General features: G+C 43.8%; 1 protein-coding gene across 2 annotated transcripts; it reads left to right on the top strand.

The window, feature by feature from the left end:
- The first annotated feature begins 72,796 nt into the window (after window positions 1-72,796).
- On the top strand, window positions 72,797-110,849 carry TEKT3 (tektin 3). Of its 2 annotated transcripts, none has more exons than XM_069750618.1 (8): window positions 72,797-72,840; window positions 87,175-87,782; window positions 97,768-97,851; window positions 100,564-100,634; window positions 102,377-102,520; window positions 103,977-104,199; window positions 107,339-107,493; window positions 110,482-110,849. In XM_069750618.1, the coding sequence occupies exons 1-8, from the start codon at window positions 72,798-72,800 to the stop codon at window positions 110,696-110,698; spliced, it is 1,545 nt and encodes a 514-aa protein (XP_069606719.1). In that variant the 5' UTR covers window position 72,797; the 3' UTR covers window positions 110,699-110,849. The 2 variants fall into 2 exon arrangements, with proteins under 2 accessions (XP_069606719.1, XP_069606720.1); XM_069750619.1 differs by lacking the exon at window positions 72,797-72,840 and adding an exon at window positions 72,879-72,985.
- The last annotated feature ends 33,330 nt before the right edge of the window (window positions 110,850-144,179 follow it).

Genomic DNA, 144,179 nt, shown 5'->3' with positions numbered 1-144,179 from the left:
TTCTGCATTATGTATTCAGTGTATACAGCAGTCTCAGTGTATCCTGTGTGATGTATGTATATCAGTCTCAGGGTATCCTATGTGATGTACATACAGCAGTTTTAGTGTATTCTGTGTTATGTATATAAAGCAGTCTCAGTGTATCCTATGTGATGCATATACAGCAGTCTCAGTACATCCTATGGGATATATATAGCAGTCTCAGTGTATCCTATGTGATGTGCACAGCAGTCTCAGTGTATCCTAAATGATGTATATACAGAAGTCTCAGTGTAACCTGGGTGATGTATATGGCAGCTTCAATGTATCATATATGATGTATATACAGCAGTCTCACTCTGTCCTATGTGATATATATACAACAGTTTCAATGTATCATATGTTATGTATATACAACAGTCTCAGAGAATCCTATGTGATGTATATGGCAGTCTCAGTGTATTCTATGCGATGTATATAAAGCAGCCTCATTATATCCAAGGTGATGTACATACAGCAGTCTCAGTGTATCCTTTGTGATATACACAGCCGTTTGTGTGTCCTATGTGATGTATATACAGCAGCCTCAGTGTATGCTGTGTGATGTATGTACAGCAATCTCCTGGTATCCTATGTGATGTATATACAGCAGTCTCAGTGTCTCCTATGTGATGTATATGGCAGTGTCAATGTATCCTATGTGATGTAAATACACCAGTCTCAGTGTCTCGTATGTGATGTACATACAACAGTCTCAGAGTATTCTATGTGATGTATATGGCAGTCTCAGTGTCTCATATGTGATGTATATATAGCAGTACCATTGTATCCTGTGTGATCTATATACAGCAGTCTCAGTATATCCTTTGTGATATACATACAGCAGTCTGTGTATCCTGCATGATGTTTATACAGCAGTCTCATGGTACCTTATGTTATGTATATACAGCATTCTCAGTGTATCCTATGTGATTATATACAGCAGTCTCAGTGTATCCTATGTGATGTATTTAAAGCAGTCTCATTGTATCCTGTGTGATGTACATAAATCAGTCTCAGTGTATCCTGAGTGATGTATATACAGCAATCTCAGTGTTTCCTATGTGATGTATATGAAGCAGTCTCAGTGTATTATATGTGTTGTATATATAGCAGTCTCTGTGTATCCTATGTGATGTACATACAGCAGTCTCAGTGTATCTTTTGTGATGTCTAACAGCAGTCTCAGTGTACCTTATGTGTTGTATATACAATAGTCTTAGTGTATCTTGTGTGATGGATCCAGCAGTTTTAGTGCATCCTATGTGATGTATACAACAGTCTCAGTGTCTCTTTTGTGATCTATATACAGCAATCTCTATGTATCCTATGTGCAGTATACATTAGCCTCAGTATAGCTCCTTATTTTACAGTTTCTATATTAGTGATCGTAATCTTGAGACTAGCTTGACAATTTTAAAACAGTCTCCAAATGGGCTGCAGCAAAATTAGGATTATGTAAAGATTTTTTTTTGTATTTATCTGCGCTGGTGGAAATCACTAAAATTATGCATGGCCCTTTTTGTGGGGTCATCAGCTTTAGTGTTTATGTATATAATGTGTGACCAAAAGAGAACTGCTCTTTTTCCAATGTGGTCCAGTGATGCCAAAAGGTTGGACAACCCCTGGCTTAAATGCTGTAATAATGAATGACAACAGCTTGTAAGAGGTTACTGTGATAGGAGCTAGCTCTAATCTCAGCAGGTGTCACACTCAGGTGTCTGGAGCATGTACATGTATGGCGGATGTTGCAAATTAAAACCTGGGCTGAGACTGTACTTTAGGGCTCATAGTCTTTTGCGAGAAAAAAAATGCGCTTCAGCTGATTTTCTGACGCTGAAGAGTTCATCTGAATTCAGGCCAGCAGGGAGCGCAGCTTCGGTGACGTCATTGCTAGTCACTGAAGCTCCGTTCCCAGCATTTCATTCATTCCCCAGTAGTTTACAGCCGGGCTGGTAGTGTTAGCACTGCTCCCGGTTGTAAACTTTATATATCACAGATATGGATTACGGCGTGGGCCTGACTGGACACCGGACAGGTATGGGTATATTATTGGTTTTTATTTTACATTTTTTACAGGAGATTGAGGGCTTCGCATGGATTACCAGTAATAATAAAATGGTCAAACAATGTTTAGTGTTTTGTTTCATTAAAATACATTTTTATGGCTGTGTCTTTTTAACCCTTTACAAACGATAGGATTAGCAATGGATAGGTGTCTTATTGATACCTCTCCATTACTAAGCCAGGCTTAATGTCACCTTACAATACAAAGGTGACATTAACCCCTTATTACCCCATATGCCACCGCTACAGGGCAGTGGGAAGAGAGAGGCTAAGTGCCAGAATTGGTGCATCTTACAGTTGCGCCTTTTCTGGGGTGGCTGTGGGAAGATGGTTTTAGCCAGTGGGGCAATAACCATGGTCCCTCTCTAGGCTATTAATATCTGCCCTCAGTCACTGGCTTTCCCTTTCTGGCACAGAAAATAGCGCAGGAGCCCACGCCAGTTTGTTCGGCTACTCTGCTACCTAACCCTCTATGAAATATAAAGATATATATATGTATATGCGTGTGTCACTGATATATATATATATATAAATATATATATATATATATATATATATGTATTCTATGTGTATATTTCTATTTTTCTATTTTGTCTAGTCTAATCTTAACATGTCAGTGTGATTTTACTGTACGCCGGACATAAATTGCCGGCTTTTCCACGGACACTGGTGCGTAAAAATCGGGCAGCACTTGCATGGTGCGAGGCCTGTGCGATTTTTTTTCTCGCACACATTGACTTGCATTGGCAAGTCTTGTCCGATATACGCAGTAAATTGCAGCATGCTGCGATTTTTTTCTCAGTCCGGTTTCGGCTGAGAAAAAAAATCGCAAATGAGATGTCACCTATTGAATAACATTGGTCCGAGTGCAATCCAATTTTTTATCTGATTGCACTCGTCCGTTTTTCTCGCAAGTGAGTATGAGCCCTTTGTGAGAGTCTATGTGGTGTAGGTAATGCAGTATTGTCAGTGTCCTGCAGCAGGGAAGGGGTTACAGGCGCAGCGCCTCAGGGAGCCATTATACGTCACAGTCCCCTGCTGTCATGGTGATATCCATCAACAAGTGGAGATTTTTAATGTTTAATTGATGAATGCGGCTGAAACCAAGACAGGTTGCTATTGTCCTGCACAATGTAACCCGGGACACATAACATCACACACCGCGGTGGCCGCCTGTGGCCGCAGATCTGATTGAGCCTCCACTGCTGCAATCTGCTCCACATAAACAGCATTTCATAAAAACATTCTGACATTTATTCCAATAGACTTTGCGTGTCAATTCTTTTACATATTCAAGACCTCTGCTTGCTGTCAGTGAAAGGAACATTTACATTCTGCTCACATCCAGCAAAGAAAAGTACAGCGTTTGTGATGCGTGACGGCTCAGGTACATTGTTATACCCTCCGGGCCGGAGTGATAGTAAGTCACTGATCACAGGAATCCTCCAAAAATCACCATTGGGGCAAAATCCCGAGAGTCTGTACAGTTATATTTACTGACAGCATTAATGGGGCAGTGAGCTGTGTATCTAAGCCTCAAATGTGTGGTACCGTCTACTGAGCTGTGTATCTAAGCCTCAAATGTGTGATACTGTCTACTGAGCTGTGTATCTAAGCCTCAAATGTGTGATACCATCTGCTGAGCTGTGTATCTAAGCCTCAAATGTGTGGTACCGTCTACTGAGCTGTGTATCTAAGCCTCAAATGTGTGATACCGTCTGCTGAGCTGTGTATCTAAGCCTCAAATGTGTGATACGTCTGCAGAGCTGTGTATCTAAGCTTCAAATGTGTGATACCATCAGCTGAGCTGTGTATCTAAGCCTCAAATGTGTGATACCGTCTGCTGAGCTGTGTGTCTAAGCCTCAAATGTGTGGTACAGTCTACTGAGCTGTGTATCTGAGCCTCAAATATGTTATAACATCTTCTGAGTTGTGTATCTAAGCCTCAAATGTGTGATGCTGTCTGCTGAGCTGTGTATCTACCCCTATCATATGTGATACTGTCTGATGAGCTGTGTATCTTATCATATCATGTTTGATACTGGCTGCTGAGCCGTGTATCTAATCCTATCATGTGTGATACTATCTGCTGAGCTGTGTATCTAACCCTATTATGTGTGATACTGTCTGCTGAGCTGTGTATCTAATCCTATCCTATGTGATACTGTCTGCTGAGCTGTGTATCTAATCCTATCATATGTGATACTGTCTGCTGAGCTGTATATCTAACCTTATCCTGTGTGATACTGTGTGCTGAGCTGTGTATCTAATCCTATCCTGTGTCCTTCTCATTAATTCCCAATACACAGTAGACTAATGGCCCCAATATCTAAGGCAGGCGTCACACTAGCGAGTTTTACGGATGTATGAGAGGCGCTGAAAATACGCATTGCACACGGACCAATGATTTTCTATGGGGCACTGTTATGAACAGGTAATTCAGAATCACAATGGACCTTGAAGTTCAGAGCACACAAAGTGACCTGACATTTACCAAAAACATATGACGAGCTCTGAGACGTGGAAACTCTGCTGACCGCAATCCCTAATCCTATGACACTACACTAGAGGTAGCCGTGGATTGCGCCTAACGCTCCCTATGCAACTCGGCACAGCCTGAGAAACTAACTAGCCCTGAAGATAGAAAAATAAGCCTACCTTGCCTCAGACAAATTCCCCAAAGGAAAAGGCAGCCCCCCACATATAATGACTGTGAGTAAAGATGAAATACAAACACAGAGATGAAATAGATTTTAGCAAAGTGAGGCCCGACTTACTGAATAGACCGAGGATAGGAAAGATAGCTTTGCGGTCAACACAAAAACCTACAAACAACCACGCAGAGGGGCAAAAAGACCCTCCGCACCGACTAACAGTACGGAGGTGATCCCTCTGCGTCTCAGAGCTTCCAGCAAGCAAGAAAAACCAATATAGCAAGCCAAGCTGGACAGAAAATATAGCAAACAAAAATAACATAAGCAGAACTTAGCTTATGCAGGATAGACAGGCCACAGGAACGATCCAGGAGGAAGCAAGACCAATACTAGAACATTGCAAGTAAAGAAGCTGCGGAGACACCATCACGTGTTTCTCGACGCAAGCAGTGAATAGCCAGGCCTTTCCCCGGGAAGGAACAACCACGGGAAGGGCAGCATCCTATGAAGGAAAGCCACCTATGCCAAGCATGGTATCCATCCACAGACAGCTGTTTCGGGGTTTTTGCCCCTCATCAGTGTGGAGTAGGAATCTGGCTGTTAGGAGCAGTGCCTAGTAAAAAGGCTATAAAGGCACAGATGATTGGCCTCGGGGAGACCAAAACATCCAACACCGCGGAGACACCATCACGTGTTTCTCAACGCAGTGATTCCAGAACACTGCCCCCATCCCTTATGGGAAATATGCAGATGCAAGTAAAGAAGCTGCGGAGACACCATCACGTGTTTCTCAACGCAAGCAGTGAATAGCCAGGCCTTTCCCCGGGAAGGAACAACCACGGGAAGGGCAGCATCCTATGAAGGAAAGCCACCTATGCCAAGCATGGTATCCATCCACAGACAGCTGTTTTGGGGTTTTTGCCCCTCATCAGTGTGGAGTAGGAATCTGGCTATTAGGAGCAGTGCCTAGTAAAAAGGCTATAAAGGCACAGATGATTGGCCTCGGGGAGACCAAAACATCCAACACCGCGGAGATACCATCACGTGTTTCTCAACGCAGTGATTCCAGAACACTGCCCCCATCCCTTATGGGAAATATGCAGATGCAAGTAAAGAAGCTGCGGAGACACCATCACGTGTTTCTCGACGCAAGCAGTGAATAGCCAGGCCTTTCCCCGGGAAGGAACAACCACGGGAAGGGCAGCATCCTATGAAGGAAAGCCACCTATGCCAAGCATGGTATCCATCCACAGACAGCTGTTTCGGGGTTTTTGCCCCTCATCAGTGTGGAGTAGGAATCTGGCTATTAGGAGCAGTGCCTAGTAAAAAGGCTATAAAGGCACAGATGATTGGCCTCGGGGAGACCAAAACATCCAACACCGCGGAGACACCATCACGTGTTTCTCAACGCAGTGATTCCAGAACACTGCCCCCATCCCTTATGGGAAATATGCAGATGCAAGTAAAGAAGCTGCGGAGACACCATCACGTGTTTCTCGATGCAAGCAGTGAATAGCCAGGCCAAGCATGGTATCCATCCACAGACAGCTGTTTCGGGCTATTCACTGCGTCGAGAAACACGTGATGGTGTCTCCACAGCTTCTTTACTTGCATCTGCATATTTTCCATAAGGGATGGGGGCAGTGTTCTGGAATCACTGCGTTGATAAACACGTGATGGTGTCTCCACGGTGTTGGATGTTTTGGTCTCCCCGAGGCCAATCATCTGTGCCTTTATAGCCTTTTTACTAGGCACTGCTCCTAATAGCCAGATTCCTACTCCACACTGATGAGGGGCAAAAACCCCGAAACAGCTGTCTGTGGATGGATACCATGCTTGGCCTGGCTATTCACTGCTTGCATCGAGAAACACGTGATGGTGTCTCCGCAGCTTCTTTACTTGCATCTGCATATTTCCCATAAGGGATGGGGGCAGTGTTCTGGAATCACTGCGTTGAGAAACACGTGATGGTGTCTCCGCGGTGTTGGATGTTTTGGTCTCCCCGAGGCCAATCATCTGTGCCTTTATAGCCTTTTTACTAGGCACTGCTCCTAATAGCCAGATTCCTACTCCACACTGATGAGGGGCAAAAACCCCGAAACAGCTGTCTGTGGATGGATACCATGCTTGGCCTGGCTATTCACTGCTTGCATCGAGAAACACGTGATGGTGTCTCCGCAGCTTCTTTACTTGCATCTGCATATTTCCCATAAGGGATGGGGGCAGTGTTCTGGAATCACTGCGTTGAGAAACACGTGATGGTGTCTCCGCGGTGTTGGATGTTTTGGTCTCCCCGAGGCCAATCATCTGTGCCTTTATAGCCTTTTTACTAGGCACTGCTCCTAATAGCCAGATTCCTACTCCACACTGATGAGGGGCAAAAACCACGAAACAGCTGTCTGTGGATGGATACCATGCTTGGCCTGGCTATTCACTGCTTGTATCGAGAAACACGTGATGGTGTCTCCGCAGCTTCTTTACTTGCATCTGCATATTTCCCATAAGGGATGGGGGCAGTGTTCTGGAATCACTGCGTTGAGAAACACGTGATGGTGACTCCGCGGTGTTGGATGTTTTGGTCTCCCCGAGGCCAATCATCTGTGCCTTTATAGCCTTTTTACTAGGCACTGCTCCTAATAGCCAGATTCCTACTCCACACTGATGAGGGGCAAAAACCCCGAAACAGCTGTCTGTGGATGGATACCATGCTTGGCATAGGTGGCTTTCCTTCATAGGATGCTGCCCTTCCCGTGGTTGTTCCTTCCCGGGGAAAGGCCTGGCTATTCACTGCTTGCGTCGAGAAACACGTGATGGTGTCTCCGCAGCTTCTTTACTTGCATCTGCATATTTCCCATAAGGGATGGGGGCAGTGTTCTGGAATCACTGCGTTGAGAAACACGTGATGGTGTCTCCGCGGTGTTGGATGTTTTGGTCTCCCCGAGGCCAATCATCTGTGCCTTTATAGCCTTTTTACTAGGCACTACTCCTAATAGCCAGATTCCTACTCCACACTGATGAGGGGCATAAACCCCGTAACAGCTGTCTGTGGATGGATACCATGCTTGGCATAGGTGGCTTTCCTTCATAGGATGCTGCCCTTCCCGTGGTTGTTCCTTCCTGGGGAAAGGCCTGGCTATTCACTGCTTGCGTCGAGAAACACGTGATGGTGTCTCCGCAGCTTCTTTACTTGCATCTGCATATTTCCCATAAGGGATGGGGGCAGTGTTCTGGAATCACTGCGTTGAGAAACACGTGATGGTGTCTCCGCGGTGTTGGATGTTTTGGTCTCCCCGAGGCCAATCATCTGTGCCTTTATAGCCTTTTTACTAGGCACTGCTCCTAATAGCCAGATTCCTACTCCACACTGATGAGGGGCAAAAACCCCGAAACAGCTGTCTGTGGATGGATACCATGCTTGGCATAGGTGGCTTTCCTTCATAGGATGCTGCCCTTTCCGTGGTTGTTCCTTCCCGGGGAAAGGCCTGGCTATTCACTGCTTGCGTCGAGAAACACGTGATGGTGTCTCCGCAGCTTCTTTACTTGCATCTGCATATTTCCCATAAGGGATGGGGGCAGTGTTCTGGAATCACTGCGTTGAGAAACACGTGATGGTGTCTCCGCGGTGTTGGATGTTTTGGTCTCCCCGAGGCCAATCATCTGTGCCTTTATAGCCTTTTTACTAGGCACTGCTCCTAATAGCCAGATTCCTACTCCACACTGTTGAGGGGCAAAAACCCCGAAGCAGCTGTCTGTGGATGGATACCATGCTTGGCATAGGTGGCTTTCCTTCATAGGATGCTGCCCTTCCCGTGGTTGTTCCTTCCTGGGGAAAGGCCTGGCTATTCACTGCTTGCGTCGAGAAACACGTGATGGTGTCTCCGCAGCTTCTTTACTTGCATCTGCATATTTCCCATAAGGGATGGGGGCAGTGTTCTGGAATCACTGCGTTGAGAAACACGTGATGGTGTTGGATGTTTTGGTCTCCCCGAGGCCAATCATCTGTGCCTTTATAACAATACTAGAACATTGACTGGAGGCCAGGATCAAAGCACCAGGTGGAGTTAAATAGAGCAGCACCTAACGACTTAACCTCATCACCTGAGGAAGGAAACTCAGAAGCCGCAGTACCACTCTCATCCACCAAAGGAAGCTTATAGACAGAACCAGCCGCAGTACCACTCACGACCACAGGAGGGAGCTTGGCCACAGAATTCACAACAGTACCCCATCCTTGAGGAGGGGTCACCGAACCCTTACCAGAGCCCCCAGGCCAACCAGGATGAGCCACATGAAAGGCACGAACCAGATCGGCAGCTTGGACATCAGAGGCAAAGACCCAGGAATTATCTTCCTGACCATAACCCTTCCATTTAAGCAAATACTGGAGTTTCCGTCTCGAAACACGAGAATCCAAAATCTTCTCCACAATATACTCCAATTCCCCTTCAACCAAAACCGGAGCAGGAGGATCAATAGATGGAACCACAGGTGCCACGTATCTCCGCAACAATGACCTATGGAACACGTTATGGATGGAAAAAGAAGCTGGAAGAGTCAAACGAAAAGACACAGGATTAAGAACCTCAGAAATCCTATATGGACCAATGAATTGAGGCTTAAATTTAGGAGAGGAAACCTTCATAGGAATATAACGAGATGACAACCAAACCAAATCCCCAACACAAAGTCGGGGACCCACACAGCGCCTGCGGTTAGCGAAACGTTGAGCCTTCTCCTGGGACAAAGTCAGATTGTCCACTACATGAGTCCAAATCTGCTGCAACCTATCCACCACAGTATCCACACCAGGACAGTCCGAAGACTCAACCTGCCCTGAAGAGAAACGAGGGTGGAACCTAGAATTGCAGAAAAACGGCAAAACCAAAGTAGCTGAGCTGGCCCGATTATTAAGGGCGAACTCAGCCAAAGGCAAAAAGGACACCCAATCATCCTGATCAGCAGAAACAAAACATCTCAGATATGTTTCCAAGGTCTGATTGGTTCTTTCAGTCTGGTCATTTGTCTGAGGATGGAAAGCCGAGGAAAAAGACAAATCAATGCCCATCCTAGCACAAAAGGCTCGCCAAAACCTCGAAACAAACTGGGAACCTCTGTCAGAAACGATGTTCTCTGGAATGCCATGTAAACGAACCACATGCTGGAAAAACAACGGCACCAAATCAGAGGAGGAAGGCAATTTAGACAAGGGCACCAAATGGACCATCTTAGAGAAGCGATCACAAACTACCCAAATGACCGACATTCTTTGAGAGACGGGGAGATCCGAAATAAAATCCATAGAGATATGTGTCCAAGGCCTCTTCGGGACCGGCAAGGACAAAAGCAACCCACTGGCACGAGATCAGCAGGACTTAGCCCGAGCACAAATCCCACAGGACTGCACAAAAGAACGCACATCCCGCGACAGAGACGGCCACCAAAAGGATCTAGCCACCAAATCTCTGGTACCAAAGATTCCAGGATGACCAGCCAACACCGAACAATGAACCTCAGAGATAACTTTATTCGTCCACCTATCAGGGACAAACAGTTTCTCCGCTGGGCAACGGTCAGGTCTATTAGCCTGAAATTTTTGCAGCACCCGCCGCAAATCAGGGGAGATGGCAGACAAAATTACCCCTCTTTGAGAATACCCGCTGGCTCAGACAAACCCGGAGAATCGGGCACAAAACTCCTAGACAGGGCATCCGCCTTCACATTTTTAGAGCCCGGAAGGTACGAAACCACAAAGTCAAAACGGGAGAAAAACAGCGACCAACGAGCCTGTCTAGGATTCAACCGTTTGGCAGACTCGAGATAAGTCAAGTTTTTGTGATCAGTCAAGACCACCACGCGATGCTTAGCTCCTTCAAGCCAATGACGCCACTCCTCGAATGCCCACTTCATGGCTAGCAACTCTCGATTGCCAACATCATAATTTCGCTCAGCAGGCGAAAATTTCCTGGAAAAGAAGGCGCATGGTTTCATCACCGAGCAATCAGAACTTCTCTGCGACAAAACAGCCCCTGCTCCAATTTCGGAAGCATCAACCTCGACCTGGAACGGAAGCAAAACATCTGGTTGGCACAACACAGGGGCAGAAGAAAAACGACGCTTCAACTCCTGAAAAGCTTCCACAGCAGCAGAAGACCAATTGACCACATCAGCACCCTTCTTGGTTAAATCAGTCAACGGTTTAGCAATGCTAGAAAAATTAGCGATGAAGCGACGATAAAAATTAGCAAAGCCCAGGAACTTCTGCAGACTCTTCAGAGATGTTGGCTGAGTCCAATCATAAATAGCCTGAACTTTAACAGGGTCCATCTCGATAGTAGAAGGAGAAAAAATGAACCCCAAAAATGAAATCTTCTGAACACCAAAGAGACACTTTGACCCTTTCACAAACAAAGAATTAGCACGCAGGACCTGGAACACCATTCTGACCTGCCTTACATGAGACTCCCAATCATCCGAGAAGACCAAAATATCATCCAAGTATACAATCAGGAATTTATCCAGGTACTCTCGGAAGATGTCATGCATAAAGGACTGAAACACTGATGGAGCATTAGAAAGTCCGAATGGCATAACCAGGTACTCAAAATGGCCTTCGGGCGTATTAAATGCTGTTTTCCATTCATCGCCCCGTTTAATACGCACAAGATTATACGCACCACGAAGATCTATCTTGGTGAACCAACTAGCCCCCTTAATCCGAGCAAACAAATCAGACAGCAGCGGCAAGGGGTACTGAAATTTGACCGTAATTTTATTTAGAAGGTGGTAATCAATACAAGGTCTCAGCGAACCATCCTTCTTGGCCACAAAAAAGAACCCCGCTCCCAATGGCAACGATGACGGGCGAATATGACCCTTCTCCAAAGACTCCTTCACGTAACTCCGCATAGCGGCGTGCTCAGGTACAGATAAATTAAACAGTCGACCCTTAGGAAACTTACTACCAGGAATCAAATCGATAGCACAATCACAATCCCTATGCGGAGGCAGGGCACTGGACCTGGGCTCATCAAATACATCCCGGTAATCAGACAAGAACTCTGGGACCTCAGAAGGGGTGGATGACGAGATAGACAGAAATGGAACATCACCATGTACCCCCTGACAACCCCAGCTGGACACAGACATTGATTTCCAATCTAATACTGGGTTATGAACTTGTAGCCATGGCAACCCCAACACGACCACATCATGCAGATTATGCAACACCAGAAAGCGAATATCCTCCTGGTGCGCAGGAGCCATGCACATGGTTAGCTGGGTCCAATACTGAGGCTTATTCTTGGCCAAAGGCGTAGCATCAATTCCTCTCAGTGGAATAGGACACTGCAAGGGCTCCAAGACAAACCCACAGCGCCTAGCAAACTCCAAGTCCATCAAATTCAGGGCAGCGCCTGAATCCACAAATGCCATGACAGAATAGGAAGACAAAAAGCAGATCAAAGTGACGGACAAAAGAAATTTCGACTGTACCGTACCAATGGTGGCAGACCTAGCGAACCGCTTAGTGCGCTTAGGACAATCGGAGATAGCATGAGTGGAATCACCACAGTAGAAACACAGCCCATTCTGACGTCTGTGTTCTTGCCTTTCAGCTCTGGTTAAAGTCCTATTGCACTGCATAGGCTCAGGTTTATGCTCAGATAATACCGCCAAATGGTGCACAGATTTACGCTCGCGCAAGCGTCGACCGATCTGAATGGCCAAAGACATAGACTCATTCAGACCAGCAGGCATAGGAAATCCCACCATGACATCCTTAAGGGCTTCAGAGAGACCCTTTCTGAAAATAGCTGCCAGCGCACATTCATTCCATTGAGTGAGCACGGTCCACTTTCTAAACTTCTGACAATAAATCTCTATCTCATCCTGACCCTGACACAGAGCCAGCAAATTTTTCTCTGCCTGATCCACTGAATTAGGTTCGTCGTACAGCAATCCGAGCGCCAGAAAAAACGCATCAATATTACATAATGCAGGATCTCCTGGCGCAAGGGAAAATGTCCAGTCTTGAGGGTCGCCACGTAATAAAGAAATAATGATTTTAACTTGTTGAACTGGGTCACCAGAGGAGCGGGGTTTCAAAGCCAGAAGTAGTTTACAATTATTTTTAAAATTCAAAAACTTAGCTCTATGTCCAGAAAATAACTCAGGAATAGGAATTTTAGGTTCTAACATAGGATTCTGAACCACTAAATCTTGAATGGTCTGTACTCTTATAGTGAGATTATCCATCAAAGAGGACAGACCCTGAATGTCCATGTCCACACCTGTGTTCTGAACCACCCTGATGTAAAGGGGAAAAGAAAGACAGAACACAGTGCAAAGAAAAAAAAATGGTCTCAGAACTTCTCTTTTCCCTCTATTGAGAAGCATTAGTACTTTGGGCCTCCAGTACTGTTATGAACAGGTAATTCAGAACCACAATGGACCTTGAAGTTCAGAGCACACAAAGTGACCTGACATTTACCAAAAACATATGACGAGCTCTGAGACGTGGAAACTCTGCTGACCGCAATCCCTAATCCTATCACACCACACTAGAGGTAGCCGTGGATTGTGCCTAACGCTCCCTATGCAACTCGGCACAGCCTGAGAAACTAACTAGCCCTGAAGATAGAAAAATAAGCCTACCTTGCCTCAGAGAAATTCCCCAAAGGAAAAGGCAGCCCCCCACATATAATGACTGTGAGTAAAGATGAAATACAAACACAGAGATGAAATAGATTTTAGCAAAGTGAGGCCCGACTTACTGAATAGACCGAGGATAGGAAAGATAGCTTTGCGGTCAACACAAAAACCTACAAACAACCACGCAGAGGGGCAAAAAGACCCTCCGCACCGACTAACGGTACGGAGGTGCTCCCTCTGCGTCTCAGAGCTTCCAGCAAGCAAGAAAAACCAATATAGCAAGCTGGACAGAAAATATAGCAAACAAAAATAACATAAGCAGAACTTAGCTTATGCAGGATAGACAGGCCACAGGAACGATCCAGGAGGAAGCAAGACCAATACTAGAACATTGACTGGAGGCCAGGATCAAAGCACCAGGTGGAGTTAAATAGAGCAGCACCTAACGACTTAACCTCATCACCTGAGGAAGGAAACTCAGAAACCGCAGTACCACTCTCATCCACCAAAGGAAACTTATAGACAGAACCAGCCGCAGTACCACTCACGACCACAGGAGGGAGCTTGGCCACAGAATTCACAACAGGGCAGCTCCTATCTGCCGTATTTTACGCATCTCTATTATACGGTATTGTACGGGCATAGAAAATCGCAGCATGCTGCGTTTGTCACCGTATTGCGCAAAAAATCCGCCATTGAAAGTCAATGGGGGCGAGAAAAATACGGAATACTCAAGACCAACAGTGTGACTTGCGAGAAATACGCAGCAGTGTTCTACAGAAAAGCCGGCAATTCAGTGCGGTGTACAGTAAAATCACACTGACAGGTTAGAATAGCTAAAATAAATGTCTACACATAGTATAGGGGTGTATATACATATATATATATATATATATATTTATATATATATCAGTGAGACACATATATATGTATTTATATTTCATACAGCCAGGGCCGTATTTAGAGTTTCTGCTGCCCTAGGCACTTTTAGTGCTGCCTCCCCCATTGGTGAGTATGACACTATCGGCAGTGACTTTGGCAAGAATCGCTGATGTGAAAGTCGCCTTTTGCAGCAGATCGGGCAGTTTTTCTGCATCTGCCGCGTAACAGATCACTTACAGCAACACTGCGTTTGGCCTCATTCATTCCCTATGGGATTTGCAGCACTTGCCGTGATCTGGCAAATGTGGTACCATACCTCCCAACTTTTGAAGAAGGGAAAGAGGTATAAAATTTGCGGCGCCGCGGCGGCAAATTTTAGGCCACGCCTCTGACCACAACCATTTCACAACTAGTCACACCCATATCCACGTCCCAAGCACACCCATTTAGCACTGCTAATCATACTGTTTCATATACAATAATTATAACCAAAGGAAAATATGGCCACACAGTGCTCCATACTGTATAATGGCCACACATGATGCTCAATACTGTATAATGGCCACACATGATGCTCCATACTGTATAATGGCCATACATGATACTCCATACTGTATATTGACCCCACATGATGCTCAATATTGTATAATTCCCCCCTCCCATCTTGTATGCATGGCTCATCTCCCCCCATCCTGTATGCATGGCTCATATCCCCCTCCTGTATGCATGGCTCATATTCCCCCCCTGTATGCATGGCTCATATTCCCCCCCCCCCTGTATGCATGGCTCATATTCCCCCTCTCCTGTATGCATGGCTCATATCCCCCCTCCTGTATGCATGGCTCATATTCCCCCTCTCCTGTATGCATGGCTCATATCCCCCCTCCTGTATGCATGGCTCATATTCCCCCCTCCTGTATGCATGGCTCATATCCCCCCCTGTATGCATGGCTCATATTCCCCCCTCCTGTGTGCATGGCTCATATTCCCCCTCCTGTATGCATGGCTCATATTCCCCCCTCCTGTATGCATAGCTCATATCCCCTCCTGTATGCATGGCTCAAATTCCCCTCCTGTATGCATGGCTCATATTTTCCCCCTCCTGTATGCATGGCTTATATCCCCCTCTCCTGTATGCATGGCTCATATCCCCCCTCCTGTATGCATGGCTCATATTCCCCCCCCTCCTGTATGCATGGCTCATATCCCCTCCTGTATGCATGGCTCATATTCCCCCCCTGTATGCATGGCTCATATTCCCCCCTCCTGCATGCATGGCTCATATTCCCCCCCTCCTGTATGCATGGCTCATATTTTCCCCCTCCTGTATGCATGGCTTATATCCCCCTCTCCTGTATGCATGGCTCATATCCCCCCTCCTGTATGCATGGCTCATATTCCCCCCCTCCTGTATGCATGGCTCATATCCCCCCCCCTGTATGCATGGCTCATATTCCCCCCCCCCTCCTGTATGCATGGCTCATATTCCCCCCTGTTGTGAATTCTGCTTTTGGGTTCCCTCCAGTGGTTGTAGGTGGGAATGCAGTTGTCTCTGAGTCGCAGTCCTGGCCAGGTGTATCTGCTGATTGCAGTTCTGACTGGGATATTTAGGTGTGCAGGATTCATTAGTCCTTGCCAGTTGTCAATGTTTCTTGGGAAGTGTTGGATCACTTTCTGGCTTCTCCTGCTTAGCTGCCAATTCAGCAAAGATAAGTGTCTGTTTCTTTTTCTGTGGCACACATGCAGTGTGCTTATATTCTGTGCTATACATTTGTTTTTCTCTTGTCCAGCTTAGACTGTGTCAGTGTTTTCTCAGTCTTGTTGGATTCTCTGGAGTTGCAGATAGAAAATCGCAGCATGCTGCGTTTGTCACCGTATTGCGCAAAAAATCCGCCATTGAAAGTCAATGGGGGTGAGAAAAATACGGAATACACAAGACCAACAGTGTGACTTGCGAGAAATACGCAGCGGTGTTCTACAGAAAAGCCGGCAATTCAGTGTGGTGTACAGTAAAATCACACTGACAGGTTAGAATAGCTAAAATAAATGTCTACACATAGTATAGGGGTGTATATATATATATATATATATATATATATATATATATATATATATGTCAGTGAGACACATATATATGTATTTATATTTCATACAGCCAGGGCCGTATTTAGAGTTTCTGCTGCCCTAGGCACTTTTAGTGCTGCCTCCCCCATTGGTGAGTATGACACTATCGGCAGTGACTTTGGCAAGAATCGCTGATGTGAAAGTCGCCTTTTGCAGAAGATCCGGCAGTTTTTCTGCATCTGCCGCGTAACAGATCACTTACAGCAACACTGCGTTTGGCCTCATTCATTCCCTATGGGATTTGCAGCACTTGCCGTGATCTGGCAAATGTGGTACCATACCTCCCAACTTTTGAAGAAGGGAAAGAGGTATAAAATTTGCGGCGCCGCGGCGGCAAATTTTAGGCCACGCCTCTGACCACAACCATTTCACAACTAGTCACACCCATATCCACGTCCCAAGCACACCCATTTAGCACTGCTAATCATACTGTTTCATATACAATAATTATAACCAAAGGAAAATATGGCCACACAGTGCTCCATACTGTATAATGGTCACACATGATGCTCAATACTGTATAATGGCCACACATGATGCTCCATACTGTATAATGGCCATACATGATACTCCATACTGTATAATGGCCACACATGATGCTCAATACTGTATAATGGCCATACATGATGCTCCATACTGTATAATGGCCACACATGATGCTCAATACTGTATAATGGCCACACATGATGCTCCATACTGTATAATGGCCATACATGATACTCCATACTGTATATTGACCCCACATGATGCTCAATATTGTATAATGTCCCCCTCCCATCTTGTATGCATGGCTCATCTCCCCCCATCCTGTATGCAGGGACAAGACTGAAAGACGGAAGTATGGGATATTGTTGATTTTTTTATTTTAACTTTGTTTCAGGTGACAAGGGTCTTCAATTGGATTGAAAGTATAATAAACTATTACAACGCCCTGTGTCTTTATTTCAATAAAATACTTTTTTCCTAATGTGTGTGTGTTTTATTAACCATTTACTACTATTGGATTAATAATGGATAGGTGTCTTATTGACACCTCTCCATTATTAACCTTGCTTAATGTCACCTTACAATAGCAAGGTGACATTAACCCTTTATTACCCCATATCCCACCGCTACACAGGAGTGGGAAGAAAGAGGCTAAGTGCCAGAATAGGCGCATCTTACAGATGTGCCTTTTCTGGGGTGGCTGGGGGCAGATGTTTTTAGCCAGGGGGGGGGGGGGGGTCCTATAACCATGGTCCCTCTCTAGGTTATTAATATCTGCCCTCAGTCATTGGGTTTTCCCACTCTGGCGGAGAAAATTGTGCGGGAGCCCACGCCAATTTTTTCCATGATTTAACCCTTTATTTTAACAGCTAGAGCCCCCAAATTTTGCACACAGGCACTTGGAACATTATTAGTGAGGAATATGTTAAAAAATAAGGGATATGAAATGGTTTACTGTACGTAAACCATGTCTCATGTCCTGTCGGGTTTGTGAAGGAGATAGCAAAAGCCGGCAATTGAATTACCGGCTTTTCTGCTATCTAGCGCTGTATTAAATATAAATATTTATGTGTCTCACTGACATATATATATATATATATATATATATATATACACATATATTATATATATATATATATATATATATATATATACTGTATATAGACTATAGACACATGTATTATATATATATATATGTATATATATATATATACACAGTATATATATATAGACTATAGACTGTATATATGTTTTCATGAATATTTGAGCCCATGGATCCATTGTATGTCCGTTTTGCAAGCTGGAGAGAAAATCTCGCTGATGCCATACGGATTACATACGGAGGTTTACATGCGCAAAATACGCTGCCACTCCCTGCCTACGGATGACATACGGATCACTATTTTGGGAACATTTCTGCGTATTACGCATGTAAAATACGGACCATATTTGCCTACGCTGAGTGTGAAACTGGCCTAAGAGTTTGGCCGACAGGTAGAGGGGCGAGCGTTCCTATGTATGGGAGAGACGGCTAAGATGGGCGGTCATCTGATGTGTATGGCCAGACTTAGTCCCATGTTTTGGGGTCCGGCTGGCCGCCCTGTTGATAATGCAGTGTGAACAGGTCCTATGCTGCAGGCTCACAATCTTTGTATTTTTCTGGACATATAGAAGCTGATCGACTCCTGAGACCTATAATACTGAGATTAGTGAGAAAACACAGAACGCTGCAATTATCAGTAGTAAAACTGCTCATGAAATAAAATATAGAGAATGTATGTTGGGAGGGTGGAAGCTTATAGTAAGATTTCTCTGCCAAGTAAAATAATTACTGAAGCGGGCAAACCTCCAACCGAATGTTCATCAGATACAGGATTAGCACATCTATATTGTAATATAGTAAGTGATACAAAGTGACACAGAAGATATCCAAGACCAGCTGTACGTACAGTGGGGAAAATCAGTATTTGATACACTGCCGAATTTACAAGTTTTCCCACTTGCAAAGAATGGAGAGGTCTGTAATTTTTATCGTACACTTCACCTGTGAGAGACAGAATCTAAAAATAAAAACCAGAAAATCACATTGTATGATATTTTAAATAATTAAATTGCGTTTTAGTACATGAAATAAGTATTTGATCACCGACCAACCAGCAAGAGTTCTGGCTCTCACAGACCTGTTAGTTTTTTTTTTTAAGAAACATTCCTACTCTGCACCCATTACCTGTATTAATTGCTGTTTGAACTCGTTACCTGTATAAAAGATGCCTGTCTACACACTCAATCCACTCCAACCTGTCCACCCTGGCCAAGACCAAAGAGCTGGCTGAGGACACCAGGGACACAATTGTAGACCTGCACAAGGCTGGAAGGGGCTACAGGACAATAAGCAAGCACCTTGTGAGAAGGCAACAATTGTTGCCATAATTATTAGAAAATGGAAGAAGCATACGATGACTGTCATTCTTCCATTCTTGTCATTCTTCCAGTCTGGGGCTCCATGCAGGATCTCGCCTCATGCGACAAGGATGATTCTGAGAAAGGTCAGGAATCAGCTCAGAACTACACAGGAGGAACTGGTCAAGGACTTGAAGAGAGCTGGGACCACAGACTCAAACATTACTGTTAATAACACTACACCGTCATGGATTAAAATCCTGGAGGGCACTCAAGGTCCCCAGCGCATCCCCAGGCCCATTTGAAGTTCGCCAATGATCATCTGGATGATCCAGAGGAGGCATGGGAGAAGGTTATGTGTTCAGATGAGACCAAAATAGAACTTTTTTGGTATCAACTCCACTCGCCTTGTTTGAAGGAAGAAGGATGAATACAGCCCCAATAACATCATCCCAACTGTGAAGCATGGTGGGAGAAACATCATACTTTGGGGGTGCTTTTCTGCAAAGGGGACAGGACAACTGTATCATATTGAAGAGAGTATGGATGGGGTCATGTATCGCAAGATTTTGGCCAATAACCTCCTTCCCTCAGTAAGAGCATTGCAGATGGGCCGTGACTGGGTCTTCCAGCATAATAATGACCCGAAACACACAGCCAGGGCAACTAAAGAGTGGCTCCATAAGAAGCATTTCAAGGTCATGGAGTGGCCTTGCCATTCTCCAGACCTGAACCCAATAGAAAATATTTGGAGGTTGCTGAAACTCATTGTTGCTCAGCGACAGCCCCGAAGCCTGCAAGATCTGGAGATCTGTATGGAGGAGTCGGCCAAAATCCCTGCTGCAGTGTGTGCAAAGTTGGTCAAGAACTACAGGAAACGTCGGACCTCTGTAATTGCAAACAAAAGTTTCTGTGCCAAATATTAAATTCCGATTTTCTATTGTATCAAATATTTATTTCATAGAATAAAATGCAAATAAATATTTATTTAATGCAAATTAATTATAATTTTTTCAGGATTTTTTTTAAAGATTCTGTCTCTCACAGTTGAAGTGTACGTACGATAAAAATTACAGACCTCTCCATTCTTTATACATGGAAAATCTGGCAAAATCGGCAGCGTATCAAATACTTATTTTCCCCACTGTATGTAAATATATACAGAGGACACCCAATGTGGAGATCAGACTGAACTAAAGGAATCCATCTTGTCTTCTTCCTGAGAAATCTCGCTTACAACAAGATACATTTCTGCTGACTTGACATTTCCTTTTATGGAAGTAATCATGTGTGCATTCCTTCTTTCAATAGCAGCCTTTCATTCACCTTCCAGATGATGTAACTTTCTACTGATAAAGACTGGTATAGATTGTTTATGTAAGAGATAGTGAAATATGAGCGCTTGTGCGCATGTCTGTAAAAGAATAATTCTTTTCTATATAAAGGGAGGGCAAAGCCCAGAGAGAGAGATGTGCTCCTGGGCTTCCCCTGTATATGATCACACAATACCTTGTTTGCGTGTCATTTACTCAGGATCCCTACCTCTAGTAAGCCAGGGACTGAGAAGGACTTAACATTTCTTTGGCGCACCGAACAGGGACCCGAGATGAGAGTATTTGCTCGAGATTCACCTGCAGATACGGACAATGGAGATCTGGGATAATGGACGGCAAATGAACTGAAAAACCTGGCCAGGTAAGAGACATTATTAGTTCTCTTTTATCTGCCTTGTATTATCCGAAAGATCTCTATGAGCCGTGTCACGCTGGGTTAGTCTAGTAGTGAGTAGATACCTATAAAACTCGGGTTACTATATTGTATAGATTTATGAGTCCTGTCCCTGGCAGTGTGTGAACAGTGTGAAGGTTGTGGTATGTTGTGAAAGAAGAGCAAAAGTGCGTAGAAAAATAAGCCGAAATAGTTGGGGTATAAGCCTTATACACGGAAGTCAGCCTAACTGGGTCATGTGGTTGCGTCCTTTCGGGGAGACCTCCGCCCATGCTTGACTCTCATTTAAGTGCTTAACCTCCTTCATTTCTGGATAAGGTTTGATAGAATGAGCCCAGGACGCGGGTCCATGAGCCTGGGACAAGTATGCTAACTGACACAGAAAGTTTTGTGATCTGTATGGTGTTGCTGGGTCTGTTTGCGTGCATAATAGCACTTAAGTACATTCTGCACATTAGAAAGAATGGAGCAGATCAGCCCTTCAATATTTTAGCTCCCTAGGAGAGAAGGCAACGAGACATCACCTAGGATAAGTGATTGTCCAAACGTCACCTGGGGTAGAAATAGCTAATATTGAAAAAAAATAAAAAAAGAAAAATGGGAAATAAACAGACAAAAACCGTCTTAGGACAAGTGGAAGCAGCAGATATCATACAGGAAAGATGTGGGAAGACAGTCAGAAGTCAGATTAGAAGGGTAAGAGAAAAATTGGGAATTTCAGAAGCACTTATGTTCAGTACAGAATGGGAAAAACTGAGTAAAGAACGAGGTGGAATTATCAAAGACAATGGGTGGGAAGAAATCATACACTGTATGATAGAGGTCTCAAAAACAGCTAAAGAGGAGAATTGGAAGTATGATCCAGACACTTCCAAATGGATTATGGGGAAGGGAAAAAGTTGTGACATAATCCCACCACCTTACCTAGATCCAAAAGCCCAATCATTTGTACCATCTGGAGGAGCAGAAGGAGGAAAACAATTTCCAGCCTTGTATCCCAATCTTGGTGGGGTAGGAGGATGGGTATGTTCACACTGTGGACAACAAAATCCAGATTGGAGAAATGATTGCCTAGTCTGTGGTACACCTAGACATGGCGCTGTACTTGCCCCTGTTAGGGTAGTACCAAGACCCTTTAGGGAACCTGGTGCTGACGGGGTAATGGGAACTAGATATCACCAGACCCGACAGTATTTTCCTTGGTCCCCTGCTGAAGGTATGTCCCTCCTGCATAATGCGCCTGATCCCACTCAATATCCCATCCGATTTGCACAATACATACAACAAATCATGCAGACTCATGCTGGGGTCTGGGCGGACGGGGAAGAATTATGTAGAATGAAAATGTCCCCCGGACTTTTTCAGGAATTATTGACACACCTACAGCCCAATAGACCAGTGGCAGAAGGGGGTGCCTTACAGACAGAAGCATCAGGTACCCAGTTCACAGAGGCATTAATAATTTTCATGAGAGAAAAACAGAGGGAAAGGGGATCTACGGGTGTGATTATGCAGAAATTTGGGCAAAGTATTGAAGAATATAGTCAAGAATTAGAAAATAGCTTTAGGGATGAAGGATTGGATTTGACTGATGCTTCAGTAAGGAGACTTTTTACAAAACAATTAATAGAGGGGCTAGATCCGAAAATCAGAGAAAAATTTAAATCCTCTACTCCAGATTGGAGAACAATTGAACAACCAAATATTGTGAAACAACGATGTTTAGGAATAGTCATGGATATGAGAGAGAATCGTAAGCCTGTTAGAATAGCACAAGCTAATACAGGGGGAAGAGTGAGACACAACTTTCCTTGCCACTACTGTAAAAAGCCAGGTCATTTCCAAAGAGAGTGCAGGAAGAAGTTGGCAGATATAAAGTCAGGCAAATTTGTTCCCAGAAATAACCCTCCCCAAACGGACAACCAGCAGAAATCTACCATCATAGATGGTCCCATACCAGATTCAGATTGACTCGATGTGTTACAAACTTCCCTACCAGCTAGAAGACCTATGATACAGGTGAATGTGGGGGGGAGAGAGATTCCATTTTTGATAGATACAGGTGCAACTTCCTCAATTTTGAATCAAGATTTTCTTCCGAATCCGGAAGATATTTCAGAACAAACAACTTTTGCTGAGGGTTATGATGGGGTAATTCGAACACTGCCATATACTGTGCCCCTAGAGGTCTCATTAGGACCTAAATGTTTTGCATCCAGATTTTTGTATGCCAGAGGTGCCCCAACATGTTTGTTAGGAACTGATGTCCTAAAGAAATTAGAAGCTAACATCAATTTTAGGGAAGATGGCACAGTTATACTGACTATCCCTGATGATGCAGAAACATTAGAACAATATGTTAGAATTCAGGCTTTTGAGGATTATGCTGAAGAAAAAGAGTACACCACAGATCTAGACCTCTCAATGGTCCCAGAAACACTGTGGGCACAGGGTGACACCGATGTGGGACTATTGCATATCTCTCCTGTAAAACTATCTGTGCAACCAGGAACTGTTCTCCCACAGCTCAGACAATGCCCTGTGAGTGCCCAGCAGGAACTAGCGATTACAAAACAGATAGAGGGATATAAAGAGAAAGGAGTTTTGGTAGAGATACAATCACCTGCTAACACTCCTCTGTATCCAGTCAAAAAGAGAACTCTTGATAAGAGTTCTATGCCCAAATATCGTATGGTACATGATTTAAGAGAAATAAACAAAGTTCTAGATCCAATCACCCCAGTTGTACCCAATCCTCATACGTTACTATCACAGATACCAGCCAGTTCTCAAGTATTTACTGTAATAGATCTTTCAAATGCATTTTTCTCGGTTCCTTTACACCAAGATAGTTGGCATTTGTTTGCATTTACATTTAAGGGCAAACAGTTGGCGTGGACACGCCTTCCACAGGGAATGATACACTCCCCTACTCTTTATTCAAATGCCCTACAAACAGTCCTTCAGAGGTTTGAACCCGAACCACAGGTAGTAATTTTGCAGTATGTGGATGACCTACTACTTTGCTGCCCAGATCTAGAAACTGCAGAAAGGTCCACTGTGAGTTTACTATGTTTTTTAGAAAAAGAAGGGTGTAAAGTGAATAGACAAAAGCTACAAGTTTGTCAGACCAAAGTGGTCTTTCTAGGTCATTGCATTTCTCAAGGTAAAAAGCATCTTACACCACAAAGAACTGAAGCAATAAGACAGATGAATGAGCCTAGAAATCATAAACAGCTACGAGCATTTTTAGGAATAGTGTCTCATTGTAGACAATGGATTATACATGCCAGTCAACTAATGCAACCACTGTATGACTGTGTAAAAAAGTGAACCTTATTTGTTGACAAAAGAAGGTCAGATTTCGTTCCAACAATTAAAAGATGCCCTTGTTTCAGCTCCAGCGTTAGGGCTACCAGACTACACCAAACCGTTTCAGCTTATGGCTGCAGAAGTTGATTCCCATGCTACAGGAGTTCTTACCCAGAAGCATGCAGGGAAACAAAGACCAATTGCATATCTTTCAGCAAGGTTAGATCCCGTAGCTAGAGCAGCGCCAACCTGTGTACGTGTAGTTGTTGCTGTCTCACTATTGTTGGACAAAGCATCAGAAATTGTTCTAGAGCATCCACTCACAGTTCAAACTACACATGATGTTTATGGGATATTAAACCAGGTCCAACCAAAACACATTTCCATGGCCAGACATTTGCGGCTACAGTGTTCTTTGTTGCTCCCCTCTACTATCACATTTGCTAGGCTTCAGACTCTCAATATAGCTACACTGCTACCTCTCGAGTCTGAAGGGGGGAATAAGGACACTGATCCACACGCAAATTTTTTCCCTACAGACACACATGATTGTACAGAGCTCATTTTACAAGAAACGGTAGGCTTACCCAATGTATCCGAAACACCACTTCAAAATCCAGATTTAGAGCTGTTTATAGATGGTAGTAGGTTTGCAGATGACACAGGTAACTTCCATACAGGGTATGCAGTTGTGTCAGAATCTGAAACTCTCAAAGCAGAACCACTTCCACCGAAACAGTCTGCACAAGAAGCAGAACTAACAGCATTGATTGAAGCTCTTAAAATAGCTGAGAACCAGACAGCTAATATATACACTGATTCTAGGTATGCACATGGTATTGTGTTTGATTTTGGAGTAATCTGGAGAGCTAGAGGTTACATGACAGCGTCAGGACAACCTGTAAAACATGCTTCTCTGATCAAACAGATCTTAGAGGCTGCACAAGAAACAAAAGAAGTAGCAGTAATCAAGGTAGCTGCACATGTGAGACTCGACACTAGGGAATCTAGGGGAAATGATAGGGCTGATAAAGCAGCCAAAGCAGCAGCTGTCAAACCCTTACAACAGGTTCATACTGTAAACCCCACAGAAAATACTGAAGATAGACTGAGACAAGCACAGGAAGATGCAGGAGAAGAGGAGAGGGACAGGTGGAAAAAGGAAGGGGCAGAAGAACAAGCGGGAATTTGGAAGAAAGATGGACTAATATGTCTACCTAGAGCCTGGTATCCGATTGTAGTTGGTGGACTGCACCACCCTACTCATGTGTCTGCAAATGCAATGACACTACTGGCAAAGCAAGTCTGGTTGGCTCCAGGTTTTGGCAACTATGCAAGAGACTATTGTGCTGCATGCGCTATATGCCTGGCACATAATCCCGGACAGACAACAAAGACCCCTATGAAGCACCACGTCCGACCTCTCTACCCGTTTCAGCGATTACAAATAGACTTTATCCAGCTGCCAAAAAGTAATGGGTATGAGTATGTGTTGGTATGTGTGGACATGTTCTCGGGGTGGCCAGAGGCCTATCCAGTTCGGAAGGCTTCAGCTAAAAACACTGCTGTAAAGCTAGTTGCCGAACTGATACCCCGTTACGGTCTCCCTGAAGTGATCGAGTCAGATAGGGGTACTCATTTCACTGGAGAAATATTTCAAAATGTACTGAAAATGTTGGGTGTTGAAAGTCAGTTACACACTCCGTACCATCCTCAAAGTTCTGGTAAGGTGGAACGCATGAATGGAACTTTAAAATTAAAAATACAGAAAGCCATGGCTGAAACAGGAAAGCCTTGGACAGAATGCCTTCCACTGGCCCTTTACTCAATACGCAATACCCCAAGGGGTAAGACTAAACTGTCTCCATATGAAATTTTGTTTGGCAGGACTGCCAATTTAGGATGTTATTTTCCACAGCAACTTGTGTTAAATATTGAGTCATTGACTTCTTATGTGCAAAATCTTCAGAAACAATTAACTAAGGTGCATGCACAAGTTTTTGCTTCCCTTCCAGATCCTGACAACACAGAAGGAAGTCACAAGTTGGAACCAGGTGATCAAGTCTATGTAAAAAGACACACCAGAAAGGCTCTAGAACCAAGGTTTGACGGACCCTTCCAAGTCCTGTTGACAACACCTACATCAGTCAAGCTTGAAGGAAAGGCATCATGGATACATGCAAGCCATTGCAAGAAAAGCAGTATAAACTCATGATATTGATGTTAATAATGATAACCTCAACGGAGGCGTGGGATAGACTGAATTCTCTAGCCCCTTTGAACAATAGATTCGTACAACATCATAGAAAATTAGTGCATGACTTGTTAAACAATACACAAACCCTGACAGATTGTTGGATCTGTACCCATTCGCCGGTATCAGCCACAAGTATACCTTTTCTAGCAGTTCCCGTATTAGCAGAAGAAATATTCGCTTGGCCTAATTGTTCAGACAACCTGGCCAACAACCAAATTGGTAATGCTAGGCTGTGGAATACTACAATCGCCATACCAATTGTGGGATGGGTAGAATTTCCTTGGTGGCAGGGTAATCTCTCAGGGAGTAACACACATCTACAATATTTAGCATTTAGGGGAGGAAAATGGGTACCTAGAAATAAGACTGGATTAACTAATTTAGGACAGGTCCCCACAGAAAATCTACAGCTTAGTTTCAGTACAACCGTCCCCCCCTCTGATGCTTTCAAACCTGTAGTATTGGAAAGATACATACATAATAGAAAATGGAAACATTCTAAATTGTTCCCCCAAGGTGATGCAAACAGTTGTACAAGTAAGCTGGGGAACCTGGTTTGTAATGAATCCAATGAGTATATCAAAGGAATGCCTGTATGTGGGAATCCCGCAGCCGGGTACTGTAGCCCCTTGGGACAAAAACCCTCTTGGTGTATGCTTCAGAATGTATCTAGATTTGTGGATTTGGCTCACAGATTGGTATTGCAGCACTCAGCTCTATGGGATCTGCCTGAAGGTACATTTTGGATATGCGGAGAAGGAGCATATAAATGGCTTCCCGTAGGTATAAAGGGTACTTGTACATTAGGACGCCTAACCCCGGCTACATTCATAATTTCAAATAAACAAGTGAATATGCAAGCCGTGCCCAAGCACACACTGTATAAAAGAGCTGCAGATAACTCACCACGTCCCTCGGGGAGGCCACATATAGTACAAATGGGAATTCCTAACAAAATTGCTAGTACCATTTTTATTTATCCTATGTTAACACAGATGTGGGATAAATTAGTTAGAGCCACGGATTATCTAGATGATCAGATCTGGGATATATTGGATATACTAAACACTAGTGTAGCTGTACAGAATCAGCTTATAATAGTCGTCAACCAACATACCCTGGTATTGGATTACCTAACTGCCTCACAAGGGGGTATGTGTCAAATCATCGGACCCACCTGCTGTCATTATATAGACCCGAATAGTACTATGAGTATGACATTTAAATTAAAGGACGTACAACGACTCAGAGATCAGTATGACAAAGACAATGACCAGAATAAGGATAGCTGGTGGTCAGATACCTTTTCTTTTCTTAACCCAGCCAACTGGTTCAGAGGAATCGGTGGGTGCGTTGCTGGGATTATGCAGAGCATAATACATATAGTTATGATTATTGTAGTCATATACGTACTATTCCAGATTGTGCTCGAGTATCTCAGTATGCACAGATAAACTTTGTGTAATAGATGCAAGAGTATAAAGTTTTTTTCCTTCTTCTCTTATGTTATCCTTTGCTAATACTGATTATTGCGCTTATTTTGCTATCCCTTTGTAATATCTGTACTTATTGCAAAACAAAGAAAAGGTTGCGAGAGTTAAACGGAAGAATTAATACTAGATTTGATTCTCTTATTGAATACAAGCATGTACATGTGTAATACCAAATAAAGGCTTTGTCTTTGGCCCTGTGGTAATAAAATAAATAAAAGAAAATGTCAAAGGGGGGAATTGTGGAGATCAGACTGAACTAAAGGAATCCATCTTGTCTTCTTCCTGAGAAATCTCGCTTACAACAAGATACATTTCTGCTGACTTGACATTTCCTTTTATGGAAGTAATCATGTGTGCATTCCTTCTTTCAATAGCAGCCTTTCATTCACCTTCCAGATGATGTAACTTTCTACTGATAAAGACTGGTATAGATTGTTTATGTAAGAGATAGTGAAATATGAGCGCTTGTGCGCATGTCTGTAAAAGAATAATTCTTTTCTATATAAAGGGAGGGCAAAGCCCAGAGAGAGAGATGTGCTCCTGGGCTTCCCTTGTATATGATCACACAATACCTTGTTTGCGTGTCATTTACTCTGGATCCCTACCTCTAGTAAGCCAGGGACTGAGAAGGACTTAACACCCAGGTTATACCAACTGTACATATATAATTATATACAGGAGATACCCAGGTTATACCAGCTGTACACATATAACTATACACAGGAGATGCCCAGGTTATACCAGCTGTACATATTTAATTATATACAAAGGATACCCAGGTTATACATGCTGTACATATTTAATCATATACAAAGGATACCCAGGTTATACCAACTGTACGTATATAATTATATACAGAGGATACTAAGGTTATACCATCTGTACATATATAATTATATACAGGAGACATCCAGATTATACCAGCTGTACATATATAATTATATACAGAGAATACCCAGGTTATACCAGCTATACATATTTAATTATATACAGGAGATGCCCAGGTTATACCAGCTGTACATATTTAATTATATACTGGAGATACCCAGGTTATACCAGCTGTACATATATAATTATATACAGGAGATACCCAGGTTATACCAGATGTACATATATAATTATATACAGAAGATACCCAGGTTATACCAGCTGTACATATATAATGATATACAGGAGATATCCAGATTGTACCAACTGTACATACATAACTACATACAGAAGATTCCAGGTTATACCAGCTATACATATATAATTATATAAAGTGGATACCCAGGTTATAACTGCTGTACATATATAATTATATACAGAGGATACCCAGGTTATACCTGCTGTACTTATATAATTATATACAGAGGATACCCAGGTTATACCAGCTGTACATATATAATTATATTCAGGAGATACCCCGGTTATACCAGATGTACATATATAATTATATACAGGAGATACCCAAGTTATACCAGCTATACATATATAATTATGCACAGAGGATACCCAGGTTATACCAGCTGTACATATATAATTATATACAGGAGATATCCAGATTATAACAACTGTACATGTATAATTATATACAGGAGATACCCAGGTTATACCAGCTGTACATATATAACTATACACAGGAGATGCCCAGGTTATACCAGCTATACATATATAATTATATACAAAGGATACCCAGGTTATACCTGCTGTACATATTTAATTATATACAAAGGATACCCAGGTTATACCTGCTGTACATATTTAATTATATACAAAGGATACCCAGGTTATACCAACTGTATGTATATAATTATATACAGAGGATACTAAGGTTATACCATCTGTACATATATAATTATATACAGGAGATATCCAGATTATACAAGCTGTACATATATAATTATTTACAGGAGATACCCAGGTTGTACCAGCTGTACATATATAATTATATACAGAAGATACCCAGGTTATACCAGCTGTACATATATAATTATATACAGAAGATACCCAGGTTATACCAGCTATACATATATAATTATATACAGGAGATATCCAGATTGTACCAACTGTACATACATAACTACATACAGAAGGTTCCAGGTTATACCAGCTATACAAATATAATTATATAAAGTGGATACCCAGGTTATGCCTGCTGTACATATATAATTATATACAGAAGATACCCAGGTTATACCTGCTGTACATATATAATTATATACAGAAGATACCCAGTTTATACCAGCTGTACACATATAAATATATACAGGAGATACCCAGGTTATACCAGCTGTACATATAGAATTATATACAGAAGATACCCAGGTTATACCAGCTGTGCATATATAATTATGTACAGAGGATACCCAGGTTATACCTGCTGTACATATATAATTATACACTGAAGATGCCCAGGTTATACCAGCTGTACATATATAATTATATACAGGAGATACCCAGGTTATACCAGCTGTACATATATAATTATATACAGAAGACACCCAGGTTATACCAGCTGTACATATATAATTATATACAGGAGATATCCAGATAATACCAACTATACATACATAATTACATACAGGAGATACCCAGGTTATACCAGCTGTACATATATAATTATACACAGGAGATACCCAGGTTATACCAGCTATACATATATAATTATGTACAGAGGATACTCAGGTTATACCAGCTGTACATATATAATTATATACAGAAGATACCCAGGTTATACCAGCTGTACATATATAATTATATACAGGAGATATCCAGATAATACCAACTGTACATACATAATTACATACAGGAGATACCCAGGTTATACCAGCTGTACATATATAATTATACACAGGAGATACCCAGGTTATACCAGCTATACACAGGGCCGGCTCCAGGTTTTCGAGGGCCCCGGGCGAAAGAGTCTCAGTGGGCCCCCCCTTTGACACATACCCCGATTTATGATGCACAGATACGGCAGAGAAATGTATAGTACAATGCCAGATTTCACTTCTTACATGAGTGACAGCTATTGTAAATTCTGCAGTGTATATATACAGAACAGGAGGAGTGGTACTGTGCAGTGTATATATACAGGAGGAAAGGTGCTGTGCAGTGTATATATACAGGAGGAAAGGTACTGTGCAGTGTATATATACAGGGGGAGAGGTGCTGTGCAGTTTATATATACAGGGGGAGAGGTGCTGTGCAGTGTATATATACAGAGGGAGAGGTGCTGTGCAGTGTATATATACAGGGGGAGAGGTGCAGTGCAGTGTCGTGAGCAGGGCGTTGTTGTATCAGAAAATCTTTTCTGTTTTGAGTTTTTCTATGAAACAAAGACTTTTCTACATAAACAACGTTGTTTGGTTTTGTGGCCCCAACAGATCTGTGCTACAAAGTAACAGGTGGCTCGGGCATTAATGAGGGACCTGATGCTGAATCCTTTCCACAAACCCTAATGACCCAATTAGTGCCCCGTCATTAGAACCTCATTAAACACCTCCCTGTCCTGAGTAGTCATGTACAGTATGGGGGGATCCTGCAGCCCACCCCCTGACTGCTCCATACCATACACTGCCCTCTGTCGCGCTCACTATTATCCTGTGCATTTCTCCTTCATCGTTACCCCATGTTACACTTGTCACCCCCCACTACAGAGTAGCAGGGCAGCCAATGTCACCCCCTCCCAGACCCTAATGGCAGCAGGAAATGTCTGCTCCTCTATTGGGTTGGAACCTGATTTAATCATGGAATAATGTGGATTTGTTGCCGGTGGCTGCAGGGGAAGGTTTAAGTGATGCCATGTCCTTGGTGGGAGCAGTGGCAGCTGCTGGGACCTGGACAGAGACAACCAATGTTGCTGTGACTGCACAGTGTGATGTGGAGGAGAGAAGCTGAGACTCCGGAGCAGAAATCACCCACATGCCAGCACTGGGCAGAGTCCCTCCAGTCACCAGCCTGGGGCCACAGGGCCCCAATGTACAGCCCACAGCTCAGTTTTATCCATGGCAGCAGCTCCCCTTCCTCCTGGCATTTGGTTAACCCCATTTATGCGGGTCGGATTGTTATCTTTAAGGTTCAGCAATAACCTTCATACAGATGGGAAGGGGTTAAGCTTCTTCCTACCCCACTGGTGCAGGTTTGGTGCAGCATGCATGTATTCTGGGAGAGCTGGGTGGCTGCAGGTTGCAGGCTGCACCCCACCAGCTGCTCCTCCAGACATCACCCACATTTTTAGGCAGCGGAGACAGACAGCAGCAGACTGAGCCACAAGTCCATCTGCAACCAGTGCTGGATACCATAGCACTCACTCAGTCACTGGTAGGAGCTCCAGAATCTGCCTGATAAACTTCAGCACTGCAGCCAGCCAGGGGCCAGAGCAGGAGAAAGTGCTCTCTCCACCCACAATGTCACACTGGCTGCCTTCTCTTAACCCCTATGTGTGCCTGCCTGGCTGCACTGACTGAGTGAGAAGATCCTTGTGTCAGAGCTGGCACATAGGGGTTAAGAGAACGCAGCCAGTGTGACTTTGTGGGTGGAGAGTTCTCCTGCTCTGCTCTCCCAGCTGTATCTATGACAGCTTGAGTGGGCCCCCCCCTCTCCCCAGGGCCCCGGCATTTGCCCAGGTGCGCCGGGTGCTGACGCCGGCCCTGGCTATACATATATAATTATGTACAGAGGATACCCAGGTTATACCAGCTGTACATATATAATTATATACAGAAGATACCCAGGTTATACCAGCTGTACATATATAATTATATACAGGAGATATCCAGATAATACCAACTGTACATACATAATTACATACAGGAGATACCCAGGTTATACCAGCTGTACATATATAATTATATACAGGAGATACCCAGGTTATACCAGCTGTACATAATTATATACAGGAGATACCCAGGTTATACCAGCTGTACATATATAATTAAGTACAGAGGATACCAAGGTTATACCAGCTGAACATATATAATTATATACAGGAGATACCCAGGTTATACCAGTTGTACATATATAATTATATACAGAGGACACCCAGGTTATACCTGCTGTACATATATAATTATACACTGAAGATGCCCAGGTTATACCAGCTGTACATATATAATTATATACAGGAGATACCCAGGTTATACCAGCTGTACATATATAATTATATACAGAAGATACCCAGGTTATACCAGCTGTACATATATAATTATATACAGGAGATATCCAGATAATACCAACTGTACATACATAATTACATACAGGAGATACCCAGGTTATACCAGCTGTACATATATAATTATACACAGGAGATACCCAGGTTATACCAGCTATACATATATAATTATGTACAGAGGATACTCAGGTTATACCAGCTGTACATATGTAATTATATACAGAAGATACCCAGGTTATACCAGCTGTACATATATAATTATATACAGGAGATATCCAGATAATACCAACTGCACATACATAATTACATACAGGAGATACCCAGGTTATACCAGCTGTACATATATAATTATACACAGGAGATACCCAGGTTATACCAGCTATACATATATAATTATGTACAGAGGATACCCAGGTTTTACCAGCTGTACATATATAATTATATACAGAAGATACCCAGGATATACCAGCTGTACATATATAATTATATACAGGAGATATCCAGATAATACCAACTGCACATACATAATTACATACAGGAGATACCTAGGTTATACCAGCTGTACATATATAATTATACACAGGAGATACCCAGGTTATACCAGCTATACATATATAATTATGTACAGAGGATACCCAGGTTATACCAGCTGTACATATATAATTATGTACAGAGGATACCCAGGTTATACCAGCTGTACATATATAATTATATACAGAAGATACCCAGGTTATACCAGCTGTACATATATAATTATATACAGGAGATATCCAGATAATACCAACTGTACATACATAATTACATACAGGAAATACCCAGGTTATACCAGCTGTACATATATAATTATATACAGGAGATACCCAGGTTATACCAGCTGTACATAATTATATACAGGAGATACCCAGGTTATACCAGCTGTACATATATAATTAAGTACAGAGGATACCAAGGTTATACCAGCTGAACATATATAATTATATACAGGAGATACCCAGGTTATACCAGCTGTACATATATAATTATATACAGAGGACACCCAGGTTATACCTGCTGTACATATATAATTATACACAGAAGATGCCCAGGTTATACCAGCATGCTCCATACAGGAAGCTGTATGTTTTACAAAGTTTATTATTATAGAGAAGATATCTTCTTTAATACTTATAATCTCGTTGAGGCAGATTTGTTATCTGTGAAGTTATGAGTGGTGTAACCACAGGGAAACAATGTACATATTGGTGTTGTAGATAGAATTCCTGGAAAGTAACTGGAGCTCATCCTTCATGTGAGGATTGCTGGATATAAACCCTTAATCCTACATAAGATGTCTCCAGGAGATTTCTTTTCAGTTCATGTGCAACTACCAATAGCGGAATGCTATGTAGAAAATAACAGCGATATAACATAGGTAATATGGAAATACTTCCTAAACAACTCATCCTAAAACACTGACTCCAGCCGGATGATATAAGGATGGAATGGGCCATATTATCCAAAACACGCCTGCTTTCTCTAAGAGCATAACTTTAGGCGTTGCAGAAGTTATAGTTGTACCAGGGAATCTGTCAGCAGATTTTTGCTATGTAATCTGAGAGCGGCATGATGTAGGGGCAGAGACCCCGATTCTAGGGATGAGTCACTTACTAGGCTGGCCATTGTTCTTGGCAGTGTGTTTCCTGTTTACACTGGACAATGAACTGACAAGAATGAGGACCTTTAGCACTGCACAAAAGATCATTTCACCCGACGAAGGAGCGTTTTGTTTATATTGAATGATTTTCAGGAAACGAGCATTTTGTGTAGTGTAAATGCACCTTAGGGCTTGTCAAGGCTGGGGATGAAATAATTGACATCTGAATAATTACAGCGTGCTAATTACAATGGCAGAATTTACCGGTATTGCCGACAAGAGTGATGAGTATGCTATGTGCAAATTTGCAGTCACATGCTGACTAGATGGGCTCATACTCTCTCAATAGAGGTATATTGAGAATGAGCACGTCTAGTCGGAATGTGAGCGGAAATTTAAAATTCGCATGCATACGGTCATGTGACCACCCCATTTTCACCATCGCATGTCGTAAGGATACAGAAGCCTGCAGTCTTGTAGAATGACTGCAGATTTTTTAGCCCAAGTCTGGACAATTAAAGGGCACCTGTCACCCCGAAAATCGCGGGTGAGGTAAGCCCACCGGCATCAGGGGCTTATCTACAGCATTCTGTAATGCTGTAGATAAGCCCCCGATGTTACCTGAAAAAGGAGAAAAAGACGTTATATTATACTTACCCAGGGGCGGTCCCGCTGCTGGTCAGGTCGGATGGGCGTCTCCGGTCCGCTGCGGCGCCTCCCATCTTCTTTCCATGACGTCCTCTTCTGATCTTCAGCCACGGCTCCGGCTCCGGCGTACTTTGCTCTGCCCTCTTGAGGGCAGAGGATAGTACTGCAGTGCGCAGGCGCCGGAAAGGTCAGAGGCCCGGCGCCTGCGCACTGCAGTACTTTGTCTGCCCTCAACAGGGCAGAGCAAAGTACGCCTGCGCCGGAGCCGTGGCTGAAGATCAGAAGAGGACGTCATGGAAAGAAGATGGGAGGCGCCGCAGCGGACCGGAGACGCCCATCCGACCTGACCAGCAGCGGGACCGCCCCTGGGTAAGTATAATATAACGTCTTTTTCTCCTTTTTCAGGTAACATCGGGGGCTTATCTACAGCATTACAGAATGCTGTAGATAAGCCCCTGATGCCGGTGGGCTTACCTCACCCGCGATTTTCGGGGTGACAGGTGCCCTTTAAAGAGTTACACCTCTGGGCTCCTCCGCCTTATATCATATTATGCATATCACTCCTAGATGTCAAGGTCTTCCCTGCTTTGAAGTGATCAGGGACGGTGTTTTTTTTAGAGATGAAGTCCTAAGCTTTGTCTTATCCTTTGGCTACAACTTCTTGTACAATGGATTTTGAAGATTTTCTAGAAGCACAATACATCCCGAGATAAGTGGCACAAAATGACCAGTTTTAAAAGGGAGATCTTGTTTTCTGTCTGTGCTTGCACGAGAATGTGTGGAAATTGTTTTATGAGAAATTGAAACAGAACTGTAAGGACAGAGATATCAATTCTCAAGACCCAAACATAAGGCAACGACCTTAAAGAATAATCAGCACCCTTTCCACTCACATCAATGAACATTACACGTTTTCTCGAAAATGGATGTAACCTTGAAAAATGTAAAAAAAAATGTAATATATTCTTTTCATTTTTGGTTCCACTTTGAGCAGGGTTCACTAATTTTGATACATGTGTGACTGAAACTATGGCATTCGTACGATACAACTTCACAAGCTTGAAACCAATGTCATTCAAGTTGTTGGTTAACCCTAGCCTTAAATTTGAGATAGATGGCTCATTCTGGATGTCCTCTCCAGGTTGTCCTCCTCTGGTGAAGGACCTTCACAAAACAGGGATGATATCTTGCTCTCTACAGTCTTCAGGGTTTTCTCAGACCCTGAAGGATTAGTGAATATTACTCAGGGGATTATGGTTCTCCTTGCTGAGATTGAGCTGGCGCAGGGAGTTTTTCTAGCAATGCTCTATGTGAGAAGATTCCTTCTGGAGAAGAGCTCCTGAATAGTAATAGTGTAGAATAGATTATGTCTACTATTCCTAGAACTTGCATGTTACCCCCTCCCCGGCCTCTGTTCACTGATTCCTAGCAGATGTGGGGATGGAAGAACACAAGCAAAAGGAAAAATTCTTCAAAGGCAGTCTGGCATCCAGGAAACTGTTGAGGAGGGTCCCCAGTCCAAGATATGCACCATTAGCAATGTATCTCCAAAAACACTGCAGTGTATGAGGAGGAACCATAGAATTTACATTTTCATTTCTAATATAATTTTCTAGGATTTTGGGTAGATCATAAAATAGTTGACTTTGTGAGACTAGATGGATATGAAGGAGCCTGGTTTTTAACCCCCCTTTCCCCAGGAATAATTCCTGGCACCAGTACACATCTCACCACTACTTTCCAGATACTTGTTACTGTGGGCAACACTTTGACCTCCTCTGTCGAACTGATAATATCCAGGGACATGAGCTATACAAGTTTGATGTGCTCAATATGAGCTGTTGTATATGGGTGTCTGACTGCAAGATCTTAGGCTACTTATATACATGTTGTACACCTGTCCGGGGTCTAGGTTTTGCTCCCTTCTGCTCTGTCCGCTTAACTCCTTTGCACACCACGTTGGGCTTTGCAGATGGCCCAACGTGATCCCATGTGATCATCTACATGAGTCTAATAGGCCTATCAAAACACACATCTGTGTCTTGGTATTAAGACATTTTCGTGCTCCTGAGTAGGGATGAGTGAAACTGTGGACGTTCGGATTTGTCGAGTTCAATCGAACTTTAGTCCAAAGTTCGGTTCTGGTACCATAATTATACTCGAACTTGAACCTGAACCCCATAGAAATCAGGAATGACCAAAACATTGGTGCTGGAAAATGTCTCTCTCTGCCTGCGGTCTCCAGGACCTCTGCTATCTGTTCCTGGCATCCTGGCTGCCTGTGGTCTCCAGGAACTCTGCTACCTGTTTCTGACATCCTGTCCGCCTGCAGTTTCTAGGACCTCTGCAACCTGTTCCCTGTACGCCTGCAGTTTCTAGGACCTCTGCAACCTGTTCACTGTACGCCTGCAGTTTCTAGGACCTCTGGAACCTGTTCCCTGTTTCCTGTCTATCTGCAGTTTCCGTTTCCAGGACCTTTGCTACCTGTTTCTTGCATACCTTACCTGCTTGCTGCACCAATGCTCATCGGCTGACGCCACCCGGACTTTGGGCTTGGAGTATCCACCTCACTAGGTGAGCCTAACAATACATCTATGGAAGGTTTATGTGATATGGTGTTTCTGATAAAATATATTTCTTCATTTTCAGATCCCTGTATCAAGATGAAGTCCAATATGGGTGGTGTGAAGTTTTTGATACTTGGTGGAATAGATGTATTAGATATTTAATTTTTTGTGTTCAGTAACTCAGCTTTCTTTTGAAACATTTCTATAGTAAATTCAGTTTGCTGTCCCTTGTATTTAATCATATCAGAGAGCACAGTACTTGTTGATCTGACATGACCTGATCCCTGGCTTTTTCGTAGCCTGATCCAATATTCTGGAGCAGTCTAAACCAAGGCAGTCATGGAGTTATATTGCAATCAGTAGTATATTTTTGCAACTAGGAGATGTCAGCAGAGCATTTTGAATTCAGCAGTTGCAGGACGAGAAAATTTATAGAAGACTATATAGGACTGTTGAGCGTAACAGAATAGCTACAAGTGGATTAAGGAAAACTTGACTGAGAAGATGAGAGAAGAGCGTGAAGAAGAAAGCAAAAGTTAAGGTCATGGAGAAGACCTGTAATAGAGCATTTCTGAAGACAAGAATGAGGAGGCAGCAGAGATATCTAGAGATACTATACAAGACCAGAATGAGAAGACAGAAGAAATATCTGAAGACATTTTAGTAGATCAGAGTGAGAAGATGTAATGCAATGTCTAGAAAGACAGATGATCTGGGCGTAAAACTATGACAAGTACTGGGGCAAGACGATGCAACTTGCTAATTTCTGTCACCAGATACTCTCTCTTAAAGGATTATTTACAAGAGTAGAAGATGCTATTTTTGAGACGACCTTCTACAATCATATTAGTTGTGTGGTTGAGTGCTCCAGTCAACCATTAAATTTAGTCTTGTGAAAGGTGGGTCACAAGCAGCATGGCCACAGCTTCCACAGGAGTTGGGCCCAACTTCCTCATCAGCCACAAAGATTTGCCCTTGAACATCTCAAAATGTTGGATATCTAACCCTATGGGAGCAGTTATTGCCATCATAATAGTTGTCACCCATGTTTCTGAGATCATTTTTGTGTTTTTGTTAGTCTTTTTATTAATGGAACCTTTCAATATACATTCATCGGAAAATACTATGTTGAAACTTCGACTTTTGTATATATGAGGAATGTGAGAAGTTTCTTCTCAGAAGAGAATATGAATAAGAGCAATAATTTTCTTCTGGCGTGATACAGTAGCTATTAATGTACAAAGAGAAAAAGAAGAAGGGGGGCACACTCTTTTCCAAAACAATACTCCCCTTTGAATAATGACACAGTGTTTCATGTCAGAGGGTGGCTTTCAGCGAGATGACTTATCCTGTCATTAGATGGATTCAGCCCTTGATAACAGTGTAGACCAGAATTTCAAAGCTTTCAAATGTTGCTTCAAACAGCGGACGTAAGACATGACGAACAGCCAGTCTGCAGATAAACTGCTGCAAAAATGGGGAGCGGGATGTACGGGAATGACGGAATCTGACCATGGTCTAAAAATATCAGAGAAAAAACATTTATTTATGCAAGATAAATTGAAATATATTAAACCAAATTAGACTTTACTCAATTGCTTGCCAAAGTGCGTCAGCGGTCTACAATTGTAAGGTGACTGCTATAAATAAGTTCATATTTTGGTGCCCTTGCTTGACATGTTGATGAGTCCTTCACTAGAATCTGTGTAATTGCCCCTCATCCTGTTGATGTGTTCTGTACCAGAACCGGTGTAATCTCACCTTCAACGATATAGATGTAGTCAGTTGGGATTACATGGCGCACTTTCCTCCATCTCAATAAAGTTGAAGAGTTTGGGCTCCCTTCTTCTGAAACCCATATTGGCAATTACAGAGGTATATCAAGCTCAATGGTCCAATTTTGGCTTCTTAGCGATCGCCTGGGAAAAGTCATTTGACATGGCAACCATTGAAATAAAGGCTATCATTGTATCCAAACCTTATAGAATGCTGTTTCCTGTATAGGGAGGCTCCTGATAATAGGTCATATCAACAGAGATTGTATTCATAAGAAATACCATGTGAAGGGTTTATCTGGTTTAGATCATAAATAACTACCCTATTGAAGCACCCTAAGTTAATAGAAAGAAGCCCCTTATTCGGGACCTGTAATAAAGTGAATAAGAGACTGTAACATGGCACGGGACGGTAGCCGTGGGCAAGGCACTCGTCTTCAGTGTCCCGTCTGAAATGTATGTATGAGATAACCAAGATGATTTTCTATAAAATGATTGTAGTCTCATGTTCGAAGCAGTTGTGGATGGAGAGATATGGAGCCTGAAAGTCAAAAGTTCAAAATATTATTCCCCTTTTGCTGGTCTGTGTTAAATAGACTCAAGACACTATTCACATTACAATACGACACATAACGTGATTGGTGTCTTCAGGGGTAGGAACGTAATAGTACCGTCCACCACCCTTTCAAGAGTACTTTGAAGGAGCATCCCTCTCTCTCTCTGCAGGACCCTTCCCGTTCACAGGCAAGCTATGGATCTTATTGAATGCCCTATACTCTTCAATTCCCCTGTGGTGGCGCCGTAGGGAAATTAAGATCCTACACATATCGCTGGGTATCCATGTTTTGAAAACCTTCTGTAATTAATTGACAACATGAAACAGCTGTTGAGGTGGCTGAACTATGACCAACATTGTGGCCCCTCTGTGATGGCTTAAAGGTGGCTGCCTTCTTGCCTTGTCTCCAGGGTGCTGCTGCTTTCTGTGTGAGTGGGATAGTCGTGCAAGAGAATATCACTGCAATAAGAGACTGGCCTCTCTGACATTCTCTTCAGCCAGGAAGTAAAAATGTCCGGCATCCAGCACTTGCTGACCCACATACCGTATTTACTCGAGTATAAGCCGACCCGAGTATAAGCCGACGCACCTAATTTTGCCAGGAAAAACTGGTTAAGCTTATTGACTCGAGTATAAGCTGGATATGCATTGTCCTCTCATCCCTGGTATGCATGGCTCCCCCATCCCTGTCCTGGTATAGATGGCTCCCCATCGCTGTCATTGTATGCATGCCCCCCGGTCCCTGTCCTTGTATGGATGGCTCCCCGGTCCCTGTCCTTGTATGCATGGATCCCCCATCGCTATCCTTGTTTGCATGACTCCTTATCCCCTATCCTTATATGCATGCCCCCCCGGTCCCTGTCCTTGTATGCATGGCTCCCTGGTCCCTGTCCTTGTATGCATGGCTCCCCCATCGCTATCCTTGTTTGCATGACTCCTTATCCCCTATCCTTATATGCATGTCCCCCGATCCCTGTCCTTGTATGCATGGCTCCCTGGTCCCTGTCCTTGTATGCATGGCTCCCCTATCCTTGAACGCATGTTTCCTATTAGAAAAAAAACAAACATCCTACTCACCTTCCTGCACGCCCTGATGCATCTTGTTATGGCGCCAGCTGCTATTCCTACAGAGCGATCACGTGGCCCACTCATTAAGGTAATGACTATTCACTCCACGCCTAGGGGAGTTGAAAGAGGCGTGCATATTCATTACCTTAACCCCTTTACCCCCAAGGGTGGTTTGCACGTTAATGACCGGGCCAATTTTTACAATTCTGACCACTGTCCCTTTATGAGGTTATAACTCTGGAACGCTTCAACGGATCCCAGTGAATCTGACATTGTTTTCTCGTGACATATTGTACTTCATGACAATGGTAAAAATTCTTTGATAGTACCTGCGTTTATTTGTGAAAAAAACGGAAATTTGGCGAAAATTATGAAAATTTCGCAATTTTCCAACTTTGAATTTTTATGCAATTAAATCACAGATATATGTCACACAAAATACTTAATAAGTAACATTTCCCACATGTCTACTTTACATCAGCACAATTTTGGAACCAAAATTTTTTTTTGTTAGGGAGTTATAAGGGTGAAAAGTTGACCAGCAATTTCTCATTTCTACAACACCATTTTTTTTTAGGGACCACATCTCATTTGAAGTCATTTTGAGGGGTCTATATGATAGAAAATACCCAAGTGTGACACCATTCTAAAAACTACACCCCTCAAGGTGCTTAAAACCACATTCAAGAAGTTTATTAACCCTTCTGGTGCTTCACAGGAATTTTTTGAATGTTTAAATAAAAATGAACATTTAACTTTTTTTCACAAAAAATTTAATTCAGCTCCAATTTGTTTTATTTTACCAAGGGTAACAGGAGAAAATGGACCGCAATCATTGTTGTACAATTTGTCCTGAGTACGCCAATACCCCACATGTGGGGGTAAACCACTGTTTGGGCGCATGGCACAGCTCGGAAGCGAAGGAGCGCCATTTGACTTTTCAATGCAAAATTGACAGGAATTGAGATGGGACACCATGTTTCGTTTGGAGAGCCCCTGATGTGCCTAAACATTGAAACCCCCCACAAGTGACACCATTTTGGAAAGTAGACCCCCTAAGGAACTTATATAGAGGTGTGGTGAGCTCTTTCACCCACCAAGTGCTTCACAGAAGTTTATAATGTAGAACCGTAAAAATAAAAAATCATATTTTTTCACACAAATTATCTTTTCGCCCCCAATTTTTTATTTTTCCAAGGGTAAGAGAAGAAATTGGACCCCAATAGTTGTTGTACAATTTGTCCTGAGTAAGCTGATATCCCATATGTGGGGGTAAACCACTGTTTGGGCGGATGGGAGAGCTCGGAAGGGAAGGAGCGCCGTTTGACTTTTCAATGCAAAATTGACAGGAATTGAGATGGGATGCCATGTTGCGTTTGGAAAGCCACTGATGTGCCTAAACATTGAAACCCCCCACAAGTGACACCATTTTGGAAAGTAGACCCCCTAAGGAACTTATCTAGAGGTGTGGTGAGCACTTTGACCCACCCAGTGCTTCACAGAAGTTTATAATGCAGAACCGTAAAAATAAAAAAATCATATTTTTTCACAAAAATTATCTTTTCGCCCCCAATTTTTTATTTTTCCAAGGGTAAGAGAAGAAATTGGACCCCAATAGTTGTTGTACAATTTGTCCTGAGTGCGCTGATACCCCATATGTGGGGGTAAACCACTGTTTGGGCGGATGGGAGAGCTCGGAAAGGAAGGAGCGCCGTTTGACTTTTCAATGCAAAATTGACAGGAATTGAGATGAGACGCCATGTTGCGTTTGCAGAGCCCCTAATGTACCTAAATAGTAGAAACCACTCACAAGTGACACCATTTTGGAAAGTAGACCCCCTAAGGAACTTATCTAGATGTGTGGTGAGCGCTTTGACCCACCAAGGGCTTCACAGAGGTTTATAATGGAGAGCCGTAAAAATAAAACAAAAATTTTTTCCCACAAAAATTATTTTTTAGCCCCCAGTTTTGTATTTTCCCGAGGGTAACAGGAGAAATTGGACCCAAAAATGTGTTGTCCAATTTGTCCTGAGTGCGCTGATACCCCATATGTGGGGGGAAACCACTGTTTGGGCGCATGGGAGGGCTCGGAAGGGAAGGAGTGCCATTTGAATGCAGACTTAGATGGAATGGTCTGCAGGCGTCACATTGCGTTTGCAGAGCCCCTAATGTACCTAAACAGTAGAAACCCCCCACAAGTGACACCATTTTGGAAAGTAGACCCCCTAAGGAACTTATCTAGATGTGTGGTGAGCGCTTTGACCCACCAAGGGCTTCACAGAGGTTTATAATGGAGAGCCGTAAAAATAAAACAAAATTTTTTTCCCACAAAAATTATTTTTTAGCCCCCAGTTTTGTATTTTCCCGAGGGTAACAGGAGAAATTGGACCCAAAAATGTGTTGTCCAATTTGTCCTGAGTGCGCTGATACCCCATATGTGGGGGGAAACCACTGTTTGGGCGCATGGGAGGGCTCGGAAGGGAAGGAGTGCCATTTGAATGCAGACTTAGATGGAATGGTCTGCAGGCGTCACATTGCGTTTGCAGAGCCCCTAATGTACCTAAACAGTAGAAACCCCCCACAAGTGACCCCATATTGGAAACTAGACCCCCCCGGGAACTTATCTAGATGTGTTGTGAGAACTTTGAACCCCAAGTGTTTCACTACAGTTTATAACGCAGAGCCGTAAAAATAAAAAATCTTTTTTTTCCCACAAAAATTATTTTTTAGCCCCCAGTTTTGTATTTTCCCAAGGGTAACAGGAGAAATTGGACCCCAACAGTTGTTGTCCTATTTGTCCTGAGTACGCTGATACCCCATATGTTGGGGTAAACCCCTGTTTGGGCACACGGGTGAGCTCGGAAGGAAAGAAGCACTGTTTTACTTTTTCAACGCAGAATTGGCTGGAATTGAGATCGGACGCCATGTCGCTTTTGGAGAGCCCCTGATGTGCCTAAACAGTGGAAACCCCCCAATTATAACTGAAACCCTAATCCAAACACTCCCCTAACCCTAATTCCAACGGTAACCCTAACCACACCTCTAACCCTGACACACCCCTAACCCTAATCCCAACCCTATTCCCAACTGTAAATGTAATCTAAACCCTAACTGTAACTTTAGCCCCAACCCTAACTGTAGCCCTAACCCTAGCCCTAACCCTAGCCCTAACCCTAGCCCCAACCCTAACCCTAGCCCTAGCCCTAACCCTAGCCCTAACCCTAGCCCTAACCCTAGCCCTAACCCTAGCCCTAACCCTAACCCTAGCCCTAACCCTAGCCCTAACCCTAACCCTAGCCCTAACCCTAACCCTAGCCCTAACCCTAGCCCTAACCCTAGCCCTAGCCCTAACCCTAGCCCTAACCCTAGCCCTAACCCTAACACTAGCCCTAACCCTAGCCCTAACCCTAGCCCTAATGGGAAAATGGAAATAAATACATTTTTTTATTTTTCCCTAACTAAGGGGGTGATGAAGGGGGGTTTGATTTACTTTTATAGCGGGTTTTTTAGCGGATTTTTATGATTGGCAGCCGTCACACACTGAAAGACGCTTTTTATTGCAAAAAATATTTTTTGCGTTACCACATTTTGAGAGCTATAATTTTTCCATATTTTGGTCCACACAGTCATGTGAGGTCTTGTTTTTTACGCGACGAGTTGACGTTTTTATTGGTAACATTTTCGGGCACGTGACATTTTTTGATCGCTTTTTATTCCGATTTTTGTGAGACAGAATGACCAAAAACCAGCTATTCATGAATTTCTTTTGGGGGAGGCGTTTATACCGTTCCGCGTTTGGTAAAATTGATAAAGCAGTTTTATTCTTCGGGTCAGTACGATTACAGCGACATCTCATTTATATCATTTTTTTATGTTTTGGCGCTTTTATACGATAAAAACTATTTTATAGAAAAAATAATTATTTTGGCATCGCTTTATTCTCAGGACTATAACTTTTTCATTTTTTTGCTGATGATGCTGTATGGTGGCTCGTTTTTTGCGGGACAAGATGACGCTTTCAGCGGTACCATGGTTGTTTATATCTGTCTTTTTGATCACGTGTTATTCCACTTTTTGTTCGGCGGTATGATAATAAAGCGTCGTTTTTTGCCTCGTTTTTTTTTTTTTTTTTCTTACGGTGTTTACTGAAGGGGTTAACTAGTGTGCCAGTTTTATAGGGCGAGTCGATACGGACGCGGCGATACTAAATATGTGTACTTTTATTGTTTTTTTTTTTTTTTATTTAGATGAAGAAATGTATTTATGGGAATATTTTTTTTTTTTTTTCATTATTTAGGAATATTTTTTTTTAATTTTTTTTACACATTTGGAAATTTTTTTTTTTACTTTTTTACTTTGTCCCAGGGGGGGACATCACAGATCAGTGATCTGACAGTTTGCACAGCACTCTGTCAGATCACTGATCTGACATGCAGCAGTGCAGGCTTCACAGTGCCTGCTCTGAGCAGGCTCTGTGAAGCCACCTCCCTCCCTGCAGGACCCGGATCCGCGGCCATCTTGGATCCGGGACCTGGAGCAGGGAGGGAGGGCGGCAAGACCCTCGCAGCAACGCGATCACATCGCGTTGCTCCGGGGGTCTCAGGGAAGCCCGCAGGGAGCCCCCCTCCCTGCGCGGTGCTTCCCTGCACCGCCGGCACATCGCGATCATCTTTGATCGCGGTGTGCCGGGGGTTAATGTGCCGGGGGCGGTCCGTGACCGCTCCTGGCACATAGTGCCGGATGTCAGCTGCGATAGGCAGCTGACACCCGGCCGCGATCGGCGCCGCTCCCCCCGTGAGCGCTGCCGATCGCATATGACGTACTATTGCGTCCTTGGGAAGTAGGGCCCACCCCCCATGGACGCAATAGTACGTCTGATGGCAGAAAGGGGTTAATGAGCGCGGCCACATGATCGCTCGGCCGGAAATGCTGCTGGCGCCGGAACCAACGAGATGCAGCGAGGGTGCGCAGGAAGGTGAGTAGGATGTCTTCTGGAAGCCAGCGGCTGCGGGTGTCACTGTGTGCATTATAAGAGAAATTAATATTCATTTCTCTTTAGCAGAGGGCACAGTTACAGCCTTAGCTGCCGCCTCCTGCCTCTGTGACCCGCTGCTCCGCCACTCCCCATCCCCCACTGACCCTCTGGGACAATTAACTTCTGTATAAGCCGAGGGGGGCGTTTTCAGCACAAAAAAAGTCCTGAAAAACTTGACTTATACACGAGTATATACAGTAAGATTTTGTTACAACCATTACATATCAAGTTGGGCCTAATGAAGAACTTTTCAAAGACAATGGATAAAAGTGGAAAAGCATTCAGATTGGACGGCCGAGCTGTCAGTAACTAAATCCCAGACACCCTGAGGGGTGGAACCGTGACAGTACCCCCTCTTCAAGGGGGATCACCGGACCCCCAGGCTTCGCAGGAAATTTTAGATGGAAGACCCTGACTAACCAATTGGCCTTCACATCTCGAGCAGGGACACAGGATCTCTCCTCTGTTCCGAATCCCCTCCAGTTGATGAGGTACTGGAGGGAATTATGTACCCTCTGAGAATCCACAACCCCATGAACCTCATATTCCAGGCCACCTTCTACAGAAATTGGAAGAGGCGGTGATGAAGCAGACAATGCAGAAGGGATATACTCCTTTAATAGGGATTTATGGAATATGTTAGGGTCGTGAAGGGATGGAGGAAACTAACCTAAATGCTACAGGATTGACCACCTTTAGGATCTCATATGGACCAATAAACTTTGGACACAACTTCACCGACAGCAATTTAAGTTTATCCCTAAAGCTTATCCCCAATCTTAAAAGCAGGACCCACCAACCGTCTATCGGCCTTTCGTTTTTGGTGAATCTCAGCAATTCCAATATTCTTTTGAACCTCCCTCCAGACATAACCCAAGTCTCTGTACGGCGACCTCCAACCCAAGGCATTCAGAACTAATCCTAGAAAATTCGCCAAAATGGGGATGAAAACCATAATTACAGAAGAATGGCGAGGTTCTGGTAGATTGGTTTACTCGACTTTTGAAAGCAAATTCAGCCAGAGGTAAAAATGAAGACCAGTCCTCCTGTCACGCTGCCACAAAGCACCTTAAAATCTGTTCCAAAGATTGACTTGTCCTCTCAGTCTGAGCATTGGTTTCAGGGTGATAAGCAGATGAAAATGACAAGTCAATCCCTAGTTTGTTGCAAAAAGCTCTCCAAAATTTAGACACAAATCGTACTCCCCTATCAGACACAATGTTCAGAGGGATCCCATGTAATCTTACAATATGAGAGATGAACAACCTGGAGAGTGTCTCTCCATAAAGGTACCGTCACATTAAGCGACGCTGCAGCGATATAGGCAACGATGCCGATCGCTGCAGCGTCGCTGTTTCGTCGCTGTGTGGTCACTGGAGAGCTGTCACACAGACAGCTCTCCAGCAACCAACGATGCCGAAGTCCCCTGGTAACCAGGGTAAACATCGGGTTACTTAGCGCAGGGCCGCGCTTAGTAACCCGATGTTTACCCTGGTTACCAGTGTAAATGTAAAAAAACAAACAGTACATACTTACATTCCGGTGTCTGTCCCCCGGCCTCAGCTTCCCTGCACTGTCTCAGCGCCGGCCGGCCGTAAAGCAGAGTGGTGATGTCACCGCTGTGCTTTACGGCCGGCCGGCGCTCACAGTCAGTGCGGGAAGCTGACGGCGAGGGGACAGACACTGGAATGTACAGTTGGATCGCCCCCAGACACAGGGCCACGCGTTTTCAGTACCGGGCTTCTCTGGTTCGGTTCCTGGGGCTGTCACGGTGGCTAGACCCGGTCCGTGACCCTGCTAAGGGGCATCCAATAAAGGTGGTACAGTCTGTCAAGGGTTCGTGACGCCACCTGTGGTGTTCGGTCAGGGTGACCGACGCTGCTGTGGGGTCCGCTGGGGTGATGGAATGGCCGCTGGATGGTATACCTTCCCACAGGTGAAGTATGTCCCCAGGGCTTCCCAGTAAGGTGGATGGTAATGGTGTGAGGTGCAGGTAATAACGAGGACACAAGGTTGCAGTCTCTTTACCTCTTTACTGAAGGCTTCAGGATCCTCAATCCAGAGTACGTTTAACAGGGCTCTCTGAGACAGGCCGGTCTGATGGGCACTTCCAGAGTTTCCCTCGCAGATGGAAATCGTTGCCCACCACTAGCGCCTGTGTGTTGTAGTCCTATCCTGCTGAGCATTCGGTATAGTCCTCACAACTGCTGTTCTCGTTCGTTCGTTCTCTACAGCTCTCTCTTTCTCTTTTGTTCCAGATTTTACTAGTTTCTCGTCCCCCAGTATGTTTTGGCTGGGACGCACCCGTATGACGGGAAGGCTTGGAGGTCTTCCGGGACCCTAGAGACGCCCCTCTCCCAATGTTGCCCCCTATGTCTTCTTAGGAAATTTAAGGTAGACAGCCAACCTATAATTAACTGTCCTGCGGAGTTCGAAGTAAGGTCTGAAGTCAGTTACTCCCGCGGTGTTCCGGCCACAGGCTACACGCCTCAGTAAGATGTTGCCTCGGTCTCACGGCACGACTCTTACTGGTACTCCTTTTTGCTTGATCTCGTTTACACTGTTCCACAATATGCTTCCCTTCTTATCTCTTTCTTAGGATGCCGCCGCAGGAGGTGCAGGCGCGGCTCCGTAACGTTCTGTTCTGTTCGCTAGGCACCTGCCAGGTTCCCACGCCTGACAGGGACCCCCCTGTGTCTTCTCCCCGCAACACCCCCTGCCACGGGATGTTGCCTGAATCCAACCCAGTCAGCTTCTTACTAACTTCCTCCCCAGCCCCTAGTTTTACCAGTGTGAGGAGTGGCCCAATAAATAAAGCCTTTTTCTCCCCCTAGTGGCCGGAGTGTGAAGTGTAATGTGTTCTGGTGATACCTGGTCAGGAGAATTCCTTCAGTGCCATCAGACGTACCATCACTCCCCTTAGTGGCAGAGTGTCATACTGCAACGACCAGATCTCTGGGGCGCTGCACAGTACAGACCAAAAGTTTGGACACACCTTCTCATTTAAAGATTTTTCTATATTTTCATGTCTATGAAAATTGTAAATTCATAATAAAGGCATCAAAACTATGAATTAACACATGTGGAATTATATACTTAACAAAAAAGTGTGAAACAACTGAAAATATGTCTTATATTCTAGGTTCTTCAAAGTAGCCACCTTTTGCTTTGATGACTGCTTTGCACACTCTTGGCATTCTCTTGATGAGCTTCAAGAGGTAGTCACCAGAAATGGTCTTCCAACAATCTTGAAGGAGTTCCCAGAAATGATTAGCACTTGTTGGCCCTTTTGCCTTCACTGTGCAGTCCAGCTCACCCCTGGAGACTGTGGAGGTCATCTGGAGTAGCACCCCATCACTCTCCTTCTTGGTCAAATAACCCTTACACAGCCTGGAGGTGTGTTTGGGGTCATTGTCCTGTTGAAAAATAAATGATGGTCCAACTAAACGCAAACCGGAAGGAATAGCATGCCCCTGCAAGATGCTGTGGTAGCCATGCTGGTTCAGTATGCCTTCAATTTTGAATAAATCCCCAACAGTGTCACCAGCAAAGCACCCCCACACCATCACACCTCCTCCTCCATGCTTCACGGTGGGAACCAGGCATGTAGATTCCATCAGTTCACCTTTTCTGCGTCGCACAGAGACACGGTGGTTGGAACTAAAGATCTCAAATTTGGACTCATCAGACCAAAGTACAGATTTCCACTGGTCTAATGTCCATTCCTTGTGTTCTTTAGCCCAAACAAGTCTCTTCTGCTTGTTGCCTGTCCTTAGCAGTGGTTTCCTAGCAGCTATTTTACCATGAAGGCCTGCTGCACAAAGTCTCCTCTTAACAGTTGTTGTAGAGATGTGTTTGCTGCTAGAACTCTGTGTGGCATTGACCTGGACTTTAATCTGAGCTGCTGTTAACCTGCGATTTCTGAGGCTGGTGACTCGGATAAACTTATCCTCAGGAGCAGAGGTGACTCTTGGTCTTCCTTTCCTTGGGCTGTCCTCATGTGAGCCAGTTTCTTTGTAGCACTTTATGGTTTTTGTAACTGCACTTGGGGACACTTTCAAACTTTTCCAAACTTTTCAGACTGACTGACTTTAATTTCTTAAAGTAATGATGGCCACTCGTTTTTCTTTACTTAGCTGCTTTTTTCTTGCTATAATATAAATTCTAACAGTCTATTCAGTAGGACTATCAGCTGTGCATCCACCAGACTTCTGCACAACACAACTGATGGTCCCAACCCCATTAATAAGGCAAGAAATCCCACTTATTAAACCTGACAGGGCACACCTGTGAAGTGAAAACCATTCCCGGTGACTACCTCTTGAAGCTCATCAAGAGAATGCCAAGAGTGTGCAAAGCAGTCATCAAAGCAAAAGGTGGCTACTTTGAAGAACCTACAATATAAGACATATTTTCAGTTGTTCCACACTTTTTTGCTAAGTATATAATTCCACATGTGTTAATTCATAGTTTTGATGCCTTCAGTGTGAATTTACAATTTTCATAGTCATGAAAATACAGAAAAATCTTTAAATGAGAAGGTGTGTCCAAACTTTTGGTCTGTACTGTAAGTATGTACTGTTTGTTTTTTTTACATTTACAATGGTAACCAGGGTAAACATCTAGTTACTAAGTGCGGCCCTGCGCTTAGTAACCCGATGTTTACCCTGGTTACCAGTGAAGACATCGCTGAATCGGCGTCACACACGCCGATTCAGCGATGTCTGCGTGAGATCCAGCGACGAAATAAAGTTCTGGCCTTTCTGCTCCGACCAACGATGTCACAGCAGGATCCAGATCACTGCTGCGTGTCAAACACAACGATATCGCTATACAGGACGCTGCAACGTCACGGATCGCTAGCGATATCGTTGTTAAGTCGCTCAGTGTGAAGGTACCTTTAGGTAATCCTGACAAAGGAACAAAATGAGCTTGTTAGTTGAATCGATCAATTACCATCTAAATAGTAGTCTTCCCATCAGAGGCAAATCAGTAATGAAATCCATGGACAAATGAGTCCATGGTCTTTCTAGAATAGGCAATGGAGCCAATTCACCAGCTGGCTGGCTATGGCTGACTTTGACGCATGCGCAGACTTCACAAACAGATACAAAATCCTTAATATCCTTATACATGGATGGCCACCAAAAAATGTCTAGCGATGGCTTTCCTTGTGGCAGTAACCCCAGGATGACCCCTTAAAATGGAATCATGAAATTCCTGTAAAATCTGCAATCTTACATACACAGGCACAAACAATTTGGACCATGGGGAAGTAGAAGGAGCCAACGACTGGGCTTTACGAATCTCCTCTTCCAGCTCTGAAGTTACCATAGATACCACAATGCCCTGAGGAATAATGGAGGATGGAGGTTCTGGAGGAAAAATGGAATCTAGACTGCGAGATAAGGCAGCAGATTTCACAATCTTAGACCCTGGCCTGAATGTAATAGAAACATTAAATGGAGAGAAAAACAATGACCATCTGGCCTGTCTAGGAGTTAATCTTTTAGTCGATTCAATGTAAGCTAAATGCTTGTGATCCGTGATCACTGTTAATTGGATGAACCGCCCCCTCCAAAAAATGCCTCCATTCCTCAAAGGCCAGTTTGACAGCAAGTAACATTCCCAACATCATAATTTCTCTCTGCCGGTGAAAATATTATAGAAAGAAAAGCACATGGACGCAAGTTATTCAGAGTTTTCGGCCCCTGCTATAAAACTGCCTCCACTCCGATCAACGAAGTATCCACCTCCACAATGAACGGGTCTTGGAGATCAGATTGGATCAGAATGGCATAAAACACGCTTTTAATCTTTCAAAAGCCCTGATAGCACCTGGCCACCAAACCTTGAGATTCAGCCCCTTACCTGTAAGGTCAGTAAGTGGTTTAGCAATTTGTGAAAACCCCTTGATACATTTTCTATAATAGTTGGCGACAGGGCCGGCGTCAGCACCCGGCGCACCTGGGCAAATGCCGGGGCCCTGGGGAGAGGGGGGGGCCCACTCAAGCTGTCATAGATACAGCTGGGAGAGCAGAGCAGGAGAACTCTCCACCCACAAAGTCACACTGGCTGCGTTCTCTTAACCCCTATGTGCCAGCTCTGACACAAGCATCTTCTCACTCAGTCAGTGCAGCCAGGCAGGCACACATAGGGGTTAAGAGAAGGCAGCCAGTGTGACATTGTGGGTGGAGAGAGCACTTTCTCCTGCTCTGGCCCCTGGCTGGCTGCAGTGCTGAAGTTTATCAGGCAGATTCTGGAGCTCCTACCAGTGACTGAGTGAGTGCTATGGTATCCAGCACTGGTTGCAGATGGACTTGTGGCTCAGTCTGCTGCTGTCTGTCTCCGCTGCCTAAAAATGTGGGTGATGTCTGGAGGAGCAGCTGGTGGGGTGCAGCCTGCAACCTGCAGCCACCCAGCTCTCCCAGAATACATGCATGCTGCACCAAACCTGCACCAGTGGGGTAGGAAGAAGCTTAACCCCTTCCCATCTGTATGAAGGTTATTGCTGAACCTTAAAGATAACAATCCGACCCGCATAAATGGGGTTAACCAAATGCCAGGAGGAAGGGGAGCTGCTGCCATGGATAAAACTGAGCTGTGGGCTGTACGTTGGGGCTGGTGACTGGAGGGACTCTGCCCAGTGCTGGCATGTGGGTGATTTCTGCTCCGGAGTCTCAGCTTCTCTCCTCCACATCACACTGTGCAGTCACAGCAACATTGGTTGTCTCTGTCCAGGTCCCAGCAGCTGCCACTGCTCCCACCAAGGACATGGCATCGCTTAAACCTTCCCCTGCAGCCACCGGCAACAAATCCACATTATTCCATGATTAAATCAGGTTCCAACCCAATAGAGGAGCAGACATTTCCTGCTGCCATTAGGGTCTGGGAGGGGGTGACATTGGCTGCCCTGCTACTCTGTAGTGGGGGGTGACAAGTGTAACATGGGGTAACGATGAAGGAGAAATGCACAGGATAATAGTGAGCGCGACAGAGGGCAGTGTATGGTATGGAGCAGTCAGGGGGTGGGCTGCAGGATCCCTCCATACTGTACATGACTACTCAGGACAGGGAGGTGTTTAATGAGGTTCTAATGACGGGGCACTAATTGGGTCATTAGGGTTTGTGGAAAGGATTCAGCATCAGGTCCCTCATTAATGCCCGAGCCACCTGTTACTTTGTAGCACAGATCTGTTGGGGCCACAAAACCAAACAACGTTGTTTATGTAGAAAAGTCTTTGTTTCATAGAAAAACTCAAAACAGAAAAGATTTTCTGATACAACAACGCCCTGCTCACGACACTGCACTGCACCTCTCCCCCTGTATATATACACTGCACAGCACCTCTCCCCCTGTATATATACACTGCACAGCACCTCTCCCCCTGTATATATACACTGCACAGCACCTCTCCCCCTGTATATATACACTGCACAGCACCTCTCCCCCTGTATATATACACTGCACAGTACCTTTCCTCCTGTATATATACACTGCACAGCACCTTTCCTCCTGTATATATACACTGCACAGTACCACTCCTCCTGTTCTGTATATATACACTGCAGAATTTACAATAGCTGTCACTCATGTAAGAAGTGAAATCTGGCATTGTACTATACATTTTTCTGCCGTATCTGTGCATCATAAATCGGGGTATGTGTTAAAGGGGGGGCCCACTGAGACTCTTTCGCCCGGGGCCCTCGAAAACCTGGAGCCGGCCCTGGTTGGCGAATCCCAGAAAACGCTGCAAAGACTTAAGATCACGAGCTTGAACCCAATCAATTATGGCCTGCACCTTCCCAGGGTCCATCTTAAACCCTTCTGCTGACAAGAGAAACCAAAGAAAGATTTTCTGAACAGAAAAAAACATTTATCTAATTTAGCAAACAGAGAGTACTCCCTCAGCCTCTCTAACACCACACAGACATGTTTCTGGTGAGTGTCCAAGTCTGGCGAGAAAATTAGAATGTCAAAGAGGTCTATTACAACAAATCTTCCAATGCAATCAGAGAAAATGTCATTCATAAAATTTTGAAACACAGCAGGTGCATTAGATATTCTGAAAGGCATGACAAGATTTTCAAACAGACCCTCAAACGTTAAAAACACTGTTTTCCACTCATCATTCTTCAAGATGCGTATCAAATTGTAAGCCCCTCTAAGATCAAGTTTAGAAAACACCCTGGTCCCCAGATGCTGATTATATAGGTCAGGGATGAGTGGAAGTGGGTAGGTATTTTTAACTGTGATCTTGCTTAGTTCTCAGAAATCAAGGCAAGGACGGATACCCCCATCTTTCTTTTCAACAAAGAAAATCCAGCAGCTACAGGTGAGGAGGAAGGACGGATATGACCCTTCCATAAACTCTCATTAACATATTCTTTCATGGTGGCCCGCTCAGACCCTGACAAATTGTAAAGGCGAGCTTTTGGCAATTTGGAGCTAGGAATAAGGTCAATAGCACAATCATAGGGAAGATGGGGAGGTAGTATCTTCGCATCTTTTTCCGAGAACATATCTCTGAAGTTGTTCAGGTACCCCGGAAGACCCTCCAGACTAGAGGAGCATATTTGTACATTTTTTAGACATTTCTTGTAACAGTTGGGACTCCATTTTACAATCTCCTTCATACACCAATCAATAACTGGATTGTGAGTCTGCAACCAAGGAAACCCCAGTACCAATCCAGCAGGTAAATTATCCAACACAAAACAGGAGATGGATTCAGATTGGAGTGGTCCCACTTTGAGAGTGAAATCCACCGTTGCTCTCTTGACCAAATTGTGAGCTAATGGTGTCTTGTCAAGGGTGATTATTTGAATGGGTCTTTCTAAACTAACAGTCCCTTACCCTAACTTCAGAACCAGTCCTGAATCAATAAAGTTAGCAGCAGACCCACAGTCAATGAATGCCAATGTTGATATCACCTGGCTCTCGAAGAAAATCATTGTATTAATCAGTACTTTATTAGAGGAACAAAAAGGTACCTGGGAGTCTGGGTGACCTCTTTGGTCGTCACCCAGACTCACACGTTCTCCCGATGGTTTGGTATAGGATGAGTTGGGCAATTCTTAACAAAATGTCCAGAGAGACCACAGTATAGACAGAGTCCGAGATCTTGTCTCCGTCTTCTCTCCACAACACGAAGGCTGGCAACTCTAACCTTGGGAAAATGGACCTGCTCTGGAGAAGTATAACATGTGGCCTGCAGGTCAGCATGTCTCTCACGGATACTGCCGTCCTTTCATATGGTCTGATTCATGGCCTCCATCAGAGAACAATCATGGGCATCATGGAGGACCAGAGCATCATTGAGTGTCTTGGAAAGGCCTCTTTGGAACTTGCACCTGAGAGCAGCATCGTTCCATAGAACTTCGGTGGACCACTGCCGGAACTCAGTACAGTAGTCATCAGCTGTGCGGCCCCCCTGTGCCAGGTTCATGATCTTAGCTTCCGCTACCTGGATTCTGTCTGGTTCATCATAGATCAGACCTAAACTGTCAAAAAAGGCATCAACGGAAACCGTTCTCGGGCTTGTGGGGACAAAGAAAATGCCCAGGTCTGAGGATCCCCTCACAGTAGGGACTTGATTATTCCCACCCACTGGAACTCCCTGATGACCGGGGGCGCAGGGTAAAAAATAACTTACAGCTTTCCCTGAATACCGTAGACTGGTCTTTTTCTCCTGAAAATGTATCAGGGAGGGATATGACAAGTTCGGGAGAGACCAACTCTACATCAGAGGGTACTGACGTCACAGCCACTGCCAGCAGTGAGGCGCCATGGGAGGGCTTCATCAATTTATTTATCTAACCCTGCAACTGATATTGCGATGACTCCAGACTCTGGCAATCCTTCACCAGATCCTGAGTCATCTGCATCAAATTCGCCACCTGGTCAAAAAGCGTGTGAACAGGATCCATACTGGCGAAAAAGGAAAACATAGGAGCCAGACGTAGTGTGACGCTAGTCACTTCTCACGGCCAAGCCGTGAGTCAGAGTGGTCAAGGAGTCCAAGGTCAGAAGCCAGGAGGGTACGTCATAAACAGAAGGAAGAGACAAAAGTGTAGTCAGGTAACGCTCTGAGGTCAGAGTACCGGGAGGATAACAGATCAGAGCTGAAAGGGTTAAACAGGTGGATAGTCAGAACAAAGTCCAAGGTCAGCAACAGATAAAACATATAGAACTCAAGGCACAGAGAAAACAGCAAAACCTTACAAGATGAATGTACGTCTGGCAGTGTTCTGGGAAACTCAGCTCAGTTAAGAAGCATGGTTATTAAGTGGAATAAATTAATACATGAGACAGCCGACACCTCACAGTCTCAGATTGGATAGTCGAGTTGTCAATCAACACCCTGACAGCGCAGCACGCCCCTGCACCAGGTTGGATGGCCAAGCTGTCAATCACAGTACTGACAGCTTCAGCACACCCCTATACCAGATTGGATGGTCGTGCTGTCAGTAACTGCATCCCAGACACCTTGAGGGGTGGTACCATGGCAGATAATGTTTCAAAGTACTGAAACTTTTATGATATATATATATATATATATATATATATATATATATATACAGTGGGGCAAAAAAGTATTTAGTCAGTCAGCAATAGTGCAAGTTCCACCACTTAAAAAGATGAGAGGCGTCTGTAATTTACATCATAGGTAGACCTCAACTATGGGAGACAAACTGAGAAAAAAAAAATCCAGAAAATCACATTGTTTTTTTTTTAACAATTTATTTGCATATTATGGTGGAAAATAAGTATTTGGTCAGAAACAAACAATCAAGATTTCTGGCTCTAACAGACCTGTAACTTCTTCTTTAAGAGTCTCCTCTTTCCTCCACTCATTACCTGTAGTAATGGCACCTGTTTAAACTTGTTATCAGTATAAAAAGACACCTGTGCACACCCTCAAACAGTCTGACTCCAAACTCCACTATGGTGAAGACCAAAGAGCTGTCAAAGGACACCAGAAACAAAATTATAGCCCTGCACCAGGCTGGGAAGACTGAATCTGCAATAGCCAACCAGCTTGGAGTGAAGAAATCAACAGTGGGAGCAATAATTAGAAAATGGAAGACATACAAGACCACTGATAATCTCCCTCGATCTGGGGCTCCACGCAAAATCCCACCTCGTGGGGTCAGAATGATCACAAGAACGGTGAGCAAAAATCCCAGAACCACGCGGGGGGACCTAGTGAATGAACTGCAGAGAGCTGGGACCATTGTAACAAGGCCTACCATAAGTAACACACTACGCCACCATGGACTCAGATCCTGCAGTGCCAGATGTGTCCCACTGCTTAAGCCAGTACATGTCCGGGCCCGTCTGAAGTTTGCTAGAGAGCATTTGGATGATCCAGAGGAGTTTTGGGAGAATGTCCTATGGTCTGATGAAACCAAACTGGAACTGTTTGGTAGAAACACAACTTGTCGTGTTTGGAGGAAAAAGAATACTGAGTTGCATCCATCAAACACCATACCTACTGTAAAGCATGGTGGTGGAAACATCATGCTTTGGGGCTGTTTCTCTGCAAAGGGGCCAGGACGACTGATCCGGGTACATGAAAGAATGAATGGGGCCATGTATCGTGAGATTTTGAGTGCAAACCTCCTTCCATCAGCAAGGGCATTGAAGATGAAACGTGGCTGGGTCTTTCAACATGACAATGATCCAAAGCACACCGCCAGGGCAACGAAGGAGTGGCTTCGTAAGAAGCATTTCAAGGTCCTCGAGTGGCCTAGCCAGTCTCCAGATCTCAACCCTATAGAAAACCTTTGGAAGGAGTTGAAAGTCCTTGTTGCCAAGCAAAAAGCCAAAAACATCACTGCTCTAGAGGAGATCTGCATGGAGGAATGGGCCAGCATACCAACAACAGTGTGTGGCAACCTTGTGAAGACTTACAGAAAACGTTTGACCTCTGTCATTGCCAACAAAGGATATATTACAAAGTATTGAGATGAAATTTTGTTTCTGACCAAATACTTATTTTCCACCATAATATGCAAATAAATTGTTAAAAAAACAGACAATGTGATTTTCTGGATTTTTTTTTTCTCAGTTTGTCTCCCATAGTTGAGGTCTACCTATGATGTAAATTACAGACGCCTCTCATCTTTTTAAGTGGTGGAACTTGCACTATTGCTGACTGACTAAATACTTTTTTGCCCCACTGTATATATATACATACACTGCTCAAAAAGTAAAGGGAACTAAAATAACACATCCTAGATATCTCTGAATGAAATATTCCAATTGAAAATTTTTATTCATTGCATAGTGGAATGTGTTCAGGTCAATAAAACATAACAATTATCATTGTAAATCAAATTAATATCCCATGGAGGTCTGGATTTGGAATGATACTCAAAATCAAAGTGGAAAATCAAATTACAGGCTTATCCAACTTCAGTGGAAATTCCTCATGACAAGTAAAAGATGCTCAGTATTGTGTGTGGCCTCCACGTGCCTGTATGACCTCCCTACTGTACAATGCCTGGGCATGCTCCTGATGAGGTGGAGGATGGTCTCCTGAGGGATCTCCTCCCAGACCTGGACTAAAGCATCCGCCAACTACTGGACAGTCAGGTCTGGGGAACGGGCGGGCCAGTCCATAGCTTCAATGCCTTCATCTTACAGGAACTGCTGACACACTTCAGCCACATGAGATATGGTATTGTCCTGCATTAGGAGGAACCCAGGGCCAACCGCACCAACATATGGTTGAACAAGAGGTCTGAGGATCTCATCTAGGTACCTAATGGCAGTCAGGCTACCTCTGGCGAGCACATGGAAGGCTGCGCGGCCCTACAAAGAAATACTACCCCACACCATTACTGATCCACTGCCAAACCGGACATGCTGAAGGATGTTGCAGGCAGCAGATCGCTCTCCACGGCATCTCCAGACTATCACATCTTTCACATGTGTTCAGTGTGAACCTGCTGTGAAGAGCACAGGGCGCCAGTGGCGAATTTGCCAGTCCTGGTGTTCTGTTTCAAATGCCAAGCATCCTGCACGTGTTGGGCTGTGAGCACAACCCCATCTGTGGACGACAGGCGCTCAGACCATCCTCATGGAGTCAGTTTCTAACCGTTTGTGCAGACACATGCACATTTGTGGCTTGATGGTGGTCATTTTGCAGGGCTCTGGCAGTGCCCCTCCTGTTCCTCATTGCACAAAGGCGGAGGTAGTGGTCTTGCTGCTGGGTTGTTGCCCTCCTATGGTCCCCTCCACATCCCCTGGTGTACTGGCCTGTCCCATGGTAACGCCTCCAGCCTCTGGACACTACGCTGACAGACACAGCAAACCTTCTTGCCACAGCTCGCATTGATGTGCCATCCTGGATGAGCTGCACTACCTCAGCCACTTGTTTGGGTTGTAGAGTCCGTTTCATGCTACCACGAGTGTGAAAGCACAACCAACATTCAAAAGTGACAAAAAAATCAGCCAGAAAACATTGGTACTGAGATGAGGTCTGATAATTGCCAATAATTTCCATCTGTTGTCTATTCCATTTGCACAACAGCATGTGAAATTGATTATCAATCAGTGTTGCTTCCTAAGTGGACAGTTTGATTTCCCAGAAGTTTGATTTACTTGGAGCTATATTCTGTTGTTTAAGTGTTCCCTTTATTTTTTGAGCAGTGCATATATATATATACTAGCTATTGAACCCGTTCTACGCCCGGGTGGCGAGCATTTAATTGGTATATGGTCTCCATCCTGGTATGTGTTGCTTCCATCCTGCGCCCTAATCTTGTCATGTGCTGCTACCATCTTGCGCCCCCATCCTGTCATGTGCAGCCCCCATCCTGTTTTGTGTGCCTCCATCTTGTGATGTGCTACTGTCTTCCTGAGTACTCATCCTGTCACATGCTCTCATCCTGTACTCCAATCCTGTCATGTGGTGGTCCCATCCTGTATGCCAATCCTGTCATGTGGGCCATAGCCCCCATAAGATGCTCCATAGTACTATATGCCTCATATGCTGCTCCATTATGGTTGATGGCCCCCATAAGATGCTCCACAGTATTATATGCCCTGTATGCTGCTCCTTTATGGTTGATGGCCCCCATAAGATGCTCCATAGTATTATATGCCCTGTATGCTGCTCCATTATGGTTGATGGCCCCCATAAGATGCTCCATAGGATTATATGCCCTGTATGCTGATCCATTATGGTTGATGGCCCCCATAAGATGCTCCATAGGATTATATGCCCTGTATGCTGATCCATTATGGTTGATGGCCCCCATAAGATGCTTCATAGGATTATATGCCCTGTATGCTGATCCATTATGGTTGATGGCCCCCATAAGATACTCCATAGTATATGCCCTGTATGCTGATCCATTATGGTTGATGGCCCCCATAAGATGCTCCATAGGATTATATGCCCTGTATGCTGATCCATTATGGTTGATGGCCCCCATAAGATGCTCCATAGGATTATATGCCCTGTATGCTGATCCATTATGGTTCATGGCCCCCATAAGATATTCCATAGTATATGCCCTGTATGCTGATCCATTATGGTTGATGGCCCCCATAAGATGCTCCAAAGGATTATATGCCCTGTATGCTGATGCAATAAAAAAAAAAATACTCACCTATCATCGCTGGGCGCCGAGTGCTGGGGGGGCCTGAGCAGGCGGGGACACTGGCGCGCTGTGGGGGTCAGGTGCCGGAGTCGTCGCTGGCTCAGACCCCCGACACTTGCTATATTCACCTGGTCCTGATCCTGTGCTGCGCGCTGCTCTGTCTTCCGGGTCCTCTGACTGTGACTGTTCAGTCAGAGGGCGGCGCGCATTAAGCGTGTCATCGTGCCCTCTGAACTGAACGTCACAGGCAGAGGATGTGGAGGACGGAGCGGCGCGCATCGGTGGAACGTGGGACAGCATACTCACCCTCCTGGCACGTCCCTGCTTCTCCGTTGGAGATCGCGGTGTGCGTTCAGTGCTTACGCATACCACGATCTCCTGGGAGCTTCACTCTGTGGGGTCCAGACTGCGCCGGCGCTTGCGCTTGCGCAGTCTATAAAGGCTTTGGACAGAGTGACGCTCCCAGCGTTATATTATAGATATATATATATATATATATTGTAGGGATTTCACTCACTCAGGTGCGACGGCTGACACTCAGGAGGCATGTTCCTTTAAAAGTTCACAGGGTTTATTACTTCATAAACCACATGGCAAAAATAACAGAAAACAAATAGCCTTTTGCTCAGGAAAAGAAAAACAAGTGTCCAGTCCATCAGGCTCAGTCCTGTACCTTAACACACTCTGGAGGCTAGCACCTCCACACATATTCACTGTGTTAAGCATTAGCCTTCCTTTTATAGGTCTAACCACACCCAGAAGCCATCACATGATCAGACATGTGGTTGTGACATCACCACAGGTCCTGAAACACATATAGGTAGATATGGTTACATCACAGAGGCAAGCCATCTATGTGACACATATCTCCCATCAATTAGACACCCTTTGGCCATGCTACAATATATATATATATATATATATATATATATATATATATATATATATACAGTCATGGCCAAAAGTATTGACACCCCTGCAATTCTGTCAGATAATACTCAGTTTCTTCCTGAAAATGATTGCAAACACAAATTCTTTGGTATTATCTTCATTTAATTTGTCTTAAATGAAAAAGCACAAAAGAGAATGAAGCAAAAAGCAAAACATTGATCATTTAACACAAAACTCCAAAAATGGGCCAGATAAAAGTATTGACACCCTCAGCCTAATACTTGGTTGCACAACCTTTAGCCAAAATAACTGCGACCAACCGCTTCCGGTAACCATCAATGAGTTTCTTACAATGCTCTGCTGGGATTTTAGACCATTCTTCTTTGGCAAACTGCTCCAGGTCCCTGATATTTGAAGGGTGCCTTCTCCAAACTGCCATTTGTAGATCTCTCCACAGGTGTTCTATGTGATTCAGGTCTGGACTCATTGCTGGCCACCTTAGAAGTTTCCAGTGCTTTCTCTCAAACCATTTTCTAGTGCTTTTTGAAGTGTGTTTTGGGTCATTGTCCTGCTGGAAGACCCATGACCTCTGAGGGAGACCCTGCTTTCTCACAATGGGCCCTGCATTATGCTGAAACATTTGTTGGTAGTCTTCAGACTTCATTATGCCATGCACACGGTCAAGCAGTCCAGTGCCAGAGGCAGCAAAGCAACCCCAAAACATCAGGGAACCTCTGCCATGTTGGACTATAGGGACCGTGTTCTTTTCTTTGAATGCCTCTTTTTTTCTCCTGTAAACTCTATGTTGATGCCTTTGCCCAAAAAGCTCTACTTTTGTCTCATCTGACCAGAGAACATTCTTCCAAAACGTTTTAGGCTTTTTCAGGTAAGTTTTGGCAAACTCCAGCCTGGCTTTTTTATGTCTCGGGGTAAGAAGTGGGGTCTTCCTGGTTCTCCTACCATACAGTCCCTTTTCATTCAGACGCCGACGGATAGTACGGGTTGACACTGTTGTACCCTCGGACTGCAGGGCAGCTTGAACTTGTTTAGATGTTAGTCTAGGTTCTTTATCCAACATCCGCACAATCTTGCGTTGAAATCTCTTGTCAATTTTTCTTTTCCGTCCACATCTAGGGAGGTTAGCCACAGTGCCATGGGCTTTACACTTCTTGATGACACTGCACACGGTAGACACAGGAACACTCAGGTCTTTGGAGATGGACTTGTAGCCTTGAGATTGCTCATGCTTCCTCACAATTTGGTTTCTCAAGTCCTCAGACAGTTCTTTGGTCTTCTTTCTTTTCTCCATGCTCAATGTGGTACACACAAGGACACAGGACAGAGGTTGAGTCAACTTTAATCCATGTCAACTGGCTGTAAGTGTGATTTAGTTATTTCCAACACCTGTTAGGTGCCACAGGTAAGTTACAGGTGCTGTTAATTACACACATTAGAGAAGCATCACATGATTTTTCGAACAGTGCCAATACTTTTGTCCACCCCCTTTTTTATGTTTGGTGTGGAATTATATCCAATTTGGCTTTAGGACAATTCTTTTTGTGTTTTTTTCATTTAAGACAAATTAAATGAAGATAATAATACCAAATAATTTGTGTTTGCAATCATTTTCAGGAAGAAACTGAGTATTATCTGACAGAATTGCAGGGGTGTCAATACTTTTGGCCATGACTGTATATATATATATATATATATATATATATATATATATATATATATATATATATATATATATATATATATAAACTATATATAAACCCAAAGGTATGAACTGGGATATAAACTGGTGTGCATGCAGCGTGAACAGAAAAAAAGAAAGACAGAAACATATAATGAATTATAGCAGTAAAAGGAAAACTCTTTGGTATTATAGAAGCCAGCTAAATATTTTCATTGTCAGATTTGATTCAGGAGGTCAAAATAAGAAATGGCTTATTTCACAACTGAACCTGACAACTTTTGAAAATATGTAGAACAATGTTATTGATGGAACCTGCTAATATAGAGTGATCGATTAAAGTGGAGAATTTTTTTAAGCAAAGCATTCCATTATAATAATTCTAAGAAGGTGAAAAATTCTGAACTAGATGTTCAAATCATCCTGATATTGAAACACTTGTCAAATATTTGTGTATATATAGACTGCAAATTCCTTAAATATCATAATCTCTGTAGTCCGGAGATTCTTAAGGAAACGTGCCCCGCAGCTTGAGCACAGTGTAAGATGGATTTTTTCCAGCTACTTTCATGTGATGAAGACTCTCTCCAGGAAAAACAAACTCCAAAGGGTCAATGAGGGAGGAGATTATTCAGTGAGGAAATCCCGATATTGTCCCTTCTCTATGTCAAGTGTGGAAACACTCTCTGTACAATAGATATAGACTATTCCGATGAGACCAGAAGACATCATCCAAGGCGTGGTCCATCTATTGTAATGTAAACATTGTCCATTGTGGATCCTTTTGTTTCTTACTGTGACCTTTAAGACTCTTTGGCCAAATTTAGCTGCAGGTAACTATATCAGTTGTTTTTCCAGTCCTGTTTAGGTCTTCAAGTTGGTCCTTGATTGTCTCTACTTATTTGGATTGTTGTCTTCTCCCATCTTCATTATATGCTCATGTTTTCCAATGGTCTTCCCATACTGTGTGTAGAAGAAAGTAAAGCTTTCATCTGGTCAACCAGGGTCCACTAACAACTGCTCCAACAGAAATCCACAGTTGTAAAACTGCAGTGAAAACCGCAGAAAAACCGCAGTAAATCCGCAGCGGTTTTCCACTGCGGATTTATCAAATCTGCTGAAATCCGCTGCAGAAAAATTCGCAGTGGAACGAGAATACGAAGTGCACATACCCTTTGGTAACTTTGATTCATCAGGAATAATAGGCCAAAATGAGAAAAATCAAATGTGCATTGACCAGGAATTAATTAGGGTATGTGCACACGTTGAAGATTTGTCTGCGGATTTTTCTGCACTAAATCCGCAGCTCTTGGCAGAAAATGCAGGTGCGTTTTTGAAAGGTAAATAAAGATGTATTATTGGGCAAAAAAAGTGATGTAGTTTCTTGTCCAACCTCCTCTTTTACATTTGTCCAACCCTCACTCCATTACACATAGATAGATAGATAGATATAGATAGATAGATCTATAGATATATGAATAGATAGATAGATAGATACATAGATAGATAGATATGGGATAGATAGATAGATAGATAGATATGAGATATATAGATAGATAGATAGATAGATAGATAGATAGATAGATCTATAGATATATGAATAGATAGATCTATGTATCTATCTATAGATATATCTATGGATAGATGTAGATAGATATATGGATAGCTAGGCTACTTTCACACATCAGTTTTTTTTTGTCAGGCAGGATCCGGAGAATTTTTGAAAAAACGGATCCGTTGCAAATAGTGAAAAACTGATGCAACTGATCCGTTTTTTTAGAGAGAGAAAAGGGAAAATGTGCATGATTTGAATGGAAAAATGCATGAAAAACCGGATTCGGAGGCCGGATTCATCATTTCACATCTCAGTTTCATACGTTTTTCGCCAAATCAGTTGCTGGGCGTTTTTTCGCCGGACAGAAAAAACGTTCCTCTGTACATTTTCTCCGTCCACCGGAATCAGCTTTTTTGATGAATCCAGCAAAAAACGGATGAAATGTGTGGCCATCAGGCACAATCCGGCGCTAATACAACTCTATGAGAAAAAAATGGATCCGGTGGAAAAAAACGGATCCGTTTTTTTTTCAAAACTCACCGGATTGTGCCTGACGGCAAAAACCTCATGTGTGAAAGTAGCCAGATAGATATATCTATGTATCTATAGATATATCTATCTATCTATAAATATATCTACCACACCCACCACATCTACCACACCCACCACACCCGACGTGCGTTTCGCACTGAAATGCTTCGTCCAGTGCGAAACGCGCGTCGGGTGTGGTGGGTCCCCAGGAGTACTCCATTGGTAACTATACTTATGCTTACTATGTTGTAAATTGTGCATTTCTTCATTGTTAGTTGTGCCTTTGTTTACATGGTCACACAAACACTATTATACGTATATTTATCTTAGAGCTTTAACTTATTGTTTATATGGTACCATTTCTTTGGAGGTATACCTGGGCTACCCACCTGCTTTGTGCCTGTGCTTGTGGCAAGGTACCTGCCTTTTATAGCTGTTTTATGGTGTTTAATAAAGTTTATGTATAATTTACTGGCTCAGTGTGAAGGTGTCTTTTTCGGTTTGTTATGTATGTATATAGCAGCCACATAGTATATAGCACAGGCCACGTAGTATATAGAAGCCATGTAGTATATAGCAGACAAATACTACGTGGCCTGTGCTATATACTATGTGGCTGCTATATACATACATACATATTGTAGAATACCCGATGCGTTAATACAGGCCACACAGTATATAACACAGCCCAAATAGTATATAACACAGCCCACGCAGTATATAGCAGCCACGCAGTATATAGCACAGGCGACGTAGTATATAACACAGGCCATGCAGTATACAGGTCCTTCTCAAAAAATTAGCATATAGTGTTAAATTTCATTATTTACCATAATGTAATGATTACAATTAAACTTTCATATATTATAGATTCATTATCCACCAACTGAAATTTGTCAGGTCTTTTATTGTTTTAATACTGATGATTTTGGCATACAACTCCTGATAACCCAAAAAACCTGTCTCAATAAATTAGCATATCAAGAAAAGGTTCTCTAAACGACCTATTACCCTAATCTTCTGAATCAACTAATTAACTCTAAACACATGCAAAAGATACCTGAGGCTTTTATAAACTCCCTGCCTGGTTCATTACTCAAAACCCCCATCATGGGTAAGACTAGCGACCTGACAGATGTCAAGAAGGCCATCATTGACACCCTCAAGCAAGAGGGTAAGACCCAGAAAGAAATTTCTCAACAAATAGGCTGTTCCCAGAGTGCTGTATCAAGGCACCTCAATGGTAAGTCTGTTGGAAGGAAACAATGTGGCAGAAAACGCTGTACAACGAGAAGAGGAGACCGGACCCTGAGGAAGATTGGGGAGAAGGACCGATTCCAGACCTTGGGGAACCTGAGGAAGCAGTGGACTGAGTCTGGTGTGGAAACATCCAGAGCCACCGTGCACAGGCATGTGCAGGAAATGGGCTACAGGTGCCGCATTCCCCAGGTAAAGCCACTTTTGAACCATAAACAGCGGCAGAGGCGCCTGACCTGGGCTACAGAGAAGCAGCACTGGACTGTTGCTAAGTGGTCCCAAGTACTTTTTTCTGATGAAAGCAAATTTTGCATGTCATTCGGAAATCAAGGTGCCAGAGTCTGGAGGAAGACTGGGGAGAAGGAAATGCCAAAATGCCTGAAGTCCAGTGTCAAGTACCCACAGTCAGTGATGGTGTGGGGTGCCATGTCAGCTGCTGGTGTTGGTCCACTGTGTTTCATCAAGGGCAGGGTCAATGCAGCTAGCTATCAGGAGATTTTGGAGCACTTCATGCTTCCATCGGCTGAAATGCTTTATGGAGATGAAGATTTCATTTTTCAGCACGACCTGGCACCTGCTCACAGTGCCAAAACCACTGGTAAATGGTTTACTGACCATGGTATTACTGTGCTCAATTGGCCTGCCAACTCTCCTGACCTGAACCCCATAGAGAATCTGTGGGATATTGTGAAGAGAAAGTTGAGAGACGCAAGACCCAACACTCTGGATGAGCTTAAGGCCGCTATTGAAGCATCCTGGGCCTCCATAACATCTCAGCAGTGTCACAGGCTGATTGCCTCCATGCCACGCCGCATTGAAGCAGTCATTTCTGCCAAAGGATTCCCGACCAAGTATTGAGTGCATAACTGAACATTATTATTTGATGGTTTTTTTGTTTGTTATTAAAAAACACTTTTATTTGATTGGATGGGTGAAATATGCTAATTTATTGAGACAGGTTTTTTGGGTTATCAGGAGTTGTATGCCAAAATCATCAGTATTAAAACAATAAAAGACCTGACAAATTTCAGTTGGTGGATAATGAATCTATAATATATGAAAGTTTAATTGTAATCATTACATTATGGTAAATAATGAAATTTAACACTATATGCTAATTTTTTGAGAAGGACCTGTATAACAGTGGTCACGTAATATATAGCACAGGCTACGCAGTACATAACACAGCCCACATAGTATCAAACACTGGCCACGTAGTATATAGCAGAGCCACGTAGTATATAGCAGCCACGCGGTATATAACACTGCCCACATAGTATATAACACTGGCCACATAGTATATAATGCAGACCACGCGGTATATAACACTGCCCACGTAGTATATAACACTGGCCACGTAGTATATAGCAGCCATGCTGTATATAACGCAGCCCACGCGCTATATAACACTGCCCACGTAGTATACAGCAGTGTGGGCACATATCCATGGAAAAAAAAGATAATTAAAATAAAAAATAGTTATATACTCACCCGCTGGGATCCAGCGAAGCTGTCCCTATGTGCGGGGCTGCCGCCATCTTCCGTTCCCAGGATGCATTGCGAAATTACCCAGATGACTTGGTGGTCTCACGAGACCGCTAAGTCTTCTGGGTAATTTCGCAAAGCATCTCTGGGAACGGAAGATGGCGGCAGCCGCGAGCGCATCGTCAGACCACGGAGGGTGAGAATAGCAGGTTTTTTTTTTATTATTATTTTTAACATTAGATCTTTTTACTATTGATGCTGCATAGGTCACACAGGTTTAATAGCAGCGGTTACGGAGTGTGGTACCCGTGGCCCGTTACCGCTGGCATTAACCCTGTGTGAGCGGTGAGTGGAGGGGAGTATGCGGGCGCCAGGCACTGTCTGCAGGGGAGTAGGGAGGGGATAATCGGACTGTGTATCGCTGATTGGTCGCGGCAGCCATGACAGGCAGCTGGCGAGACCAATCAGCGACGCAGGATTTCCGTGACGGAAGTTGCCGACAGACAGAAAGACAAACAGACGGAAGTACCCCTTAGACAATTATATATATAGATGGCTCCTTCTTCACCTGACCTGAACCCTATTGAGAACTTGTGGTCCTTCTTAAACAGTAGATTTATGGTAAAGTAGAACAGTCACCTCTCTGATCAGTGTCTGGCGCTGCCCAAACAGTTGATCGTCAACAGATAAAGACACTGACAGACTCCATGGATGGAGCTAATGGCTGTTATTGAGAAGCAGAGCGGCTATATCGCTATATTGATCACTGATTTTTTTTTGGGGGGGGAAGTGTCAGAGATGTATTTTTGTACATTCTAAGGTGTTTGGTTATTATTTTCACTGTAACAGATGAAAATAAACAATTGAGATGGAAAATGTACGTTTTTCATTCAGTTGCATAATTCTGTACACAGATATTCTGTTTGGAATCAATAGTGAGGGAAAAGGTGTCCAATTGAGGCTTTCATATATATACAGTAGATTCGCAGAGGAATTTAAATAGTTAACAATGGAGATGTAATATGGCAGAAATCTGCCACTTGTGGTGGGAGCGAAGCCCCGGAGCCCCCTCCACACCTGAGGTCCCCTTCATGGCGGTAATCTGTCAGTGAGATCAAGCCCCCTTGCCTTAAACCCAATGTCACACAGTGAGCTGTCAATCAAGCTAGAGAGGCTGGGGATAGGCAGGGAAACAACCTCCAGAGGCTGCGGAAGTGCTCTGTCACGCCTGGAGCACTTAACCCTCCGTCACATACAACTGATCTGACAGGCGCTTCTCTTTTACTTTCATTTCTCCTTCCTCACCAGATTGTGAGGAAACCCCCTCCCTCCAGGTAGTCTCCTGTCTCTTGAAGGTCTGTGAAACCTGATATCACAGTTGGATTTCAGAGCTTCAGGGGAGAGGATATAGCTGCACAGATCTCTCAGGCTCATTGTATGTGAATACGTCACATTCAGTAAGGTTGGTATTTTATGTTTTTATTCATCACAATAGTTTATTTAGCTTGTTTTATGAATGTATAGCACAAAATGTGAGGATATTTCATAGAAATAAGGGAGATTTTATAAAAGAAAGTGTGCTGCTCAGGCATATACAGTAGTTCCCTAACATATTCCTTCTCTTGCTTCAGATTATCTGCTGAAATGGAGAGGAAAATGTACAATTTATCCAAACAACTTGATGTTGAGGAAGTAACAAACATGCTGTTAGATGATAGAGACCTCACACTGAATGAGGATTTAGGAGAGGAAAGTGAGATTGATTCTCATGATGAGGTGGAAGAATGTGTCCTGGATTCTGAAACAGAGCAAGATGGTGACAGTGGTGAGGATGAAGAAGTTGGATCATATTATATTGGAAAAGATAAAAATACTAAATGGAACAAGAAGCCATTCCAGAAAAAATGTAGGGAACCTTTAAACATTATTACTCACCTTCCTGCAGTAATAGGAACTGCACGTAATGCAAAAACTGCAGTTGAATGCTGGAACAGTATATTTACAGATGACATTCTGGACTCTATTGTCACATATACCAACCAATATATAGACATTATAAAGGACAAGTACATCTGCAACAGAACCATCAAGCCCACAGATGAAATAGAACTGCGTGCTTTTTTTGGATTACTGTACCTTGCAGGAGCTTATAGGGCAAATAGACAAAGTTTGGAGGAACTTTGGGGTAAAGATGGGGATGGAGTTGAAAAATTTAGCCTTGTTATGTCCATAAACAGATTCAAGATTCTAATTCGTTGCCTTCAGTTTGACGACAGAACTACCCGAACCGAACGCAAAACACATGACCGACTTGCTCCAATTCGTGATATATTTCAAAGATTTGTTGTAAACTGTAAACAAAGTTATTACCCTGGAGAGAATCTCACTATTGACGAAATGCTCCCTGGTTTTCGTGGTAGATGTGCCTTTCGTCAATATATTCCATCAAAGCCAAACAAATATGGAATAAAAATGTATGCCCTTGTTGATGCCAGTAAGACCTACACTTACAACCTGGAAGTTTATGCAGGAAAACAACCAGAAGGTCCTTACTGTGTGAGCAACAAACCCATTGATGTTGTAAAAAGACTGGCTGAACCCTTATTTGGATCGGGTCGCAATATTACAGCTGACAATTGGTTTACAAGTTGTGATCTGATTGATTATCTGAAAATTCAGAAGCTGTCATATGTGGGAACTGTAAGAAAAAACAAAAGGGAATTGCCGCCACAGTTTGTAAGTGTGAAAGAGAGACAACAGTACAGCAGTATGTTTGCATTCCATAATGGAAAGGCTTTAGTTTCCTATGTACCACATGCCAAAAAAATCGTACTTCTTCTATCAACACTTCATGATGATGCTGCCATCGATCCTGGGACTGGGGCAGAAAAAAAACCGGAGATAATTACATTTTACAATGCCACCAAAGGGGGTGTGGATACAGCAGATCAGATGTGCTCCACTTTCAATGTCAGCAGAAACATCAAACGCTGGCCAATGGTCATATTTTTTGCTATGTTGAATTTGGGTGGTATAAATTCACAAGTAATTTATCTTGAAAACAAGCTTGAACCACTCCGTAGACGATTGTATCTGAAAAAATTGGCCCATGAACTAGTACTTGGAGAGCTACGCAGGAGAAGCGTGAAAACAATCGGTATCCCCTCTCGCCTTCAAGTTCAGCTCAAAAGGTTCCGCCCAGAAGATGATGGTGAAAAGTCACCATCTGCACCACCTCACAAAAGAAGGAGATGCACCACCTGCCAAACGGAAAGCGGAACCAGAAGGCTTTCAAATTATGAATGTCTCAAATGTCATAAAGCAATTTGCCTGACACATGCAAAAATGGTGTGTAATTCTTGCTATTTGCTCTGCAAGTGTGACTTTTCTGGGGAAACCTCAGCATCTACTTCTGATTGAATATGTTTTTAATAGTACTTAAGGTACCTTAAAATTAAGTTTGTGTTCAAAAATTTTCTTTGTACATTTTTTTTAGAGAGTCGAACTGGGGACTATTTGGCGGGAGTTTTGAAAAGTTTGTATTTCATAGTTATTAGTTTTATGTTAAGTAAATGTTTTTTTTTGCAACTGATTATGTGTAGTCTCTTTTATTACATCCCTATGAAGGTCACTGATCACTTTTAGAGCACTGAAATTGCAAACATTAGATATTATAGGTATTTTTCCAGCAGGCGCCTGACAGGCACATTGTATGTGAACTCGTTAGTCCGAATATTGTATGTGACGGAGGGTTAAAGAGAGTCTATCACCCCAAAATGCAATTTAAATGAGCTATATAGCACTGTAGGGGACGCAGCCTGTATAAAAAATAACTTTTCATTTGTAAGCAAATGGCCGCTGGGGTGACCAAGGGGAGGGTGCACAGTTATGCCCCCTCATGTGTACATTGGGGGCCTTCCCCTGCTGGACAGTGTTCACTTCTCAAAGCAAGCGCACTGTCTGAACGCATGCGCATATAGTGTCCTTCATCCATCTAGTCTCCCTCTGTATAATGACAGGGTGCGGTGCATATAGTGGCCCCGGGCTGTGGCCCCTCCAGCCCTGTCCTCACCAGGATCACTAACTCTGGTTGGTAACTAGGCACTGTGCGTCCATGGCAACCGCTCCCCAGCCCCGCTTTATTTCTGTCATTGGTTGCCTGTAGCACTGATCCCGCCCACGGATGCCGTTCTCGCCTGCTGATTGGTCGCGTGGGACGTCCGTCATGCAGTGTGTCAGTATGAGGCGGGCGGGCGGTGATGCTCAGCTGTGGAGTCAGCGGTGGTGACTCTGTACCTGCAGGTGAGTGCCCGCTCCCCTCTCAACTGACACCCGGTATAGTCTGCTGTCACCGTGCAGAAGTCAGGGCATGCTGGGGGCTATAGTACCACTGCAACTACAGCTACAATATAAGAGGAGAATGATAGAAATGACGCATAATCATAGGGTAAAGTGCGGCATCACAGCATATACATAGCCCTGTACATTATATATAGCCCTGTACATTATATATAGCCCTGTACATTATTTAGAGTCCTGTACATTATATATAGCCCTGTACATTATATATAGCCCTGTACATTATATATAGCCCTGTACATTATATATAGCCCTGTACATTATTTAGAGTCCTGTACATTATATAGAGTCCTGTACATTATATATAGCCCTGTACATTATATATAGCCCTGTACATTATATATAGCCCTGTACATGTTATATAGAGTCCTGTACATTATATATAATCATGTACGTGTTATATATAGTCCTGTACATGTTATATATAGCCCTATACATTATATAGAGTCCTGTACATTATATAGAGTCCTGTACATTATATATAGCCCTGTACATTATATATAGCCCTGTACATGTTATATAGAGTCCTGTACATTATATATAATCATGTACGTGTTATATATAGTCCTGTACATGTTATATATAGCCCTATACATTATATAGAGTCCTGTACATTATATAGAGTCCTGTACATTATATATAGCCCTGTACATTATATATAGCCCTGTACATGTTATATAGAGTCCTGTACATTATATATAATCATGTACGTGTTATATATAGTCCTGTACATGTTATATATAGCCCTATACATTATATAGAGTCCTGTACATTATATATAGCCCTGTACATTATATATAGCCCTGTACATGTTATATAGAGTCCTGTACATTATATATAATCATGTACGTGTTATATATAGTCCTGTACATGTTATATATAGCCCTATACATTATATAGAGTCATGTACATTATATATAGCCCTGTACACTATATAGAGTCCTGTACATTATATATAGCCCTGTACATTATATATAGCCCTGTACATTATATAGAGTCCTGTACATGTTATATATAGCCCTATACATTATATAGAGTCCTGTACATTATATATAGCCCTGTACATTATATATAGCCCTGTACATTATATATAGCCCTGTACATGTTATATAGAGTCCTGTACATTATATATAATCATGTACGTGTTATATATAGTCCTGTACATGTTATATATAGCCCTATACATTATATAGAGTCCTGTACATTATATATAGCCCTGTACACTATATAGAGTCCTGTACATTATATATAGCCCTGTACATTATATATAGCCCTGTACATTATATATAGCCCTGTACATTATATAGAGTCCTGTACATTATATATAGCCCTGTACATTATATAGAGTCCTGTACATTATATATAGCCCTGTACATTATATATAGCCCTGTACATTATATATAGCCCTGTACATTATATAGAGTCCTGTACATTATATATAGCCCTGTACATTATATAGAGTCCTGTACATTATATAGAGTCCTGTACATTATATATAGCCCTGTACATTATATAGAGTCCTGTACATTATATATAGCCCTGTACATTATATATAGCCCTGTACATTATATATAGCCCCGTACATTATATATAGTCCTGTACATTATATAGAGTCCTGTACATGTTATATATACTCCTGAACATGTTATATATACTCCTGTACATTATATATAGTCCTGTACAGTATACATAGTCCTGTACATGTTATATATAGCCCTGTACATTATATAGAGTCCTGTACATTATATATAGCCCTGTACATTATATAGAGTCCTGTACATTATATATAGCCCTGTACATTATATATAGCCCTGTACATTATATATAGCCCCATACATTATATATAGCCCCGTACATTATATATAGTCCTGTACATTATATAGAGTCCTGTACATGTTATATATACTCCTGAACGTGTTACATATACTCCTGTACATTATATATAGTCCTGTACAATATATATGTATATATATATATATATATATATATAGTCCTGTATATTATATATAGAGTCCTGTACATTATATATAGAGTCCTGTACATTATATAGAGTCCTGTACATGTTATATATACTCCTGAACGTGTTACATATACTCCTGTACATTATATATAGTCCCGTATGTGTTATATGTAGTCATGTACGTGTTATATATAGTCCCGTATGTGTTATATGTAGTCATGTACGTGTTATATATAGTCCCGTATGTGTTATATGTAGTCATGTACGTGTTATATATAGTCCTGTATGTGTTATATGTATTCATCTACATTATATATAGTCCTGTATGTGTTATATGTAGTCATGTACGTGTTATATATAGTCCTGTATGTGTTATATGTAGTCATGTACGTGTTATATATAGTCCCGTATGTGTTATATGTAGTCATGTACGTGTTATATATAGTCCTGTATGTGTTATATGTAGTCATGTATGTGTTATATATAGTCCTGTATGTGTTATATGTATTCATCTACATTATATATAGTCCCGTATGTGTTATATGTAGTCATGTACGTGTTATATATAGTCCTGTATGTGTTATATGTAGTCATGTACGTGTTATATATAGTCCCGTATGTGTTATATGTAGTCATGTACGTGTTATATATAGTCCTGTATGTGTTATATGTAGTCATGTATGTGTTATATATAGTCCTGTATGTGTTATATGTATTCATCTACATTATATATAGTCCTGTACAGTATACATAGTCCTGTACATGTTATATATAGCCCTGTACATTATATAGAGTCCTGTACATTATATATAGCCCTGTACATTATATAGAGTCCTGTACATTATATATAGCCCTGTACATTATATATAGCCCTGTACATTATATATAGCCCCATACATTATATATAGCCCCGTACATTATATATAGTCCTGTACATTATATAGAGTCCTGTACATGTTATATATACTCCTGAACGTGTTACATATACTCCTGTACATTATATATAGTCCTGTACAATATATATGTATATATATATATATATATATATAGTCCTGTATATTATATATAGAGTCCTGTACATTATATATAGAGTCCTGTACATTATATAGAGTCCTGTACATGTTATATATACTCCTGAACGTGTTACATATACTCCTGTACATTATATATAGTCCTGTACAATATATATAGTCCTGTACATGTTAAATATAGCCCTGTACATTATATAGAGTCCTGTACATTATATATAATCATGTACGTGTTATATATAGTCCTGTACATGTTATATATAGTCATGTGTGTATTATATATATATATTCCTGTACATTATATATAGTCCTGTACATTATATAGAGTCCTGTACAATATATATATAGTCCTGTACATGTTATATATAGCCCTGTACATTATATAGATTCCTGTACATTATATATAATCATTTATGTGTTATATATAGTCCTGTACATGTTATATATAGTCCTGTATGTATTATATATAGTCCTGTACATGTTATATATAGTCCTGTATGTATTATATATAGTCCTGTACATTATATATAGCCCTGTACATGTTATATATAGTCCTGTACATGTTATATATAGTCATGTATGTGTTATATATAGCACTGTACATTATATAGAGTCCTGTACATTATATATAGTCCTGTACATTGTATATAGCCCTGTACATGTTATATATAGCCCTGTACATTGAACATAGTCCTGTGCATTATATATATATATATAACCCTGTACATTATATAGTCCTGTACATTATATAGAGTCCTGTACATGTTATATATACTCCTGTACATGTTACATATAGTCCTGTACATTATAGTCTTGCACATGTTATATATAGTTCTGTACTTGGTATATATAGTTTTGTACATGTTATATATAGTCTTTTGCATTATATATAGACCTGTGCATGTTATATATAGTCCTGTACATTATATATAGTCCTGTACATTATAGTCTTCTACATGTTACATATAGTCCTGTACATGTTACATATAGTCCTGTACATTATATATAGTCATGTACAGTATAGTCTTGTAAATGTTGTACATAGTCTTGTACATTTTATATAGTCCTGTGCATTATATATAGTCTTGTATATGTTATATATAGTCCTGTATTTGGTATATATAGTCCTGTACATGTTATATAGAGGCCTGTGCATTATATACATAGTCCTGTACATTATATATAATTCTGTCCATTATATATAGTCCTGTACATTATATATAATTCTGTCCATTATATATATAGTAATGTCCATTATATAAAGTTCTGTACATTATGTATAATCCTGTATTTGTTATATAGAGTCCTGTACATGTTATATATATACTCCTGTATGTGTTATATATAGACCTGTACATGATATAATCTTGACTTATACATTTGATGATTGATTTATCCGGTGTGGCTCCTGGCTGGGATCTGTGGTTCCCTTGTAGATTGTGAGCCTTCGCGGGCAGGGTCCTCTCTCCTCCTGTACCAGTTATGACTTGTATTGTTTAAGATTATTGTACTTGTTTTTATTATGTATACCCCTCCTCACATGTAAAGCGCCATGGAATAAATGGCGCTATAATAATAAATAATAATAATAATAATAATATTGAAGACACTGTATGTTTCTGTTTAGCCTGGGTTGGCTCAGGAGAGCGGTGATGCCTATGTGCTTCCTATTGCTATCCTAGAGGAGGGCACATAAATACTAGTTATATTGATAGCTCCAATTAAAGTGCAGTGTGTTGCTGTGAAAAATGTGTCACCATCTAACGTCCAATGAGAATAGATAACACATTTATTATAGCAATAGCTCCACCTAATACACAGCACCTTGCTGTCAGTAACTGCTATAATTCCAATGTCTATTGAAAACTGTGCTTGAACAAACAATCCAATGAATAGGGGGCAGCTGCTGAAAATACACGTAATAATTTAGGGTATGTGCACACGTTGCGGATTCTCTGCGGATCCGCAGCGTTTTTTGCAGTGCAGAAATGCTGCAGATCCGCAATTGATTTACACTACAATGTAAATCAATGAGAAAAAAAATGCTGTGCACACTTTGCGGAAAATCCGCCGCGGAAACGCTGCGGTTTAAAAGAAGTAGCATGTCACTTCTTTTTTGTGAATCTGCAGCGTTTTTTTACCCATTCCATTATAGAAAACCGCAGGGGTAAAAAACGCAGCAAATCTGCAAGAAAACCGCAGCAAAAACGCACAAAAAACGCTGCGGAACCGCACAAAAAACGCGACAAATCCGCAGGTGCGTTTTCTGCCAGGAGAGGCAGAATCCGCACCAGAAATTCCTAAGCCTAATCCACAACGTGTGCACATAGCCTAAGGCCCTTTAATGGCAGTCATCTCCTCGGGCTCACACAGGAAATATTATATGGAATAAATCTGTTATACTGTGGGGGCAAAAACCTGAATGACTGCACATAAACGAAAGGGGAGAAAATACTACGTTGCTATAATTAAATTAAATAAAATTGATATATAATTGTGATATATATAGAGTGTTGTACGTTATAAATAGTCCTGTACATGTTATATATAGTTCTGTACATTATATAGTCCCGTACAATATATATATTCCTGGAAACAGGAACACATGGGCTACTTGCACAGTGAACAAGTCTGTATGATCATGTTCACACACCACCATATGTAGTCATGTACGTGTTATATATAGTCCTGTATGCGTTATATGTAGTCATGTATGTGTTATATATAGTCCTGTATGTGTTATATGTATTCATCTACATTATATATAGTCCCGTATGTGTTATATGTAGTCATGTACGTGTTATATATAGTCCTGTATGCGTTATATGTAGTCATGTATGTGTTATATATAGTCCTGTATGTGTTATATGTATTCATCTACATTATATATAGTCCCGTATGTGTTATATGTAGTCATGTACGTGTTATATATAGTCCTGTATGTGTTATATGTAGTCATCTACGTTATATATAGTCCCGTATGTGTTATATGTAGTCATGTACGTGTTATATATAGTCCTGTATGTGTTATATGTAGTCATGTACGTGTTATATATAGTCCTGTATGTGTTATATGTAGTCATGTACGTGTTATATATAGTCCCGTATGTGTTATATGTAGTCATGTACGTGTTATATATAGTCCTGTATGTGTTATATGTAGTCATGTATGTGTTATATATAGTCCTGTATGTGTTATATGTATTCATCTACATTATATATAGTCCCGTATGTGTTATATGTAGTCATGTACGTGTTATATATAGTCCTGTATGTGTTATATGTAGTCATGTACGTGTTATATATAGTCCCGTATGTGTTATATGTAGTCATGTACGTGTTATATATAGTCCTGTATGTGTTATATGTAGTCATGTACGTGTTATATATAGTCCTGTATGTGTTATATGTAGTCATGTACGTGTTATATATAGTCCTGTATGTGTTATATGTAGTCATGTACGTGTTATATATAGTCCTGTATGTGTTATATGTAGTCATGTACGTGTTATATATAGTCCCGTATGTGTTATATGTAGTCATCTACGTTATATATAGTCCCGTACGTGTTATATATAGTCCTGTACATTATATATAGTACTTTACGTGTTACACATAGACCTGTACATAATTTATAGTTCTGTGCATTGTATAAAGTCCTGTGTTATATATAGTCCTGTACATTACATATAGTACTGTACGTGTTATATACAGTAGGGAAATAAGTATTTGATACAAGGCTAATTTTCCCACCAACAAAGAATGGAGAGGTCTGTAACTTTTATCGTAGATACACTTCAAATGTGAGACACAGAATTTCAAAATAAAAATAAAATCACATTGTATGATTTTTACATAATTAATTTGCATTTTATTGTGTGGAATAAGTATTTGATCACCGACAAACCAGTAAGAATTCTGGCTCTTACAGACCTGTTAGATTTTCTTTAAAGGGACACTGTCACCTGAATTTGGAGGGAACAATCTTCAGCCATGGAGGCGGGGTTTTGGGGTTTTTGATTCACCCTTTCCTTACCCGCTGGCTGCATGCTGGCTGCAATATTGGATTGAAGTTCATTCTCTGTCCTCCATAGTACTCGCCTGCACAAGGCAATCTTGAGATTGTTCCCTCCAAATTCAGGTGACAGTGTCCCTTTAAGAAGCATTCCTACTCTGCACACATTACCCATATTTATTGCACCTGTTTTAACTCGTTACTTATATAAAAGACACCCGTCCACATTCTCAATCATTCACACTCCAACCTGTCCACCATGGCCAAGACCGAAGAGCTGTGTAAGAACACCAGGAACAAAATTGTAGACCTGCACAAGGCTGGGATTGACTACATGACAAAAGGCAAGCAGCTTGGTGAGATGGCAACAACTGTTTGCACAACTATTAAAAAATAGAAGAAACACAAAATGACTGTCCATCTATCTCGGTCTGGGGCTACATGCAAGATCTTGCCTTGTGGGGTAAGGATGACTCTGAGAAAGGTCAGGAATCAGCTCAGAACTACATGGGAGGACCTGGTCAATGACCTGAAGAGAGCTAGGATCAAACATTAACATTTGTAACACACTATGCCGTCATGGATTAAAATCCTGCAAGGCACGCAAGATCCCCCTGCTCACACCAGCACATGTCCAGGCCCGTTTGAAGTTCATCAATGACCATCTAGATGATCCAGAGGAGGCATGGGAGATGGTCATGTAGTCAGATGAGACCAAAATATAACTTTTTTGTAACAAATCCACTCTCTGTTTTTGGAGGAAGAAGAAGGATGAGTACAACCCCAAGAACACCGTCCCAACCATGAAGCATGGTGGGGGAACCATCATACTTTGAGGTGCTTTTCTGCAAAGGGGACAGGATGGCTTCATGGTATTGAAGGTAGGATAAATGGGGTCATGTATCGTGAGATTTTGGCCAACAACCTTCTTCCCTCAATAAGAACATTGAAGATGGGTTGTGGCTGGGTCTTCCAGCATGACAATGACCCGAAACACACAGCCAGAGCAACTAAGGGGTGGCTCTGTACTGTAAGAAGTATTTTAACCCCTTCAAGTCGCGGCCCTTTTTCATTTTTACGTTTTCATTTTTCACTTCCCTCCTTCCCAGAGCCATAACTTTTTTATTTTTCCGTCAATGTGGTCATGTGAGGGCTTATTTTTTGCGAGACGAGTTGTACTTTTGAACAACACCATTGGTTTTACCATGTCTTTTACTAGAAAACGGGAAAAAAATTCCAAGTGCGGTGAAATTGCAAAAAAAGTGCAAACCCACACTTGTTTTTCGTTTGGCTTTTTTGCTAGGTTCATTAAATGCTAAAACTGACCTGCCATTGTGATTCTCTAGGTCATTACGAGTTCATAGACACCTAACATGACTAGGTTATTTTTTATCCAAGTGGTGAAAAAAAATTCAAAACTTTGCTTAGAAAAAAAAAAAAGTGCCATTTTCCGATACCAGAAGTGTCTCCATTTTTTGTGATCTGGGGTCGGGTGTGGGCTTATTTTTTGCATGCCGAGCTGACGTTTTTAATGATACCATTTCGGTGCAGATACGTTCTTTTGATCGCCCGTTATTGCATTTTAATGCAATGTCACTGCGACCAAAAAAAGTAATTCTGGCGTTTCGGATTTTTTTCTCGCTACGCTGTTTAGCGATCAGATTAATGCTTTTTTTTTTATTGATAGATCGGGGGATTCTGAACGCGGCGATACCAAATACGTGTAGTTTTTTTTTTTTTTAAATTGTTTTATTTAGGATGGGGCGAAAGGGGGGTGATTTAAACTTTTATCTTTTTTATATTTTTTTCATATTTTTAAAAACATTTTTTACTTGTGCCATGCTTCAATAGCCTCCATGGGAGGCTAGAAGCTGGCATAGCCTGATTGGCTCTGCTACATAGCAGCGATCTGATGATCGCTGCTATGTAGCTGAAATGCAGGTGTGCTGTGAGCGCCGACCACAGGGGGTCGCTCACAGCAGGCCGGCATCAGTAACAATAGAGGTCTCAAGGACCTCTATGGTTACCTTCCTGATGCATCGCTGACCCCCGATCATGTGACGGGGGTCGGCGATGACATCATTTCCGGCTGCCCGGCCGGAAGCGCCGGTTAAATGCCGCTGTCTGCGTTTGACAGCGGCATTTAACAGGTTAATAGCGGCGGGTGAATAGCGATTTCACCCGCCGCTATTGCGCGCACATGTCAGCTGTACAAAACAGCTGACATGTCGCGACTTTGATGTGGGCTCACCGCCGGAGCACACATCAAAGGGGGTGACACGGCATGCGCCGTAATAGTACGGCGCATGCCGTGAAAGGGTTAAGGTCCTAGAATGGCCTAGCCAGTCTCCAGACCTGAACCCAATAGAAAATCTTTGGAGGAAGCTGAAACTCAATATCGCCAGCGACAACCCGGAACCTGAAAGGTCTGGAGAAGATCTGTATGGAGGAGTGGGACAAAATCCCTGCTGCAGTGTGTGCAAACTTGGTCAAGAATTACAGGAAACATCTGACCTCTGTAATTGCAAACAAAGATTTCTGTACCAAATATTAAGTTCTGTTTTTCCATTGTATCAAATATTTATTTCATGGAATAAAATGCAAATTAATTATGTAAAATCATACAATGTGATTTTCTGGTTTTTATTTTTTGTCTCTCAAAGATGAAGTGTACCTACGATAAAAATTGCCTCTCCTCTTTGTAGGTGGGAAAACTTGCAAAATCGGCAGTGTATCAAATACTTGTTTTCCCCACTCTATAGCTCTGCACATTATATATAGTCCTGTATGAGTTATATATAGTTCTGTAAATAATATAGAGTTCTGTGCATTATATATAGTACTGGATATGTTATATATAGTCCTGAACATTATATCATAGAATCATAGAATGGTAGAGTTGGAAGGGACCTCCTGGGTCATCGTTTCCAACCCCCCTGCTCAAAGCAGGATTCACTAAATCATCCCAGACAGATGTCTGTTCAGCCTCAGTTTGAAGACTCCCATTGAAGGAGAACTCACCACCTCTCTCGGCAGCCTGTTCCTCTCATTGATCACCCTCACTGTCAAGTAGTTATTTCTAATATCCAATCTGTGTGTTCTCCCATTCAGTTTCATCCCATTGCTTCTAGTTTTTCCTTATGCAAATGAGAATAACTCTGATCCATCTACAATGTGACAGCCCTTGAGATATTGGTAGACAGCTATTAAGTCTCCTCTCAGTCTTCTTTTTTGCAAGCTAAACATTCCCAAATTCTGTAAACGTTCCTCACAGGACATGGTTTGCAGACTGGTCACCATTCTGGTCGCTCTTCTCTGAACTTTCTCCTGTTGATGTCTTTTTTTAAAATGTGATGCACAAAACTGGACACAGTATTCCAGGTGAGGTCTGACCAAAGAGGAGTAGTGGGCGATAATGACTTCACATGATCTAGACTGTATGCTTCTGTTAATACGTCCCAGAATTGCATTTGCCTTTTGCTGCTGCATCGCACTGTTGACTCATGTTCAGTTTATGATCTATTAGTATACCCAAGTCTTATTCACATGTGCTATTGCTTAGCCCTATTCCTCCCATTCTGTATATGCTTTTTTCATTTTTATTGCCCAGATGTAGTACTTTTCATTTTTCCTTGTTAAAAACCGTATATATAAAATATAGAGCCCTGTATGTGTTATATATAGTCATCTATACTGTATTATATATAGTTCCGTACATGATATATAGTCCTGTGCGTGTTGTATATATTCATGTACATTGTACTGTATATATAGTCATTTAAGTGTTATATATACTCCTGTACATGTTAGATGTAGTCCCGTACATTACATATAGGCCTGTACTTTATATATAGTACTGTACATGTTAAATAACATAGTAACATAGTAACATAGTTAGTAAGGCCGAAAAAAGACATTTGTCCATCCAGTTCAGCCTATATTCCATCATAATAAATCCCCAGATCTACGTCCTTCTACAGAACCTAATTGTATGATACAATATTGTTCTGCTCCAGGAAGACATCCAGGCCTCTCTTGAACCCCTCGACTGAGTTCGCCATCACCACCTCCTCAGGCAAGCAATTCCAGATTCTCACTGCCCTAACAGTAAAGAATCCTCTTCTATGTTGGTGGAAAAACCTTCTCTCCTCCAGACGCAAAGAATGCCCCCTTGTGCCCGTCACCTTCCTTGGTATAAACAGATCCTCAGCGAGATATTTGTATTGTCCCCTTATATACTTATACATGGTTATTAGATCGCCCCTCAGTCGTCTTTTTTCTAGACTAAATAATCCTAATTTCGCTAATCTATCTGGGTATTGTAGTTCTCCCATCCCCTTTATTAATTTTGTTGCCCTCCTTTGTACTCTCTCTAGTTCCATTATATCCTTCCTGAGCACCGGTGCCCAAAACTGGACACAGTACTCCATGTGCGGTCTAACTAGGGATTTGTACAGAGGCAGTATAATGCTCTCATCATGTGTATCCAGACCTCTTTTAATGCACCCCATGATCCTGTTTGCCTTGGCAGCTGCTGCCTGGCACTGGCTGCTCCAGGTAAGTTTATCATTAACTAGGATCCCCAAGTCCTTCTCCCTGTCAGATTTACCCAGTGGTTTCCCATTCAGTGTGTAATGGTGACATTGATTCCTTCTTCCCATGTGTATAACCTTACATTTATCATTGTTAAACCTCATCTGCCACCTTTCAGCCCAAGTTTCCAACTTATCCAGATCCATCTGTAGCAGAATACTATCTTCACTTGTATTAACTGCTTTACATAGTTTTGTATCATCTGCAAATATCGATATTTTACTGTGTAAACCTTCTACCAGATCATTAATGAATATGTTGAAGAGAACAGGTCCCAATACTGACCCCTGCGGTACCCCACTGGTCACAGCGACCCAGTTAGAGACTATACCATTTATAACCACCCTCTGCTTTCTATCACTTAGCCAGTTACTAACCCATTTACACACATTTTCCCCCAGACCAAGCATTCTCATTTTGTGTACCAACCTCTTGTGCGGCACGGTATCAAACGCTTTGGAAAAATCGAGATATACCACGTCCAATGACTCACCGTGGTCCAGCCTATAGCTTACCTCTTCATAAAAACTGATTAGATTGGTTTGACAGGAGCGATTTCTCATAAACCCATGCTGATATGAAGTTAAACAGTTATTCTCATTGAGATAATCCAGAATAACATCCCTCAGAAACCCTTCAAATATTTTACCAACAATAGAGGTTAGACTTACTGGCCTATAATTTCCAGGTTCACTTTTAGAGCCCTTTTTGAATATTGGCACCACATTTGCTATGCGCCAATCCTGCGGAACAGACCCTGTCGCTATAGAGTCCCTAAAAATAAGAAATAATGGTTTATCTATTACATTACTTAGTTCTCTTAGTACTTGTGGGTGCATTATATATAGTCCTGTACATGTTATGTATATATACAGTACAGACCAAAAGTTTGGACACACCTTTTCATTTAAAGATTTTTCTCCATTTTCATGACTATGAAAATTGTAAATTCACACTGAAGGCATCAAAACTATGAATTAACATGTGGAATTACATACTTAACAAAAAAGTGTGAAACAACTGAAAATATGTCTTATATTCTAGGTTCTTCAAAGTATCCACCTTTTGCTTTGATGACTGCTTTGCACACTCTTGGTATTCTCTTGATGAGCTTCAAGATGTAGTCACCGGGAATGGTCTTCCAACAATCTTGAAGGAGTTCCCTGAGATGCTTAGCACTTGTTGGCCCTTTTGCCTTCACTCTGCGGTCCAGTTCACCCCAAACCATCTCGATTGGGTTCAGGTTTGGTGACTGTGGAGGCCAGGTCATCTGGTGTAGCACCCCATCACTCTCCTTCTTGGTCAAATAGCCCTTACACAGTCTGGAGGTGTGTTTGGGGTCATTGTCCTGTTGAAAAATAAATGATGGTCCAACTAAATGCAAACTGGATGGAATAGCATGCCGCTGCAAGATGCTGTGGTAGCCATGCTGGTTCAGTATGCCTTCAATTTTGAATAAATCCTCAACAGTGTCACCAGCAAAGCACCCCCACAGCATCACACCTCCTCCTCCATGCTTCACGGTGGGAACCAGGCATATAGAGCCCATCCGTTCACCTTTTCTGCGTCGCACAAAGACACGGTGGTTGGAACCAAAGATCTCAAATTTGGACTCATCAGACCAAAGCACAGATTTCCACTGGTCTAATGTCCATTCTAAGTCTCTTCTTAACAGTTGTTGTAGACATGTGTCTGCTGCTAGAACTCTGTGTGGCATTGACCTGGTCTCAGCTGTGTATCCACCAGACTTCTGCTCAACACAACTGATTGTCCCAACCCCATTTATAAGGCAAGAAATCCCACTTATTAAGCCTGACAGGGCACACCTGTGAAGTGAAAACCATTTTCCGTGACTACCTCTTGAAGCTCATCAAGAGAATTCCAAGAGTGTGCAAAGCAGTCATCAAAGCAAAAGGTGGCTACTTTGAAGAACCTAGAATATAAGACATATTTTCAGTAGTTTCATACTTTTTGTTAATTATATAATTCCACATGTGTTAGTTTTGCTCTGTACTCTCTCTCTCTCTCTCTCTCTCTATATATATATGTATGAATATATAAAGCACTTTTTTCACTTATTGTCATTGGAGTGCTGCATCCAATCTATTTTTCTACATACTGTGTATAGAACAGTCCTGTATGTGATATACTTCGGCAGGTACTATAGTGTGGTGCGTGTTACTGTCCTGTTATTGCTGTAGCCGTCCTGGATTTATCAAGTTATAAGTCCTACCTATCATACATAGCCAGCCAAGTGGCCCGCCGGATCACTCCGGATAATGAGAGCCTGCACCATGTAAATCGTTATGTAGCGTGATATCGTCTGTTATTCTACAATTCACCCAAGTTGTAAAAGCCGAGACTGAAATATTCACATGAGACAAGTCATGATGTAGCCAAGCTCATGGCTGGTATAACATTGATCCCCGCGGGTGACAGATGAATCCGCTGGGAATTAGAGCTGAAATCTGATCGTTATTATCATAGGATTGTAGACAATTAATGAGCCGGTAATTGCAGCTATCACTTACTACACAGGATCTCCAGTCTACTGTGGCCTCAGGTAAAGGATTGGACCTTAGTCCAATCCAACATTGTCAAAACAAACTCCACATTCCTCGTGTCAATATTTGCAGTGAAATCTCGGTTGTTCTCTTGTAATTTTTTTTTTTCTTTTGCAGACAAAGGTATCGATTGTCCTCCTGCCACCATGGAACTTTTAGGCACTACGCTTACGTCTACATATGCCCGTCCCAAACCCACCCCAACCAATTTTCTCCCAGCCATATCTACTATGGCATCAAGCTACAAGAACAGGTTTCCGCACTACACTTTAAGCCATAGCCTTACTTTGCCATGGAGACCAAGCACATACTACAAGGTGGCATCTAACACACCAATGCTAGCTCCCTTGTCCAAGAGTGCCCCGGGTCTCAACCCAGCTCAGATTCTTTCTTTCCCTGCCAACAGAACAGCACTTTTTACTAGATACACCCCTGATGACTGGCACAAGTCCAATCTAAACAATTACAGAGAATCAGAGTCTTCCAGGCGTAGTGCCGAGAGGTTACGTGTCGACACCAGCCGACTTATCCAAGAAAGAGACCAGAAGACAAGAAAAGTCCAGACTGACACTAGCAAAGACTTGGGGGAACGAGTCAATGACATTGCTTTCTGGAAATCTGAGATCAATCATGAAATTGATCAGATGATTGGAGAAACAAATGCGCTCTCCGAGGTAAAGAGGCGACTCGAAAGAGCCCTAGCCGAAACAGAAGGTCCTCTTCAGGTAACCGCAAGTCTTTCGTAATAATAATAATTTTTTATTTATATATTCCGCAGCGCTTTACAATTAAGCGGGGACATGTACAGACAATAAATTCAATACAAGTTTCTGACAATTTAAACAGTGACATTAGGAGTGAGGTCCCTGCTCGCAAGCTTACAATCGTACAAATGTAATCAAAACTGTTTTTGAAATTCTTAATGATGTGCTAATTTTTTTAGAGTGATTTTGAAGAGTGAGAGTTTTTTTGTAGTGGACCTTTTAACACCATTGAAAATTAGTTAAAAAGAAGGAATTTTTCTTGTACGAGTCTTTTTGAAAAGGTCCGATTGTTTTTAAAGGGGTTTTGCACAAGTGTGGGTTCAAGTTGACCATTCCAATAAAATACTGGACATACGAGCACAATATAGCATCAGTCCAATGATGGCGTGGACAGATCCATATCGGTTACTACATGAGCATAACCACGATTGAAAAGATCCTAAGAAACATTGTAATTATGGAATGATTCCATGGTTTTAAGGCTGTCTACACTACAGACATTTCCTTGAAGGATTTGTTCGTCCACTTTCTCTGAATGAAGGAAAACTATCTCATGACTACCAGCTAGAAGTGGTGGCTAGCCTATAAGTCGAAGTTTGACCAATTAACAAGACTTCAAAACCAATAATATACCCTGCGGTGGTTAGCCGCACATCAAATATATACCTATAAAAAAAGGCACCACACATTGATAATATGAAAAACCACTTTATTAGTATCAAAGAAAAACCATAAATGGTCATAAAAGAGCCTAAATAGGCAGCAGGTGAGAAACAACAAACACAGAAAAAAAGGGTAGACACCTGGCAAAAGCTCACAGAGATGTATACATAAATATCTATAATATAACGCTGGGAGCGTCACTCTGTCCGAAGCCTTTATAGACTGCGCAGGCGCAGTCTGGCCCCCACAGAGTGACGCTCCCAGGAGATCGCGGTATGCGTAAGCACTGAACGCATACCGCGATCTCCACCGGAGAGTCAGGGACCGCCAGGAGGGTAAGTATATTCACCTTTCCCCGTTCCAGCGATGCGTGCGGCTCCGTCTCCCGGCTCCTCTGCTGTGACAGTTCAGAGGGCGCGATGACGCGCTTAATGCTGCAGGACCAAGAAAATGGCAGCGGAAAGGAATCAGGTGGCGCCATTTTCTTGAAGACACACTCCGGCTCCACTGCAGGTGTGTCTTCAAGAAAATGGCGCTGGAAAGCGCGGACTGCGCAGACGCCGATTCCGGCAGCAGGAATCGGCGCCTGCGCAGTCCGCGCTTTCCGGCGCCATTTTTTTGAAGACGCACTCCGGCTCCACTGCAGGTGTGTCTTCAAGAAAATGGCGCCGGAAAGCGCAGACTGCGCAGGCGCCGATTCCGGCAGCAGGAGGACGAAGAAAATGGGCGGAAAGGAATGGCGTAAGTAACAAATTGCTGTGGCATGAAGCTGTGACACTTCATGCCACAGCAATTTGTTATTTACGCCACCTGATTCCTTTCCGCCGCCATTTTCTTGGTCCTGCTGCCGGAATCGGCGCCTGCGCAGTCCGCGCTTTCCGGCGCCATTTTCTTGAAGACACACTCCGGCTCCACTGCAGGTGTGTCTTCAAGAAAATAGCGCCGGAAAGCGCAGACTGCGCAGGCGCCGATTCCGGCAGCAGGAGGACGAAGAAAATGGGCGGAAAGGAATGGCGTAAGTAACAAATTGCTGTGGCATGAAGCTGTGGCACTTCATGCCACAGCAATTTGTTATTTACGCCACCTGATTCCTTTCCGCCGCCATTTTCTTGGTCCTGCTGCCAGAATCGGCGCCTGCAGGTGTGTCTTCAAGAAAATGGCGCCGGCAGTGTGTCTTCAAGAAAATGGCGCCGGAAAGCGCGGACTGCGCAGGCGCCGATTCCGCCAGCAGGAGGACCAAGAAAATGGCGGCGGAAAGGAATCAGGTGGCGCAAGTAACAAATTGCTGTGGTATGAGGCTGTGGCACTTCATGCCACAGCTATTTGTTACTTACGCCACCTGATACGGGGCATATACTATGGAGCATCTTATGGAGCAGCGTATGGCGCATATGGATGGGAGCCGCAGGATGGGAGCAGCACATGACAGAACAGGGGCGCAGGATGGGAGCAGCACATGACAGGATGGGAGCAGCAAATGACAACGGGGGCGCAGGATGGGAGCAGCACATGACAGAACGGGGGCGCAGGATGGGAGCAGCACATGACAGAAAGGGGGCGCAGGATGGGAGCAGCACATGACAGGATGGGAGCAGCAAATGACAGAATGGAGGCGCAGGATGGGAGCAGCACATGACAGAACGGGGGCGCAGGATGGGAGCAGCACATGACAGAACGGGGGCGCAGGATGGGAGCAGCACATGACAGGATGGGAGCAGCAAATGACAGAATGGAGGCGCAGGATGGGAGCAGCACATGACAGAACAGGGGCGCAGGATGGGAGCAGCACATGACAGAACGGGGGTGCAGGATGGCAGCAGCACATGACAGAATGGGGGCGCAGGATGGGAGCAGCACATGACAGAAAGGGGGCGCAGGATGGGAGCAGCACATGACAGGATGGGAGCAGCAAATGACAGAATGGAGGCGCAGGATGGGAGCAGCACATGACAGAACGGGGGCGCAGGATGGGAGCAGCACATGACAGAACGGGGCGCAGGATGGGATCAGCACATGACAGAACGGGGGCGCAGGATGGGAGCAGCACATGACAGGATGGGAGCAGCAAATGACAGAACAGGGGCGCAGGATGGGAGCAGCACATGACAGAACGGGGGTGCAGGATGGCAGCAGCACATGACAGAACGGGGGCGCAGGATGGGAGCAGCACATGACAGAAAGGGGGCGCAGGATGGGAGCAGCACATGACAGGATGGGAGCAGCAAATGACAGAATGGAGGCGCAGGATGGGAGCAGCACATGACAGAACGGGGGTGCAGGATGGCAGCAGCACATGACAGAACGGGGGCACAGGATGGGAGCAGCACATGACAGAAAGGGGGCGCAGGATGGGAGCAGCACATGACAGGATGGGAGCAGCAAATGACAGAATGGAGGCGCAGGATGGGAGCAGCACATGACAGAACGGGGGCGCAGGATGGGAGCAGCACATGACAGAACGGGGCGCAGGATGGGATCAGCACATGACAGAACGGGGGCGCAGGATGGGAGCAGCACATGACAGGATGGGAGCAGCAAATGACAGAATGGAGGCGCAGGATGGGAGCAGCACATGACAGAACGGGGGCGCAGGATGGGAGCAGCACATGACAGAACGGGGGCGCAGGATGGGAGCAGCAAATGACAGAATGGAGGCGCAGGATGGGAGCAGCACATGACAGAACGGGGGCGCAGGATGGGAGCAGCACATGACAGACCGGGGGCGCAGGATGGGAGCAGCACATGACAGGATGGGGGCACAGGATGGAGCAGCACATGACAGGATGGGGACGCAGGATGGAGCAGCACATGACAGGATGGGGACGCAGGATGGAGCAGCACATACCAGGATGGAGACCATATACCAATATAAATGCTCGGCACCCGGGCGTAGAACGGGTTCAATAGCTAGTACTGGTATATCCATAAAGCTCACATTGCATACAAATTACATGAAACATTTCAAGAAATGGTTAAATATAGCGTGGAAGTCTAACAAAAAAACCTAATGAAGTATTATATAAGGATTCGATATGTGGTCTCAGTGTAAGGCTGCTTTCACACATCAGGTTTTTGGTTTCAGGCACAATCCGTCAGTTTCAGGCACAATCTGGATCAGTTTTTTTCTGATGCCTGATCCGTTTTTTCCCCATAGAGTTGTATTACTGCCGGATTGTGCCTGAAGGACATGCGTTTCATCCGTTTTGTGCCAGATCCGTCCCTTCAGGCTTTTTTGCCGGATTCAAAAAACGTCTCCTGCAACGTTTTTTGTGTCTGGCGAAAAATCCTGAAGGGACATTTCCGGCAATAAACGCATGGAACTGATGTGTGAAAGAACATTTCCGGCGACCGAATTCGTTTTTAACACACTGAGCATGCCCAGAAGCTCTGTTTTTGATTCTAGCATGGAGAGATATCTCTCTCTCTCTCTCTCTCCTCAAAAGCCATGCGCAGTACATAGAGCCGGATCCGGCAAAAAAACGGATCCGGTGCATCAGTTTGCACCCGTTGTTTCACTATTTACACCGGATCCGTTTTTTAGCAAATTTGCCGGATTGTGCCTGAAACCAAAAACCTGATGTGTGAAAGTAGCCTAAGGGGCTAATATGCCATGTAAATCCACATATAAAAAAAGTGTTCAAAAGACTATAGTTAGCTATACAGACATTTATCTAGCATATTATGTAACACACCAGCACATACAGTGGGGCAAAAAAGTATTTAGTCAGTCAGCAATAGTGCAAGTTCCACCACTTAAAAAGATGAGAGGCGTCTGTAATTTACATCATAGGTAGACCTCAACTATGGGAGACAAACTGAGAAAAAAAAATCCAGAAAATCACATTGTCTGTTTTTTTAACATTTTATTTGCATATTATGGTGGAAAATAAGTATTTGGTCAGAAACAAAATTTCATCTCAATACTTTGTAATATATCCTTTGTTGGCAATGACAGAGGTCAAACGTTTTCTGTAAGTCTTCACAAGGTTGCCACACACTGTTGTTGGTATGTTGGCCTATTCCTCCATGCAGATCTCCTCTAGAGCAGTGATGTTTTTGGCTTTTCGCTTGGCAACACGGACTTTCAACTCCCTCCAAAGGTTTTCTATAGGGTTGAGATCTGGAGACTGGCTAGGCCACTCCAGGACCTTGAAATGCTTCTTACGAAGCCACTCCTTCGTTGCCCTGGCGGTGTGCTTTGGATCATTGTCATGTTGAAAGACCCAGCCACGTTTCATCTTCAATGCCCTTGCTGCTGGAAGGAGGTTTGCACTCAAAATCTCACGATACATGGCCCCATTCATTCTTTCATGTACCCGGATCAGTCGTCCTGGCCCCTTTGCAGAGAAACAGCCCCAAAGCATGATGTTTCCACCACCATGCTTTACAGTAGGTATGGTGTTTGATGGATGCAACTCTGTATTCTTTTTCCTCCAAACACGACAAGTTGTGTTTCTACCAAACAGTTCCAGTTTGGTTTCATCAGACCATAGGACATTCTCCCAAAACTCCTCTGGATCATCCAAATGCTCTCTAGCAAACTTCAGACGGGCCCGGACATGTACTGGCTTAAGCAGTGGGACACGTCTGGCCCTGCAGGATCTGAGTCCATGGTGGCGTAGTGTGTTACTTATGGTAGGCCTTGTTACATTGGTCCCAGCTCTCTGCAGTTCATTCACTAGGTCCCCCCGCGTGGTTCTGGGATTTTTGCTCACCGTTCTTGTGATCATTCTGACCCCACGGGGTGGGATTTTGCGTGGAGCCCCAGATCGAGGGAGATTATCAGTTTTCTTGTATGTCTTCCATTTTCTAATTATTGCTCCCACTGTTGATTTCTTCACTCCAAGCTGGTTGGCTATTGCAGATTCAGTCTTCCCAGCCTGGTGCAGGGCTACAATTTTGTTTGGAGTTTGGAGTCAGACTGTTTGAGGGTGTGCACAGGTGTCTTTTTATACTGATAACAAGTTTAAACAGGTGCCATTACTACAGGTAATGAGTGGAGGAAAGAGGAGACTCTTAAAGAAGAAGTTACAGGTCTGTGAGAGCCAGAAATCTTGATTGTTTGTTTCTGACCAAATACTTATTTTCCACCATAAAAAATATGCAAAAAAAATGATAAAAAAACAGACAATGTGATTTTCTGGATTTTTTTTTCTCAGTTTGTCTCCCATAGTTGAGGTCTACCTATGATGTAAATTACAGACGCCTCTCATCTTTTTAAGTGGTGGAACTTGCACTATTGCTGACTGACTAAATACTTTTTTGCCCCTCTGTATTTACCAGACAATGGAGGAATATCCAGGAGTCCACCACACCCGACGCGCGTTTCGCAATGAAATGCTTTGGATACTTTTTTTATATGTGGATTTACATGGCATATTAGCCCCTTACACTGAGACCACATATCGAATCCTTATATAATACTTCATTAGGTTTTTTTGTTAGATTGCCACGCTATATTTAACCATTTCTTGAAATGTTTCATGTAATTTGTATGCAATGTGAGCTTTATGGATATACCAGTATATTTATGTATACATCTCTGTGACCTTTTGCCAGGTGTCTACCCTTTTTTTCTGTGTTTGTCGTTTCTCACCTGCTGCCTATTTAGACTCTTTTATGACCGTTATGGTTTTTCTTTGATACTAATAAAGTGGTTTTTCATATTATCAATTTGTGGTGCCTTTTTCTATTGGTATATATAAAATTAACAAGACTTGCAATATAACCAGAAATAATAACTGAACAGAAATAGAAAGTCATCCTTTAGGTGGGATTTCTCTCGGAGAGGTGCCGTAGATATTAAAGGTTTCCACACATAAACCGATAGGATATCTAAAAACCCAATACTCGATCAACTAAAATAATCCAAACCCAATTGAATCGGCCATAAGACCTTCGTACACTGTAGACTAATGTTAACCGAAAAAAAACACAAAATTGAGCTTAATTTAAGATGGTATACATGCAGAGGTAAAACGCATGTTCAAAATGGCCACAAAACATTAAAACCTACAAGAATGTAGACTAATGTTAACCGAACATGCTGAAGTTGTCCGAAAGTTCTCAACTTTTTATCTTGGACTAAAGAACCAACCATTCACAACTGATTGTAAAGGTCAACCAAGTGGTGTCTAAAGATGTACACATGTCCATACACATTATACTTTCGTAGGCTGAACTTGACTATATCAACAGGCATGGCTGACAGTTCAATGTGCATGGGGGCGCCGGCCAAATCATGGTGGGGAATGATGTCCGATTTCGGCATAAGGCCAACCGACTTGTCAGTCGGCGGTTTTCTCATAGGGAACACAGGAGCGTTTGGCTGAATGAGTACTCCGGTGTTTGGGAGGATGGCTTAGATGGCTCTCGGCCAAACAATCTTTCGTTTGACAACTTTCTAATGACCATCTAATGTGTATGTTCATCTCAAACAAGGCTGACCATGTAAAAAGTACAGAAGATTGTTATGTCTGTGAACCTGTTATAAGGCAGTCGTCTAATCCTTTCACAAACATAATCCTTCACCTGAGATTACATAGATCTAATTAGTCCTACTTGAAAACCCGACAAATAAACAATTTGGATACAATTGTTGACACAACTGTAATCCCCAACTTTTGTTGCCTGGGGAACAGGCAATACTAAGTAGACTCCATGATCTACTGATTGACCAGACTATCAAGAGTAGTCTTTAGAAGACTTGTATAGCCGGTCTGTAACCATTCTTCAGCAGTGATTAATGACCTCTGAGAGGCTCCTAAGATTAAAAAATAAATAACGGAATAAGCTGGAAAACTCTTTTGCGATATTTTAACAGGTTAACAAAGCCATTATCGGAAAGGTGGCTAACGCAAAGCAGCATAACGGCACAGATAATCAAACTATGGAGCTCCTCTGAGAGATGGAAACTTCCTGGAACACATGTTGTGACTTTGTTACCCCATGCATGGGGCAAAGGGTTCTTAAACTTTATATATAGACTGCCCTGTGTCCAATCACAGCCAGCCTGCTGTACTGACTGTCAATATAATCTTCTCACCGTCTCAGGAATTCAGACAAAACCTTAGCATAAACCCTGTGACATCACTGGACTCACTAAGTGACATCACTATCCAGAACAAACAAACTTGTTACATAGTTGGCTAAACCTTACTGCATCAATTGTGTGACACCATCATCATCCATTGTCCTGACTATGTGACATCTTCATTTAATCACAGCCTATATAGACTTTTTAACCCCATTCCACTAACCCTAAAACATCACAATCCAGTTACTGACTGACTTGTGACATAGACTGTATGTTATCAACATTCAGTCCTCAAACAGGCTGCCAATCACCTGAAGAACTAGTAAAACTCTCATTTGTTGGTTGAAGTGATCATTTGGGCTGCAGAAAAGATCGTCGTTCTTGACAGCACATTGTCCTGTATAAAAAGGACTCGTGCTGCTTACAACAATGGCAGCCTATGCACTGAATGATCTATTACTGATTGTTCAGTGTGCATCTGTGTAAACAGGATTAGTAAACCACCCAGCCAACGAGTAGCTAATTGGCGGACGTTAATTGGCTAGTCTAAAAGGACCATTATGTATCCTCATTTTGCTCATTTACGACATTATAATCATCCAATCACAGACTCATATGCTCTATAGACTTTATGACCTCACTGCACTCACTGTGACATCATCATCCGATCACTAAATTACCTACTACCTCACATACACGATAAATAGCTGCTGTTCGGCCGATGTCTCCATACGCAGGAGCACTTTTGTATTCTCCATGGAGTTGCTGCCGGACTCCTTTAGCTGGGACTTATCCGAAATCAGATATGCCGGATCCTTATCTCCCCGGGCATGATCTGTTTGAGAAAAGTCAGGAGGCCTTCCCATCCACATTACACAGTTGGCCAAACTTGCCGATATCAGCATGTTCGGCCAACGTTAGTCTACAGTGTATGAAGGTCTTAAAATTTTACTCAAATTTATGTGTCCTCATTGTGCTCACTTTATGACATCATAATCCAATCACAGAATGACTGGCTACATAGACTAGGGTGTTTCTGCAACATAACAATCCAATCACAGACTAAACTGTGCTATCTCCCGGAAGTTACTCTGTGACATCATCATTTATTCCTTACCTAACCATTTTACTGGGATTTACATGATCTCATTGCTTTCATTGATCTGCTACATAGACTATGTGACCTCATTGTATGCTTTCGGTAACCTCACCATCCAATCACAGACTGATCTGCTACATAAGCTTTATGACCTCAATCTATGACATCATCCAATCACAGGCTGATCTGCTACATAAGCTTTATTACCTCACTCTTTGACATCATCCAATCACAGACTGATCTGCTACATAAGCTTTATGACCACAATCTATGACATCATCCAATCACAGGCTGATCTGCTACATAAGCTTTATTACCTCACTCTATGACATTACCCAATCACAGACTGATCTGCTACATAAGCTTTATGACCACAATCTATGACATCATCCAATCAAAGGCTGATCTGCTACATAAGCTTTATGACCTCACTCTATGACATCATCCAATCACAAACTGATCTGCTACATAAGCTTTTTGACCTCACTCTATGACCTCATCCAATCACAGACTGATCTGCATAGACTGCGTGACGTCACTGCACTCACTGTGACATCATCATCCGATCATGGATTAGCTGATACATAAACTGTATGATGACATCACCAACCCTTTAGAGACCTTTGACCGCCTCAGGAGCATTAGTCATGCCTACGTTATGGTATTACCCAGGTCTTTCTCATTAAACATCCCCAGGCTGGAGCAGTGTGTACTCAGTGTATCCTGGCTGCTCGGTAACACACCTCAGGCCGGCCGGGGTAACAAAAGATGTGTCAGCGCAGACAGTGGTTGCTACAAACACTGTAACAGTATGAGCTGGAGGAATTATCTCTGTATAGGGTAACATGTAACGAGCCAGCAGAGATGAGATTGTACCGCTATGTGACAGACGGGAGCTGTGAATGGCAGACACAGATTGCTGCACGGAGCATGTGACACTGCGTACATTCCTCCGAGCCAAACACTTCATTAGTGGCCGATCCTGAAACCTGAAATTCGCCCCTTTTGGAGGGATTTAACATGGCCAAATTAAAAGGATTATGTTTGTAGTAGGACATACTAAAACATTTAGGCTTTAATATATTTTTACTAATAATTTAGGACAGTGCACACTATTTTTTTGTACAATATCTTGTGCTCGGTGACAGGTTGCCCAGGAATGTCTGTATCACCGGGAGAAGAGGATGTCCATAGACCTCGTACATGATGACGTGGAGAAACAGCTGCTGCAGGTAAGACCATCTCATCTAATGCTACCAAGTGGTCAGAGTGGAGCAACAGGTAGTCCTCCATACAGCTGGTAAACCAACCATAGCCAATGCCGATTGACCTGGCACGTTGCAGGTATTGTTAGCCCCATTGTGCATCGTAAAGTCATAGTTAAAGTCATGCCATAAAGGCATGGGTGAGGATATACCAACTTTGTGTCCCAATGGACAGCTGATGTTGCTTTGAGTCAAAAGTTGTGATAGAATCTTGAACATCTGAGGTGTCTTCGGTTTAGCACCAAGACCAAGGTCACCATGTTTAGCTTTGATAGTGACATACCGGAAACACAAGCTTTGTTACCATGCCTGACTTCTAGACTGCAAATGCCCAAGGCACCTTCAATATCTTTCACATATTCCATAAGATCCTTCCATTCAAATTTTACCAATCGTGAATGTGTTTTGTACAAGGAGAGGGGTTGTCGATGGCTTATCTCCACTAAAGGTACCGTCACACTCATCGACGCTGCAGCGATATAGACGACGAGCCGATCGCTGCAGCGTCGCTGTTTAGGTCGCTGTAGAGACGTCAAATACAGCAACACCAGAACGATGCAGGAGCGATCCAGTGACGTAACGGCGACTCACTTATCGTTCTTGCTGTTGTTAGCTCCATGTAAAACGTTGCTGGCATCGTTGCTTTTGATGTCAAACATGACGATACACGCTGACCTGACGACGAAATACAGTTCCGGACTTCTAGCTCCGACCAGCGATGGCACAGCGGGATCCAGATCGCTGCTGCATGTCAAACACAATGAGATCGCTATCCAGGACACTGCAACGTCACGGATTGTTGTCGTTCTCGTTGCAAAGTTGCTGAGTGTGACGGTACCTTTAGTACAAAAGGATTGGACATGTTGAAATCTAACATGACTGATCCTTCATTCATCTGCCTCCACCATCATGTTGAAGGAGAGAGTTGGGAGGCCTTTGTAAACATTAGATAGAGAGCTGTCCAGATCACCTCTCCCAACCTTAACCCCTATCTGACCTTGGACGGGATAGTACGTCCAAGGTCAGATCCCCTGCTTTGATGCAGGGCTCCGCGGTGAGCCCGCATCAAAGGCGGGACATGTCAGCTGTTTTGAACAGCTGACATGTGCCCGTAATAGGCGCTGGCAGAATCGCGATCTGCCCGCACCTATTAACTAGTTAAATGCCGCTGTCAAACACAGACAGCGGCATTTAACTACCGCTTCCGGCCGGGCGGCCGGAAATGACGTCATCGCCGACCCCCGTCACATGATCGGGGGTCGGCGATGCGTCTCCATTGTAACCATAGAGGTCCTTGAGACCTCTATGGTTACTGATCGTCGGTGGCTGTGAGTGCCACCCTGTGGTCGGCGCTCACAGCACACCTGCATTTCTGCTACATAGCAGCGATCAGCAGATCGCTGCTATGTAGCAGAGGCGATCGCGTTGTGCCTGCTTCTAGCCTCCCATGGAGGCTATTGAAGCATGGCAAAAGTACAAAAAAAAAGTTGAAAAAAATGTTAAAAAAATAAAAACATATAAAAGTTTAAATCACCCCCCTTTCGCCCCAATCAAAATAAATCAATAAAAAAAATATCAAATCAACACATATTTGGTATCGCCGCGCTCAGAATCGCCCGATCTATCAATTAAAAAAAAGCATTAACCTGATCGCTAAACAGCGTAGCGGGAAAAAAATTCGAAACACCAGAATTACGTTTTTTTTATCGCCGCGACATTGCATTAAAATGCAATAATGGGCGATCAAAAGAACGTATCTGCACCGAAATGCTATCATTAAAAACGTCATCTCGGCACGCAAAAAATAAGCCCTCAACCGACCCCAGATCACGAAAAATGGAGAAGCTACGAGTATCGGAAAATGGCGCAATTTTTTTTTTTTAGCAAAGTTTGGAATTTTTTTTCACCACTTAGATAAAAAATAACCTATTCATGTTAGGTGTCTATGAACTCGTACTGACCTGGAGAATCATAATGTCAGGTCATTTTTAGCATTTAGTGAACCTAGCAAAAAAGCCAAACAAAAAAACAAGTGTGGGATTGCACTTTTTTTGCAATTTCACTGCACTTGGAATTTTTTTCCCGTTTTCTAGTACACGACATGCTAAAACCAATGATGTTGTTCAAAAGTACAACTCGTCTCGCAAAAAATAAGCCCTCACATGGCCACATTGACGGAAAAATAAAAAAGTTATGGCTCTGGGAAGGAGGGGAGTGAAAAACGAACACGGAAAAACGAAAAATCCCATGGTCATGAAGGGGTTAATATTGAAGGAAAGAGTTGGGGGGCCTCTGTAAAAATTAGATAGCTGTCCAGATCACCTCCCCCCAACCTTAATATCGAAGGAGAGAGTTGGGAGGCTTTTGCAAACATTAGATAGATAGCTGTCCAGATCACCTCCCCCCAGCATTATGTCTAAGGAAAGGTTTGGGTGGCTTCTGTAAACATTAGATAGATAGTTGTCGGGGTCTTCCAAAATTGGCAAATTTGGCCAGCTTTGTTCTAATATGTATGGAGACCTTCCAAAGTAGAGCCTTCATCTACCCCTCACAGTGCACTCCTTCAATAGAGGCACTTCTACAGTTCTTGAGGTGCAGCTCACAGGTGTAACCTTGCAACTATGTTTTCTTACACCCACCGCTGCACCATTCTGAATGCATTTTATGTGCTCCATTTAGGAAGTGGACAGCATCAAGTCCTGCCAGGAGAGGATGAGAAGACATCTGGACAAGACAGGAGCACAACTGGCGTAATATGAATTCTGATCTTTCTACCTTTATTGTTGGTTTCTCACACCTTGATGGTACATGCTGGGGGTGTTTACTTTTAAAGGAAATGTCCATTTTTTTTCCAGACACCACACTTTATTTTGAGGGTGCTGTTGACTCTTTCACACCTCTTTCTAAAATTGTTACAAATTGTGCAATGGGAAAGTGAATAATCAGCCTAGGCAGCTAAGGGCTTTGGATAAAAGGGGAATCACTGATCAGTTCCAGTTAGATTACTTCGGCAGGATTGGAACTACTGATCCTTACTTTACGGGATCACCTAGTAAGGTGGAATTGATAAACTGTAGGTCAGGATCATAGACTGAAAAAGATGGCACAGCGGGCAAGAACTGCTGGAGAGAACGAGAGTCAGCAAAGTCCAAGATAGCAGGGTATGCAGGATGACAGGCAGACAAGCAGAGCAAGAAACACCAGAAGACACAAAGCCAGGGAGTGTGGATTTACACAAGAACCCTACAGACCAAAAATTTGGACTCACCTCGTTTAAAGATTTTTCTGTATTTTCCTGCCAATGAAAATTGTAAATTCACACTGAAGGCATCAAAACTATGAATTAACACATGTGGAATTATATACTTAACAAAAAAGTGTGAAACAACTGAAAATATGTCAAGAATGCCAAGAGTGTGCAAAGGGGTATCGTTTCTCCTTATGGAGAGTGACATACCATCTCTGGCTTGTCAAGGTAAGGAGGCTTATTCGCCATGCAATGCTCCTCTGTCCTCTTTTTCTCAGAAGAGGCAATTTGCATATAAGAGTGTGCAAAGCAGTCATCAAAGCAAAAGGTGGCTACTTTGAAGAACCTAGAATATAAGACATATTTTCAGTTGTTTCACACTTTTTTGTTAAGTATATAATTCCACATGTGTTTTGATGCCTTCAGTGTGAATGTACAATTTTCATAGTCATGAAAATACAAAAAAATCTTTAAATGAGAAGGTGTGTCCAAACCTTTGGTCTGTACTCTATAGTCAGTCCAGGACTTGCAGCAAAAAAAAAAAAAGGTTAATGGCAGAGTTGTATGCTATCAGCAGACAGATCGTCAATGGCAGTCAGTAAACCCATGGTTAACCACAGGCAGACTTGAAAAGCAGATAGATACTTGCTTGAAAAAAGGATGACACACTGTTGCAGCACTGTTCATAGTGTGAATAGTTCCAATTTAGCAGAGAAGAGTTTGTTATGCTTTCAGCAGGCAAATGATTTGCCGCACGTCTGAGCCAGGAAGTAAATGCAGATATTATTATTATTATTATTTATTATTATAGCGACATTTATTCCATGGCGCTTTACATGTGAGATAGATGATAAACAAGCAGGAGTTTTATGAAAATATAGCCAGAAGAAAGAAATGGATGAGAGGGCAAATTTCATGTGGTACTGAACGCAAAGCTACGGACATCTCAGACAGCACATAGCTGTCTAAGTCGGTACTGAAAAGACTTGAGTGATGATGTCAAAAGTAACCTGGCACGGACGTACACAAGGGAACTTGCCCTAGGGGAAAGAAGCAAGAGCCGGCACCTGAGGTTATTAAATGTTATTAACTAACACAGTCCACTATATTTTTAGAGTCGGAAATATACATTACATTTCCAACCATACTAATCTAATAAAATGCAAAGATCCACCTGATCTACCAATCCTATATCACACCATAGTGGCAGCCATCTTTTTATCAACTGTTTCGATTTATCCCCAGTTCTAACCGGGCAGCTCAGCACGAGCTGGAGAGAGACATCAGCGACAAACAGGCAGCCTACCGCATCGATGACAAATGCCAGAACCTCAGGAATACCTCAGACGGCATCGGCTACTATAGAGGAGTGGAGCGCATAGATGCTACGTACGTCACTTTATCCAGGGTTCCAGATTTGGGCATTGGTTTAGGCCATACACTCCGATGACGGTCTAATCCTGTAACATACTGGGCAACTACAGTCCTCTCTATCACTATCTCTGCACTGATCTACATGGTAGTATTATGTGGACACAGTATGGAAGTATTATTTAGGCTTTGTATGGCGGTATTATTTGGAAAGTGTGTTTTCCGTTTTATTTGGCTATTGAGTGATCATTTGCTTTGGTCAGTGTTATGAAAATACCATATGGTAGTATTTTAAGGATACTATATTGCAGTAGTATATCAGTATTATAAGGTTGTATGATATGGACGTATTTGTACGCAGATTTCATTTGGGAAGTGAATAGCAGTGTTGTGTGGGCAGTATAAGGCAGTGCTTTAAGAGTACTACAGTATATAGTAATATTTAAGGGTACTGCATGGCAGTATTATATATGTATAGTATGGTGGTATTATTTGGACAGTGATTATGCTGATTGCATTGTTGTGTGGACAATATAAAGCAATGTTTTCACAGTACTGTATAGTAGTATTTTTAAGATATTGTATGGCAGTAGTATGTAGGTATTGTAATGTGGTATTATTTGGACAGGGCTTACGCAGTTTTATTTAGGTAGTGAATGGCAGTATTGTGTGTTCAATATAAGGCAATGTTTTGAGAGTACTATATATTGGTATTTTTTAGAAAATTGCATGGCGGTAGTATGTAGATATCATAATGCAGTATTATGTGTTATGAGAGTACTATGGTAATATAATTAGGATACTACATAGAGGTGGAATATACACGTGCTTCTCACAAAATTAGAATACCATCAAAAAGTTAATTTATTTCAGTTCTTCAATACAAAAAGTGAAACTCCTATATTATATAGAGTCATAACAAACAGAGTGATCTATTTCAAGTGTTTATTTCCGTTAATGTTGATGATTATTGATTACAGCCAATGAAAACCCAAAAGTCATTATCTGAGTAAATTAGAATAATCAACAAAAAACCTCTGCAAAGGCTTCCTAAGTGATTAAAAAGGTCCCTTAGTCTGTTTCAGTAGGCTCCACAATCATGGGGAAGACTGCTGACTTGACATGTCCAGAAGGCAGTCACTGACACACTCCACAAGGAGGGTAAGCCACAAACGGTCATTGCTAAGGAAGGTGGCTGTTCAGAGTGCTGTATCCAAGCATATTAATGTGAGAAGCACCTGTAGGTATTGTATAGCTGTATTATTTTTGCAGAAAATTGTATTTCTTAATGCATGCAGGATCTTTTTCAGCCCTGACTATAGGCAAACTGATACCCTGTGTACCCAGTTTGACGGAGCGGTGGCCAAGCTTGTGTGCTCCTTCTCCATCCAGTGCCCATGCGACAGCCGAGTCCTGAAACATCCTAAATTATTGGTGGGCATAGAGAGGTAACTCATTATTTTGTGCCCTCCAGGATCTCGGTTCCTGACACTTGGGCCAAGTTCAGCGATGACAACATCTTGAGGTCTCAGAGCGAAAGAGTGGCTTCGGCCAAGCTCAGAGAAGACGTGGAGAGTCTATTGAATGCTACATCCAATGAGATGTGGAACCAGTTCAACTTCGTCAACGTCTCATTCACCAACAGGATCTCCGACACCGCTGACGCCAAGAACAAGCTGCAGAGCCACCTAGCAAAGGTAGTGTCAGAAGGAAGAAAAACTGGGGGAGTAGATATTAAGGCATGCAAAGATTGTAGCAATACCTGAGCACAGATGGGGCCCTGAGGGTTCTCTGCTAGTTCTCTGCTACTGCTAGTATTATTTGGCCCTGTAAGTTGGAGGCCTGCTACAAGTCCTCAGAACTGTTCTATATAATAAAGGAAGGATCTTTGGGCCCACCCAAGCTGAGAGAACCTAGAGCTGCTGTAGGACAGTGGAGCAATTGCTATTTTTTTTAGCAAGTCCATGTAACATGTCTCTTGCTGCTTTTATTTTTATGTGCTGGTGTAGCGGAGTTGAGGTACAGTTCTTGTACGTATAAGGCTTCTACTGTATCTCAGCTTGTCTCTGCTTTCACCTTGTATGAAATAACAAAATTGGATTGGTCACCAGGATCAGATTTGTGGGGGCCCGATGCCGGGTACCTCCTTGGATTAGCCATCCCGTGGGGGCCAGATATAAACAGTAGAGATGGGGGGACACCTGTATGTTCTGGTCTGGTGGGTTTGGTGAAACAGTTACAAAAAGTTCGGGTTTGGGTACCAGAACAGTACCCAGACTAGAACCCGAACCCCATTCACTTGAATGGGGGCACCAAACATCCAGTGTTTGCCACACTGTCAAGTGCATGACAGCGTGGCAAATACTGCTTCTGATCAGCAGTAAAATCATCACCGGCGGTCAGACAGTGTGAGCGTGCAGCTGTGATTGGAGGTATAAAGTTTACCTCCGGTCACTGGTGTCAGCTGATGGGACTACTACTCCCATCAGTCGACGCCTGTTGCCGCTATTAACAACAAGAGCAGGAGCAGCTGATGGGAGTATTCATCAGCCGGCTCCTGCACTGTAATTAAATAATATTTAAAAAAAACGGCATGGGTTCCCCTGTATTTTTCATAACCAGCCAGCCAAAACTCACAGCTGGGGGCTGCAACACTCAGCTGTCAGCTTCAGCAAGTCTGATTATCAAGAATAAAGGGGTTCCAATGCCATATTTTTTAATTATTTCCATAAATAATTTAAAAAAAACGGTGTGGGGTTCCCATTTTTGACAACCAGCCTTGCTAACGCTGACATCTGGGGGCTGGTATACTCAGACTGGTAAGGGACCATGCATATTGTTCCCCCTAGCCTAAAAATAGCAGCCTGCAGCCACCAAGAAAAGGGCGCTTCTGGCACTTTGCCCGACTCTTCCCACTTGCCCTGTAGCGGTGGCAATTGGAGTTCATATTTGTGGGGTTGATGTTACCTTTGTATTGTCAGGTGACTTCAAGCCCAGGGATTAGTAATGGAGAAGTGTCTATAAAACACCTATCCATTACTAGTCCTATAGTTATATGGTAAATAAAGACACAGCCAGAATAAAGTCTTTTATTTGAAATAAAACAACACACACTTTTGCATTTTTATTTAAAAATAACAAACACAGTTATACTCAACCCCACAAATATGAACCCCACTTGCCACTGCTGCAGGGCAAGTGGGAAGAGCTGGGCAAAGCGCCAGAATTGGCGCATCTAATAGATGGGCCTTTTCTGGGCAGCTGCGGGCTCCTATTTTTAGGCTGGGGGCAATATTCATGACCACTTACCAGTCTGCGAATACCAGCACCTGGCTATCTGCTTTAGCAAGGCTGGTTGTCAAAAATTGGTGGGACCCCACGTCGTTTTTTAAGAATTATTTATTTAAAAAAATTAAAAAACAGTGTGGGGACCCCTCTTTTCTTGATTACCAGCCTTGCTGAAGGTGACAGCAGAAGGTTGCAGTCCCCGGCTGTGAGTTTTGCCTGGCTGGTTATCAAAAATAGAGGGGAACCCACGTCGTTTAAAACAAGAAATTATTTATTTAGAGCGCAGCTGATGAATACTCCCTTCAGCTGCTCATGCTTTCACTGTTATTATTGGCAACAGGCGTTGGCTGATGTGAGCAGTAGTCCCATCAGCTGACACCAGTGACCGTAGGTAAACTACTTTATACCTCCGATCACAGCTGAGCGCTCACGCTGTCTTTTGACAGGGTGGGATCCGCAGCTGTCTGATTGTTGGTGATGATTTTACTTCCGATGAGAAGTGGAGTTTGCCGAACCAAATAGTAACACGGACTTCCCGTTGAACTCCGTGTTCGGTGTCCGTGCCCAAACAGTAGGTGTTTGGTACTGACGACGAACTTTACTGTTCGGGTTCGCCCATCTCTAATAAACAGTGAACCGAGCAGGACAACCATAACTCCCATTGATGTAAATGGATGTTGTGCTACAGTACCCCAAAATGGCCACTATATATTGTGTGGTGCTGTACTGCTCTGGCTTTGGACACTGCAGATACTGCAGCTTTGTGATCTAATAGTAGTTGATCAGTGAGGCTGCCGGGTGTCGGACCCTTCACGGATCTGATGTTGATGACCAATCCTAAGAACAGGTCATCAATATCAGAGCTCTGGACAACCCTTTTAAATTCGTAATCACTTTGCTGTTATTATAAAACGCTGCAGATTTCTGGAATAAAAACAAAAAATCTGCAGCAATTCCTGTACACGCAAACAGCCCTTGCGCTCTGCCATACAGGGCCACTCTGCATGGGCCTGAAGTCAGCGTTACAGAGCTGACTTTGCTGCTTGGCTCAACTAACTCAGCTATCATGGTGCACACAGGTCATATCTAATTTAGCTCTGCTACATCCAGCAGTATGCATGCCTCAGCTATTTTTTTATTTTTAATTCGTAAAGGCTAAAATATTAGCGAGGCACAGCCCATGAGCAGGAAGCCAAGCAGGACTACATTCTCAGAACCTTTGGACGGAATTTGCGTGCGTGCCAAGAGTCATTCCAAGGGTTTCTCAACACTTCGGGCTCCCTGGATTACACCATGGCAGTCTAAATCGAGTTACACGCCTCTCCGAGCTCCGGATCCTCGGCAGTCCTGGAGCTCATGTCTATCCAGAGCAAACTTATTACAACCTCGTACAAAGAAGAAAGCATTCACTTAAAGAGCCCTGAGTTGTAGTAAGGTCACCGCAGCAAATTTTCATAGTGACACATTCCTCCATCTGTGCTGTTATGCAAAGTTGTTTTAATCTGGTATCTGATAGCCTGAGCGCACTTTCCCTATAACTTTTTGCAGACTCTTCAGGAAATTTTCCAAACTGAAATGACCATTGATGCCATCAAAAAGGCAATCAAGGACAAAATGGCTCCCTTGAAAGTAGCCCAGACACGTCTTGATGAACGCACCCGTCGCCCCAATGTGGAATTGTGCCGTGATATCGCCCAATTACGGTATGTTTCTCTTAGAGATGGAGTCACTGTGACATACACTACATTACTAAGGCTGGTTTCACATTTGCGGTCGTGTCCGCAGCGTTTCTGACGCATATGTCTGCATGCGTCTCGATTTCCTATCTTTAACATTATAGACGCAGGTGCATGCATTTTTTCGCGGTGTGCGGCTGGGCGCGGCTGACGCACCATGTTAGAATTTTTTGGGCGTCAAATTTCTGCCGCCATATGCATGCGGACGCTTGCGGAAGGAGTGCGTCAAAACAACGCATTACAGTCTATGGGAACGCATAGGAACGCAAGGACATGCGTTCGCTTGCGTTTGCACAAGGGTCTACATACAGAAATCCCATTGGGCGTGGCTTGTATCAAGGAAATTCTCCTTGAAAAATGTTTTCAAAACAAAAGCATACGCATAAACAACACAAATGCATGCAAACGTTGCGTTTTTTTATCCGTCATGCGTAAGTTGATGCGGATAAAAAACGCAGCGTTATCATGCGTTTGCATGCATTTTGCCATGCGTTTGCGGTTGCATACAAAACGTTGCGGACTCAACTGCAAATGTGAACCTAGCCTTACTGATCTTGAGTAACACACTGTATTATACTCCAGAGCTGCACTCACTATTCTGCTGGTGCACTCACTGAGTACATACATTACATTACTTATCCTGTACTGATCCTGAGTTACATCCTGTATTATACTCCAGAGCTGCACTCACTATTCTGCTGGTGCAGTCACTGTGTACATACATTACATTACTTATCCTGTACTGATCCTGAGTTACATCCTGTATTATACTCCAGAGCTGCACTCACTATTCTGCTGGTGCAGTCACTGTGTACATACATTACATTACTTATCCTGTACTGATCCTGAGTTACATCCTGTATTATACTCCAGAGCTGCACTCACTATTCTGCTGGTGCAGTCACTGTGTACATACATTACATTACTGATCCTGTACTGATCCTGAGTTACATCCTGTATTATACTCCAGAGCTGCACTCACTATTCTGCTTGTGCAGTCACTGTGTACATACATTACACTACTTATCCTGTACTGATCCTGAGTTACATCCTGTATTATACTCCAGAGCTGCACTCACTATTCTGCTGGTGCAGTCACTGTGTACATACATTACATTACTTATCCTGTACTGATCCTGAGTTACATCCTGTATTATACTCCAGAGCTGCACTCATTATTCTGCTGGTGTTTTTCTCCTGCAAATCCTGAACGTGTGCACAAATCCTTAGTCCCTGTCCTGTGTCCCCATCATTCATCATAAGTACGTGATAGCATCAAAATTAATTTGGGGTGGTAGAAGACATCAGGTACTGAGCCTCCCAATTCATTACAAGTCCCTGACAGTGTCTTCTCGCACCTTTCAGTTAATTATAAAGGGACCTATGCACCTTATCGCCTCTACTCCCCTAGAAATTTTAAGTCCCAGATAACGTCACAATGAATTGTGAGATGGGGAGGACACTATCAGGCGCTTAGCACCCTCCTCCATCACCCAATTCATTTTACATCCATATCTAATGTTCTCCTCCCGCTGTTCGGAAGTCCATTATGAGTTCTCCTTCCTCCCATCCCAATCCCCCACATCCCTCATTGTCCTCCTCCCCCCGCATCCCATCATTGTCCTCTCCCCCACCTCCATCATTGCCCTCTCCATTACCTCCATCATTGCCTTCTCCACCACCCCAATCATTGCCCTCTCCACCACCCCAATCATTGCCCTCTCCACCACCTCCATCATTACCCTCTCCACCACCTCCATCATTGTTCTCCCCCTCCACCCCCATCATTGTCCTCTCCAGCACGTCCATCATTGCCTTCTCTCCCGCCCCATCATTGCCCTCTCCATTACCTCCATTATTGCCTTCTCCACCACCTCATCATTGCCCTCTCCACCACCCCAATAATTGCCCTCTCCACCGCCCCAATCATTGCCCTCTCCACCACCTCTATCATTGTTCTCCCCACCACCCCCATCATTGCCCTTTCCACCACCTCTATCATTGCTTTCTCGCCCACCACCCTCATCATTGCCCATTCCACCACCTTCATCATTGCCTCCTCCGCCACCACCTCTTTCATTGCTCTTTCCACTACCTTCATCATTATCTTTTCCAACACCACCATCATTGCCTCCTCCCTCACAACCCCCATCATTGCCCTTTCCACCACCCCATCATTGTCCTTTCCACCACCACCATCATTGCCTCCTCCCACACCATCCCATCATTGTCCTTTCCAGCACCCCCATTGTTATCCTTTCCACCACCACATCATTGTTTCCACCACCTCCATCATTGCTTTTTCCCCCACCACCCGCATCATTGCCCTCTCCATCACCCCATCATTGCCCTCTCCACCACCCCCATCATTGCTCTCTCCACCACCTACACATACACCTCTCCACACACACCCCTCAACACACATACACAAACACACACCCCAGCACCACCACTCATTTCTCCGCATGTTTACACATACACACACACAGCACCACTCACTTGTCTGCACGTTCCCTGCAGCCGCAGCATGTTCATCGCCGGCTGCTTTCTTTCTGACACAGAGGCACGCTGAATGCTGACGTCATCCAGCTGCGCTGCTGTGCCAGACAGGGAGCACGGGCAGGAAGCGGAGGATGGATCCCTGCAGCTCTGCTGCCTACAGGAGAAAATGGCACTGCACACCGCACATGAGGGCAATCTGTCCAGGGGCCTCCCGAAGCCTCGGGGCCAGATAAACAGGCCATATTGCCCTCAGTGTTAGCTGCCGAGCAAGGGGCCCCCTCCACCTCCAGGCCCCGATGCAGCCGCACCTGTTGCACATGTGGTATGTACGCGCCTGAACCGAACTACAAACCAGTAGACTCCTGGCACACATGGGTCCTTGTAGTCCTGGCACCACCTACACCAAGGCAGCTGTTTGCACTCATCTAGTTTTTCTTTTTTCTTAATTCTCAGTCTTGTCCAAGAAGTCCATGAAATCGACGACACCATTCAAGTCTTACAACAACGTCTCCGAGAAGCCGAGGACACCTTACAGATGCTGGTCCACACCAAGGCCAACCTGGAGCATGACCTCTCCATCAAGGCCAACTCTCTGTTCATTGACCAGGAGAAATGTATGGGCATGAGGAAGAGCTTCCCCAGCACCCCTCGGCTGGTGGGCTACACATAGACAGGAGCCAGGTCACCCACTGTAAAGTGTGAGGCCAGTGAATGTTCCTTGTGGTGTAAGCGGGCTTATCATTGTGTGGTTTGTTACACACCAGACGGTGTCGTGTGGTAGGTAGGTGTAGAAGGAAATAAAGTCTACTGTTTTACATAAATCCAGCGTCTGATACATTTCTTTATTCATTTCCCTTTATTACATCAACAAATTCTGGACCCCAGAGGGGTGAAATTATTATTATTATTAGTTATTTATATAGCACCATTAATTCCATGGTGCTGTACATGAGAAAGGGGTTACGTACAGAGTTATAGATATCGTTTACAGTAAACAAATTTACAATGACAGACTGGTACAGAGGGGAGAGGACCCAGTCCTTGCGGACTCACATTCTCTCAAAAACACAAACTATGGGGAATGTCATACTAGGCCTCAGTATGGATGATGGAGGGTCAGCGGAAGACCACATAAGGCCCCAAAGAATGAATACAGTGACACAACCAGCAGAATAGTGAGTGCAGCTCTGTTCAGCTGTTGCTCATTGTGGTAATTGTGGGTGTGGTCGCCACTGATCCTGCTGTCTGCTCCTGGGCTCCAGAGACTCACCAGCTCTTCACCCGGGGACCTGCTCTTTCTCCTACCCAGGGAATGAGAGGGTCTCCTGGGATGAGCAATGGAGCCATATCCCAGGCTTCTGTTTCCCAGACCAGGTTGGCCGGGGGGGCAGAAGAAACCAGCAACCGGCCTGCACATCAGAGGACTCGAGGGTGAGACGCTCCACCAGGAGTCGCAGCAATGTGGCTCCTACAGCCCCGGGTCTGCAGAGACCCAGACAAGTTGGTAATTCCTGAAGAAGGAGCCATAGGAGCCTTGAAACGCGTTGAATAAATCACTATTTTAATTCTACTATTAACTGGAACCTCATTATTAAGGCAGCGCGGATCTAATCCACATTACCTATCCAGTATAAGGAAAAACTAATGAATGAGGACAGATTTAGAGAAAAGGCCGATTACAGAGAGCAAAGGCAGATGGGGCTGCAGCCTGAAAGGCAGGTGGATGATGAGGAAGATGATGACCAGTAGAAATAATAATAATAATTTTTATTTATATAGCGCCAACATATTCCGCAGCACTTTACAATTAAGCGGGGACATGTACAGACAATAAATTCAGTACAAGTTAAGACAATTTAAACAGTGACATTAGGGGTGAGGTCCCTGCTCGCAAGCTTACAATCTGCAAGGAAATGGGGGGGGGGGACAATAGGTGAAAAGTGCTTGTTATTTCAGGTCTGGCAATTATAATAAATAGGGATTTTCATATAAAGCTGCATGATCCAGTCATCAGCCCGTGTGTTTAAGTGCAATAGTCAAGTATCAAGTGCAGTTATCGTGTGCATGGAGGGTGTGGAGACAGATGAATAGTAGGCTGCAGATTCACATGCAGATAATATTTGGAAGGAGGGAACAGGACAAAGTTAGAAAGCCCCACCTGGCGGCCTGCAAAGTCACCCGCAGGCCACGTGCAGCGAGCTCCCTGCAGGTCAGGCGACATTGACATCTCGGTGCAGTTCTGCTGGCTCTGGGGAGGACAGTGATAACAGCGGCCAGGGAGGAGCGCTAATGGCGGAGATTAAGCTCCTGAAGTCCCCAGTGTGCCTTCAGAACTTCTATCTTGGTGATGATTTACTAGAGGAGGCACCTGGGGGCCAGAATAAAAAGACAAAGAAGACCAACAAGCAAAGCTGCAGGAAGCGGTAAGCTATGTGTATGCCCCCCTCCCTGTACCCCCTGAGTCGGCTGCAGGATCAGCTCGCTGTATAAGCCCCATTGCCCAGCCCAGCCCGGGTTCTGCTTTGGATCCGGTGCAAAGGTGCAGGGAGATTACAAAGCAACGTAGTGAGATGCAGGGCTTCATCTCTGCTTGTAGTAGCGGGGATGTAGCAGCAGGTGCATCAGCCGAGAGGCTGGACAGTGAGGGCGGCTCTGCGATGGGCGAACGGTCAGGCCACGATACTGTGGTGTGCTCCTCAGTGGGGGGAAGCGGTCCAGTGTCAGGGGCAGCTCGTGTAGCCTCGGCGCCCCTGAATGCTGTTGCCGCTGATCATTTAATTGAGAAGCTGCGGCGGTGTGAGGGGTTTGCCGAGGAAGGGAGTTCTGTTGTGAATTCTGTTTTCGGGCTCCCTCCTGTGGTCATGAATGGTACTTCGGCTGGTTCTGTCCATGGATTTTCTCTGGTGCCTGTGGGTGTTTCTGAGTTTCCTTCCACAGGTGACGAGGCTAATTCGTTAGTGGGCTGCTCTATTTAACTCCACTTAGATCTTTGCCCCATGCCAGTTGTCAATGTTGTAGCATTGGTCTAGTTCGCTCCTGGATCTTTCTGGTTACCTGTTTCCTCCAGCAGAAGCTAAGTTTCGCTTTGCTTTTTTCTTGTTTGCTATTTTTTCTGTCCAGTATGCTTATGTGAATTTTGCCTTGCTTGCTGGAAGCTCTGGGACGCAGAGGGGCGCCTTCGCTCCGTTAGTCGGTGCGGCAGGTATTTTTCCCTGCACTCTCTGTGTGGCTTTTGTAGGGTTTTGTGCTGACTGCAAAGTGACCTTTCCTATCTTCTGTCTGTTTAGTAAGTCGGGCCTCTCTTTGCTAAATCTATTTCATCTCTGTGTTTTGTGATTTCATCTTAACTCACAGTCAATATATGTGGGGGCTGCCTTTTCCTTTGGGGAATTTTCTCTGAGGCAAGATAGGCTTATTTTTCCTATCTCTAGGGCTAGCTAGTTCTGAGGCTGTGACGAGGCGCCTAGGTCATGATAGGAGCGCTCCACGGCTATTTTTAGTGTGCATGATAGGATTAGGGATTGTGGTCAGCAGAGGTTCCACTTCCCAGAGCTTGTCCTATGTTAATGTTCTATCAAGTCTTTCCTGGTGCTCTAACTACCAGGTCCACTATTTGTCCTAACCACCAGATCATAACAGTATAGCTGGCCAAAAGTATTGATGCATCTCAATAGAGGGATAAGTGAAGCTCTGAGACCATTTTTTTTTCTTTGCAGCGTGTTCTGTCTCACTTTTCCCCTTTACCTCTGGGTGGTTCAGAACACAGGTGTAGACATGGACATTCAAGGTCTGTCCTCTCGGATGGATAATCTCACTACAAGGGTACAAAACATTCAAGATTTTGTGGTTCAGAATCCGATGTCAGAGCCTAGGATTCCAATTCCTGATTTATTTTTTGGTGATAGATCTAAGTTCTTGAATTTCAAAAATAATTGTAAATTGTTTCTATTTTTGAAACCTCGCTCCTCAGGTGATCCTGTTCAACAAGTAAGGATCATTATTTCTTTGTTACGTGGTGACCCTCAAGACTGGGCATTTTCCCTTGCGCCAGGAGATCCGGCATTGCGTGATGTGGATGCGTTTTTTCTGGCGCTCGGATTGCTTTATGACGAACCTAATTCAGTGGATTAGGCAGAGAAAATCTTGCTGGCCCTGTGTCAGGGTCAGGATGAAGCAGAGATATATTGTCAGAAGTTTAGAAAGTGGTCTGTGCTTACTCAGTGGAATGAATGTGCCCTGGCAGCAATCTTCAGAAAGGGTCTCTCTGAAGCCCTTAAACATGTCATGGTGGGATTTCCCATGCCTGCTGGTCTGAATGAGTCTATGTCTTTGGCTATTCAGATCGATCGGCGCTTGCGTGAGCGTAAAACTGTGCACCATTTGGCGGTACTATCTGAGCATGGGCCTGAGCCTATGCAGTGTGATAGGACTTTGACCAGAGCTGAACGGCAGGAACACAGACGTCGGAATGGGCTGTGTTTTTACTGTGGTGATTCCACTCATGCTATCTCCAATTTTCCTAAGCGCACTAAGCGGTTCGCTAGGTCTGCCACCATTGGTACGGTACAGTCAAAATTTCTATTGTCCGTTACTCTGATTTGTTCTTTGTCTTCCTACTCTGTTATGGCATTTGTGGATTCGGGCGCTGCCCTGAATTTGATGGACTTGGAGTATGCTAGGCGCAGTGGTTTTTTCTTGGAGCCCTTGCAGCATCCTATTCCATTGAGAGGAATTGATGCTACGCCTTTGGCCAAGAATAAGCCTCAGTACTGGACCCAATTGACCATGTGCATGGCTCCTGCACATCAGGAGGATATCCGTTTTTTGGTGTTACATAATCTGCATGATGTGGTCGTTTTAGGGTTACCATGGCTACAGGTCCATAATACAGTATTGGACTGGAAATCTTTGTCTTTATCTAGCTGGGGTTGTCAGGGGGTACATGGTGATGTTCCATTTTTGTCTATTTCGTCATCCACCCCTTCTGAAGTCCCGGAGTTTTTGTCGGATTACCGGGATGTATTTGATAAGCCCAAATCCAGTGCCCTACCTCCTCATAGGGATTGCGATTGTGCTATCAATTTGATTCCTGGTAGTAAGTTTCCTAAGGGCCGATTGTTCAATTTATCTGTGCCAGAACACGCCGCTATGCGGAGTTATATAAAGGAATCCTTGGAGAAAGGCCATATGCGCCCATCGTCATCACCGTTGGGAGCAGGGTTCTTTTTTGTGGCCAAGAAGGATGGTTCTTTGAGACCTTGTATTGATTACCGCCTTCTTAATAAAATTACTGTCAAATTTCAGTATCCTTTGCCGTTGCTGTCCGACTTGTTTGCTCGTATTAAAGGGGCTAGTTGGTTTACCAAGATAGACCTTCGAGGGGCGTATAATCTTGTGCGTATTAAACGGGGCAATGAATGGAAAACAGCATTTAATACGCCAGAGGGCCATTTTGAGTACCTGGTGATGCCATTCGGGCTTTCCAATGCTCCATCAGTATTTCAGTCCTTTATGCATGACATCTTCCGAGAGTACCTGGATAAATTCCTGATTGTGTATTTGGATGATATTTTGGTCTTTTCGGATGATTGGGAGTCTCATGTGAAGCAGGTCAGAATGGTGTTCCAGGTCCTTCGTGCTAATTCCTTGTTTGTGAAGGGGTCAAAGTGTCTCTTTGGAGTTCAGAAGGTTTCATTTATGGGGTTCATTTTTTCCCCTTCTACTGTCGAGATGGACCCTGTTGAAGTCCAGGCCATTCATGATTGGACTCAGCCGACATCTGTGAAGAGCCTGCAAAAGTTCCTGGGCTTTGCTAATTTTTATCGTCGCTTCATCGCTAATTTTTCTAGTGTTGCTAAACCGTTGACTGATTTGACCAAGAAGGGTGCTGATGTGGTCAATTGGTCTTCTGCGGCCGTGGATGCTTTTCAGGAATTGAAGCGTCATTTTTCTTCTGCCCCTGTGTTGTGCCAGCCAGATGTTTTGCTCCCGTTTCAGGTTGAGGTTGATGCCTATGAGATTGGAGCAGGGGCTGTTTTGTCGCAAAGAAGTTCTGATGGCTCGAGAATGAAGCCATGAGCTTTCTTTTCTAGAAAGTTTTCGCCTGCTGAGCGCAATTATGATGTTGGTAATCGAGAATTGTTGGCCATGAAGTGGGCATTCGAGGAGTGGCGTCATTGGCTTGAAGGAGCCAAGCATCGTGTGGTGGTCTTGACAGATCACAAAAATTTGACTTATCTTGAGTCTGCCAAACGGTTGAATCCGAGACAGGCTCGATGGGCGTTATTTTTCTCCCGTTTTGATTTTGTGGTTTCGTACCTTCCGGGCTCTAAGAATGTGAAGGCTGATGCCCTGTCAAGGAGTTTTGTGCCTGACTCTCTGGGTGTTTCTGAGCCGGCAGGTATTCTCAAAGAGGGGATAATTTTGTCTGCCATCTCCCCTGATTTGCGGCGGGTGCTGCAAAAATTTCAGGCTGATAGACCTGACCGTTGCCCAGCAGAGAAACTGTTTGTCCCTGATAAATGGACTAGCAGAGTTATCTCTGAGCTTCATTGTTCGGTGTTGGCTGGGCATCCTGGAATCTTTGGTACCAGAGATTTGGTGGCTAGATCCTTTTGGTGGCCTTCTTTGTCACGGGATGTGCGTTCTTTTGTGCAGTCCTGTGGGACTTGTGCTCGGGCTAAGCCCTGCTGTTCTCGTGCTAGTGGGTTGCTTTTGCCCTTGCCGGTCCCGAAGAGGCCCTGGACGCATATTTCTATGGATTTTATTTCGGATCTCCCCGTCTCTCAAAAGATGTCAGTCATTTGGGTGGTTTGTGATCGCTTTTCTAAGATGGTCCATTTGGTACCCTTGTCTAAATTGCCTTCCTCCTCTGATTTAGTGCCATTGTTTTTCCAGCATGTGGTTCGTTGACATGGCATCCCGGAGAACATCGTTTCGGACAGAGGTTCCCAGTTTGTTTCGAGGTTTTGGCGTTCTTTTTGTGCTAGGATGGGCATTGATTTGTCTTTTTCCTCGGCTTTCCATCCTCAGACAAATGGCCAAACCGAACGAACTAATCAGACGTTGGAAACGTATCTGAGATGCTTTGTTTCTGCTGATCAGGATGATTGGGTGTCCTTTTTGCCGTTGGCTGAGTTTGCCCTTAATAATCGGGCCAGCTCGGCTACTTTGGTTTCGCCGTTTTTCTGCAATTCTGGTTTCCATCCTCGTTTCTCTTCAGGGCAGGTTGAGTCTTCGGACTGTCCTGGTGTAGATACTGTGGTGGATAGGTTGCAGCAGATTTGGACTCATGTGGTGGACAATTTGACATTGTCCCAGGAGAAGGCTCAACGTTTCGCGTACCGCCGGCGCTGTGTGGGTCCCCGACTTCGTGTTGGGGATTTAGTTTGGTTGTCGTCTCGTTATGTTCCTATGAAGGTTTCCTCTCCTAAGTTTAAGCCTCGTTTCATTGGTCCGTATAAAATTTCTGAGGTTATCAATCCTGTGTCATTTCGTTTGGCCCTTCCAGATTCTTTTGCCATCCATAATGTGTTCCATAGGTCGTTATTGCGGAGATACGTGGCGCCTGTGGTTCCATCCGTTGACCCTCCTGCTCCGGTGTTGGTTGAGGGGGAGTTGGAGTATGTGGTGGAGAAGATTTTGGATTCTCGTATTTCGAGACGGAAACTCCAGTACTTGGTCAAGTGGAAGGGTTATGGTCAGGAGGATAATTCCTGGGTTTTTGCCTCTGATGTTCATGCGGCCGATCTGGTTCGTGCCTTTCATTTGGCTCATCCTGGTCGGCCTGGGGGCTCTCGTGAAGGTTCGGTGACCCCTCCTCAAGGGGGGGGTACTGTTGTGAATTCTGTTTTCGGGCTCCCTCCTGTGGTCATGAATGGTACTTCGGCTAGTTCTGTCCATGGACTTTCTCTGGTGCCTGTGGGTGTTTCTGAGTTTCCTTCCACAGGTGACGAGGCTAATTCGTTAGTGGGCTGCTCTATTTAACTCCACTTAGATCTTTGCCCCATGCCAGCTGTCAATGTTGTAGCATTGGTCTAGTTCGCTCCTGGATCTTTCTGGTTACCTGTTTCCTCCAGCAAAAGCTAAGTTTCGCTTTGCTTTTTTCTTGTTTGCTATTTTTTCTGTCCAGCATGCTTATGTGAATTTTGCCTTGCTTGCTGGAAGCTCTGGGACGCAGAGGGGCGCCTCCGCTCCGTTAGTCGGTGCGGAAGGTATTTTTCCCTGCACTCTCTGTGTGGCTTTTGTAGGGTTTTGTGCTGACTGAAAAGTGACCTTTCCTATCTTCTGTCTGTTTAGTAAGTCGGGCCTCTCTTTGCTAAATCTATTTCATCTCTGTGTTTGTGATTTCATCTTACTCACAGTCAATATATGTGGGGGGCTGCCTTTTCCTTTGGGGAATTTTCTCTGAGGCAAGATAGGCTTATTTTTCCTATCTCTAGGGCTGGCTAGTTCTGAGGCTGTGACGAGGAGCCTAGGTCATGATAGGAGCGCTCCACGGCTATTTCTAGTGTGCGTGATAGGATTAGGGATTGCGGTCAGCAGAGGTTCCACTTCCCAGAGCTTGTCCTGTGTTAATGTACTATCAGGTCTTTCCTGGTGCTCTAACTACCAGGTCCACTATTTGTCCTAACCACCAGATCATAACAGAGTTCCGCTCCTCCCACCAAAGTCCTATTAAGTGTTGGCGCCACTGGTCAACAAGATGATGATATAAAGGATCAGTGGCACCTCACAACAGTGAAAGATCAGCGGTGCCTGGTTTCAACAGTAGAGCAGCGGAAAATATCAACTGATGATGCGGAGGGCACACGTAAGACCCAGGGTGAGGTTGCCTCCAGTTCCTGGAGGAGGCCGAGCCCCTTGTGCCTGATGATGCAGAGGTCAAAATGTCACCCCCTGTTATCACTGGGCCAGCAGGAGTGACTGTGGTGGTGGGTATGGATGAGGAAAATTCTTTGTGTATGGGGTGTGTTTGCTGGTTTGGTGGAGAGTGAGGGGGTTATGGAGATGGGTAATAGTGATATTGTTAGTGTGGATGTGGTCACTGGTCTGGTTGCCCCCCCCGGTGGTGGCAGCACCAGTCAGAAATTATGCCACTGTCACCTCCGGGGTAAATAGGGCGTCCTCCTCATCCCTGGGCTCTGGGAATGGCATGTTGCAGCGGCATCTCCTGGAGGCTCTAAAGAAGGGGCAAGGTCACTAATGGTAGAGGTTCGAGAGGCATGGCCTCAGGGCCATCCGAGAACAAAGAGGGGGGATACAGTGTGGTCCCTCCCAACAGCTGGGCTGGGTAGCGTGCATAGGAATGTGGGCCATCTTCAGTGGAGGGGCAGTGATACATGTCCTCCAAGGTCTAAGGTTGTGGAGCTCCTGCTGAGGATAGGTTTCAAGACGATTGACAGCTACGCCTTGATACATCCCTATTCCACGCCTGAGTTTGATGTCAGCTATGTTCGGCCGGAGGGGCTTGAGCTTTTCTGGTCGATCTATGAGTTGGCAAAAAATGAGCCCGACTGGAGAGACTTTGCCGTTCAAGCGGTGTCTCACCAAAACCAAGTCAAGAAAGTGACCGTGATGACCTGTAACAAGTCGCTTTCTTGTTATGACATCATGATGTGGCTTGGCTGGTATGGAGAGGTGGTGGAAATGCCAAATAAAAACCATGACGAGTTTGGTATCTGGTCAGGGGCCTGGATGTTTATGGTAAAACTTAAGCATTCAGGTGGTACGGTTGCCCACATACAATCATCTGCCTTCCTGGGTGGGGATCGTAACTTAGTCTTCTACCAGGGGCAACCGAAGCTCTGTCACAAGTGCGGCGACCCCACACACTTCAGTGCAAACTGCACTGTGCAGAAATGTGCATTGTGTGGGGATATCGGCCAACTTGCTGCATCTTGTGTGGAGATTAGATGCCACCTGTGTGGTGAGTTAGGTCACCTATTCAGTCCTCGCTCCTTTGCTAATGTAGTCATGACTCCAGTGGAAGGAAGCTGTGAGGCTGATTCTGCTGGGGAAGGGACTAGCATGGGTGAGGGAGCTGAGAAGCCGAGGAGGAAAAGCAATAAAAAGACCTGCCCAGCTGAGGCGTCTAGACAAGCGCAGACAGGATAGAGAGACGGGCAAGCCCCGGGCTACTGGGGCGGCCCCTGTCATGGACGCCAGTCTTAAGGTTCCATCACATTAAGCGATGCTGCAGCGATATAGACAACGATGCCGATCGCTGCAGCATCGCTGTTTAGTCGTTGTGTGGTCGCTGGAGAGCTGTCACACAGACAGCTCTCCAGCGACCAACGATGCCGAAGTCCCCGGGTAACCAGGGTAAACATCGGGTTACTAAGCGCAGGGCCGCGCTTAGTAACCCGATGTTTACCCTGGTTACCATTGTAAATGTAAAAAAAAAAAACACTACATACTTACATTCCGGTGTCTGTCGCGTCCCCCGGCATCAGCTTCCCTGCACTGTGTAAGCGCCGGCCGTAAAGCAGAGCGGTGACGTCACCGCTGTACTCTGCTTTACGGCCGGCCGGCGCTGACAGTGCAGGAAAGCTGACGCCGGGGGACGCGACAGACACTGGAATGTAAGTATGTAGTGTTTTTTTTTTTACATTTACAATGGTAACCAGGGTAAATATTGGGTTACTAAGTGCGGCCCTGCGCTTAGTAACCCGATGTTTACCCTGGTTACAAGTGAAGACATCGCTGGATCGGCATCACACACGCCGATTCAGCGATGTCAGCGGGTGATCCAGCGACGAAATAAAGTGCTGGCCTTCTAGCGTAAACCAGCGATGTCACAGCAGGATCCTGATCGCTGCTGCGTGTCAAACACAACGATATCGCTATCCAGGATGCTGCAACGTCACGGATCGCTATAGTTATCGTTCTAAAGTTGCTCAGTGTGAAGGTACCTTTACTGCTGAGGCCCCGAGGGATGATGAGTTGGATGAGGAGGTCAGGTGGATCCACAGGGAGGAAAGCAACACTGCCTCCGAGTACTCCCATTATGAAAGTATTTAATGAGGATAATAGGCTGTTGCTAGAGGATAAGTGTAAGCTCGGCACCAAAAAGAAGAGATAGAAGGGAGATAAAACATCTTCTCCCGCTCTGACCAAGGTACCTAAGGAAGGAAAAAATGACTCCCCTCTGGTTGGTCTTTCTAACCGGTTCCAAGCCCTTGAGAAAATCTCTTCCTCTGAGGAGGAAGTTCAGGGTGAGGTTTCGGCTTCGGTGTGGCTTACAGGAGGTGCCGAGTCTCCTTCTTCTAGGAATGTAAGGTCCTTGGAGGGAGGGACTGGCCCAGAGTCCGGAGACGAGGATGATAAATAGAAAAAACATGTGGGAATGGATACCTCTATGTCATTAAAGAGGAGGAAGGATTCCTCCTCTAAGGCAGAGGATAAGGGGAGTGGGAAGAAGAAAGGTGTCTAACTCAATCACCAATGATGGCAGTACCCACTCCGTTAACGCTGGCGTCCATTAATGTCGCCAGCATAAAGTCAAATACAGCTAGATTTGCGGCCTTTGATTTTCTCAGCCGGGTTGAAGCTGACATTTTCTTTTTGCAAGAGACCAGGCTGCCAAACATGGCAGACGTGTTTAAAGCTAAGAGGGAGTGGAGACTCGGGCCCTCCTATTGGTCTCTTGTGGCCAAGCCATATAGCGGAGTGGCGGTCCTTTTTAATGCACCGGTGGAATACCGACGGGTTATTGAGTTAGAAATAGGGAGGTGCCTGATCTTAGATGTCCTCATGAAGGGACAAGAGCTCCGGCTCATTAACATCTTTGGTCCCCAATCTAAGTGGGATCGAAAGTTTCTCTTTGTGAGGATCAAGCCCTACCTTTTTACAAGTTGGCAGGTTGTCTTTGGAGGGGACTTCAATACAGTCACGAGGCCCCAAGATAGAGGAGGTTCCAGAGACAAGCTGACTTATGATAGTGTCACCCTTAATAGTATAGCTAGTGAGGCTCGCCTGGTGGATGTCCACATTCGGAACACACCAGGCCACGAGGGGTTCACCTATCATAAAGGTAACTGTAGGTCCAGGATCGGTAGGCTTTATTTCAAGGAGGAAGCTGTCTCTTCAGCAGTGTCTGTTGTCAAGGTGCAGTTTTCTGACCACTGTTTGTTTTCCCTGAATGTTAGAAAGACCCTCTGGATGGGAAGAGGCTTTTGGAGGCTCAATTCATCTCTTTTGGAAGAAGTGGAGATAAGACAGTCCTTTGCTTATGAGGTGTCAGTTTGATAGACACGCATCTTTGGTTTTTGAGAGGGATTACGGGAAGTACCGCTTGCCCGACACTTACAGAAACTGCAAGAAGTCAGTGAATAGTAAAGTAGTTACAGCACTGGTTGATACTATGGGGTCCCTGAGGTGATCCAGATCAGGAATCCTGGATGTTGTCAGATCCTTCTACTCGCACCTCTTGGGGAAGAGAGATCTTGATTGGGATGAGATGTCGGCTTTCCTGGCTGAAGCCCACCCCGAACCAGGGGTAGACCCCTCGACGTTTTGAAAGAAATTATCAGGGAAGAGGAAGATAAGTTGGCAACTGAAGGGCTTGCTCCCCAAAAAAAATCGCCTGGTCAAGATGGCTGGTCAAGATCTGAATTCTATAAGACCTTTAAGGATGTTTTGGTTCCCTTCTTGACTGAGGTATTCAATGAGTGTCTTTCCTCAGGCACTGCCCTGATCATCTTGTCAAAGGGTAAGGACCCATCTTGCGTTGAGAATTGGCATCCCATAGTACTTCTCAATGCAGACAGGAAGGTTCTGGCAAAGGTGCTGTTTAATCGGCTGGTGAAATTTGAACCCCGACTCCTTTTGGAGGCCCAGCATTGCTCTGTTCCAGGCCGCAGCACATTTAGTGCTGTGCTCTGTGTCCGAGGCAGTGGAGCAGGGTAGGGCTGGTGACTGGAAGGGGTACATGCTGTCATTGGACCAGGCAAAAGCGTTTGATCGGGTTAATCACGAGTACCTCTGGTCCATCCTTCTGAGATATGGCCTGTCGGGGGGGGGGATTGTTGATTGGCTTAAGACCTTGCACAGTGGGGCAGAGAGCTTCCCGCTTGTCAACCGTTGGATTGGCAGTTCTTGTGAGGTTGATTCTGGTGTTCGCCAGGGTTGTCCCTTGAGCCCGCTGATGTATGTGTTTGCAATTGGCCCACTTCTTAGGAGGGTGGATCATGGACCGTTGGCCGGTATCGGGATGGTCCAGCCACCTTATTTCTAGTTAGTGTTAGCAGTGGTTAGGTATCACATGTGGAACTCACGGTGCTTAGTATCGACGCAACGGAAAATCTTCCCAGTGGACGATGTGTTTAGGACCATACTCGGTGACCTGGTGAAGGTGCGCTCTCTGGAGTATGAGAGACTGGGCACATGGAGGGCCTCTCTCCTCTGGAGGGGCTTTTCTTTTAGTGTGCCCTAGTATGGTCATCTCCTTTCCTGATGGTGGGATGCTGCTGACACTATAGATTTTTGCTTTGTTTGGTCGGTATACAGTGATGTAGGGCTGCAGGCGCCGAACTTGGGCTTTGTGATTTGTGGTTATTGTAGTGTGTGCTGCTGTATATATTGTATATAAGGATATAGATTTGGGTGTAGGTGTTGGGCTGGGTGGTGGGAAAAGGGGAGAGGTGGGTTCATCTTGTGGGATTATGGGACACTGGGGTGTTTGGTGGGAAAAACTGACACTGCCTGATCTGGCCTTTGGACGTTGGACATGGACTAAGGCATGATACGCAGGACCAGCTCTCAGGTCACTGCGGGGGTTGGGAATGGTGGGCTTGAGTGTGGGGTGGTGGATAGCTTAGTATTGTATATATTTGTAAAGTTTGTAGTTATTTTATTTAAAATTTAGAAAAAATAAATTAAAAAACTGAAAAAAAGTATGTATATAGTTTTTTTTTTGCTATTGTTTATTTTATTTGTTTGTTATTATTTTGTTTGGTGACTGGACCAAAGGAGTGAGTACTTAATATTAGTTATTATTCTGTATTTTAATATATACTTACCTTGTAATGTCTTCACATCCTGTTCTGTCCAGATGTGTCCGGATCCCAGAATTCCAAGCTGCGGAAGTTTACCGACCTCCATATTGGGACACCCAAGTGATGGGTGACTCAATATGGAAACTGCTGGTGGTACCAGCCTCTTGCGCAGTACCACCAGCGGAACACCATCGCACCACACACCCACACACACTGTATACGCTGTACGCACCACACACACACAAACACACACTGTATATGCAGTAAACACCACACACACAAACTGTATACGCCATAGGCAGCTTTTTGCACGGTACCACCAGCGGAACACCATCGTGAACACGCCGCCGCTGGGATCAGCCGAATAATTCACTGACCGCCGCCATCTTTGTACAGGAGGAGCGCATGTGCAGTTTTAACCCTCCGTCAGGAACAATGGATCTGACAGGCGCAGCACTTCTACTTTCATTTCTCCCTTCCCACCAGATTTTCAGGAAACCCCCTCCCTCTAGATGGTCTCCTGGCTCTAGCTGCTATGTGAAACCTGATACCACAGTTGGTCTGCAGAGCTTCAGGAAGGAAGATATAGCTGTGCTGGCTTCTCAGGCTCATTGGTCCCGAACACATCACACTTTATAAGGTTGGTATGTAATGTTTTTAGTCATTACTATTGTTTATTTAGCTTGTTTTATGAATGGATAGAGAAAGGTTTGTGGATATTTCATATAAATAAGGCAGATTTTCTTACAAATGAAAGTGTGCTTCTCAGGAGTTTTGAAATTTGTGTATATCAAAGTTATTACTTTTATGTTGAGTAAATGGGTTTGTTTTGCACCTGATAATGTGTAGTCTCTTTTATTACATCCCTATGAAGGTCTATGATCACTTTTAGATCACTAAAATTGAGAAAATTAGATATTCTAGGCATTTTTCTAGCCTGCGCTTGACAGGCACATTGTTCCATTACGAGTTAGTGCAAATATTGTTCCTGACGGAGGGTTAATGACCGCCGCTATCTGTCTGCACAAAGATGGCGGCGGTCTGATTTACTGCACCTGTGTGAATTCCGCGCAGGTGCAGTGAATCATTCGGCTGATCCCGGCGGCAGATGTGCGACGTGTCTATAGGCAGAGGAAGCCAGTCACATTATAGGGGTTTTCCCACTAACGAAAGCTCATTTTAAAAATTGTCTGTGTCTGACCTTGTACGGAGCATACCACATCACCTGGGCAGGGGAGGAAGCAAAAGACAATACTGACATTACAGCAGGGGATCACAGAAGATTTCTTTTGTCAGGTAAAATATTTCACTAACTGTTTTTAAATAATATTTAACCTCACAAAATGTATCCTTTGCGATCTCCTGCTGTAATGTTCAGTATTGTCTTTTGCTTCCTCCCCTGACCAGGAGATGTGGTATGTTCTGTATGGGGAGAACACAGTACAGGAAGGAGACAGCAGACAAGGGTGATAGCACATGGGGTAGATAGATCAAAGGAGAGCACAGACAGGAGAAGTCAGCACATGGGGAAAGAGAGAGTGGATAGGTGGGTGAGCACATGGGGAAGAGATTCTCAACGCTGCAAAACCAGCCTCCATCGTGACATTACCGCCCTCGCATCGGGCCTCCATCTAGTATATGTATAATATGTGTGAAAGGAGAGAATGAGCGGCTGGACGAGTGTTCAGTATGCCGATTATTTTTCTGGCTGATATTTCTGTTTTGCTTCTGTTTTTATTATTGTTATGTTTTTCATTTTTATAATAAAATATGTACTGGGTGTAATGTATGTCCACAGTGACTGCAGTAGCAGAATAGTGAGTGCAGCTCTGGAGTATAATACAGGATGTAACTCAAGATCAGTACAGGGTAAGTAATGTAATGTATGTCCACAGTGACTGCACTAGCAGATTAGTGAGTGCAGCTCTGGGGTATTATACAGGATATAACTCAGGATCAGTACAGGATAAGTAATGTAATATATGTACACAGTGACTGCACCAGCAGAATAGTGAGTGCAGCTCTGGAGTATAATACAGGATGCAACTCAAGATCAGTGCAGGGTAAGTAATGTACTGTATGTACACAGTGACTGCACCAGCAGAATAGTGAGTGCAGCTCTGGAGTATAATACAGGATGTAACTCAGCATCAGTACAGGATAAGTAATGTAATGTATGTACACAGTGACTGCACCAGCAGAATAGTGAGTGCAGCTCTGGGGTATTATACAGGATATAACTCAGGATCAGTACAGGATAAGTAATGTAATGTATGTACACAGTGACTGCACCAGGAGAATAGTAGTGCAGCTCTGGAGTATAATACAGGATGTAACTCACGATCAGTACAGGATAAGTAATGTAATTTATGTACGCAGTGACTCCTCCAGCAGAATAGTAAGTGCAGCTCTGGAGTATAATACAGGAAGAAACTCAGGATCAGTACAGGATAAGTAATGTAATGTATGCACACAGTGACTGCAACAGAATAGTGAGTGCAGCTCTGCGGTATAATACAGGATGTAACTCAGGATCAGTACAGGGTAAGTATTGTAATGTATGTACACAGTGACTGCACCAGCAGAATAGTGAGTGCAGCTCTGGGGTATTATACAGGGTATACCTCAGGATCAGTACAGGATAAGTAATGTAATGTATGTACACAGGGACTGCACAGCAGAATAGTGAGTGCAGCTCTGGGGTATTATACAGGGTATACCTCAGGATCAGTACAGGATAAGTAATGTAATGTATGTACACAGGGACTGCACAGCAGAATAGTGAGTGCAGCTCTGGAGTATAATACAGGATGTAACTCAGGATCAGTACAGGATAAGTAATGTATGTACACAGTGACTGCACCAGCAGAATAGTGAGTGCAGCTCTGGAGTATAATACAGGATGTAACTCAGGATCAGTACAGGATAAGTAATGTAATGTATGTACACAGTGACTGCACCAGCAGAATAGTGTGTGCAGCTCTGGAATACAATACAGAATGCATAGGATTAGTAATGTAATGTATGTACACAGTGCCATAGTGGAGTATTATTTTGTACATAGACTGTGTAAGGGGGTGAAGAGGAAGACGAGCCCAAAGGAGGTTGCTTTCTCTGCTCCTTACCTGGAACCACTTAGTTGGACAGATGGGTTGTTGGCGGGTGGACTTTCTGCCCTGGACAGAGGAGACCATGTGACTGCTGGGGGCGGAGAGGAAGAGAGAGGAGTGTGGTCAGAAAAGAGCGGGAAAGCAGAGCGCGTGGGACAGAGGGGATAGCGCGTGAGAGAGAAAGCAGGCTGCAGCGCCGCACTCCCCGAGAGAGAGTGCTCCCTGTGAGGGCACTGAGGCTGAGATACCCACCATAGTGAAGGCTGTATGTGAGGGTGTGGACTCGGAAGCCTCCGTAATCAGAGAAGACGTATCCCCTGACAGTGCAGGGACAGTGACCCGATCGTGCAGCCCCGGTGACCGCAGTGACAAGCCAGGACCCCTGAATGTGATAAGTAAACTGCCCAGTGTGTGTGTGTAGCATTGCTACTGCAGAGAGACTGCCAGCCCAACATACAGAGACTCCTGCAGCAGTGTGGCTGTGCTACTTCCTGCTTCCAGTTTCACTCTGAGAAAAAGACTGCAAAGATTTAACCCCGTGTCTCCAGTTCCCAGGAGACAGAGGAGAGACTTCAGAATCTTCAAGTGCTGCTGGTGACTGTACCCACGTTGGAATAAGGACCCTCCAGTCAGGACCTCGCTGGACTGATAAGTTACAAGAACACTCGTTAACCATTTCTATTCCGCTTAACTGTTTCATTGCTTCAGTTAGCTTGTTGTGTATTGTTATACTGTTTGCTTTATCTCTACTAACACCCTGTTTTCTCCCTGCGAGGAGAATCTTACTCCTTTTAATAAATCCCCCTCAACAGTTGATCTGTCTGTTCCGTGGTGACATACTCTACCCTGCACTCTATTACAACTGTAAAGTGGTAGAAGTGAAAATAGACCTTATCTTGCATGTGGATTATCCCTTTAACCCCTTCATGACCCAGCCTATTTTGACCTTAAAGACCTTGCCGTTTTTTGCAATTCTAACCAGTGTCCCTTTATGAGGTAATAACTCAGGAACGCTTCAACGGATCCTAGCGGTTCTGAGATTGTTTTTTCGTGACATATTGGGCTTCATGTTAGTGGTAAATTTAGGTCAATAAATTCTGCGTTTATTTGTGATAAAAATGGAAATTTGGCGAAAATTTTGAAAATTTCACAATTTTCAAATTTTGAATTTTTATTCTGTTAAACCAGAGAGTTATGTGACACAAAATAGTTAATAAATAACATTTCCCACATGTATACTTTACATCAGCACAATTTTGGAAACAAAATTTTTTTTTGCTAGGAAGTTATAAGGGTTAAAATTTGACCAGCGATTTCTCATTTTTACAATGAAATTTACAAAACCATTTTTTTTAGGGACCACCTCACATTTGAAGTCAGTTTGAGGGGTCTATATGGCTGAAAATACCCAAAAGTGACACCATTCTAAAAACTGCACCCCTCAAGGTACTCAAAACCACATTTAAGAAGTTTATTAACCCTTCAGGTGCTTCACAGCAGCAGAAGCAACATGGAAGGAAAAAATGAACATTTAACTTTTTAGTCACAAAAATTATCTTTTAGCAACAATGTTTTTATTTTCCCAATGGTAAAAGGAGAAACTGAACCACGAAAGTTGTTGTCCAATTTGTCCTGAGTACGCTGATACCTCATATGTGGGGGTAAACTACTGTTTGGGCGCACGGCAGGGCTTGGAAGGGAAGGAGCGCCATTTGACTTTTTGAATGAAAAATTGGCTCCACTCTTTAGCGGACACCATGTCACGTTTGGAGAGCCCCCGTGTGCCTAAAAATTGGAGCTCCCCCACAAGTGACCCCATTTTGGAAACTAGACGCCCCAAGGAACTTATCTAGATGCATAGTGAGCACTTTGAACCCCCAGGTGCTTCACAAATTGATCCGTAAAAATGAAAAAGTACTTTTTTTTCACAAAAAAATTCTTTTAGCCTCAATTTTTTCATTTTCACATGGGCAACAGGATAAAATGGATCCTAAAATATGTTGGGCAATTTCTCCTGAGTACACCAATACCTTACATGTGGGGGTAAACCACTGTTTGGGCACATGGTAAGGCTCGGAAGGGAAGGAGCGCCATTTGACTTTTTGAATGAAAAATTATCTCCATCGTTAGCGGACACCATGTCGCGTTTGGAGAGCCCCTGTGTGCCTAAACATTGGCGCCCCCCCACAAGTGACCCCATTTTGGAAAGTAGACCCCCCAAGGAACTTATCTAGATGCCTAGTGAGCACTTTAAACCCTCAGGTGCTTCACAAATTGATCTGTAAAAATTAAAAAGTACTTTTTTTTCACAAAAAAATTATTTTCGCCTCAATTTTTTCATTTTCACATGGGCAATAGGATAAAATGGATCATAAAATTTGTTGGGCAATTTATCCCGAGTACGCCAATACCTCATATGTGGGGGTAAACCACTGTTTTGGCACTCGGCAGGGCTCGGAAGGGAAGGCGCGCCATTTGACTTTTTGAATGGAAAATTAGCTCCAATTGTTAGCGGACACCATGTCACGTTTGGAGAGCCCCTGTGTGCCTAAACATTGGAGCTCCCCCAGAAGTGACCCCATTTTGGAAACTAGACCCCCCAAGGAACTTATCTAGATGCATATTGAGCACTTTAAACCCCCAGGTGCTTCACAGAAGTTTATAACGCAGAGCCATGAAAATAAAAAATAATTTTTCTTTCCTCAAAAATGATTTTTTAGCCTGGAATTAACTATTTTTCCAAGGATAATAGGAGAAATTGGACCCCAAATGTTGTTGTCCAGTTTGTCCTGAGTACGCTGATACCCCATATGTGGGGGTAAACCACTGTTTGGGCGCACGGCAGGGCTCGGAAGGGAAGGCACGCCATTTGGCTTTTTAAATGGAAAATTAGCTCCAATCATTCGCGTACACCATGTCACGTTTGGAGAGCCCCTGTGTGCCTAAACATTGGAGATCCCCCAGAAATGACCCCATTTTAGAAACTAGACCCCCAAAGGAACTAATCTAGATGTGTGGTGAGGACTTTGAACCCCCAAGTGCTTCACAGAAGTTTATAACGCAGAGCCATGAAAAAAAAAAATTATTTTCTCAAAAATGATCTTTTAGCCTGCAATTTTTTATTTTCCCAAGGGTAACAGGAGAAATTTGACCCCAAAAGTTGTTGTCCAGTTTCTCCTGAGTACGCTGATACCCCATATGTGGGGGCACTGTTTGGGCACATGCCGAGGCTCGGAAGTGAAGTAGTGACGTTTTGAAATGCAGACTTTGATGGAATGCTCTGTGGGCGTCACGTTGCGTTTGCAGAGCCCCTGATGTGGCTTAACAGTAGAAACCCCCCACAAGTGACCCCATTTTGGAAACTAGACCCCGAAAGGAACTTATCTAGATGTGTGGTGAGCACTTTGAACCCCCAAGTGCTTCACAGAAGTTTATAATGCAGAGCCGTGAAAATAATAAATATGTTTTCTTTCCTCAAAAATAACAGAATTTTTTAACTTTCCCAAGGGTAACAGGAGAAATTTGACCCCAATATGTGTTGTCCAGTTTCTCCTGAGTACGGTGATACCCCATATGTGGGGGTAAACTACTGTTTGGGCACATGCCGGGGCTCGGAATTGAAGTAGTGACGTTTTGAAATGCAGACTTTGATGGAATGCTCTGCGGGTGTCACGTTGCGTTTGCAGAGCCCCTGATGTGGCTAAACAGTAGAAACCCCCCACAAGTGACCCGATTTTGGAAACTAGACCCCGAAAGGAACTTATCTAGATGTGTGGTGAGCACTTTGAACTCCCAAGTGCTTCATAGAAGTTTATAATGCAGAGCCGTGAAAATAATAAATACATTTTCTTTCCTCAAAAATAATTATTTAGCCCAGAATTTTTTTTTCCAAAGGGTTACAGGAGAAATTGGACCCCAAAAGTTGTTGTCCAGTTTCTCCTGAGTACGCTGATACCACAAGTGTGGAGGTAAACCACTGTTTGGGCACACGTCGGGGCTCAGAAGGGAAGTAGTGACTTTTGAAATGCAGACTTTGATGGAATGGTCTGCGGGCATCACGTTGCGTTTGCAGAGCCCCTGGTGTGCCTAAACAGTAGAAACCCCCCACAAGTGACCCCATTTTAGAAACCAGACCCCCCAAGGAACTTATCTAGATATGTGGTGAGCACTTTGATCCCCCAAGTGCTTCACAGATGTTTACAACGCAGAGCCGTGAAAATAAAAAATCATTTTTCTTTCCTCAAAAATGATGTTTTAGCAAGCATTTTTTTACTTTCCCAAGGGTAACAGGAGAAATTGGACCCCAGTAATTGTTGCGCAGTTTATCCTGAGTATGCTGGTACCCCATATGTGGGGGTAAACCACTGTTTGGGCACACGTCGGGGCTCGGAATTGAGGGAGCACCATTTGACTTTTTGAATACGAGATTGGCTGGAATCAATGGTGGCGCCATGTTGCGTTTGGAGACCCCTGATGTGCCTAAACAGTGGTAACCTGTTGTGGATTCTGTTTTTGGGCTCCCTCTGGTGGTTACAGATGGTACTGGGTGACTTGTTTTCTCTGCGGTCTCTGGTGTCCACCTGTTCTATCAGGATATGGGAGTTTCCTATTTAACCTGGCTTTCTTGTCATTTCCTTGCCGGCTATCAATGTAATCAGTGTGTCTTGTTACCTCTGCTTCCCGCTTCTGTATTCTTCAGGACAAGCTAAGTTTTTGATTTTCCTGTTCCTCGTTTTGCTTAATTTTTGTCTTAGTCCAGCTTGCAGATATGTGATTCCTTTTTGCTGGTTGCTCTAGTGGGCTGATATTACTCCTCATGTTCCATGAGTTGGAACATGAGTTCAAGTAATTTCAGGATGGTTTTTTGTAGGGTTTTTCGCTGACCGCGCAGTTCACTTTTGTATCCTCTGCTATCTAGTTTTAGCGGGCCTCATTTTGCTGAATCTGTTTTCATAACTATGTATGTGCTTTCCTTTCATTTCACCGTCATTACATGTGGGGGGCTGCTATTTCTGTGGGGTGTTTCTCTGGAGGCAAGAGAGGTCTGTGTTTCTTCTAATAGGGAAAGTTAGTTCTTCGGCTGGCGCGAGACGTCTAGGAATCATCGTAGGCACGTTCCCCGGCTACAGCTAGTTGTGTGTTGAGGTTCAGGATCGCGGTCAGCTCAGTTTCCATCACCCTAGAGCTGGTTTTGTTTTTTGTGCTTGTCCTTTTGTGATCCCCTGCCATTGGGATCATGACAGTATAGCCGGCCAAAAAGTGGTAATCGTATTGGCTGAAGTAGGAGGAAAAGTAGTCTGAGGAAGTTTTTTTTTTTGTTTTTTTTTTTCCCCTCAGAGTTTGCTGCATAGCCTTAATTGCAGCCTGGCTGCGTCTTACCTCCTCTTAATCCTTGAATGGCTCTGACCTCAGCTGTTTATCATGGACGTCCAGAGTTTGGCTTCCAGCCTGAATAATCTTGCTGCTAAGGTTCAAAATATACAAGATTTTGTTGTACATGCTCCTATGTCTGAACCTAGAATTCCTATCCCAGAGTTTTTTTCTGGAGATAGATCTAGTTTTCTGAATTTTAGGAACAATTGCAAGTTGTTTCTTTCTTTGAAATCTCGCTCTTCTGGAGAGCCTGCTCAGCAAGTCAAGATTGTTATATCTTTCCTGCGGGGTGACCCTCAGAATTGAGCATTTGCATTGGCACCAGGGGATCCTGCGTTGCTCAATGTGGATGCGTTTCTTCTGGCATTGGGTTTGCTCTATGAGGAACCTAACCTAGAGATTCAGGCTGAAAAAGCTTTATTGGCTCTCTCTCAGGGGCAAGATGAAGCAGAAATATATTGTCAGAAATTTCGGAAATGGTCGGTGCTTACTCAGTGGAATGAGTGCGCCCTGGCTGCAAGATTCAGAGATGGCCTTTCTGAGGCCATTAAAGATGTCATGGTGGGGTTCCCTGCGCCTACAGGTCTGAATGAGTCTATGACTATGGCTATTCAGATTGATCGGCGTTTACGGGAGCGCAAACCTGTGCACCATTTGGCGGTGTCTTCTGAACAGGCACCTGAGACAATGCAATGTGATAGAATTCAGTCCAGAAGTGATCGGCAAAACTATAGGCGGAAAAATGGGTTGTGTTTTTATTGTGGTGATTCAGCTCATGTTATATCAGCATGCTCTAAACGCACAAAAAAGGTTGATAAGTCTGTTGCCATTAGTACTTTACAGTCTAAGTTCATTCTGTCTGTGACTCTGATTTGTTCATTATCAGCCATTTCCGTCGATGCCTATGTGGATTCAGGCGCTGCCCTGAGTCTTATGGATTGGTCATTTGCCAACCGCTGTGGGTTTAGTCTGGAGCCTCTGGAAGTCCCTATTCCTTTGAAAGGAATTGACTCTACACCTTTAGCTATGAATAAACCTCAGTACTGGACACAAGTGACCATGCGTATGACTCCCGTTCATCAGGAGGTGATTCGCTTCCTGGTACTGTATAATTTACATGATGTCTTAGTGCTTGGTCTGCCATGGTTACAAACTCATAACCCAGTCTTGGACTGGAAAACGATGTCTGTGTTAAGCTGGGGATGTCAGGGGGTTCATGATGATGCACCTCCGATTTCTATCGCTTCATCTACTCCTTCTGAGGTTCCGGTATTTTTGTCTGATTATCGGGATGTTTTTGAGGAGCCTAAGCTCAATTCGCTTCCTCCTCACAGGGATTGCGATTGTGCTATAGATTTGATTCCTGGCAGTAAATTTCCTAAAGGTCGTTTGTTCAATCTGTCAGTGCCAGAGCATACTGCTATGCGGGATTATGTTAAGGAGTCCTTGGAAAAGGGACATATCCGTCCATCTTCGTCCCCTTTGGGAGCAGGTTTTTTTTTTTGTGGCCAAAAAAGATGGTTCCTTGAGGCCTTGTATAGATTACCGTCTTTTGAATAAGATTACAGTTAAATATCAGTATCCTTTGCCATTGTTGACTGATTTGTTCGCTCGCATTAAGGGGGCTAAATGGTTCACTAAGATTGATCTTCGGGGTGCGTATAATCTTGTGCGGATAAAGCAGGGTGATGAGTGGAAAACCGCATTTAATACGCCTGAGGGCCATTTTGAGTATTTGGTGATGCCTTTTGGACTTTCTAATGCTCCTTCTGTCTTCCAGTCCTTTATGCACGATATTTTCCGTGAATATCTGGATAAATTTATGATTGTGTATTTGGATGATGTTTTGGTTTTTTCGGATGACTGGGAGTCCCATGTTCAGCAGGTCAGGAAGGTGTTTCAGGTCCTGCGGGCCAATTCTTTGTTTGTAAAAGGTTCAAAGTGTCTCTTTGGAGTCCAGAAGATTTATTTTTTGGGGTATATTTTTTCCCCTTCTACTATTGAGATGGATCCCGTCAAGGTTCAGGCTATTTGTGACTGGACGCAGCCTACATCTCTTAAGAGTCTACAGAAGTTCTTGGGCTTTGCTAATTTTTATCGTCGTTTCATAACTAATTTTTCTAGTGTTGTTAAGCCTTTGACGGATTTGACTAAGAAGGGTGCTGATGTTGCTGATTGGTCTCCTGCGGCTGTGGAGGCCTTTCAGGAACTTAAGCGCCGGTTTTCTTCTGCTCCTGTGTTGCGTCAGCCAGATGTTTCGCTTCCTTTTCAGGTTGAGGTTGATGCTTCCGAGATTGGAGCGGGGGCGGTTTTGTCACAGAGAAGCTCCGATTGCTCAGTGATGAAGCCATGTGCGTTCTTTTCTAGAAAGTTTTCGCCCACTGAGCGGAATTATGATGTTGGTAATCGGGAGCTTTTGGCCATGAAGTGGGCATTTGAGGAGTGGCGTCATTGGCTTGAGGGTGCTAGACATCGTGTGGTGGTCTTGACTGATCACAAAAATCTGATTTACCTTGAGTCTGCCAAGCGTCTGAATCCTAGACAGGCTCGTTGGTCACTGTTTTTCTCCCGTTTCGATTTTGTGGTTTCATACCTGCCAGGTTCAAAGAATGTGAAGGCGGATGCTCTTTCTAGGAGTTTTGTGCCTGACTCCCCTGAAAATTCTGAGCCCACTGGTATCCTTAGGGATGGGGTGATTTTGTCGTCTGTCTCCCCAGACTTGCGACGTGCTTTGCAGGAGTTTCAGGCGGATAAACCTGATCGTTGTCCGCCTGAAAGACTGTTTGTTCCGGATAATTGGACCAGTAGAGTCATCTCCGAGGTCCATTCTTCTGCGTTGGCAGGTCATCCTGGAATATTTGGTACTAGAGACTTGGTGGCCAGGTCTTTTTGGTGGCCTTCCTTGTCGAGGGATGTGCGTTCTTTTGTGCAGTCTTGTGAAGTTTGCGCTCGGGCTAAGCCTTGCTGTTCTCGGGCCAGTGGATTGTTGTCACATTTGCCTATCCCAAAGAGGCCTTGGACGCACATTTCCATGGACTTTATTTCGGATCTCCCTGTCTCTCAAAAAATGTCCGTCATCTGGGTTGTGTGTGACCGCTTTTCTAAGATGGTTCATCTGGTACCCTTGCCTAAGTTACCTTCCTCCTCTGAGTTGGTCCCTCTGTTTTTTCAGAACGTGGTTCATTTGCATGGGATTCCGGAGAACATCGTTTCTGACAGGGGATCCCAGTTTGTGTCTAGATTTTGGCAGACGTTCTGTGCTAAGATGGGCATTGATTTGTCCTTTTCGTCTGCATTCCATCCTCAGACGAATGGCCAGACGGAACGAACTAATCAGACCTTGGAAACTTATTTAAGGTGTTTTGTTTCTGCTGATCAAGATGACTGGGTTACCTTTTTGCCGCTTGCCGAATTTGCCCTTAATAATCGGGCTAGTTCTGCTACCTTGGTTTCTCCTTTCTTTTGTAATTCGGGGTTTCATCCTCGTTTTTCCTCTGGTCAGGTGGAGCCTTCTGATTGTCCTGGAGTGGACATGGTGGTGGATAGGTTGCATCAGATTTGGAGTCATGTGGTGGACAATTTGAAGTTGTCCCAGGAGAGGGCTCAGCAGTTTGCTAATCGCCGTCGCCGCGTGGGTCCTCGACTTCGTGTTGGGGACTTGGTGTGGTTGTCTTCTCGTTTTGTTCCTATGAAGGTCTCTTCTCCTAAGTTCAAGCCTCGGTTCATCGGTCCCTATAGGATCTTGGAAATTCTTAACCCTGTGTCGTTTCGTTTGGATCTCCCGGCATTGTTTGCTATTCATAATGTGTTCCATCGGTCGTTGTTGCGGAAGTATGAGGTACCTGTTGTTCCTTCGCTTGAGCCTCCTGCTCCGGTGCTGGTGGAGGGAGAATTGGAGTATGTTGTGGAGAAGATCTTGGATTCTCGTGTTTCCAGACGGAAACTCCAATATTTGGTCAAGTGGAAGGGTTATGGTCAGGAGGATAATTCTTGGGTGGTTGCCTCTGATGTTCATGCTGCTGATTTGGTCCGTGCATTTCATAGGGCTCATCCTGGTCGCCCTGGTGGTTCTCGTGAGGGTTCGGTGACCCCTCCTCAAGGGGGGGTACTGTTGTGGATTCTGTTTTTGGGCTCCCTCTGGTGGTTACAGATGGTACTGGGTGACTTGTGTTCTCTGCGGTCTCTGGTGTCCACCTGTTCTATCAGGATATGGGAGTTTCCTATTTAACCTGGCTTTCTTGTCATTTCCTTGCCGGCTATCAATGTAATCAGTGTGTCTTGTTACCGCTGCTTCCCGCTTCTGTATTCTTCAGGACAAGCTAAGTTTTTGATTTTCCTGTTCCTCGTTTTGCTTAATTTTTGTCTTAGTCCAGCTTGCAGATATGTGATTCCTTTTTGCTGGTTGCTCTAGTGGGCTGATATTACTCCTCATGTTCCATGAGTTGGAACATGAGTTCAAGTAATTTCAGGATGGTTTTTTGTAGGGTTTTTCGCTGACCGCGCAGTTCACTTTTGTATCCTCTGCTATCTAGTTTTAGCGGGCCTCATTTTGCTGAATCTGTTTTTATAACTACGTATGTGCTTTCCTCTCATTTCACCGTCATTACATGTGGGGGGCTGCTATTTCTGTGGGGTGTTTCTCTGGAGGCAAGAGAGGTCTGTGTTTCTTCTAATAGGGAAAGTTAGTTCTTCGGCTGGCGCGAGACGTCTAGGAATCATCGTAGGCACGTTCCCCGGCTACAGCTAGTTGTGTGTTGAGGTTCAGGATCGCGGTCAGCTCAGTTTCCATCACCCTAGAGCTGGTTTTGTTTTTTGTGCTTGTCCTTTTGTGATCCCCTGCCATTGGGATCATGACAGTAACCCCTCAATTCTACCTCCAACACTAACCCCAACACACCCCTAACTCTAATCCCAACTGTAGCCATAACCTTAATCACACCCCTAACCACAACCCTAATTCCAACCCTAACCCTAAGGCTATGTGCCCACGTTGCGGATTCGTGTGAGATTTTTCAGCATCATTTTTGAAAAATCCGTGGGTAAAAGGCACTGCGTTTTACCTGCGGATTTTCCGCGGATTTCCAGTGTTTTTTGTGCGGATTTCACCTGCGGATTCCTATTGAGGAACAGGTGTAAAACGCTGCGGAATCCGCACAAAGAATTGACATGCTGCGGAAAATACAATGCAGCGTTTCCGCGCGGTATTTTCCGCACCATGGGCACAGCGGATTTAGTTTTCCATAGGTTTACATGGTACTGTAAACCTGATGGAACACTGCTGCGAATCCACAGCGGCCAATCCGCTGCGGATCCGCAGCCAAATCCGCACCGTGTGCACATGGCCTAATTCTAAAGGTATGTGCACACGCTGCGGAAAACGCAGCAGTTTCCCATGAGTTTACAGTTCAATGTAAACCTATGGGAAACAAAAATCGCTGTACACATGCTGCGGAAAAACTGCACGGAAACGCAGCGGTTTACATTCCGCAGCATGTCACTTCTTTGTGCGGATTCCGCAGCGGTTTTACAACTGCTCAAATAGAAAATCGCAGTTGTAAAACTGCAGTGAAATGCACAGAAAAAACGCGGTAAATCCACCATAAATCCGCAGCGGTTTAGCACTGCGGATTTATCAAATCCGCAGCGGAAAAATTCGCAGAGGACCAGAATACGTGTGCACATACCGAAACCCTAAACCTAACCCTAGCCCTAACCCTAGCCCTAACCCTAGCCCTAACCCTAGCCCTAACCCTAACCCTGGCCCTAACCCTAACCCTAACCCTATTCTAACATTAGTGGGAAAAAAAAAACTTTATTTTTTTATTGTCCCTACCTATGGGGGTGACAAAGGGGGGGGGGTCATTTATTATTTTTTTTATTTTGATCACTGAGATATAAAATGCACTTTGGAACGAATCTGCCGGCCGGCAGATTCGGCGGGCGCACTGCGCATGCGCCCGCCATTTTGGAAGATGGCGGCGCCCAGGGAGAAGACAGGACCCCGGCAGGATCGGTAAGTATGATGGGGTGGGGGGGAGCACGGGGGGGGGGGATCGGAGCATGGTGGGGTGGATCGGAGCGCAGGGGGGTGGAACGGAGCACGGGGGGGGTGTGGAACGGAGCATGGGGGGTGGAACGGAGCACGTGAGGGTTGGAACGGAGCACGGGCGGGGTGGATCGGAGTGCAGGGGGGGTGATTGGAGCACGGGGAGGGTGATTGGAGCACGGGGGAGCGGACAAGAGCACGGGGGAGCAGAGCACAGGACGGAGGGGAGCCGGAGCAGTGTACCGGACAGATCGGAGGGCTGGGGGGGGGCGATCGGTGGGGGGGGGGCACATTAGTGTTTCCAGCCATGGCCGATGATATTGCAACATCGGCCATGGCTGGATTGTAATATTTCACCAGTTATAATAGGTGAAATATTACAAATCGCTCTGATTGGCAGTTTCACTTTCAACAGCCAATCAGAGCGATCGTAGCCACGGGGGGGTGAAGCCACCCCCCTGGGCTAAACTACCACTCCCCCTGTCCCTGCAGATCGGGTGAAATGGGAGTTAACCCTTTCACCTGATCTGCAGGGACGCGATCTTTCCATGACGCCACATAGGCGTCATGGGTCGGATTGGCACCGACTTTCATGACGCCTACCTGGCGTCATGGGTCGGGAAAGGGTTAACACAAATATTTAGCTGATATTCATGCTTTTATTGTATATGCTGGAAATTTGTTGCATCTGTTGGAATTTTCTTTTGCATTCTTGAAAATGTTTCTCTGCAGATTATCAGTGGTCATTTCTGAGAATTTTCTATGTGGCACAAAGCAAGTTTTGTATCAATTCAATTGGGTGAATTCTCTCAAGAATATTCTGATCGTTGCAAAAACACATCATAAAAGCATGATAGTTTGCGCCCAGCAACTAGCTTTCCATTAATTGTTAGAGCTTTCCTAAAAGAATTTCTGACCTGCATAGTAGTATTTACCGTATATTCAGATCCTTCGCCTGCTGAGGGATGGTCACCCAAGGTAACAGCGCTGTATGCCTGCTAGGGGATTACTGGGATGGTGGATACTTATTTGGTGTTTGGTTGATTTGTCAAAAGTTAAACAATTTGCGTCTCTGATGGTCTAGGGTAGTGCAAGGGTGTATGCTCACATTTTTTTATTATATATCTACACCTCCTGTCTAGCTACCAATGCAGTTTATAAGTATATCCCCGGTGGTCTAGAGTAGTGAAATTGTTAATAAACAACTTGCATCCTGGTTCATCTAAGGTGTTAAACAGCTACACAATACATTCCTGGTGGTCTAGGGTAGTGAAGAGGTTTATGCTCACATCTTTTAGGGTCTAGGGATTATTGAAGTAAAGCATTAAACAAGAACAATCATGGTGGTCTAGTATAGTAAAGAGTTTAATAGGTTCAATTCCATAGAGTATAATAGTAGTGAAGTAATTAATGTCAACTTTTCTAGGATAATTAAAAAACTATCACAACCCTGAAAATCTAGAGTAGTTAGGAGTAAATAATAATATTACTGGTGGTTTGAGTTAGTGCAGGACTTAATGCCATTTTTCGTTGCCTTTTTTGGCTTAGGAGGTTTAAAGCTTTTTGATCAGATCCCTGGTGTTCTAGAGTAGCATAAATGTTAAAGTCAATTTTCCTAGTCTTCTAGATTACTGAAAATACAACAAACTACCACAAAATACATACCTGTTCGTCTAGAGTGGTGAACGGTTTAATGCCAACATCTCTGATAAAAGAGATGAAGGAATTATTGGCATATCCCTAGTTTTCAAAGTGGTAAACTTTTACAATCCAGACAGACTACAGTGTGCTATGTTTGCTAATGACAGGTGTTATGAAGGAATCCAGAAACACAGTGTGCTTAGCGATCAGAGCGCACACAGTGATCTGACAAATACCCAAAAATACAAGAACGAGCTCTGAGACGTGGAAACTCTGTAGACTGCACACCTGATCCTATCCTAAACACAACTAAAAGCGGCTGTGGATTGCGCCTAACAACTACCTAGGCAACTCGGCACAGCCTAAGAAACTAGCTAGCCTGAAGATAGAAAAATAGGCCTGACTTGCCCCAGAGAAATTCCCCAAAGGAAAAGGCAGCCCCCCACAAATAATGACTGTGAGTAAGATGAAAAGACAAAACGTAGGGATGAAATAGATTCAGCAAAGTGGGGCCCGATATTCTAGGACAGAGCGAGGACAGTAAAGCGAACTTTGCAGTCTACAAAAAACCTTAAAGCAAAACCACGCAAAGGGGGCAAAAAAAACCCACCGTGCCGAACTAACGGCACGGCGGTACACCCTTTGCGTCTCAGAGCTTCCAGCAAAACAAAAGACAAGCTGGACAGAAAAAAAGCAACAAAAAAAAACAAAAGGCACTTAGCTATACAGAGCAGCAGGTCACAGGAACAATCAGGAGAAGCTCAGATCCAACACTGAAACATTGACAAGGAGCAAGGATAGCAGCATCAGGCGGAGTTAAGTAATGAAGCAGTTAACGAGCTCACCAGAACACCTGAGGGAGGAAGCTCAGAAACTGCAGTACCACTTGTGACCACAGGAGTGAATTCAGCCACAGAATTCACAACAACAGTGGTTAAGAGGTGTTAGCCCTGGTGGTTTGAGTTAATGAAGGCGTTAATGACAATGCTCTTTGTTGCCCAGTGTCATAAATGGGGGTTCATATGTTTATACCTGGTGGTCTAGGGTAGAAATAGCATTAATATTTATTTCCAGGGTGGTCTATGTTGCTGAGGTCTTGTTTAGATCCCTGGTAATCCAGAGTGTATGAGGTACAGTTGTGCTCAAATGTTTACATACCCCGGCAGAATTTTTACATTCTTGGCCTTTTTTCAGAGAATATGAATGATAACACAAAAACTTTTTCTCCACTCATGGTTACTGGCTGGGTGATGCCATTCATTGTCGAACTACTGTGCTTTCTCTTTCTAAATCATAATGATAACCCAAAACATCCAAATGACCCTAATCAAAAGAACATACCCTGGTGATTTTAGCCTGATAATATGCACAGAAGTTGACACAAATGGGTTTGAATGTCTACTAAAGGTAACATCCTCACCTGTGACCTGCTTGCTTGTGATCAGTGTGTGTGCAAAAAAGCTGAGAAACCACCGGAGAGTAGACGGAGGTGGACATGACTTGGGGATGGGTGGACCGAGAACTCCTGCAGCTTTTGTTTGTTTTGCGGTGTAGATTTTAAACAAGAGAGTTGTTGCTTTAAGAGGAAGGAGTTTAGATGTTTGTGCCTGGTGTATTACTGTGAGGAGAGTGGGGCTTATATAGGGGAGGCAACTCTGGCTCTCCCTCTTTCTCTCACAGGATGGACAGGAGGAAACATTACCCGCCCTCCCGCCCTGTTTATAATCTCTGTCAACTTTTTAATTATTGCTTGTATAATGATAAATGCTTTATTGTATTTTTGAATTTGTCATTGTATATCTTGTACCAGGTTCAATTGTATATTGGCTATAAAGAGTTATTATTTGCAGTAACCGTCTAAGCCCAAGGGAAGGGCAATCCTTCAGACATGGTTCCCTGGAGGTTTCCTCCACACGAGTTTTTTCCTCTCCTGAGCGCTGTAGGATGACTCTTTGTGAGTCGGAGGTTTGCCAAGTTTAGTCCCATTAATGCTTTTGCAGGGACTTATAGTTTTTAAGTTTACAAAAATGATTTAAATATAAGAAAAAAAATTGTCAAATGAGATTTGGAATTTATAACCCGTCACAGCTTTGCGGTTTAGGAGTCAGGTGGAAGTTGCAGACAAGTTAAGGTGGACTCATTTTAACTAATAGAGGATGTAAAACCTCATGGTGGTGAGCAGGCTCGGCTTTGGTGGCCAGCCTCAAGGACGTTGTAATGGTAACATCAATCAGGGGCGGGCACAGTGGTTAAGCACAGGAGTGAGGATAATAGGGTCATTGGTGCCCTGAAAGTTTACTGGCTCTGCTTGAATGGCAAGCCAGGGCGTGCCACCCCTTTATGGCTGTCTGTCCTGGTGCTGTATGTCAGACAGCTGGGGATATCGCAGTACTTGTGAATCCCAATGTACTAGCACTCCACCTGACTCTTACTGTGATTATTTATTCCTGTGATTTGAATAAAAGCTGTGGCCATTTTGACAACCAAAATAATGTGTTTTGTGTATTTATTTTAGTGCCTAGGTTTACAGTAGTTATGGTGGTTTTAAGATGGAGTGGGGTCCATCTCATATCCAAAAGTCATGAGTTTCTGGAATCCAGACAGACTCTTGCATCTTTCATCCAGCCACTGATGTTTCTGGATTGTGAGTCATGGGGATAGCAAAAGAATTTTCAACGGATCTACGGGAAAAGGTAGTTGAACTGTAGAAAACAGGAAAGGTATACAAAAGAAACCCCAAATATCGATAATGCCAGTCAGCAGCGTTCAAACTGCGATTAACAAATGGAAAATCAGGGGCTCTGTTAAGCAAAACCATGGTCAGGTAGACCAACAAAAATGTCCACAACTGCCAGGAAAATTGTTCGGGTGTGGCTGTTTCAAGATGCATAATAAGAATGCACTTGAAGAAAAATGGGCTGAATTGTCGAGACGCCAGAAGAAAGCCATTACTGCGCAAATGCCACAAAGTATCTTGCCTACAATACGCTAAACAGCACAGAGACAAGCCTCAAAACTTCTGGAACAAGGTAATTTGGAGTGATGAGACCAAAATTTTACTTTTTGGCCACAACCATAAACGTTACATTTGGAGAGGTCAACAAGGCCTATGATGAAAGGAACACCATTCCTACTGTAAAGCACAGAGGTGGATCGTTGATGTTTTGGGGATGTGTGAGCTACAATGGCACAGGAAAGTTGGTCAAAGTTGAAAGAAAGATAAATGCAGCATGTTATCAGCAAATACTAGAGGCAAATGTGCACTCATCAGCCCAGAAGCTGCACATGGGAAGTACTTGGACGTTCCAACATGACAATGATTCAAAACACAAGGCCAAGTCGACCTGTCATTGGCTACAGCAGAACAAAGTGAAGGTTCTGGAGTGGCCATCTCAGTCTCCTGACATCAATATCATTGAGCCACTCTGGGGAGATCTCAAGCGTGCAGTTCATGCTGGACAACACAGGAATTTACAGGAACTGGAGGCTTTTTGCCAAAAAGAGTGGGCAGCTTTACCATCTGAGAAAATAGAGAACCTCATTCACAACTACCACAAAAGACTTCAAGCTGTCATTGATGTTAGAGGGGACAATATATGGTATTAAGAAATGGGGTATATGAACTTTTCATCAGGGTCATTTGAATGTTTTGGGTTGTCATTCTGATTTAAAGAGAGAAAACACAGTAGTTTGACAATGAATTGCTTCACCCAACCACTAACCATGAGTAGAGAAAAAGTTTTGGTGTGATCATTCATATTCTCTGAAAAAGGCCCAGAAAGAAAAAAATCTGCTGGGGTATGTAAACTTTTGAGCACAACTGTATTGAGCACTTTATGTTTAGTTTTCTCTTCTCATGGCTGGCTGGGATTGGGGGAAAGTTATGTATACCCGGTCATTTTGTCTTTAGTTTGAGGGACTTTTAAGCCAGGCTTAGGGCTGTACATATTTTACTTGGATCTCTGCACTCTTTGTAGTGTCATC

The sequence above is a fragment of the Ranitomeya imitator genome, chromosome 2, assembly GCF_032444005.1.
Source record: "Ranitomeya imitator isolate aRanImi1 chromosome 2, aRanImi1.pri, whole genome shotgun sequence".
Taxonomy (NCBI): Eukaryota; Metazoa; Chordata; class Amphibia; order Anura; family Dendrobatidae; genus Ranitomeya; species Ranitomeya imitator.
Note: the sequence above shows the minus strand (reverse complement) of the source record. Positions and strands in the feature narration are given on the sequence as shown.

Bases quoted from the DNA above. Each gene is read 5' to 3' on its own strand.
- TEKT3 (XM_069750618.1), top strand. From the start codon at position 72,798: ATGCTCAGCTGTGGAGTCAGCGGTGGTGACTCTGTACCTGCAG. The intron at 72,841-87,174 runs GTGAGTGCCCGC...TTTCTTTTGCAG, and splicing joins TGGTGACTCTGTACCTGCAG to ACAAAGGTATCGATTGTCCT. The intron at 104,200-107,338 runs GTAGTGTCAGAA...AACTTTTTGCAG, and splicing joins TGCAGAGCCACCTAGCAAAG to ACTCTTCAGGAAATTTTCCA.